General features: G+C 36.2%; 19 protein-coding genes, 2 long non-coding RNA genes and 1 pseudogene across 24 annotated transcripts in view; 12 read left to right on the top strand and 10 right to left on the bottom strand.

Moving 5' to 3' along the window:
- The window catches only part of LOC148762264 (uncharacterized), a 3,957-nt gene extending 1,993 nt beyond the window's left edge, over positions 1-1,964 (bottom strand). The window contains exon 1 of the long non-coding RNA XR_016026988.1: positions 1,052-1,964. This is a non-coding gene — a long non-coding RNA (uncharacterized LOC148762264). The remainder of the gene's footprint in view (positions 1-1,051) is intronic.
- Positions 1,965-5,237: 3,273 nt separating this feature from the next.
- On the top strand, positions 5,238-6,556 carry LOC18596710 (senescence-specific cysteine protease SAG12-like). Its single transcript, XM_007025353.3, has 2 exons — positions 5,238-5,717; positions 5,828-6,556. Exons 1-2 carry the CDS (start codon positions 5,285-5,287, stop codon positions 6,418-6,420), a joined length of 1,026 nt encoding a protein of 341 aa, XP_007025415.3. The 5' UTR covers positions 5,238-5,284; the 3' UTR covers positions 6,421-6,556.
- A 2,640-nt stretch (positions 6,557-9,196) lies between these two features.
- Positions 9,197-10,782, bottom strand: LOC108662625 (uncharacterized). 2 transcript variants are annotated; one of them, XR_016027239.1, is made up of 3 exons: positions 10,571-10,782; positions 10,429-10,493; positions 9,197-10,311 (listed from the first exon to the last, which is right to left on the bottom strand). It is a non-coding gene; the product is annotated as an uncharacterized LOC108662625 (long non-coding RNA). The 2 variants fall into 2 exon arrangements; XR_001928591.2 differs by having other exon boundaries at positions 9,197-9,678; positions 10,136-10,493.
- Positions 10,783-13,053: 2,271 nt separating this feature from the next.
- Positions 13,054-13,903, bottom strand: LOC18596711 (Ribosomal protein L34). The gene is made up of 2 exons (XM_007025354.3): positions 13,576-13,903; positions 13,054-13,491 (listed from the first exon to the last, which is right to left on the bottom strand). Exons 1-2 carry the CDS (start codon positions 13,793-13,795, stop codon positions 13,235-13,237), a joined length of 477 nt encoding a protein of 158 aa, XP_007025416.1. The 5' UTR covers positions 13,796-13,903; the 3' UTR covers positions 13,054-13,234.
- A 5,949-nt stretch (positions 13,904-19,852) lies between these two features.
- Positions 19,853-23,102, top strand: TBL38 (TRICHOME BIREFRINGENCE-LIKE 38). The gene is made up of 5 exons (XM_007025356.3): positions 19,853-20,302; positions 20,398-20,569; positions 22,000-22,175; positions 22,265-22,423; positions 22,547-23,102. Exons 1-5 carry the CDS (start codon positions 20,010-20,012, stop codon positions 22,836-22,838), a joined length of 1,092 nt encoding a protein of 363 aa, XP_007025418.3. The 5' UTR covers positions 19,853-20,009; the 3' UTR covers positions 22,839-23,102.
- Positions 23,103-23,311: 209 nt separating this feature from the next.
- Positions 23,312-25,852, bottom strand: LOC18596713 (50S ribosomal protein L34). Of its 2 annotated transcripts, none has more exons than XM_018123634.2 (5): positions 25,490-25,850; positions 25,278-25,354; positions 24,909-25,020; positions 23,960-24,126; positions 23,312-23,573 (listed from the first exon to the last, which is right to left on the bottom strand). In XM_018123634.2, exons 1-4 carry the CDS (start codon positions 25,756-25,758, stop codon positions 23,997-23,999), a joined length of 588 nt encoding a protein of 195 aa, XP_017979123.2. In that variant the 5' UTR covers positions 25,759-25,850; the 3' UTR covers positions 23,312-23,573; positions 23,960-23,996. The 2 variants fall into 2 exon arrangements, with proteins under 2 accessions (XP_017979123.2, XP_007025420.3); XM_007025358.3 differs by having other exon boundaries at positions 23,361-23,585; positions 25,490-25,852.
- A 1,474-nt stretch (positions 25,853-27,326) lies between these two features.
- On the bottom strand, positions 27,327-31,046 carry LOC18596714 (Tetratricopeptide repeat (TPR)-like superfamily protein). Its single transcript, XM_007025362.3, has 6 exons — positions 29,655-31,046; positions 29,039-29,170; positions 28,758-28,939; positions 28,554-28,665; positions 27,683-27,817; positions 27,327-27,595 (listed from the first exon to the last, which is right to left on the bottom strand). Exons 1-6 carry the CDS (start codon positions 30,867-30,869, stop codon positions 27,467-27,469), a joined length of 1,905 nt encoding a protein of 634 aa, XP_007025424.3. The 5' UTR covers positions 30,870-31,046; the 3' UTR covers positions 27,327-27,466.
- A 10,038-nt stretch (positions 31,047-41,084) lies between these two features.
- On the top strand, positions 41,085-43,082 carry LOC18596715 (phospholipase A1-IIgamma-like). The gene is made up of 2 exons (XM_018122710.2): positions 41,085-41,768; positions 42,222-43,082. The coding sequence occupies exons 1-2, from the start codon at positions 41,130-41,132 to the stop codon at positions 42,834-42,836; spliced, it is 1,254 nt and encodes a 417-aa protein (XP_017978199.2). The 5' UTR covers positions 41,085-41,129; the 3' UTR covers positions 42,837-43,082.
- A 1,573-nt stretch (positions 43,083-44,655) lies between these two features.
- On the top strand, positions 44,656-46,383 carry LOC18596716 (phospholipase A1-IIgamma-like). Its single transcript, XM_007025365.3, has 2 exons — positions 44,656-45,248; positions 45,511-46,383. The coding sequence occupies exons 1-2, from the start codon at positions 44,718-44,720 to the stop codon at positions 46,126-46,128; spliced, it is 1,149 nt and encodes a 382-aa protein (XP_007025427.3). The 5' UTR covers positions 44,656-44,717; the 3' UTR covers positions 46,129-46,383.
- A 3,577-nt stretch (positions 46,384-49,960) lies between these two features.
- On the top strand, positions 49,961-51,680 carry LOC18596717 (phospholipase A1-IIgamma-like). The gene is made up of 2 exons (XM_018122617.2): positions 49,961-50,531; positions 50,812-51,680. The coding sequence occupies exons 1-2, from the start codon at positions 50,004-50,006 to the stop codon at positions 51,427-51,429; spliced, it is 1,146 nt and encodes a 381-aa protein (XP_017978106.2). The 5' UTR covers positions 49,961-50,003; the 3' UTR covers positions 51,430-51,680.
- Positions 51,681-55,402: 3,722 nt separating this feature from the next.
- Positions 55,403-57,115, top strand: LOC148762265 (phospholipase A1-IIgamma-like). The gene is made up of 2 exons (XM_088807080.1): positions 55,403-55,969; positions 56,247-57,115. The coding sequence occupies exons 1-2, from the start codon at positions 55,442-55,444 to the stop codon at positions 56,862-56,864; spliced, it is 1,146 nt and encodes a 381-aa protein (XP_088663206.1). The 5' UTR covers positions 55,403-55,441; the 3' UTR covers positions 56,865-57,115.
- A 1,272-nt stretch (positions 57,116-58,387) lies between these two features.
- LOC108662461 (phospholipase A1-IIgamma-like) lies at positions 58,388-80,670 on the top strand (annotated as a pseudogene).
- A 1,409-nt stretch (positions 80,671-82,079) lies between these two features.
- LOC18596720 (phospholipase A1-IIgamma-like) lies at positions 82,080-83,783 on the top strand. The gene is made up of 2 exons (XM_007025369.3): positions 82,080-82,760; positions 82,881-83,783. The coding sequence occupies exons 1-2, from the start codon at positions 82,230-82,232 to the stop codon at positions 83,499-83,501; spliced, it is 1,152 nt and encodes a 383-aa protein (XP_007025431.3). The 5' UTR covers positions 82,080-82,229; the 3' UTR covers positions 83,502-83,783.
- Positions 83,784-84,837: 1,054 nt separating this feature from the next.
- Positions 84,838-86,314, top strand: LOC18596721 (phospholipase A1-IIgamma-like). Its single transcript, XM_007025370.3, has 2 exons — positions 84,838-85,490; positions 85,590-86,314. The coding sequence occupies exons 1-2, from the start codon at positions 84,906-84,908 to the stop codon at positions 86,223-86,225; spliced, it is 1,221 nt and encodes a 406-aa protein (XP_007025432.3). The 5' UTR covers positions 84,838-84,905; the 3' UTR covers positions 86,226-86,314.
- A 6,406-nt stretch (positions 86,315-92,720) lies between these two features.
- On the top strand, positions 92,721-94,666 carry LOC18596722 (adenylate-forming reductase 03009). Its single transcript, XM_007025371.3, has one exon. The coding sequence runs from the start codon at positions 92,794-92,796 to the stop codon at positions 94,447-94,449; it is 1,656 nt and encodes a 551-aa protein (XP_007025433.3). The 5' UTR covers positions 92,721-92,793; the 3' UTR covers positions 94,450-94,666.
- Positions 94,667-95,187: 521 nt separating this feature from the next.
- On the bottom strand, positions 95,188-97,428 carry LOC18596723 (GDSL esterase/lipase At5g45910). Its single transcript, XM_007025372.3, has 5 exons — positions 96,991-97,428; positions 96,665-96,886; positions 96,392-96,540; positions 95,926-96,199; positions 95,188-95,637 (listed from the first exon to the last, which is right to left on the bottom strand). Exons 1-5 carry the CDS (start codon positions 97,229-97,231, stop codon positions 95,414-95,416), a joined length of 1,110 nt encoding a protein of 369 aa, XP_007025434.3. The 5' UTR covers positions 97,232-97,428; the 3' UTR covers positions 95,188-95,413.
- Positions 97,429-102,548: 5,120 nt separating this feature from the next.
- Positions 102,549-104,342, top strand: LOC18596724 (GDSL esterase/lipase At1g28590-like). The gene is given in 7 exon segments (XM_088807672.1): positions 102,549-102,623; positions 102,625-102,814; positions 102,923-102,954; positions 102,956-103,151; positions 103,374-103,522; positions 103,724-104,000; positions 104,101-104,342. Coding segments are annotated over 7 exon segments (1,161 nt in total).
- Positions 104,343-105,215: 873 nt separating this feature from the next.
- LOC18596725 (malate dehydrogenase, mitochondrial-like) lies at positions 105,216-108,340 on the bottom strand. Its single transcript, XM_007025374.3, has 7 exons — positions 107,972-108,340; positions 107,632-107,805; positions 107,385-107,553; positions 107,175-107,236; positions 106,914-107,035; positions 106,336-106,453; positions 105,216-105,500 (listed from the first exon to the last, which is right to left on the bottom strand). Exons 1-7 carry the CDS (start codon positions 108,251-108,253, stop codon positions 105,360-105,362), a joined length of 1,068 nt encoding a protein of 355 aa, XP_007025436.1. The 5' UTR covers positions 108,254-108,340; the 3' UTR covers positions 105,216-105,359.
- Positions 108,341-109,396: 1,056 nt separating this feature from the next.
- On the bottom strand, positions 109,397-113,873 carry LOC18596726 (pyruvate decarboxylase 1). Its single transcript, XM_007025375.3, has 7 exons — positions 113,100-113,873; positions 112,760-112,923; positions 111,432-111,993; positions 110,932-111,020; positions 110,713-110,830; positions 110,155-110,343; positions 109,397-109,820 (listed from the first exon to the last, which is right to left on the bottom strand). Exons 1-7 carry the CDS (start codon positions 113,574-113,576, stop codon positions 109,650-109,652), a joined length of 1,770 nt encoding a protein of 589 aa, XP_007025437.3. The 5' UTR covers positions 113,577-113,873; the 3' UTR covers positions 109,397-109,649.
- Positions 113,874-115,255: 1,382 nt separating this feature from the next.
- Positions 115,256-115,854, bottom strand: LOC18596727 (signaling peptide TAXIMIN 1-like). Its single transcript, XM_018122983.2, has 2 exons — positions 115,633-115,854; positions 115,256-115,490 (listed from the first exon to the last, which is right to left on the bottom strand). Exons 1-2 carry the CDS (start codon positions 115,752-115,754, stop codon positions 115,367-115,369), a joined length of 246 nt encoding a protein of 81 aa, XP_017978472.1. The 5' UTR covers positions 115,755-115,854; the 3' UTR covers positions 115,256-115,366.
- Positions 115,855-117,111: 1,257 nt separating this feature from the next.
- LOC108660417 (Tetratricopeptide repeat (TPR)-like superfamily protein) lies at positions 117,112-118,992 on the bottom strand. Its single transcript, XM_018122620.2, has one exon. The coding sequence runs from the start codon at positions 118,846-118,848 to the stop codon at positions 117,250-117,252; it is 1,599 nt and encodes a 532-aa protein (XP_017978109.2). The 5' UTR covers positions 118,849-118,992; the 3' UTR covers positions 117,112-117,249.
- Positions 118,993-122,436: 3,444 nt separating this feature from the next.
- LOC18596729 (GDSL esterase/lipase At5g45920-like) lies at positions 122,437-126,016 on the top strand. 2 transcript variants are annotated; one of them, XM_018122549.2, is made up of 5 exons: positions 122,437-122,817; positions 122,972-123,211; positions 124,880-124,947; positions 125,078-125,260; positions 125,692-126,016. In XM_018122549.2, exons 1-5 carry the CDS (start codon positions 122,719-122,721, stop codon positions 125,849-125,851), a joined length of 750 nt encoding a protein of 249 aa, XP_017978038.2. In that variant the 5' UTR covers positions 122,437-122,718; the 3' UTR covers positions 125,852-126,016. The 2 variants fall into 2 exon arrangements, with proteins under 2 accessions (XP_017978038.2, XP_007025444.3); XM_007025382.3 differs by having other exon boundaries at positions 122,440-122,817; positions 125,096-125,260; positions 125,692-125,978.
- Positions 126,017-133,003: the final 6,987 nt, after the last annotated feature.

Consider the following 133,003-nt stretch of genomic DNA (forward strand, 5'->3'; position numbering starts at 1 on the left):
TTTACTAATTATTATTTTTTTATACTTTACATTTTTTATTTTAAGTTACTCTTATATTTTCCTTTTATAATTAGATAAATTGTTTATGATTCCATGTTACTTTAGTGACAAAAATTTTATATTTTTTTATTTTTATTTTATATTTTAATATTTTTGTATATATTTTTTCTTATATTTTTATATTTTTATTATTATCATATTTTTTCGTAAACAATCTTTTATCCAAACCTAAAGCCTAAAATCTTATTTTATATATCTATGTTTAATTCTTTTTTCTTTCTTATCTTTGTCTTTGTATTTTTTTATAATATTTATTAATTCATAGCTTGTGTCACTTGATATTTAATGCCTAGTTTTAAATTAGTTGTTGCTTTAGATTTTATTATTATTATTATTTATTATTTTTTATCATTTATTATTATTTAATTGTTATTTATATTGCATTTTTATAAGTTTATTATTTTATTATATTTTTGAATTATTTTTATTTATTATTTTTATCTTTTTTTATCTATTATTATTTACTTATTATTTTTATTGAATAACTTTGTATAATCAAATTTTTTATTTATTAAGAATTTCAGGATCTTGAAATCAAGGCCCTCCCATCGTATTGGTGGAGCCTTGATTCAGATTCCGAACCTAGGGAACATGAGCCCGGGATTGCGACTTCTCGCGTCCCGACTAATCATCCCATCATCGGTAGATTATGCTTGTAGTTAATATCATGGTATTTTTGTATTTATTTATTATTTATTTTATTTATTATTATTATTATTATTTTATTTATTATTAGTAAATATTTTCCTAAGCTTCAATTATTTGTATAACTAAACATTCTCTAAAAATATTTTTTATTATTATTATTTTTTATGCTTCATTGTTTCTATATTCTTCCATTTGCATTAATCTCTTAAGTCTTAAAATATCATAAAAAAGATTAAAATTTTATTCTATAATAATTTAGGATTAATTCTACCTAATATTCTTTAAAATGGAAATTATACAAAATGGGCCAAAAAACAAATCCACAAAAGGGTTAGGGATTTACCTTGGTGGGCTAAAAGCGGCCCAAATGGCCAACCCACTACTAGAAGCCCGCGGATCCTGCTCCCCAAAACACACCGTGTTAGTCTCCTGCCCAACAGCCTCCTGCTGCCCAAAACAACGCCGTTTAGTGCTTCAGCCCTAGCTATTTAAACTTCTTTTCTTTTCTCCCTTTTCATTTTCCCCTCTTACTTTCTCTCTCTACCCACCGGATCTCTCTTCCTTCTCTCTACCCAAGTCGTCGGCCACTCTTTCTCCTCTCTTTCCTGCGTCGGCAACTCCTTCTCTTCCTTGCGCCAGCGTCGTCGATTAACGGTCGGCTCTCTCCCAAACAATTCTCTTCCTCCGACCGCCGACCACCCAAAGCTCCGGATCCCTCCAAACCGTCGATCATCTCTCTCTCTTTCCCCCCTTAACGCCGCTCAATCTGATCTCCAGATCTCTCTTAATCGTCAGCCGGTCAGCTCTCTCTCTTTTCCTAAGATCGACGACCGTTCAGATCTCCCCTAAACAGCCCTCTTCTATGCCCACAAGTAACCCGAAAACCCCAAACCTTTCCCCTAAAACCGACGGGATAAAGAAAACCCCAAGGCTCTCTACCCCTTTTTATTTTTTTGGTCTCTCTTTTTTTATTTTAGTTGTGGTTTTTCGACTGCTAGGAAACTTAGGAATTTTTATAGGTTGTTTTTTATTTTTTTTTTGCTTCAGGTTGTGGCTCCCGATCCCCCGGTTGCTACAGTGCTTTATACACTCAACTTTTGACCGAGTGTAGTGCCTCCACTACCCTGCCAGATGAGAATTTTTCACGTCTGGTGGGGTGAGGAGGTGTCTGGCAGGGTGCGTTCGCACCCTGCCAGTTATACCCCTCTCCCCTTTCTCTTTCTTTTTTTTTATTTTTTAATTCATTTTTTTTCTAATTTTATTACAATTTTAGTGTCTACAATATGGTGATGTGATGACAGCCTCATCATCACCTCACTATCTATGTCTCTACCACAGCCCATGGATTGCCTATCTATGTGTGTGGAAGAAACGGAAAAGAAAATAACAAGAGCCAGAATGCCACATGAAAGAAAAGGAACGCGACAGCATCATCTGTATACGTGCAGGCTAGAATATTCCCAGTCAAAGTCACCTAAGATAAAGCCAACAGTAAATGAAAAAGAAGGTCATAGTGATCCTGTCAGGCTCCATAACTTATTTTGTCTGATTGAATCTTAGAGTTTGTTCAAACCTTTCAGCTTCAACCTGTCTGTTCCTTAATTTCTATCTTTGCTTAGCTCTGGAGTTTGATGCACATTAACATTAGTTAATGCCCATTGAACTGTTTTAACTTGTATTGCTCATTCAATAAATTGTTGCTTCTTACCGTATGTAAGTGTTCCTTTTTGTTTATTATTTCATGCTTGACCACCAGATAAAAATTATGAAATAAATGTCATCTAATTTCTAGACTTCTATGAATCCCCAACTTAAGTTGAGGAAGACCACACCCATCTTTTAAACCAATCCCTTTTTGCCCACTTAGATGAGTTGGTCATTCAGCTATATGTCAACAGGTTTGGAGGAACTCCACAGCATCCAAAGTTGGGTGCCACCTTTGTTTTTTGAAAGTTACATTTCATTCATAACAGGGAAGGGAATTCCTTTGTACAACCATAAGAAATTCCAGGCCTGATAAAGATCAGACCTATCCATCTTTTAACATGCTGATTACAAAAAACCACCAGCAAACATTCCCCTGCCTCATAGACAAAAGCCTAAACCTTACCCATTTACAGTTGTGAGCAGTAAACTTACGGTTATCTCAAATACCAATATCATCGCTATCAACAAAAGTTAGTACGAGTAGGAAACCCAGACAGCTTGCCTAGCAAAAGTAATCATCCCTGCATAATATTGGCAAAACGTTATGAGAAATTAATAAGCCCCAATATAGTATTTGAGTCATACTGGGCCAAAAATGAAAATCTTATGTTACAAATTAATCATAAGCTCAACTTTTTTTTTTCCATTACTGCAGTCTTTCAGCTTGTGATGGATCTAAAAGGAAAATGGGTCCATGCATGGTGAGGCATTGAAAATCTGAAACATCCTATCATATCGTTTAGGGGATTACTGGCGACCAACGGCTGTAATGCTGTCAAAATGTTTGACGTTCAAAGGTGTAATGGAGTCATGCAAACAACTTTTGAAATTCTAGATGACAACTTGCGGTCAAATTTGTCTTGAAGGATCTGATTTTGATACATTGTCTACTCTCTTTAGGTTCCAAAATTTCCTAAATTTACATTTTGTTAGCACTAATCCTCAAAATAGCATAGAAGCAAAAGTACCATTTAGTAATTAACAAATTCTTGGCGAGGTTTCCTATATAATACTTTAAAAAATTTTAATTATTTCAAAAATTTTAAAAAAAAATTTATTAATTTTAATAAAATTCATATATTTTTATTTTCAATCAAATAAGTTCTTATAATTAATAGTTAATTAATTATCATTAATTAAAATACTATTTATTATTTTATATTCACATATCACTAGTTTGGAAGATAAAAAAGACCACGTGATCATATCACATCAGTATATTATGTTATTATTCACTATACCATGTCAACATATTATATGACATAAAAATAACAAATAATATATTTTTTTAAGAGGCAAAATTGAGATTTTATTACTAAATAGGATCATTGAAAAAAATACCCAACTAAAGTAGTGTTGCAGTGAGCACATCAAGAGGGACAATACCCCACCTTGCTGTGAATTACATATAGGAATCAAAAGCAATTCAATTTGATTAGCTTCAAGATTAACTAACAAGTGGCATTTTAACTAATAATATAAGCATGCTTATATTATTCAAAATAAAAATAAAACAACTTGATTAACATAATAAAAAATTCTTATTTGAAGTGTTTTAAATAATTTAAAAACTATTTTAGATATTATACCCACATAAGTTTATAATCGATTAAATTAGTCCTTTACATTTAATTCCTACATATTCTTTGAACTAATGACCAAATAGGCAAAATATCATTCTTAATATACTTCATTTAAATAAATTAAAATATGTAATACTAATTATTCCATTTTTACACTTTATTCTATTCCATAGATCAGACATGTCCTTGAAAAAACAGAACAAAGATCCATTTAAACAAGATATTATGCTTTTCTTGTCAACGGACAGAAAAAAGGTCTAATTTTGCTATGACATCCCATCCGTACATTCCAAAATAATCCAAGATAACGAATAAACGACAAAACGAAGAAATAAAGCAGTCAAATTTGGTTTTGTGCCTTGCGGGCCGGGTTTTGATGTACTCGACAACTTTCTCAAGAAAAATTTGTACCAGCACGGGGAAATCCAAATCACACTGTTGCTTTAAATCTTTAATCATCATTAAATTTAAATTTAAAATTTAATACATAAAGTCTCTCAACTTAAAATTATAATTTTACACGAATTCATTAATTTTTAAAATAAATATTCAACCCAAAATATGTAAATCGCGTTAATACTTAAACCTAAAATGTTTAAAATACTATTTTTCATTTTTTTTCTTTTTGATTGACTGGCAACATTTACTTACCTCACTCGAACACCAGATTAATGCTCCTTGGGAGTACCCTGATGGGTGCTCCCGAGAAGAAGCATATCGATGCTCTCTGGGGAGCACCCATTTGGTCGATGGTGGTTGATCGACAGAGGTAAGGTAGATTTTTTTTTTTTGAAAAATTATAATTTTGTACTTTTTAAAATTAATGAAAGGTAAATTAGTGTTCCCTGGGAGAACTAGATCGGTGCTCTCTAGAGAGCACCCATTTGGTCGAGAGTGACTGGTTGACGGATGTAAGGTAGGTTTTTTTTTTTGAAAAATTATAATTTTATAATTTTTAAAATTAATGAAGTGTAAAATAATCTTTTTATCATTAACACATCATTAAATTAACGGGTTGATTAACAATTGAACTTATGTGTTCAACGAAAATATTATTTCGGGATAAAATGTTTATTTTAAAAATTAATATACATACGTGAAATTATGATTAAATGTTGAAGAATTATGTGTATTTTATCCTTAAATTTATGGTGGAGAAAGAAAATTCTATCCAAAGGGGCTAGCTACTGGAGATCATCTATAAATAGAATAGCTCGTATGCTTTGCTTCTTCACTTCTTCAGAGCCACTTAAACATAGCTATACTCATTGGCAAAACTCTGAGCAATGGCTTTCGCACTCAAAAATAAGTTTCTCGTTTTCATTTTGATTGTTTCCGGGGCTCTGGCATCTGCCATGTCCCGCACATTGAGTGAAACTGTCGTTGCTGAAAAATACAAGCAATGGATGGCTCAGTATGGACGCACCTATGAGATGAAGGAAGAGGAGAATATGCGTTTTGAGGTATTCAAAAACAACCTGGAATATATAGAAAACTTCAACAACATGGGGAATCAACCTTACAAGTTAAGCATCAATGAATTTGCAGACTTAACTAACGAAGAATTCCTAGCGTACTATGCTGGCTACAAGATAATTCCTAGCACAGTTTCATCCAAAACTAAAAGATTTAAATATCAAAACCTGACCAATGTCCCAGCTAGCATTGATTGGAGGAACAAAGGAGCTGTCACCCAAATTAAGGACCAAGGTCATTGTGGTAAGGAATCAAACCATCACGTCCAAAACTCTACAAGCTGTTAAAATAATTACTTTTTGCATGTTAATTGTATATCTGTTCTAACTTATTTTTACTTGTTTATTATCCAGGAAGTTGCTGGGCATTCTCAACCGTTGCAGCTGTGGAAGGTATCGCAAAGATTAAAACTGGTCGGTTGTTCTCACTCTCTGAGCAGCAACTGGTGGACTGCGTCAGAACGAAAGGAAGTCAGGGCTGCAAAGGTGGTTGGATGCATGATGCTTTTGAATACATTGTGAAAAACCACGGTCTCGCCGAGGAAACAAGATACCCATACAAGAAAAAAGACGGAACTTGCAGCCCTCGGAAAGCAGCTATCAAAGCCGTGCAGATCCTTGGCTATGAAGATGTACCTCACAAGAATGAAGAAGCACTACTAAAGGCTGCAAGCCAGCAACCTGTCTCAGTGGCCCTGGATGGAAATGGAACTGCATTTCAGTTTTACTCAGGAGGTGTTTTCACAGGACCATGCCGCACCTCTTTAAACCATGCTGTTACCGTTGTTGGGTACGGAACAAGTGAAGATGGCAGCAAATACTGGTTAATCAAGAACTCATGGGGCAAATCATGGGGTGAAAATGGCTACATGAGGATTAAGAGAGATTTTAATTCTAAAAAAGGTCTCTGTGGCATTGCCAAGAGAGCTTCCTATCCAGTTGCATGAATAGCACGTTCCTGGTTGCACCTTACTAGCTTTTCCCTATTTCGGATGTTAATAAGTGCTTGTTGTGCTTGCTGTTTCCTATATATATTCTTAGCTATGAAATAAAGAATGTTGTATGACTGTTCAATATAATAAATTGGTGTTCTACTCGCCCGTCTATATATATCTTCTCCAAATTATATGTTTCATGACCATGGCCTCGAAATAGAAGGAAATGCGAAGGTGATAAAGCTCCAATAATCTTTGATTTTGGCATTGACTGAGTTGTTCTCACCTGATCAAATCTTAAAATAGATAAACTACTGCATTGCATAGATCATATCTATTACATTAGCTATAAATCTTATAAATCTAATAAATTAAGATGTGGCTTACTGACTGAATTTTTGAAAATAACATATTAATATAAATAGGTGATCTACGGCTTAAAATTAATATATTCATCATATTCATAAAAATGTGATCCAAATATACTCACATGACAAATTTAAATGATATGCTACACCTAATTTATTGAAATCAATAGATGAGTGATACAAAGGGTTTATATAATAATAACTTTTTTTGTAAAATAAGATTTTGATTTGTAAAAATGATACGATAACATCTATTTTATTAATTTTGAAAGGCTTATTTAAATCTTAGGACATTCATTAAGAAGTCAGTTAATTACCAGTAAATATATGACGCTAAGGACCTGTTAAAAAAGGGAAGAAAGTATTTGCTTGCAAATCAAAGCTCTGGCTATGTCTAACAGATGCTAAATTTGTGTGTGGTTGCTGGTGCCAGAAACAGGATCGGGATATATGGGTTAAGGGCAGGCAATCACCTTGGTTCGTCAACAAGAGTTCGACAGCGGGCCAGCCATGTATACAAGACACTGCAGTTATTGGGTTGGTCAACAGTCAACATGATGAACAAACGAAGGGGACAATATGGCTTTAGTGGGTTAGTCATCGTGGCTTATTGATTCAACGACGCAATGAAGGCAGCACCATCAACATTACTCTCACAACGTGACACACACCATAGAGTAATACAAATATTGAATTTCAGTTTATAGTCTATTAAAACTCTTCAAGAGGTACCAATCCATTAATTAATTAAATCGCTAGTCAAGAATATACAAATTCAAAATTTTACTCTATTCGTGAAAATGGCCAATAATTCACAATTTCATACTTACTTGTATTTTATAAATAAACACAGATACAATTATGTAAATTTCCTGATGCAATGAAGGGTAGCACCATCTAACTCTATAATATACCAGCACTTGAGTCTAGCGAGCAAACCCATCAAGTTTCAAGTCAGCCTTAAATTTAAATCTCTTTCTTATCAATTACCAATCATTCGGTTGTTAGTTTTAAAACTTCAAGTGTGTTTACTGAAACAGGTATGTCTCATGATAACAAAGTATAATTATATCCTTCTCTATGTACTGCAAATTTATCTTAACCATTAACATCACAGTGCATAATTAATTCCAAACATATAATATGATTAATTAATTTTAAACATATTCAAGTAATAGTCACACCTAAATTAAAACACAAGTACCTACAAACATCTTTGTCAATACATCCCATTAAAATATAAACTTAGTACTTAGATTACATTCCGCGTAATTTCAGTGCACATAATTAACTTAAAAACAACATCAACATAAAGAACTCTATGAGATGTATGGACACAAGGAAAGATATTATGAGATGCCATTACCTATACTCAGGGCCGTCCCTTGGGTAAAGTCACCCAATTTAGAGAGGCTCCAAATTTGGAAAGGTTCTATAATTTTATAATATAATTAAATTAAATTAAAAATATATAAAAATTTAAAATTATATAAAAATAATTAATAATTAATAAAATTATCTATTTTCTCAATTTTCTAATTATGTGCTTAATAAATTTTAATTTTTTATTATTTTTTAATTTCTAGAATGCTATTAATTCTTAATTATTTCTCTTATTTTCAATCAACTAACAGTTATATGTATTTAATCATCTCCAACAACTTTTTTTCTTTTACTTATTTATCCTATTTCCAATTAACATATTTAATAAATTTCAACAACTATTTTTTTCTTTTATATAAAATCAATTATTTTTTTTCAATGTATAATATCTACTTTGGAATTTTTCTTTTCTTATTTGCTCTTTCTTCCTTCTTTTTTTTAAATTCAATTTTCCTTCAAAGAATAAATAAGAAGTCTGTTATGTTATTATCTTTATAAAACCGTGAGCTTTATTTACGATTTGTAATAAGTATTCAACAATTAAGTACTATTGTTCTAATATCTATAGATGTTTTATTTTAATTTATAGTTTATATCATATTATTATATTATCTTTAGTTTATGTGATAGTTGATTTATTTGAATTAAAAATTTTGATTGATAATTTATATTAGTCATTTAAAAAATATATGATAGTCACTTTAGACTTTTAAGCTTATTGGACCGCCCCTGCCTATACTGTGGTGGAAGGAAAACTTGTCAAAGATTGCACTAAGCGAATCATTTATCTACAAAATAAAATAGTGGGGTAGGTCTCAGGGGCTCAGTGAGCAAGGTAAGGTAGGAAACAAACATTAAGGAGGGAATATTCAAATATAAGATGATACAGGAATAGCTACAATTAATCCATAATCTCAAAAGGGACAACCTTGCAAGTATTAAATCATTAAATTATTAAAATCATGTGAAAAAAAAATCAATTACTTAGAAACATCAAAACCATATCAATATGCCAAATCAAATGAAAGCATGCTAAACATCACAATTTCATTCCTTTCTCCTGGTAAGCATAAAACAGTTTCAATGCGTAATCAAATACATACTTAGACTTTAATCAAATCAAATACAATAAGCTCTTGCCATGAAATAAACAGATTTATGGCAATCAATACCATGCCATAGTCAATATTAAAATAGGTAAAGCAAACAAATCTTGAGTAGAACTTTAAACCCGCAGGCCTTCTCCCACATAATAAGTATGTCCCACTACACTAACCTGTGGCCCCAGCCATGTCATTAAACTCGTGGTATTACCACGTATCAATGTAACCATGATCATGATCAAGGGTGATGGCAATAAGTAGAGCTCATCACGTATGTAATCCTGTAGTCTTTGTCACGTATGGAATTAATAAGCCCGTAGGCATCCCCGAGTTAGAGCTCCTTTGTGCTCAAAGGTCACATAGCCTGGTGTGATAGTAGGTCTACTATCAAGTATCTCACTTATAAAATCATCAATCTTCACGATAAAACCAATTTATGTCAAAACAGTAGGTATTGCATCTTTAAATCAAATAATGGATAAGTTTAAACAATGCACTTAGTAAAAGATGCCATCATTTGAAAACACGGTTTAATATTCAAAACCTCATACTCATTAAAGAATAAAATCAATTGAATTAACGCATTCTCACAATCCATAATTACCATACTTAATCTTCACAAACACAAACAATTTGCAAGGCATTTTTGACTTAAACCATTTTGAGGGGCTTGTTTCCTATTTTTCACAACACATATACTTTATGTAGTTTTACATACCATATAAGTAAAACAAATCAAAAATCATAATACAATCACAACACCCTAAGGTTTTAACCAGCTCATGTTTTGCACAATGACATTCAATATAAACTTAATATACATATTTGATATAGTATAGGGGATATAATTTAAAATAGGTACGCCCCACTCACCTCAATGGGTGGGATTTCTCAGCAATAATTCAACCTTTAGTGAGCTTGTCGATGCTAATTACAAGTCTTTGGCAGGTTCTCTTAGCCGAATCTTTAAGAGCTAATTAACTTCAACAGTAACCTCTGGTTCGAGACCTTAATCCAAATTTCCAACAAGCTCATCCTTCTTTTTCTAACTTCATTGCATTAGTATTCACAATAGAATTCATAAATTCCTAGCTTATTTAAATATCTCCTTTTAACCAGCATCTAAACATGGTGAATGCTTAAAGTTTAAACCTCAAACCTCTTACCTTTTATGGCTTGACCCACCATAAACACGACTCCAAGGAACCCTCCAAATCCGAGACACCAATGGCTGGCACAACAAATTTAAAAAAACTCTTAACCGATTGAGCTTTAGATTTTAAGGTCTAAAACCAAATGATTTCTTACCTATTCAACCGAGCTTACTCTTTCTGCTTTCTTCTTCACTTAGCATTAACCGAACCTATGCCATTCTTGCCTTTATTTTCTAACTCAACCAAACCTTCTTTCTTTATTTTCTGAACTTCAACCGAATTGTCTTTGAACTCTTGTGGTTGAGGTTGGTTCTTGGCGGATTCTCCAATGGAGGCTAAAATTTTGCTTGTCTTTGCTGCCAATAGATATTGGCGTTTATAACCATGTAGGACATCTTTAACTCTTTGCACCTTTTTCTTTCATTCTTCCTTTTTGTTCAACCGTGTATTCGCCTCAAAGTAAAGCATGCATGGAGATTTTTTTTACTCTAAACTTTTGTCCTTTTTACATGCAATCATTTGTATGTAATAGTAAGTTCTACATACAAATTCTATCTCTTATAGTCTTTTTCTATTATGTTATTCAATCTCACTTGATATGCTCAATTAAATAAAATTATATATACTTCAAATATATATATATATATATATATATATATAATATTATCTAAATATATATATTATATAAATATAAAAAAATTATTTTAATCGATATAATGAATAATTCAATTTCCTTCTCCTCCACTTAACCTTAAAGTAACACTATAGACTTTCAACTACACATTGAGTTTATTAATTTGACCTCCAAAAAATATAATAATATTTTATTATTTTAATATTATTTTATCACATAAATATTACGTTTCTCTAAATGCTTCCTTTCACCACCTTATACCTAGTAACGCCTTGATTGACATTAATTCACTGCAATTGGCACCCAATAAGCTCTATTAGCCATTACTCAAGATATAGGGGTGTTACAAATATTGGATTTAAGTCAATAGTTTGTCAAAACTCTTTGAGATATGGATCCAGTAATTGATTAGATGGCTAGTCAAAAAAATATACACAACAAAATTTTACTCCATTCATGAAAATATCAAATAGTTCATAATTTCATATTTATATTATAAACAAATATAAGTATATGTGTAATTATATAATTACGTTTAAATTTTTTTTTATATTTAGAGGAAGGGAAATTCAAATCTTATTTTTTTTAGAAGGAAATCATGCACCAATTAATGAACCAAATATTCGAGTACAATTATATGTTTAAATTAAAATCATTGACACTTCAATAATTGCATCACAAATTATTAATACTAATTTATGAAATTTATAGAATAGTTATTGAAATAACAAAATAAAATCTAGCCACTTATATGATGAAATTGATAATCCACAATAACAAGAACATGATGGCTGAGTGCAAACTTATTCACGTATGTACCTAACAATGACATATTTATGTATTAATAACCAAAAGATAATTGTAGAGTAGTTTTTTAATGAATGTTCATCTTACAGTCCAACTAGACCTACAATCCTCGAGCACTACCAAAGATTTTAACAGTCAGACTTAAGCCAATAGGAGAACACCAGCTGGTACAGTGGAAATTGGTTCAATGGAGGTGACCACTCTTAGAAAGCGAAGCCTCAAAACCATACTTGACATCAGATGAGATGAAACGCCAGAATTGAAACATAAGGTCTCTTTAGTACTCTGTTTCTCGTTTGTATAAAGGGCTCATAACGGCAAAATTCCTGCCCTTTCAGCCAAGAATATGCATAACATTAACATGCCCTGTAATTCAAAAGATCATCTAGGGGAAGGACTGTAACCAGGAAAGCTAGCAGAAGCAGCACAACGCTGGCAGCAAGGCACGCATATTTTGGGATACTATAATGCAGGCATATGGCACCACTTTGCTATATAACATACATAAAACATGGCTCAACAAGACTCAAATGGCTTCTTCCATTCTTCATTTTTCAAAAGAAAACAGAGTGTCACCACAAAACCTCATCCCACTTCCCAACATATCTTCCAATTTCATTAAGATCTTATACATCTCCTATTTCACTAATTTATATAAGTTTTGGACAAGAAACCTATATAGGATACTAGTAGCAAATATCCATTTCAAGGATAATTAAATATCGCTCTCCAGAGTTATTCTGATCATGCTGGAAATTAGGACAAAGTTGAGATAAGATTTCGTAAGTTAAGTTTGTGAAGTTTTCTATTAAAAACGACCAAATAAAAACTAAATTTGAAAATGCAAATTGCTTAGTTGAAGACTTCTTACGGACTTGACCTAAGTAATCTCTCCTAAGTTCTAAGTTCTCTCCCTGAAACTAATGCTCAGTAATCCTACTAGACACAAAATTGGAAACCAAGAAAAAGGAAAATGCAGCCAATAGACAAAAGCGAAAAAAAATAATCTGAGCAGTTTCATATCTAGGTTCATCAACAAATACTGTAACCCTATAATTTTCCCATCCAAGACAAGAAAAATCATACTACAAGAAAAACATCCCAAAGCATAAAATCTGCAAGTGAAACATCAAAAGCACTTGTCATCAAAGTTCATACAAAGCCTTCATCAGAGATCAATATATACCAACCAACTATAGACAACAAAAAAAATAGTAGAATATAACAATTAAAATGTGAATTTCAGTCTACAAATATTGCACAATTGAAACAACATAAGAGGCATTGGCTAAGTTTTGCCTAATTTATCCTCTAAAGATGATAAAAAAAAATGCCACATTTTACGGAATATTGCAAACTGAAACAAAGAGAAATAGTTTAACTACGCTTCCCACTGTTTGGATTGGATTTGGTGCAAAGGACCTTCCGACCCTTAGCACGTCGACGTTTCAAGACAGCTCTTCCGCTAGTTGTTCTCATTCTTCTACGGAACCCATGAGTTCGAGCCAAAGATTTCCGAGACCTATTCCTCTTTGTTTGACAAAGAGCAGCCTTTCCAGCCCTCACCACTAGGCCTCTCCTTTTCTCATTCCTTACCCCATTGTTTGAACTAAAATCCATCCCCAAAGATAACCCTACCAGCAAAGTTGAAATTAAAAATAAAAATTAATACCCATTGAAGAAAATAAGTAAATAATAAAAATGGGAAACTTTCTTACCTGCAAAAGAAGAAGGGCAAGAGACAGAAGATGAGGAAGAAGGGAGAAAGGAGCAGTGAAGAAGGGAAGAGCAAGCTTTGGGGTTGTTTTCCGCATTGGGAGAGATCGAAATTCTTCCTCTTGAACCTGTTAATAGAGCCAGAGAAGCTGAAGGGATTTGGGTTCTTATGGATTTAGCTGTAAGCCATTGAGGTGATGTTATTACTGACATTGAAGCCATGGTTTTTGGCACACTGTCTCTGTTTCTCTGTTTCTCACCTTCTTATCCAGTTATCTTTCAAAACTGCAGAACCTCAAATGGCTACCTGTAGAGCTGGAATGTAATGGGTTGGGTTTGACCACCTTGTTTTCCTCCAATATGGGATTAATTTGACTGGAGGATGTGGATCTTGGAAACAGTCCAAGTTTTATTTAATGACCCCAGATCTAGTCCAATGATCGTTTTTAGCTTCCCAGGACCTAAGCTTGTGGCCCATTTCAATGACTAATTGGGTTTCCTATCTGGTTTTGAAATTTGGATTTTTTATTTGTTTTTTTTCTGAAATTGGATGATAGCCTGTTAGGCTCTGTGATTCCAATTCTAGCGTAAAGCTACTAAAAAAGTTAACCAAAATACTAGGGAGGATGAACCCTTTGTGGATCTCATTGTGAATTTAGATTTTGGTGCTCAAAAAGCTCTGGTTAAAGCTTGCAAGTAGAGACAATTAGCCTTATCCCAAGATGGGAACATAATAATAAGGTTTATATTTTATACATTGATAGTATATAATTTCTACACACAGTTAAGATATGAGATTGGTGTTATCTCTCATTAAAAAATAAATTTAAAAATAATTATTATCAATTTTCTTAAGTTTTGTAAAAAAAAAAACATAAATATATATTTTTTTCTCTCCAACTCTCTCTTACTCAATCTCCTCTTCTCTTTCCCTCAACCACAGATCCAACAAGAAAAGAAAAAAATTGTAAATAATCTTAATGAAAAAATGGATGATAATTGAAGAAGAGGAGTTGGTTTTTCCTTTGTCCCCATTTTGTCTCAAGGGCCGATGGTGGGAGGAAGAAACCAGGATAGGCTCTGAATATGAAATCAGGGTTCATTTGGGATTTTGATCACAATTTGAAATCAGGATGCACATCCATTTTCCAACCAAATTTTGCCAAGAGACATTTGTTAAATAGTTGAAACATGCTTGTACCTTAGGCGCTGAAATCAGTAACATGTGCCTCTATTTCGTCCTCATCACGATTAGTTCATGGTGTCAAGTCTAAACTCAAATCTCAAAAGTATTCAAAATCCTCTTTTGTTAATTAAATAAAAGATCATGAATATTGAAAGAAAGGAAAATAGGTAAACTAAAAAAAAGAGTGAAATAAATATTATTTTCAAGAATCAAAATTAAGAATTTTGGATTTTAAATTTCTTGTTGTAAAGGGGAGAAGAGAAAGAGACGAAGAAGAGGAGATTGGGTGAGAGGGAGGGAGAGAGAGAAATTTTGTTTTTTATTTTTTAAAATAATAATATTTATTTTAAATTTTTTTAAAAATTTAAATTTATTTTTTATTAAAGTAATATAATTTGATATCCTGACTGTGTATATCAATTGTATATTATCATTGCACCAAATATAAATCTATAAAATACTATGAAAGTTTTATTAGGCTTTTAATAACTGGGAAAGGTTATCCAATCAATAAGATGCAATTGGAGCAGTGGTGCGGCCACACATGCTTTTTTATGTCGGCAATTTCTTTGTCACGAATTAATGCTAAAGGACTGCGGTTGGTCCAGAAAAAGGTTTGGTGTATTAATTGTAACTAGCACGTACTAATGAAGGAAAAGCTCATGGATTACAATTGATCACTTGCCACTTTGACCTCACAATACTCACAGCCTTCAACCCTATTGGCTAAATATATGTTAGTTAAGAAACTGTGTGGGTCTAAAAAGTTCATTTCTAACCATTCATGGAGTTAATGTTCAGGCCGCAAAAACATTCATTGATGTGGCGGACACCAAGAGAATCTGTAATGATCATTGCTTGATCTTAGGTCATGTGTTTATCCAGACAGGCTGGTGTAGGTTCACATTTGCTGATTGCTTGGTGAAACCGCAACCTCAAAGCTGCAGGGTTGGGTTTGGTTTCAACTTTGATGATAATAGCCAAACTCAATCAATAACTAGGATCCTTTTAGGCTAACAAATCACCCAGCTCTTCCCCTTCATTGCAGAATATCAAGCTCCCCCATGAAGTTCTCAGCTCAATGAGAGTTGGCAAGTCTAAAACACTGCCTTACTTTTCTTACCCATGTTTTTCCTTTGTCCTTTGCTTGAACTATTTTTTAGTTATGTTGATTTCAACAAAAATCAACTCATATGTGGTTTGGTAGCTTTTGGTTTGAATACCAAAAAGTTGATCATCTTCTATTTTCGTTATTGACATTTTACTTTAACAATACTTATATCATTAAAAATCTGAAAAATTACATTCGAATCTATAATCCCTTACTTTAATCTCCATAACAATCATGCATCCAATAATTAAACAAGAGTAAGTCCATTTTAGACGTCAAGCAAATGCAGGTCACAAGATATAAGACGTTGTGATCATGATTGTGAGATGGAAAAAGGCAAGTTTCCTCCTAACCATGGCTTAGAAACTATAGATGAGGCAGACTGGGTGTGATGTCTTCCTTAATGTTTTGATGTTTTCCCTTGTATGATAAGCAATTTGAAGTGAAGCATTTTAAGTGGGCCTCCAACTTTTAGATACAGCCCCTCTGCCCAACTGTAGCCCACTAGTCCTTTTTCTGTTGGCAACAATCTTTGACTGTTAAAAGGTTTCCCACCATAAACAACAAACAGAACCATGCTGAGATGATACCATCGTTGGCTCAGACTCAACCACTTTCGTTTGGAAAGTGTGGGCCTTAGGCAATGAAAATATAGGAGTGGATAATCCAGTAGCCAGCAGCGCTCAGCGGAAATCCTCATCAGTCAGATATACCACCTTCCTCATGCTTCTTTTTGGAAATGGAAGCAATTTATTGATCCATAAGAAACAAGAATAAAAAAAAAGAACAGCTGCAAGGAGCCAACAAAACTGTGTCTTCTTCCAATTACTTTTTCCATCAGATTCATCATTACCGTTTGCATGGGTAAAAATGGAAGATGGTTTGATTCAAAAGTTGAAATCAAGGTGACTTGAACCTAAATCAATTAATGATCAACCCTGATCTGTGTTTAAAAACACAACCAAATCGGACCACAAGCTTTTGTAATTTGACCTTGAATTAGCATGCCTTGTTTATTTTCTTGGTTTTTCTTAATAATTGTCACATTACCGACAAGTATCACGGGGGGGAACTCCTGTGAGTGACAACCCTTGTAAGATTCTTGGCAAGAGACGTACTGACCAGGCTAAAGTAGAAAGTCTGCGTTGTAATTTGCACATTCGTCATTGAATGGATGCTACAAGGGGCCCTCACTGCCTTCGTATTCCAACCCAATTCACAGATCAATTTCTCATCGTTCATTGCATAGAGAAAGCAGAGAAAACGATAATTGCTTGAATGATAATCTCTTTATTTGTTAGATGGGGAACTCCCTGATGTGGAGAATCTTATGAGTGAGATTTATTCACCAAGTGAATTATTACTTTCAGCATATGGACTCTGACATCAAGAAATCTGTTAATTAACAAGAAAGCTAGAGTTTTAATGGAAAGTGGAATCAAGCTCTCAAGTACAGACGCATTTAGCTGCATTTAAAAAATCTAAATAGTGAGCTGCTTTTGTGGTTTAGAATTGAAGGAGCAAGGAGACCTTGAAGAATAGAAAGATCACTGTACATCAATCATTTTGTTTCCTTTCTCCTTTTGACCACTGTCACTGTGTAATGGGCTTCTGTGCGGAATCCTCTCACATTCTTCCAACCCCACTACAGAAACTTTGAAAGTGCTTCTCTCCTTTCTCATTTTAGAAACAAAAAATGGATGCCAAAACATTGTTGAGATTAGGCAAATGCCTAATGGCGTCGGCAGCGCATCATCAAAGTTATCACTGTTTTTTGTCACTATCAATTTCATCTCTATTTTATTTCAAAAGATCATGGTGATTTTGATCAGGTAGAGTGTTAATGAACCTGTGCTTTACAACTTTTTAAGTGTTACCATAACTATATATATTCTGCTTCATAAGAAACACTTTCTTGTGAAGATGGACATCCTATTAATAGAGCATTAACTAACGTATTGGTAGAATAATGCTATGAATGTTGGAAAATGACATTTCTTAAGTAACTATTTTTTTTGAAAGGCTCTTAAGTAACTATTTTAATTCACAGGTTATGGATAATTTCGGTGTTCCCTTTAGTCTTTCAAATCCAAGGAATAGGTCCCTTGAAGATTTCAATTCAGAACAGATATACCTCCACAGAAATCCTGAAGTCTGAAGCATGTAAGGAAAGCTAGCCCCAAATTCGGAAATGATCATTTACTTCCAAAGATTGCCTTCCAATTGCCCCAATAGACTGATAACCAACCTCACTGATGGGATGTGATCACTTTTAAAGGTAGGCCCTCCCACTCGGCAATGGCTGTCCCACCGGGCCTGCTGAGGTTTATTAAGCGGAATGTCGTTAAGCTCAGTGCCAGAACTCAACCGCCAAAGTGGTGGGCCTGTTGCGGTGGTGGCTGGGGCTTTTGAAAAGAAATCCGGACGGCAACAGCCTCTTTACAACAACAGCTACGCAACTGTATTTGCGCCCACAATTCCACCATTGCTGTTTCAAAATTTTCCTTTTTTCTTGTACAAGTTTTTGGACTTTTAATTAAAGTTCCACAACTTGCACTCCCTGGTTGGTTTTTGGAGTTCCACGTGCCCCTGGATAAATATTTACTGGATCTAACATTCATTTGTTTTGGCTTTGGAATCCATTCTGAATCTGGGTTTGTTCTGAAGGAAGTCCCCTGATCTCATCAGGCCCCGTCCATTCTTGCCTTCTCATGGTTACAGCTTTGTTTTCAGTACAGCACACAATAGCCTTTCTGATGTTTCCTTGTTTGAGTTCGCCATACGGTCCCTGACTATGAGGGGGGAAAGGTTTTTTGTTAACATGATTACCTCATCTGCTCCAAATTCAGCAAATTAGTGTCAGCCTCTTCCACAGATTCGTTATAGATAAAGCAAAACGATTACTTGCAAGTTTATGATTAGTTGCACTTGTCAATGACATGTGGTGCCTGTTCCATTGTCTCCAATTTGTTATAACTTCACTTTCCTACGATTTTTTTTTCCCGAAAACTTTATCTTTTAATTAAAAATAGGTTCAGCCAATGTTTCATAATTGTTAAGATAATTATACAAATTATTTAATTAGAGTTATAATACACTACTATTACCTAGTTAGAGTTATACTACAATATTATTAATTAGCTAGTGTTGAATTAGACTATTATCTATTTAAGAGTTGTATTATAATGTTATTAATTAGATAACAATAGTGTATTATAACTCTAATTAAATCAGTTGTATAGTTATCTTAACAATAATGGTACTAATCTTTACTCATAGACTCACAGCCCGCTCATAGAAGGTTCACCACCATTTACATTTATATAAATCTTTTTGTTTGGTTTGATCATGTTAATCGTGAGAAAGATAAATGTGATCAATTAATATGAAAAATAGAGCTGATTTTACCAGTTAAATTTTATAGAGATAAAATGTGAGATCCATCTATTGAAAAGTGTAAAACTCAATCTAACAGTCAAGCGTGTACTCCTTGTTTCTCCTTTTTAGCTCTTCTTCTCGTGAAAGCAAAATACACTTGTAGATTACCAACCTACATGTATAATGCTTACTTTAGGTAGACATTTGCTTCTGTAAGCAATTGAAAAATAAAAAAAGAAAGAACATCATTGATATCCATCACGGGTTACATCAATTATTTTTGTATTATAATTTGTCTTGCATGTTAAATTGTACAACTAATTTCCTTACTCAAGAAAGTCAAGACAAGGGTTAAACCATGTGGGTTTTGATAGTAGTACACCTTTAGCATATGCCCCGTGACATGCAGGCCAATGGAATGTAAAAGAATAGAAGAAGTCTATGCCATAAAATAATTAACATTTTGATTTCCCTATGAAAACAAAGCTAAAAATTCAACCCCCACGATACGCTACACATTATACAATGACGAATCCCTCCAAGATCTCCCCCAAGTTATGTCAGAAAATAAAAATCGGTGTCCTCTAGCTTATTCCATGTGAACCCACCAAGCAGCCCTTCCCCTGGCTTTCCTTTCTGCTTCTCTCTCTCTGTCCCTCAGTCTCACACTTGTATATAAACGCCTGGTCTACAGACAAACTTTTTTTCATATCAGTGCTTGTTTCATCTTTGAGCAATTTATCAGGGACACAAAATCCCAGATGGGTTTCAGGTGCAAAAGCCTGTTGTGTTTGTTTCTCTTAGTTTTGCTTGTGTTCTTGCAAAAAGCAAGTGCAGGGCAGCATTACTACAATGTGACTAGATTTAGAGGTAGAAAGCAAGAGAATGGATGCAATTTGTTTCAAGGGAAATGGGTCTTTGATCCTTCCTATCCATTCTATGACTCTTCAGGTTGTCCCTTCATAGATCCTGAATTCGACTGCCTTAAGTATGGCAGGCCGGACAAGCAGTATCTTAAGTACTCTTGGAAACCTGACGCCTGTGACTTGCCAAGGTACCCTTTTTTTCACTCTTTATTTTCTCTGACTATCAACTTCATGGCAAGCTCTTTCACTGTGAAAGATTGGTCTTTTTCTTTCTTTGGTGTAGATTTGATGGGGCGAGTTTTCTGGCAAAATGGAGGGGAAAGAAAATAATGTTTGTGGGTGACTCACTGAGTTTGAACATGTGGGAATCTCTGGCATGTATGATTCATGCGTCGGTACCCAACTCCAAGACCACATATGTGAGGAAGGACCCATTGTCTTTTGTTATCTTTGAGGTGAGTACTGAGTACTTGTTTTTGCCTTTTTGGATTTCAAAAATCAACTCAATTTTTACTCACTGCACTGGATTGAACGTTTGTCCGTTTTCCATTATTCTATTCTTTCTATCATTCTCTATAGTTATCCTTTCCAGAAAGTCTAGCTCCAAGCCTCCTCCTTCTGCTTCCACGATTTCATTTCGTTCTTTTTAGAATGCTTTTCTCTGTTTCTCCTCCCAACAGTAGGAATTATTTTTTTACTCTGTGTGTGTCAGAATATAACCGGTCTACCAGGATTGGCAATATGGTGGCCTGAAATAAATAAAGTTTGACATTTTTCGTGCGAGCTTATTTTTGGGGGTTTTTTTTGGCAGAAGTCGTGCATAAGATTTTGTTATGATGTTAATGGTGTGGTAATTATTTGCCTTAGAATTAATCATGAAAAGTTGCTTGGAGTAATTTGTGGGGTATTGGGCAAAGCAATTATTAGGCAATTGACTTTCATAAATAAAAAAATAAATAAAAAAAAACATGTGATTTAGAATATTGTTACTAATTTGTGTACCTATCATCTCCTTCTCATAATTAAATTTCACATATGGGTCTTATGGCTGAACTATAGTGTAATTTTGTCTTTCATTTTCTTTTCATGATGTTTAGATGTTTAGGATTCTAAAACAGGCATACTACTTTCTTTGAAAGAATAAAAGCAAAATGATAAACCCGTTACTTTTTTGGTATTTCTCTAGCTTAGACAGAGTGTTTCTGTTCATGGTCCAGGCAAGCTTACCATCCATTTCTTTGTTCATTTATTTGCTTCTCTTAGGAGATAGGGTCAAGAACAACAGAGAAAATAATCTCTCCTCTTTTGGGTTTTATTATATTCCATATTATCAATCATCTCTTCAAGACAAAATGGACTTTTTTCCATTTGAAAGTCAGTTGTCAGTCCAAATAATTGTAGTAGAAAATATAGAAAAAGAAAAACCCAAACTTTTGGCTTTCTTGATGAGAAAATGAGGGTTCAAAGACATTACTTTAGTTGCATGATTAGTTTTAGTAGTTTTAGTAGCTTTTTAAAACAAAGGAGGAGTCATCCTCATCCATAACTGCTCACCACTGACAGCTGTTTTAAGCGACCTGCCAACCTGTTTCGTTAGAAATATTGTTGTCTGTAATTATTTAATCCCATTAGTAGCACATTGCTTGTCAGCTATACTTGAGGGAAAGGAAAGCAGCCACACTAATTAATTATTCCATGACCAATGAAAAAGAAAAGAAATTGAAGAAGCTAATGAAATATACTAACATTTAGCAATTATGTTCTGAGCGAAATTAATATATTCTTTTAAGTTGAGATTTGCCTGAAAACTACTGTTAGTGAATAGCTTTTGTATCGATATGTTTCATTTTCGTTGAATGATTTAAAGATAATTCGTACTGTGCAGGATTATGCAGTGACTCTTTATTTGTATCGTACACCGTACTTGGTGGATATAGTTCGAGAAAGCGTTGGTGCAGTGCTCAATCTAGGCTCCATCAATGGTGGCAATGCATGGAAAGGGATGGACATGCTGGTCTTCAACAGCTGGCACTGGTGGACACATAAAGGAAAATCTCAAGCGTAGGACATTTTTTTTCTCATCTTTATTCGTTCATTTCTCTTCATATAATGATGGAAACCCAACCTGATTATCATTTTGCTTAATGTAGATGGGATTATATTAGAGATGGGTCTGAATTATACAAAGACATGGACCGTTTTGTGGCGTTCAACAAAGGGCTAACGACTTGGGCTAACTGGGTTGATAGCAACGTTGATCCTACCAAGACCAAGGTCTTCTTCCAGGGCATTTCTCCCACCCACTACGAGTGAGTTTAAAAGAACCTTTGAACCCTTCAAAGAATGCTCAAACTAATTAAGATACCAGCTACTCTCAACCGCCTATTTCCCTATAACTAATCATAAATATTGTTTCTGTTCAATTACATCAGGGGCAGGGAGTGGAACCAACCAAAAAAGAACTGTTATGGAGAACTAGAGCCACTGTCTGGTTCCACATACCCGGCAGGCGCTCCTCCAGCTGCAGCTATTTTGAACAAAGTTTTGGGAACGATGAAGAAACCAGTTTATTTGCTTGACATTACAACACTCTCGCAACTGAGAAAGGATGCTCATCCCTCGACCTACAGTGGTGAGCATTCAGGCAATGACTGTAGCCATTGGTGTCTTCCTGGCTTGCCTGATACCTGGAACCAGCTTCTCTATGCAGCTCTAGTAATGTGAAGGTCCACATTGGGCAACAAAGAATTTACTTTAATTTTCTTCTTCATGCAATTGTACATTCAAGATGGCGCAGAAAGTTTCTCATTCACTCCTGGTAGGAGGTAATGAAGGAGCAAAGATCAGTAGGTGATAACGGGGGTGGCAAAGATCAATTGTAAAGTGATTGATTTTTTAAAACAAAAATAATTACTTTGAAGTGGAAAAAAACTATGACAGATTTAAATCTTTGAAAAATCTTGACTCCAGTTGGACAAGCACATCAAATTTCTATGTCTAAGTTAAGGAAAAATAAAGTTAGCTTTCCACCATGCTCTATGTCTCCTTATCTGCATTACCTATGTCTCTATTACCTATGAACAACAGGCTCATAACTAAGAGCAGTTGAATTATCTGTATTCTGCCCCCATATTAATTAGAAAAACAATAATCTGTAGCAATTTCATCTCTTTTAGGTGGAAAAAGTGGAAAAAGACTCGAGAAAATTATGTTGAGCAGTAAATTATCATTGTCTGAAAGAAACACTTTGTACAAAAAGAAGTCCACTTGTTTTTCTGGCAAAATTAGGGTGCTTGAAAAATCACCAATGTTAAAGTAACACATCATACCGGGTCAGGCAGCTAGATACAAAGACAGCAGTTATACAAATAATATCTGCCAAAAGTATCCCAGCTTCCATATCCACCATAGGTGCCCAAAGGCTGAAGCCCACATGTTGGCAGGACTCAGGGAGGACTCCTGCAACATATACTGATTAAGGCCATTGAAATCAACTTGTCTGAGGTCCAAATCTAATTTAATAAAATGCAGGAGATTTACTTTGACATGAATGGATGAGAAATTCATCTCTAGAATGACCATAAGCAGCCACATTACAAGATGATGCAACGAACAATAATTAAAATTAAAGCTTTTGATGAATAACAAATAGGCAAGACAACTACAGCATATTACTTTAATAAAGCCCTTGACAAATAAATTGTATTGGTTAAATCTACATTATGTAAAAACTTTCAAAATAAAAAAAATCTACATTATGCAAAGTACAGTTCATCTGCTATGGATTAATAACAGCAGATTTTCCATTGTAAGTGGGTAATAAGAAGCGAAGACTGAAAACTAACCTTCAAAGAAACTTTCAAGAAGGCAATGGGGATACAACTAGTAGCCAATATAAACTGCAGCATTGACTATGTAACAATCATCATTCTTATCTCCCATTTCTTCTACAAGCACACCACTTGAGCATATTAGTCCTCCATCCACAACTTCAACGTCCAAAATTTTTCCACTGTAAACAATGGGAAAAATGAAAACAAACAAACAAGAGACAGATAAGAGTTTTATAAATATTAATGCACACACATAGGCACATGCAAGGTTTCTATATCAACAAGTGATGGGACAGAAACATTTAGCAGAAGCAATAGCAAGGAGTTTGTAATTAATTCATTTCATGTGGGCACTCTCATTTGGTTTCCCATCATTCGCCAAATGTTAACCTTCAAACTCAATGAGGCAGAGTGATGCAACAAATAATAAGACACTTTACTGAAATAGAGGAAGAGCATTAAGCTGGACAAACAGAATAAATGCTTATTGAGAACAGATGTGTAATTTCATGCTTATGATAGAGGAAGAAGATCAATGGAAGAAAGGCATAGTTAAATAATAGTAGTAGTTAGAAGATGAGAAAGCGTTTGGATACATGTTAAATTTCAGATGGAGTAAGTCATACAATTTGGTCACTGAGCTCACGGGAAGAAGGGCTGTTGACTACTTAACTTCATGCTTGCATTATATTGGTCACAATTTGGTTATAATAGATTGCAATAGATTGATTTATACATTAAAAATTATAGATGCTTTAAATGTTAAATGCTATTAAACCAGTTAGCATCGAAGTTAGGTTAATGAAAATATATGCTTAAACCAGAACAGGGGAATTTCTGAAGGCCAACTGTGAGGTTACAAAGATCTTTGTACCCCTTTCTTCGATTCTTTCTTATTTTAAACAAAAAAAGATCACGGTTCCAAAAATAGAGGCGCCAACTTCAAGTAGTGGATACTCACTAAGGAAAAACAGACTTCACCCTCTCTATATCCAACGCCTGCTGGAGAGAATGAGGAACTCCTAACTTGATCAGTAGTTTCATTTGATCAAAAGAGACCCCAGGTATGGATCCTGCACGAGTTTTATATCATTATATCCAATGAAACAACATTCATAAGAGAGCAATATGCCCAAACTATTCATATCATTCAAGTTACAAACATGGAGAAGATCTTTATCAGTAAGCTGACTTTAAGAAGTCGAAATTTTTTGGCCATTGCTGGTCTCATGAGTTTAAAGAACACAAAAGAAAACAACACAAAATCCAGAATCTTTCTAATCTTACTGCACCAAGACTGAACTGCAATGCATAGACAGCAATTACATACCTCTCCTGAATGCAGGGATTGAATTAGAAGAAATTGCATCCCTGCAAGCCCTCATTGCTGCTGATGTAATATCTTGCCTGTTTCCATACAACAATTCAGAAAATTAACAGAAATGAATCTGTTTTTATCAGATTAAACCAAACAGGCAAAACCAAAAAAGTTTTTTTTTTTTTATCACATAAAGCGAACCCTGAAGAGCAAAGAAGACGAACCCATGTTGATCGTAACCAACACCCATCTCCACAAACAGAAGTTTCATGGCTGGGTTTGAGGTCTTGCTGGCAGTGCTTGTGCCTCCACTTTTCTCTGCTGCCATGGCTGCTGTAGCTATGATTGGGCGTTGAAATCTAGGACGGGTAGGAGGCTGGATGATAGGGAAAAGTAGTGACTTCGATGAAAGTGAAGGGTATGTTTTGGGAGCGAAGGAGACAGATCCAGTGGAAGTAAAAGATGGCAACTTTGAAACCAAGCAGATACTCATCTCGTCTTCCCCAACTCAACAGAACTTGGAGATTCGTGTAAATTCATCAAAAATTTCCCAATCATAATTACTTCTTTTATTTATCAAACTTATTTCTTTGACGTTGTGTGTATGTTTTTTAAAGGTTAAAATTGGGGTTAACAAAGTTATTTTAATTAATTGGAAAATCAATAATTGGCATGAAACTATTGATAAAAAAAAACCAATGAAAACAATGGAAATTATAACTTGAACTTTGTTATGGAGTAATAGAAATTGAGTTTAATTCAAAGTAAGTTTGTTTTGAATTGTTTGAGCTCATTTAATCATATTCCTAATTTGAGTTACTGTTTGCTAGGTGGATTAAACAGTAAAATTTTCATCTTTTTAAAAAATTTTACAAATGATACCCATCTACCAAGACAGAACCATTTACCCAAAACTGGATATGTAGATGAACAGCTTAATCAAAGATGGAAATTTCCAGGCCCATTAACTTCTCATCGGGATTTAGCTGCACACTCAAAATCCAGCCCAAAGCCTGTATTATTGTCAAATACTCAAATCCAAAAGCCCATGTTCCTCATCAAATACCCAGCTCAGCTAGCTTGTGCATTTTATAACAGGCAGCCATCAAAGCATTCTGCTGGTTTGGGGGCCGAATCCCAAATACAAAGATCCAGGAATTACGGAGGCCAGCAGTAAAACGCCAACTTAAAGCATGCATGTCCTTTTTGCATTAGTTGGTTAGTCAGTGTTCTTTTTCTTTTGGTTTTTTAAAGCTAACCAGGCGGGATAATTTAGGGGCCAGGGAGATTGCTGGTGGAATTCATTTTAAAGAAGAATCATTATTCATTAATATGATCCCCAACTAACTCTAAATAATGACCATTTACTGGAGAGGTTCCGTCTCCAATAACTGGACAGTCTCAATAGTAAAAGGGAATTCATGTTTAGATTGCTCTTTAACTTTCAATTATACATTAAAGTTTTACGCAATTTAAGGTTTCCCCCTGAATGATTATAACTTTCACATGCTGAAACACTGTGGTTAGCTCAAAGTTAAAATGGTTGGTGGTGCATCAAACCTTTTCAAGTTTCCACCAAAAGCAATGTCGCTGGCACAGTCATAGGTCCCCTCTTTGCGTTAACATCATCAAATTCTGACGAATCTTGTCAAACTCTGATTACAAAATCTCTAGGATACCAAGCTACGCTTAGAAACAAAACTACCCGATACACATTATAAAGATTTTATAGTTACTTGGTTGCTTGTCATGTTTCGGTTGTCTTAGTCACAAAGATCTTTTTTGGTTGAAGCAGTAGCATCAAAAGCACTCTATAGATATATTTCATTGAGAGAAGTATGACTCGAGAAGCCATGAACTATTTACAATGCCGGCTGACTCAAGGGACAAGCACTAGCCATATAGATAACACGGTATCCTCATCCGATAAAAGATGTTAAAGCCAGTTTATGGGAAGCTGAAATTTCAGTTTCAATCGGGTTTCAAAGTAAGAGCTGGCATTACGGGTTTGCTGTAGAGTGAGACGAGGGACAGAAGAAAATTTTAATGGTAGTAGTTCCATTTCACATTAGTTATGCACTGGAATAAATTGAATGTGTGGATAAATAGCAGCTGGCATTGTATTCATAAACATGATTGTTCCTTTATCTTTACAACAAAAAAACTGGTAGCGGATTCTGGAGCTGAGTTTGCTACAGAGATTAGCAAGTTGTAGACCTGCAAATAAATTTTGGTTGTTGCTGGCTTTGGCATTGTACATGGCACGATCTGGCTTTGTCTCTCAGCTCTTGGAAAGCCCTCATCGTTTCAACATCAAACCCTCCAGCGAACTGTCAATAAACAAAAGGTTTTAAAGAGTGTTGCCCTTCTCAATGCCGACAAAAGCAAACTTAATAGGAATTAATGAGAATGTTAACCTGGTGTACACGGAATGCAAATCTAACGCCTTGAACAATCAGCTCCTCTTCTTCAGGCCCACCACCAACTGCTTCGAGCTCCGCAGATACTCTTCTCATGTACTTCATTGCTAATTTCACTGACGCAAGCTTGATCTGCCATCATTTATTTGCATTATCAATGAGTTAACAAACACCAAAGGCTGCAATAAATGGAATACAGGGACTAGCGAGTCTGTAAAAACACGCATCTCATTAACTTGCATTACTGCCACTACATAACAACTTGTTTGTGAAAGCAGACTAATAAAGAGGATGAATTTTGTAGTAGCAATGGCTTTTAGATTAAGATCTCAATAAGTTCATAGAAGTTTCGCGTCTACTCGAGACACTATGTAAAGAAAGCATTGTCCACCCCAACATTAGTGACTAGTACAATATGCTGTGGCATAATCGGTCTGGATTGTGATTCCGATTCTCTGCCTTTCCCATGAATCCCAAGTAAAACGTGGAAGCAAACAAGCAAATACGTTTAGAGATCTGGGAGTTCACATGTAGGCATGCACGCATGCGCGTGGAAAATGAGAAGTAAAATCTAACCTTCCTTTTGTCACCTAGCAAACACTAGTTAGAATATAATAATAAACATAGTAAACAGTATCAAAACAATACATATTTGCCCTTCCAAGATCCGAAAGCAAGATTAATTAAATAGACCACCTAAAATCTATCACCAAATTGACTAATGGAATTTTAAGAATGATGGGTGCTTTCTATCATGACAATTAAGAAATAAACAAAAGGTCATAGTCTTACCAAATTTACATTCTTTACTAATAAATTATGTGTAAATTTTTTGTATAAAACAAGTTGGTTGAATTAATTAGATTACCTGGCTAACAATTCCAGTTTCAAGCATCCAATCCATAGGAATTTGAAATCCTTTGTATCTCTTTGTAGCAGATTCTCTCATTCGTGAGAGATTGTAAACACCATGCTCCAGCCTGCCATTATCATATTAATAGCAGATTCAGAACAAACCGATAAGAAGCAAGTAACAGAGAAAGAGTTTACAGATAAAACAAGGAATATATACTTTTCAAGTAGAGCTTGCATCTTTTTGAGAGCCGGACCACAGGGTTGCCGGGCATCATCACGAAACAATGAAGCCTCGGATTCAAGTTTCTTGAGATCACAATATCCAAATGCCGCCTCGCGCAATGCATCCGCCTTCTGCTCTGGCCAATCGAAATGTTTCAACACCGCTCTTTCATCCACCTAAATGAAGAACAAAAAAATTAATCATCAAAACAAAAATCCTCGAAAAAGGAAAAAACCACGGCAAAAATCAAATGGAAAAGAAAGAAAAAAAAGTACCAAGTAAGAGAGCTCATCATCTAGCCATTTAACAAAAGGAACAACATCCTCTATATCTGTAAATGCAGCATTCTCAACTTCTTTGATCAAGAATCTTATGAAGTCTCCTTGTGTTTCTACATCTGTCTTTATCTGCATCAATCACAAAAGACCACATTAACTTCCAGAAACCCATCACAAGTACATAACAAAGCTTAAACAATTAACATTAATCAAACTGAAGATACAATAATCTCGCAGTTATTAGTCACTTAGTAGTAGATTCTGGTTATTACTCTTCTCTGAGCTAAGAACAAAAGGTGCCAAATTTGTACGATTACTATTTGAAATTCAAACTAGTTGGGCCTGAAATTTAAATTCCAAAAATTATTCTGTGAAATTTGCCACTTATATTTATTAAAATTACACCCTCTATTTTTTTTATTTTTAAATATTTCTATATACTTTTCTAAAATTCCTTCGTCGAATCTAAATGCTGTCTTATCTAGCAAGAAATAAATTAAATATAAAAAAGGCAATAAATTCACGGAGGACCAGTCACTCGTCACTGACACAAAAACCACACTGTCCATAGTGGCATTATCGTAAATAATTATAACCGGAAACCGAAACTCACCGCGAGCAAATGAGTTGACCGATTCTCAATCTCTCCAATCATATCCCTCGCGTTAGCGGTTGCCGGTAAAACCTCCGGCACGCTACAGCCACCGGCCTCTCTTTTCGAGTCCCTCCGCATAAGCGAGTGATAAAACTCTACGACCTCTGGAACTCTCCTCACTTTCGCCGCAATCGCCCTCATTCCCTTCGGAGGTGGAGGCGGAGGTGGCGGCGCAATAGCTTTTATCGGAGGTGGTGGCGGAGGAGGAGGTGCAACTTGCTTCACTGCTGCTACTGGTGCCGGAGGTGGCGGCGGCGGTGGTGGAGGAGGAATTTGCTTCTCTGTAGAATCAGAGGAGCTAATAGATGACGTCGATGATGAGGGTGATGATGATGAAGGTCTCGGCGGTGGTTTTGGGACCCTTGGAACACGAGATCTGATATTAACAAGAGTCGAGTCAACGAGTTCCTCCGAGTTACACCTCGAGTGTCTCGGTCTCTCAGTCTCAAATTCCTCTCTTTTAAACTCCAAGCTCTCGACTTTCTCATTATTCAAAGTACTAACAACAACGGCGTCCGTACATTTACTATTATTTCTCTTCAAATTCTTAATCAAATTTGACTTCACACTAACTTCCACTAACCCTTGATATCTCTGCGAAGAAGAAAGTAAATCGTCGCTTTCCACCGTAATCTCCGCTTTACTGTTACGATCAGAATAAGACAACACCGTTTTCTTTAGCTCCGCTATTTCTTCCTCCATTTCTCTCACTTTTTTCTCGCTCTCTTTCCTCTCTTCTTCAATCTTTTCCTTCATTTCCTCTACCTCTGTTTTCAACGTCTCGTTTTCGTTTCTCAAATTCTCAATCTCTTTCGAAGCTCGTTCCAGCTCCGCATTTATGGCTACGATCTCGTTTTCCAGCACAGGAACAATGGCAACCGATTCTTTTAAAAGCTTGTGCTCGAGAAGCTCTGTTTTCAGCCTGGACTCTCGCTCTCTCAACTCTTCAACCAATCGGAGGAGTTCGGTGACGTCAGGTGGACGAGGCTGGACTTGAGCTGAGGATCGCGGGAAGTAAACGCCAAAGGAACGTGAAAAGACAGCTTTCTGGGAAGTGTTGTTCTTGTTACCCGAGCTCGGAGATGGCAATGGTGGTTTAGGGGGAGTTTCGTGCTTCGGGTTTGCAGGTGATTTTTGCAAACCCATTGCCAATCTTACCTTACCAGCCACCATGATAAGCTGAGTTCCTGCTTTCTTTTACTATCTCTGGTTTCGTTCTAGGGTCCTCTAATTTGTGATCTGTAAGAAGGGGAAGGGATACAAAAAACAGCCCTTTGTCTGTTTGGTTTTCAGACCGTGAGGTCTTAAACTTGGGAGTTTGTGAAAATTTGAGTAGCAGAAAGAAAAAAAAAGAAAAGAAAAGAAAAAAGAACGTTAAAAAGCTAGATACTCGAGAGTTTTAAGAGAGGGAACCAAGTCTAAACTAAAGAGGCAAACATTAAAGGCACAAACATCGAGGAACGGTCTTCTCTCCTGGATCCGGTTTGAAAAAACAAATAAATTAAAAATTAAAAAAAAGAAACATTTTAAAAAATAACTCTGAAATATTATATGTTTTAAAAAATAATTTTTTTTATAATTTTAATTATTTTTAATTAAGTTAGACAAAATTACTCTTAACAAAAATTTTTTATATTAAGTGCATATGATGTTACATATCATACATACGATGTTACACGCTATGAACAAAAATATATTATATACTATGTATTAAACATCTTTATATGAAATGCACATGATATTACACTCTATGCATATGATGTTGCACGTTATGTTAAAAAATGTTATTGTTATATGTCATATATAAAAACATATTACACGTTATGTATAAAAATATATTACATATCATGATTAAAAAAAATTATTACACATAATGTTGAAAAAATATTATTATTACATGTCATGTTTAAAAAAATTCTGTTATACTTTAATGTCTAATATATTATTATTACTTATGAACTAAAACTTCAAATCTTTTAAACTCTCTTTATTTTTTTTTTACTATTTGACATCGATTAAAATGTTTTCAACATGTTTTCAAAAATCAAAACATAATTTTTCTTATTTAAAACACTTATTTCAACTAAAAATCAAAAAAAAAATTCTTTAATATCCTAAGTTTATAAATTTCAAATTCATAAGTTTTTTGGTATCTAAGTTCCAAATTGATTCAATTAAAAACTATTTCAAATATTTGTGATCATTTTTACTATTTTAGTTTCATTTAAAACACTTAAAAATCAAATTCTGTAAACAATCACTCACTCTAAATACATCAAAATCATCGCTCAATGTCTTAAAAAGTATGAGAGAGAGAAATATGAAGCACAATAGATAAATATTGAAAAAAAATCGATAAAATTAAAAAGAGTTGAATAATAAGAAAAAAATCCAAAATCAAAGACAAAAATAAATAAAAATTATGATTTATGATTTAATTTATTTAAAATGATTTCAAAGATATTTTTATTAAATTATAATTAAATATGACTAAAAATAATTGATTTTATTTTGATGAATATTTTTAAAATCAAGTTACGAAACATTTTCTTATAATTTTTTGAAAAAAGGAATTCAATTTTTTTACATTATTTAATACATGAAAATATATATAAAAAAAAAGGTCATACTCGCGATTAGAGCACGACAAATGTAACCTACTAAAATTGTCCGTATCTAAATACAGTGTTTGTTCTGTTTTTTCTCTGCTTTTACTTGTAATTTTTTAGCGGCTTTGATTTGAAAGTGAAACTCAGAGGGAGTTAATTCCACTCGCAGTTTGACGAGCGTGGATGCCATACTAGACGCTTGTACACATTATTGATTAGAGCGTGAAAAGCGCGTGGGGGTTTTCGGGTGTAATGAAGTAAACATGGAGTTTTCGTTCAGGGGATGATGAGTATAATCAAATTGACAAAGAAACAGTGCCAAATTTTGGAAACTAGAAAGCTCCTTCCAACGGTCGGCTTAATTGAACCCTCACATCTATTTTCTCACCATTTTCTCGCCTAAAGATAAAAACTTATCTTGCTTTTTTTTAAAAAAAAAAAATATTTTAATAAAAATAAATAAATTTTAATATCACTTATCATGTATTTACATTTTAACTCAATATACATACTTAATAAATAAAAAAAATCTTTATTTATAAAATTAAGATTTATCTTTTTTTTTATTAACGTAATTTCAAAAACACAAATAAGATAATATTAGTACTACTAAAAGATGTGAAGCTTTCAACCTCGTTTATATTAATTTCATAATAAAAAGAAACTGTGAAGGAAGGAAAAGGCACGAGCATTTGGCTTAATCAGTGCTTTTCAAAAAAAAAAATTGACTTAATCAGCTCTCTAGGTTGCTAGATAGGGACATGTGGTTATGACTTTACCAGACACACTATGATCTTGAGTAAGAGTTAGTCAAAGCAAATAGGTCTATCTACTGCCAAATTATGTAGTTACGATCATTTGAATGAAAAGATTTGGATAAAGGGCATTTCGAGGTCTATGCCATGACAAAGATGGTACCATATGAATTATTCTTAAATGCAGGTTTATGAAGAGGGATTAGTGATCCATATATACGTGAAAGTCAAGCTTAAGGGAAGCATTAATCTTGTCCTCGATTGAACTTTCTTCATGGTTCCTCCACCCATCAAAATTGACATGTTATTTATTTCGTTTAATTAAAGTCATTGTTTGTTGTTTTTAGGGGCAATGTTGTTAGGTTTCCTTTACTCTCTCGATCTCTCTCTTCTTTATTTTCAAAGTATTTACAAATTTCGGGTGCACTCTAATTAACGGAAATTGCTTGAAAATTTGACTAACATAATTAAACATACTAATTCGTTCTTGAGACTAATAGGCCAATTAACGTGACTAAACTAATAGAGAGGGATTGATCAATTACTTCAATCAAGGCCGGGTTTACTTGTAATAAGGAGGATAGGCCTTAATTCTAGCAAAGTCCGGAGAGATGAAGCCTGTGAAAATTTTCATATGTATATATATGAACATGTTAAGGTCCGCAAACATTATGACAAACATCAAAAGGGAAAAAGGTGGCCATGGTGAAGTAAATGCATTTGGGGACCATTAATGATATGAATTTAATTACAGATTATATTTCTTAAAGAGTGAACATATCCAATGTATGTTAAATCAAATGTTGTTTTCGAACATATAAATCAAGGCTAAACGGTCAGTGAAAGTGATCCAAAGTTGGGGATTTCTCCTTATTGATGTTTCCAGATATAATTTATGCTACAAAAATATATTTATAAATTCTAATACTACAATTTTCTTCAGGTTCACTCTGACCTCTTTTTCGACTAGAGGTTTGCTTTTTAGGTGTGGTAGTTACAAAGATTTGTCTCCTTCACTAAAATGAGACGTGGATGATTACTGAGAATTGGAATTGCATGGCTGACACATCGCTTTCAATGGAAAATGCTAATGGGTGATGCTTAAATATATAGTGCCCATTAACAGATCACTCTGATCTGTCTGATGAGATTTTGTGTTTGCGTCTGCTATGATAATTAAAACCGGCAAAGAGGAGCCTTGTTAGCTGTGATCGATGGGCAGCTGCATGCTTAGGGATGCTTCTGACGTTGACCCGAGACGAAACGCTTTTGACACCTTCTCTTTGCTTAGCTCTTTTGCATTCAATTTGCTTAGGGCATAGTCTGGGAACTGACCTGATCGATCACCAGGTCATGAATACGACTTAAAGGCGTATGTTTAATTGGGTACACATTCCACAGAGATATATAACATACATAAAATTCACATACACCCACATATATACATGCATGTAATATATATAGCAAAGAGAAATATCAGTGTAACTTGTTCTTCAGGGAAAGAAAAATACTGACAAATTATATGCACCAATTAAGGCACGAACATCTTTTGTTAAGTATTCACGAGGAGCCAAAAGGGTTTATTTATAGATATGTAGCACATGACTTTTGCTAGCTGGATTCAATTAATTAAATAGATGTACATATAAATGTGGATAGAGTACTGAATAAATGTTGATAGGGTTTTTGTTCAATCTGAAATTTTCTTATTGTGATTATTTATTATCTGTGTATAAGACCAAGTTTTATAAAAAAGAAAAAGGCAAGATTAATTCAGAATATATGGAGTGTATGTGTGTATATACATACACACGTCTTTTTTTTCTAAATTCTCTACCAATGGAACTTGATATCTTTTTTTTTTTAATTATATACTTAACTTGTCTTTAAATTGTGTAGTCTTGGTTACCATGAGATTGAGAAGCAATTAGTATTAAAAGGGCTAAGGTATTTGTTAATTTCCAGAGAGTTCAACACCTTCAAATCGACAAAACAATCATGGCATCCTAATTAACTTTGACTTCGATCTTGTTTATGGCAGTGCAGAAGCTGGCTGACAATCACCTACCTGTGGCTTAGCTAGCATATATATATATATATATATACACACACTCTCTCCACTAGGTAGATCCAACAGCTCTTTGGTGATAGTTGTCGTGATTACTTCCCTCTCCCAAGTTGGGAAAACTTTGTAATCACCCTCACGCTCTGGGCCGAGAAGTCACCACGTAAAATTAATACACTTGAATCATAATAAAAGAATTCATCGTTATTTCTTGCGAGGAGGTGGTGAAACATAACAAATGGAGTGAAATTAATGTGAGGAGCGACCGATATCTAGGAAAGCATGAAAGGAATGTAACAAGATGCTGAAATGAAATGAGTAAATGAATGTGGTCCTAATTTTGGGAGCCTTTTCCCCTCATATCATAGGATATTTTGCTTCGTGCAAAGGCCGGTTTCACATGCAGAGGCCAACGAAGCATGAGTTAATGTACATCCTTCCCATGGGGCTCCCCTCGACCTGTTAACATGGACATTTGTCTCTAAAAATGGAGTAGGGTTTTGGGTTTCCCCTTTTGGGTTGCCTAGAGGGGGGCCAACTTGTCGCATGCTATGAGCCTACGACTAAGACATCAACCTTTCAGTGAGGATATATGTACATAATTCAATATTGGCCACTTTGAGCTATTTAGAAACATTCTGATTGAATTTGTAGTTGAAATATTTTTGTTTTTGTTCTCTTTTTTAATAGTTTGATAGGACTAACTAAGATTCAGCTTAAAATTATTTAGTAGCTAGTAATATAAAGGTAGGGCATAAATAATCACCTGACAACATAAAGTTGGGAAAACCTACATGATCTCGGCCTCAAACCTTTTCCCTGGGTGCAATGCCTAATGTCCCACCTTTTCCACTGTTCGTTGGATTGTTAACTCAGATATAAATTCTTAATAAATTGCCTTTTTGGCTCAAAAGAAATTTCTTGGATGATTAATTACTTGGCAGAATTCAAATTCATAAAGTATTTGAAATCACTCTCTATACTAAATTTACAACAAAAAAAATAAAAAGTACATGTATATGCCAGGCGCCTAGTAATTATACTGTTCAAGCACAATTTTCCAGCACTTGGGTCTGTTTTTTTTTTTTTTTCCTCCTTTCGAAACCCCTCTCCGGCAGAGAAACAAAATTTGTCCCTGAAATTCACAATCATGGAGTTCAATCTTCCAATCATGGCCATAAAGACCTTTCATGAGAAGAACAGTGCTTGAAGCTTGAAGAGAGAATTCATTCCACACCTAGAGAGCACAGCTACCGGACATTACATAAGGCTAATTTACTTTTTATCGAATCTAGGGAAGCTTGTCCGCATGTTGATGGGTCTCATTGCCAAGGACATCCAGTTCATGCGGCAATGCATTATAATTCAGCTACCGATACAAAAGGCACCGCGAGTTGTCCGAGAAAGACATAGTGTGTCCGGTTCCACTGTAATGCATTTTGCATAGGTCAAGATCATACTGGCATTTTTTAGGTCTTAGCCTCTTAGAACCCTATACGCATAGTCTGGCTACTGCCCTATGCCCATGTTCCCAATCCCTTCCCCTGCGGTATCCATTCTCACCAATAGAAGCAATTTTATCTATATTCTCCATGAAATATCCTGAAGGCTAAAGGTGTACTTTTGCTTTTGAGAAGAAATGGTAAGATGTACAAGATTTTGGAGAAGTATTTTGGTTGTGTGTCTGTCTATATATATGATGCAATGTTCAAAAGAGTATATATGGATATTACAGTTAAAAGAAAAAGGATAATGAAAACAAGCTTCATTCATATAAATTTTTTAATCAAAACACGAATCATAACTTAATGATTATCGAAATATCATAGCATATATAACTTAATGTTTAATGACATGATAATCATAACAACCAACTCATGGTTTAAAGTTCTTTCTGATGGATCATTTATTAGCTCATAGTTAAAGTTGTCAGTTGAGCAGTGAATCTAGGCTTGCAAGCTAGCTCTATTTTTATGTGCCAAGTCAAAAAAATATTTTCCAAATCCGAGTTCAGTCAATAATGGAGCTAGACCAGGCTTAGGCTTGCTTCCTGGGTCCAGTCCTGAATTAGGCCTCCCCAAGCCCATCCTTAAACATATAAGAAAATGAAAAATCATTCACAATCTATGATCTTAATTTGCCGCTTTAATAAATGGTTTTTTTTTCTTGGAAGAATGAGTTATTTTCCTTCCAAAGAAAAGAATACAATGACTTGAAAGGTTAATAGACAAAGAAGTGAAAGCAAAAAGTCAAAATGCCTAGCTAGCAACAGACACCCAACAAAACGCTTGTGACTAAGGATAAATCTAAGCTAAGCCATAAATCTAATACACCTGCCTGGGGTCTGTGTGTGTTTGGCTGGCTCTGTGTAATGTTTGGAATTGCCTCCTGTTCTGGTGAATTAGTAAAGACAGGAAACAGGCTACCGGTTATGTTTCCAATCTTACTTTTTGGGTTTTCCCAACTTTTGTTTTTGTGCGCCTATTCGGCGAATGCTGACTTTGTAAATGAGACAGGTGGATTTTTGCTTGGGGCAGGGGATCTACTGGAGGTTTTTTGTTTCCAGTTTGTTGTAAAGGGGATCTGATCTTATTCAGGTCTGCTTTGGATGAACAAAGGGTTTCCCCTTTCTGACTCAATGAACTATTCATATAATTTAAAAAAAAAAAATTACCACTTAGAACAAGTTAACTGGTCTTGCAGCTGAAACTACAAAATGTTTGCAAACCAATTAGTTGCAATCTAAAAAAATGCTGTCATAGTTCACAGAAGGCAACTTCCTTTTGACAGGTTGAAGAGAAGCTAGTGTTTCTGTCAAGCCATACATGCAAAATGGATGCATTCAAGGCCAAAGTCTGAAAGATGTAAAATGGAGGAGCACTTTCTGTTTTAGACTTTTATCCAGTTAAAATTATCACCCCCGATTCCCACACTAGTTCATTGCCTGCTCAATTATTTCAAGCCATGACGATAGGCTTGAGAAAAGGCTCGGATTCCATATGTGGGACTAAACCAGGGAAGTTGTGAACTTTTCAAAACCGTCTCTGCAGTAACAGAAAGTTGATTCAATCAGGGCAGAAAGCTCTGCCACATTTTTTTCACGGGTCATGAGTCACAGTTCACGAGTCAGTCCTCACACAACAAATGGTGCTAAAATGGTTTGTCTGCTCAATCTGCACTGATCTGTACTCTGTATTCAACCTTTATATATAATGTGCTTCACTTTTTCTGTGTTTGGAAACCAGCATTATCATTGAATCGTTGAACAGTTCTAAACCTTGAATTACTTTATTCTTTTAAGGGATTGAGAGATCATAACAAATTGAACTTCACATGCATGAGAGAACCAGGGGGTTTAAATGGGGTCGGTGGTTGTGAGTAGGGTGAGGATTTGTTTCGGTAGGGGCAGTGACTTAAGTTCAATTGTTCGACAATCAATTTCTAGGACCGGAGGCTGCTCACGGTCCATGCATGATTAACTAATGCTGGGCATTAGCAAGATTAACGTTTTCCACCTTGTCAATGTTGCAAGGGGCTTTCCACATTAGAAAGCAGGAACGTTCAAATATGAGTCTGGCAAGTACTCTTCCTAATGAGTAATGGTCACATGTGACGGTTTTTTGTTTTGATGCATGGATTTTCTTCATTGTATTCAAACTTCTTTTATGGTAAAAAAGTTGTTAATTTTCCATTTGGTATCTGTATTGCAAAATGGTTGAATCCTTAGTGGAAATAAGAAATGTGCATTTCCCATAGTGTGATTGAAAAGATGAAGAAAACTAAGATTCCCATGTCACTTTCTCATTCAACTAAAGAACTATAGCATTGTTCTTTTCGCTAAGTTTGCGTAGTCATTGTGTTTTGGCATTATCATTGTTGATGTAGGACAGACAGAGGTGGGTCGGGGAAGAATGGGATGTTTTTGTAATATTTGGGGTTTTTTGATTTGCTTGATGGAAGCAAAGGGGGGGGGGGAAAGAAAGGAGGCTATGGCCGATTTGAGAGGGCCAACTACGGGGGATCACATGCATGATTGATGAGAAGAAAGTACTAAAGTTAGAAGTGGACTCATCACGGGGCCATAGTCGCTTTCCAAGTTCTTGTCTCTAAAGACATTTTCAGTGACAAGACAATGATAAGCTAATCTTTATCTCCCTCACCATTGCGTATTTAAATCCCGTTTAACCAAAAAAAAAATGAAACCTAGATAAGATATTTATTAAGAAAAAAAATGTTACTAGTATATGTGATCTTATTTCTTTTGTTGCAGCACATATCTTAGAGGGCTTCAGCTTTATATCCGCCTTGGTGTAGATTTTTCTTCCTTAGAAAATAAATACAAACTTTGAACTCCACTCCCAAATCCATCCTTTAAAACACCCGAATTCGTTGATTAATTAGAGATGGTCAAGACATTGTGGAAGGTAATCAGTATAAAGAGAAAAATGGAAGTTCAATGGGGAAGAGCAGAGATGGATTTTTAGGCTGAACCTGTATGGGCCAAAGTCAGAGGCCCTTATAATCCAAGTTTGTGACGTGAACCAAAGGCCCAAATCAACTTCCAAGGAACCTGGCAGCCCACTAAATCCACGTCCAGAACAGAAAGTGGGAATGCTATTAAGACCAAGCTGAAGTGCACATTTGATAGTTCGTTTTCGATTTAGTTAAGTAGCCAGCAGCTAGGCTGAGGGGATCTTTCTGAAAGTAACTAAGGTGATTTCTACTTCTAATTTTAGCTGCATATTCATCATATTTATATTACCTATATATATAGGCTAAGAATAAAACCTTTAGGATATCTTTATCAAATGGTTAGTATATATAACTTAAAAAAGAAAATCCTTAAATTCAAAGTTGTAGCACCAAATCTTCTTGACCTTCGGCTCCTGGACTTCACCCAAATTGAAAGCCTCGGCAAGGTATCTATCTGATTAAGTCCCAATACTTACCTTCTTCATCTTGCAAGCATCTCCATGCTGCCACATAATACTGTCTTACGGTAACTTCAAAGCAAAGTCTCTCTATTTTAAGGTGTTCATGATGGAAACAAAATAAAGCTTGTGGAAAATGTTTGTCTTCTGGCACATATATATCAAGCTCTTTTTGTTTTTTTTGAACAGAAAATTTCCATCCTAATCAACCACTTTCGGTGGGGGAAGATGAATTTTCTTGTGCAAGAAGAGGCATGCCCTTCAAAGCCAAGAATCTGAGCATCGACAGTTTGGCAAAGGCCGGCAAATTTAATGATTCTGATATTTATAACTGAAGGCGTCATAGGTACCCAGCAGAATATTGCAACACATGCTTAAGCCAATAGAAAATTGAAAGCCTTAATTACCTGATGCTGAATTAATTATTAAGAAGCACGAACTACCAAATTTCCCAGTAGAGAAGCTGATAAATTATTTTCATCTAATGATTTTGACAGATAAAACAAGCCGTATAAGCATTTGATATACTTATATGTCTTCTAGTATGGTGGATAATGTTTGTATTCATCCACAAGCTATGATCACTTAAAACATCACAGTCTAATACCTGTTGTTAATTGCACGACACTTTAAAATGAATCGATAATCATCATATAAGGAGACATGACCCAAGACTTAATTATGGCCTGATCAAAGTGAAATTAGTATTTTATTAGAAATTGGGAAAACCATAAAAAGTCATTTTCTTTTGTTATACTCCTAAAAAAATGACTGGCCTGTTTTGGCCAATTTCAAGTGTCCGATGCTGACTGCAATAGGAATTGGTAAATAAGTCAACATATTGGAAATGGTATCATGGAAAATCTAAAGTCAGATAAATCATAAATGTTTATTTTATGATTGGTAAGAAAATTTAGACAAGATAATTAAGGTTTTTCCCCTTCACAAACTTACATTGCTTGCAGAATGGAAAGACTACTGAACGTCAATATTTTAAGCCAAACTTTGGTGTTACTGTCTATATGTATTACTAATTAAGCTGAAATGACACCTAACAAGCATCCTTGAAAGGCATGGAAACTCTACGCATTCTTAGGAAGTGGTTCGGAAAGAAAAAGAAGGCGATGGGTAGTAGTATAGCAAAAAGATGGAAGCCTCTAAGCGGCCAGAATCATTGGGGAGAGCTTTTGGACCCTTTGGATATTGATCTTCGCCGTTACATTATTCACTATGGAGAAATGGCTCAGGCTACCTATGACGCCTTCAACAACGAGAAGGCATCCAAGTTTGCTGGAAGCAGCCTGTATGGCAAGGAAGATTTCTTCTCTAAAGTGAATTTGGAGAAAGGCAATCCTTACAGGTATCAAGTGACAAAATTCTTGTACGCGACGTCGCAAATCCAACTTCCGGAAGCATTCATCGTGAAGTCATTGTCGAGGGAAGCATGGAGCAAAGAATCCAACTGGATCGGATATGTTGCTGTGGCCACGGACGAAGGGAAAGATGTTTTGGGGAGGAGGGATATTGTGATTGCCTGGAGAGGAACTGTGCAGACCCTGGAATGGATCAATGATATTGAATTCAACTTGGTTTCGCCTGAGAAAATTTTTGGTCATGAGCGTAGAGATATCAAGGTGCACGAGGGCTGGTACTCCATCTACACCTCGGAAGACTCACGTTCGCCCTATAACAAAAGCAGTGCCAGAGACCAGGTAAGATTCTTTTCAATACTGTATTATTGGCGGAATGATAAGGTGGAAGGACCTTAAACTATAAAATTTGAGAATCATAAACATTTTCAAGACTTGTATGATAGAAAAACAATGCGGTTCCACATTTCTTTTCAATTTTCAGTTATCCTCTAAAATTTGATTACAATTATTTTTAAGCCTTATATTACTATAAAGGGGAAGGGCCTACGTCTTCTTCAATGTCTTGACGAATAAAAAAAAAAGAAAATTTTTGCATTGATTAACCTCGATGAGTGGGGAAAAAGCAAGGGATAAAGGAAATATAAAAATCACAGTAAGTAATATCCTCTCTTTTTCGTCAGTTCAGACAGCGGAGTCATGTAGACCACAAGCTCACCATAACAATTGATGTCCTATTACGTACTATCAATGTAAAAAAATAAAAATTGTTTGTTTTTGCTATTGATTTTGTAGGTTCTTAATGAGGTTAGGAGACTAGTGGACCAATTCAAGAACGAGGAAATAAGCATCACAGTGACCGGCCACAGCTTAGGTGCAGCGCTTGCAACTCTGAATGCCATCGACATAGTTGCCAATGGATATAACAGGCCCAAAAGCCAGTCGCGCAAGGCCTCTCCTGTTACAGCTTTTCTATTTGCCAGTCCTCGAGTTGGCGACTCAGACTTCAAGAAGGCGTTTACAGGATTCAAAGACCTTCGAGCCTTACGCGTCGGGAACGCCTTAGATGTAGTCCCCAACTATCCTTTGGTAGGTTATTCGGATGTGGGAGAAGAGTTGGCTATTGATACCCGTAAATCCAAGTACTTGAATAGTCCTGGAAACTTGTCAAGTTGGCATAATTTGGAAGCTTATTTACATGGCGTGGCTGGAACACAAGGGAGTAAAGGAGGGTTTGCTTTGGTGGTTAATCGCGATATAGCCCTGGTAAACAAATCAATCGATGGATTAAAGGATGAATATTTGGTGCCAGTGTCATGGAGGATTGAAAAGAACAAAGGTATGGTTCAGCAGGAAGATGGCTCTTGGAAATTGATGGATCATGAAGGTCAAGATGATGTTGATCCATGATTGGCGTGCCTTGGTTTGATAATTAAGCTGTGCAACATAATTTATAGCGTTAGGTAATAATCAATGTACTAGGACTAAGGAAGTCAATTGGTGTTTTGAGTGGGAAACAGGGAATCAATTTTTCTTTGTGATTATTTCTTTTTCTTTTCTTTCCTTTTTTTTTTTTGTTGAAGTGTGTGATTAGTTCTTTTTGTAACGTGCATTACATATATACTGACATAATTCTATTTGTTACTCATTTATGAATTTACACTCCATGATCTTACTGTTCATTATCTTTTGCTTGTACTGACCGTTTCTTTATTGTTCTAATAGAATTTTCTTGATGGTAATAATAATAAAAAGAGTTTTAACAATAGTGTTGCAAGATACTTGCTTGATGCTTGGATACAAGTAAATAACAGTGTTAAAAGAGAGTGATGGCTATTTCCATAGTATCCCATTGGAGAGAACTCAGTGGCGAGAAAATCTCAGAGGGTCTATTGGAACCTCTCCGATATTGATCTCCTCCTCTACCTTATACACTAAATGGGTCTTTTGGTCTTTGCCTAAAATAAGAAAAAATGGATTGTTATTGTAGTCTCTTATTATACTCTCAGTTTCCTATCGGGAGGCTTTACTCCTTCTCTTCTCCTAATTATGTTAGTTGCTTTTCAAAAAAATAAAATAAAATTCATGACTCCTTAATTTGTAAATTTTTTAAGGTTCCCTTATTATGCCACTTTGGATTTCTTCAAAGAGGAAATCATCATGATCGTTTGAACTATTGCTCTTTCGAGGCCACCATAGCTCCAGCTGTTGATCTATTTTTGTGGACCAACATTATTATGTTTAATGGAACTGTGATGCTTGATACCTAAAAACCATGTTTACATGAAATCATCTAAAATGCAAGCATCGAACATGGAGAACATGTTGAATATTATTTTTTCAATAATTGTTTTCCATATGTTGAGGTTTGGATTTAGTCATTTTCATGCCACATGGGATATGATATATGGACATGTTATGATTAAATTTCTACTTATTGTATTTTCTACTGTCAACTTTCTTAATTTAGTCCAAATAATACGTATAAAAGAATTCTCTATTGCATGCCAAGCCATGTAGGTCTAATCTTGTGTTGATATACCTTTGGCTATATTGTCCTAATTGCAATAAATTATTACTAATAGCTATGTATATGTATATATATTTTGATTAAGTTTTGTACATTAAACAAGTATTTTAAAATTTTAATAAAATATAAAATGAAGTTAATTAAAGTGTCAACATTTTAATGACTGAAGACTTAAATCAATATTCATGTGTTTCTTTCAGTTATCGATCAAATTATGCTTTTCAAAAAAAAATTAAAGTGTTGACACAGAAGAATAATATGACTTATAAATGGCAGTATCAACACAAAATTATAATAATAACATCAACAATAAATTAAGTCTTTTCTTTACGGCAGCTTCGACCCAAGTTATGGATAGACATTAATTAAATCAAGAGTTCTATAGGTATACCTCAGGAAAAGAGATAGATAATGTTGAGAACAATAAAAATGTATCTTTCAAAAAAAATAAAATGAACAAAAAAAATGTGGGGGGACTGTTAGCGTTAGGTGGCCCAAATATGAAAAATGAAGCCGTGTGAATATACAGAAAGAAAATAAAGCCGACTGGATGAATGTCGTTCTTGGGGTTGAGCTTAAAGGAAAGTTTCATGTTAAAAATGTGTTTAATTTCCAATTTGTTTATCCACATTGGATTCCGTCTTCTTCCCTCCTTCGGGTCGGACAACACCTTATTTAGAGCACACAAAGCAATCTAGGAGTCATATCTTCACAAAAAAGCTTAGAAAAGAAGAATTGAGAGAATTTGTTGATTCAGAGTGATGGCTAGCTCCATAGCATCTCGTTGGAGAGAACTCAGTGGCGAGAAAAACTGGGAGGGCCTATTGCATCCTCTTGATCTTGATCTCCGCCGCTACATTATTCATTATCTTCAAAGGGCTGGAGCTGCGGGAGATCTCTTCAATAACAAGAAGGCATCTAAGAGTTACGGACTTAGCCTATATCCACCAGATGAATATTTTTCTAGGGCTGGTCTTGAAATTGGAAATCCATACAAGTACCGGGTGACCAACTTTATATATGGCACGGTTGGTACTAGTCAGTCAGAATACTTTGGATTTGTGGCAGTGGCCACAGATGAAGGAAAGGCTGTTCTAGGAAGGAGGGATATTCTAGTTTCATGGAGAGGAAGCATGACTCGCGCGGACTGGTCTGAAAATATAGACTTCGTCCCAACATCGGCCAAAGAATTATTCGGAACTGATTTAGCTCAAGTGCACTCTGGCTTTCTTTTTATTTATGCAGGGAAAATGGCGGATTCTCTTTACAATAAAACCAGCGCCAGAGATCAGGTAAATAATCTTGATATTCTACTTATGTCTCTCAGCCTGAATGTGGTAGTGCCAGGGATCAGTCACAAGTCTCCCTGATTATATACGCATTTGACTTTACTGAGCCTTACTATTTAGAAAATTGCCCCATTCATTGCACTTTGATTTAAACACAAATAAAGTTTGAGTAATTCGTAGGATCATAATCCACCTAACTTGTTCCACTTAAGAAAACAAAATTCCTATCTAATGATCCTATTCAAAATTTATTAATGCTTCTCAGGCTCTAAAGGCGGTCCAGGAACAGGTTGACAAGTACCAGAATGAAGATGTAAGCATAACTGTAACAGGCCATAGCTTGGGTGCCGCACTTGCAACCCTGAATGCTATGGACATAGTTGCCAATAGTTTTAACAAGCCAACAGGCAACTCGGCTAAGTCATCCATGGTCACAGCTTTTCCAGTTGCCAGCCCTCGCGTTGGGAATCTAAAATTCATGGAAATATTTGATGAACTTAAGGATCTTCATCTCCTGCGCATTGTGAATTCCATAGACCCTGTTCCTAATGTTCCAATTGGATTTGACTACACCCATGTAGGAGAAGAGTTAGGAATTGACACAACTAAGTCAACGTACTTGAAATCGAATGTTCATCCTCACAATTTGGATGTCTATGGGCATGGAGTTGCAGGGGTGCAAGAAAATGGAGAATTCAAATTGGAAGAGGAACTTGAATTTGACAATGCAGTCGTAAACAAAACTGGTGATTGTTTACTGGACGAGTATAAAATTCCAATTGAATGGTGGAACAATGAGAAGTTCAAGGGCATGGTTCAGATGGATGACGGTCATTGGAAGTTCGTTGACTCTGCTTATGTGCCAGATCCTCCAAGTGCTTGATCATGGCAAATGCTCAAGATCTTTTACTCTTTTTAAGACGTAATCAAATAAAAGTGTGTCACTATCCCAAAAATAAGTACCTCTATTTTTAGAGCAATCCAAATGGAAGGGTGAATTCGTGGTTTCTTTTAAATGAGTTGGACATTAGGCCTGGTTTGTCAACAACAGATAGTTTAGTACGTCCAACGTAATTGTGCTGTCTGTAGTTTGTGTTATATTATTGGTGAATGAATTCGACTTCTATGTCAGAAATAATTTAGTAATAGACAAACTGAGTACTACTCTCCTTTGTGTTAGGGTATCAAATCATAGTATAGCAAGGATAACTGTCGCATACAAATAACAAAGTAGCATGTGAAGAAAACGGTCTCACTTGCACAACTTAATTAGTTTTTTCTATTCCACACCTTCACAACCCAGTAATAGAACTTTAAAAAGGCTACTATCTAGAAAGAACTAGCAAAGACAACAGCACAATCGCCAAAAAGCATAAAAGAAAACAACCTGAGCAATGCCTAATTTAGCCAAAAAATCAACAAAGGGATCGCCTCCCTGTAAGTATGAACAAACTACACGTTTTCGATTCCCTTCTTCAGTTTATCTCAGCAAATAGATTCCAATTTGTCCAAGGCCTTGCTGTTGTGTTTCTCAGTTAACTGGAATATTGTTGATTAACTTGCAAGAGGAAGTAATGTAAGAACTCGAACAAGGGAATGAGTTGCTTAATTTTAACAATGAAAGAGTGCCAACCAGGAGGATGCTCGAACTCTCACGATCCCACTTAACTATCCCAACTTATGTGCTGACAATCATAGAAGACTTGTTGCTAGTATATATATTATTATATACTAGTATGTAACATGTTTTGATATAAACCATCTACTGAAACATTTGACAGTTTCTCCAATACAAAAGTATATGACTTGTGAAGAACTGTTTTCAGTATTGGTAAGCAACTTTCTACAGAGGGCAGGCAGAGGGTGGTTACTTAGGGTCTTTGGAAATTTAGGCAGAATTCAAGATGTGTTTATAGCAAAGAAACGAAACAAATAGGGAAAGAGCTATTAGCGTGGCGAGAATGTCGATCTTTGGTTAAAATAGTCGGAAAGATTTTGTATTAGGATATTTTCTTTAATTTAATCACTTTACTTAAAATTATAACATTTTAGTTCCTTCATTTTGAAAATTGCTTTAATTTAATCTCTTTCATATTTTTCATTTAAATTAATTGTTACAATACTGACATCAATACTGACGTGGTGCTGATGTAACATTAGGTGATGACCTGACATTACCAGTTGAGCATAACAAGGTGACGTGACACTGCCACATCATCACAAAAAGCGACATGACATTGCCACATCACACTTTGAATTCAAGTATTGGTATGGCAATGCCACATCACCCTTGTTATCCTGATGTGGCATTACCACATCATCACAAAAAGTGATGTCACATTACCACATCACACTTTAAGTTAAAGTACTAACGTGGCACTACCACATCATCCTGTCATGCTAACGTAGCATTACCACATCATAATCTGGGTTCGAGATGTCACATAGCACACCCAGAGGTTGCCACATGGCACACCAAGATGTTGACATGTGGCGCATTAGGAGATTGACACGTGACATTTTTATTTTCAAAATAAAATGTGCTTTTACTGAGATTCGAACCCAAAACTTCTAACAAATATGTCAAAACCTTTACAACCACACCCAAGCTTTTATTTGCAATTATGACTTACTTGTGTTTATTGCTTCTTTGCTTCTCTCCATTTCTTTCTTATTTTTTCTTTCTTTTCTCAAAACTGCATCATTTTGAAGTAATTTTATACTCTCAAAAACCTTAGCAACAAAAATCCTTTGAAGCCTTCTTCTCTAAAAAAAAGGCTCCAAAACAACTTGGTTTTGAAGAAAGAAAGAAAAAAATAAGAAAGAAAATGAAAGAAGAAAAGAAGAAGTAAAATATAAGCAAATTATAACTATAAAAAATGGCTTGGTTGTGGTGGTAATGGATTTGGTATATTTGTTAAAGGTCTTGGTTTGAACTTCAACAAGAGTAATCTTATTTTGAAAAATAAAAATGCCACGTGACAACCTCTTGGGGTCCACGTGGCATTTCGGACCCAAATTATAACATGGCAGTGCCACATTAGCATGGTAGGATGATGTGGTAGTGCTACGTTAGCACTTGAACTCAGAATGTGATGTGGCAATGCCACGTCACTTTTGTATGGCCACACTACGATGTCAACATTTGGTACTACATCGGCGCTACGTTAATGTTGATGTTAGCATGTTAATTTAAACAAAAAAATGAGAGGGATTAAATTGAAGTAATTCTCAATATGAAAGGATTAACATATTGTGATTTTGAATAGAAGAATTAAATCGAAGAAAATAACTAGTACAAGAATTTCCTAAATATTTTAACCATCAATCTTTACACATAGTACTTAATGAAAAATGAAACCGATCTCCAATCAAGTTGAAAGTTATAAAAGCAAAATTTAATTTCTTTCCTTTATCTAGCAATTTTTACACTTTTTTGTAATAATGGATTAATTGTTATTGGGGTCTCTTATTGTGCTTTCTGTTTCTCATTAATTAGGAGGCTTTACTCCTTCTCTTCTCACAATTAAATTAATATTGCAGTTGCTTTTACAAAATTTTAAAAAAAAATCGGCTCCTTAATTTGTCAGTTTTTTAATATTGTTATCGATGCCATTTTAGATTTTTTTCATAGTTGAAATCATCATGATCATTTGAACTATAGCTCTTTCGAGGCCACCATAGCTCGAGCTATTAATCTATTTCTGTGGACCGACACCATTATGTTTAATAGAACTTTGATGCTAATTGATAACTAACATTCACGTTTATCATGAAATCATCTAAATTTAAGCATGGAACATGGAAAACATGTTGAATATTATCTTTCCAATAATTGCTTTCCCACTATTAAGATTTAGATTTAGTCATTTTCATGGCACGTGGGATATTATATGGACATCTTATGATTAAACTTTTACTTATTGTATTTTATACTGCCCACTTTCTTAATTTATTTCAACTAATACGTATAAAACAATTATCTATTGTGCATGCCGAGCAATGGAGGTCTAATCTTGTGCTCATCCGTTAGATACCTTTGTCTATATTATCCTAATTGCAACATATTCTTACACAAGCTATATATATAATGATCACTAGCTCGGTGCAAATTGTATAAACATGTTAAACTTTCCGATTCTCAAAGACTTCTTCAATTCTATTTTCATTTTTACATTTTACATAGCAAAAACGCATGTTAAGTCTTCCACACTAAACAAACATTTTAAAATTTAAATAAAATATAAAATGATGTTAATTTAAGTGTCAAAACAAAAGAGCAATATGGCTTATAATTGGTAGTGTCAACACAATGTTATGCGTAGATATTAGTTATAATCAAGAGTTCTATATGTATAGCACATGAAAAGAGATAATGGTTTTTTTTTTTTGAAAAGCATGAGAAGAGATAATGTTAAGAACAATAAATTAATATAAGGGGGGACAGTTAGGTGGGTGGAGGGCGGCTCAAAAATAAAGTTTGGAAAAATGAAGCCATGTGGATGTAAAGAAAGAAAACAACGCCAACTCGACGAATATCCTTCTTGGGATTGAGCTTAAAGCAATGTTTCATGTTAAAAATGTGACCTTTTTTGGGCCATAGTTTAATTTCTACTTGGTTTATCCACATCGGATTTTGTCTTCTTCTGTCCTTCAGGGGTTGGACAGCACCTTATATAAAGCATACAAAGCAATCTACGAGCCATATCTTCACAAGAAAGCTTAGAAAAGAAGAATTGAGAGAATTAATTAAGAGTGATGGCTAGCTTTATAGCTTCTCGTTGGAGAGAATTAAGTGGTGAGAAAAACTGGAAGGGGCTATTGCATCCACTTGATCTTGATCTCCGCCGCTACATTATTCATTATCTGCAAAGGGCTGGAGCTGCTGGAGATATCTTCAATGACAACAGGGCATCTAAGAGTTTCGGACTTAGCCTATATCCACCAGATGAATATTTTTCTAGGGCTGGCCTTGAAATTGGAAATCCATACAAATACCGAGTGACCAACTTTATATATGGCGCTGCAGATAATAAGTCCGAATACTTTGGCTTTGTGGCAGTGGCCACAGATGAAGGAAAGGCTGTTCTAGGAAGGAGGGATATTCTAGTTTCGTGGAGGGGAACCGTAACGAGCGCTGACTGGAATGAAGATAAAAACTTCTTTCCAACATCAGCTAAAGAATTATTCGGAACTGACTCAGCTCAGGTGCACTCTGGCTTTCTCTCCATTTATACAGGGAAACTGGCGGATTCTCTTTACAGTAAAACCAGTGCCAGGGATCAGGTAAATAATTGTGGCTCCCGGCCTGAATGTAATAGTGCCAGGGATCGGTCACAAGTCTCCCGAGTTATATACGCATTTGACCTTACTTACGAAGCTTTACCATTCAGAAAATTGCCTCATTCATTGCACTTTAATTTAGAGACAAATAAAACTTTCAAAAAAAATTTTAGACGCAAATAAAGTTGAGTAATTCATACCAACATAATCCACCTAACTTGTTCCACTTTAAAAAAAAAAATCCTTCTAATGACCTTATTCAAATTTTATTAATGCCTCCCAGGCTCTAAAGGCGGTCCAGGATCAGGTTGACAAATACCAGAATGAGGAAGTAAGCATAACTGTAGCAGGCTATAGCCTAGGCGCCGCACTTGCAACCCTGAATGCTATGGACATAGCTGCCAATGGTTTTAACAAGCCAACAGGCAACTCGGCTAAGTCATTCATGGTCACAGCTTTTCCAGTTGCCAGCCCTCGCGTTGGGAATCAAAAATTCTTGGAAATATTTAATGAACTTGAGGATCTTCATCTCCTACGCATTGTGAATTCCACAGACCACATTCCTACGGTACCAGTTGGATTTGGCTACACCCATGTGGGAGAAGAATTAGGAATTGACACAACGAAGTCAACGTACTTGAAATCGAATGCTGATCCACACAACTTAGGTGTTTACGGGCATGGAGTTGCAGGGGTGCAAGAAAATGGAGAATTCAAATTGGAAGAGGAACTTGATTTTGACAACGCAACCGTAAACAAGCATGGTGATTGTTTACTGGACAAATATAAAACTCCAATTGAATGGTGGAACAATGAGAAGTTCAAGGGCATGGTTCAGATAGATGACGGTCACTGGAAGTTCGTTGACTCTGCTTATGTGCCAGATCCTCCAAGTGCTTGATCATGGCAAATGCTCAAAGTCTTTTACTCTTTTTAAAATGTAATCAAATAAAAGTGTGTTGCTATCTCGAAAATAAGTACCTCTACTTACAGAGCAGTCCAAGTGGAGGGGTGAATTTGTGGTTTTTTTTTAAATAAGTTGGACATTAGGGCTAGTTTGTGAACAATAGATAGTTAATATGTCCAAGGTAGCTGCGTTGTCTGTACTTTGTGTTATATTTATGGTGAATGATTTCGATTTCTATATCATAAGTAATTTAGCAATAGATAAACTAAATATTATTTTTTTTATATTTAAATATTTGATTTATTGATTAATATATTTTTTAAAAAAATAAAATTTAAAATTTTTTAAATATATAAAAAATTATTACTCTTGCCTGAAAAATAAAAGATAAAGAAAACTTGCGACTGACTGCAATCAGACAAATATATGGAAAAAAAAAAGCAGCAATTTGCGAAAACAGAATGCAACAACGTTGTGTGAATATTTTGGAAGTTTCAACTCTACAAACATTTGCTTATCCTGGATTGGCCACCAATTAATCTTATTTCGAATAATATGGTATATGTTCCTTTAATCTTTCTTTTAATCATTATTACTCCTTCACAGAAAAAAAAAAAAAAAACAATTCAGGTTGCAAGTATACAAGGCTACAAAAAAGGAAATAAATTGGATGATTGTCCCCCCTCTCCCAGGCCGTGTACGGTGAGGCGAAGGTCAGCCGATGAGTTCATCTGCGGAAGCCGTAGTTCACCTTCTGGCTCGTACCAGCAAGTTGCAGCCACTAAAGAAAAGCCACCTGCTGGCTTGTACCTGCTTGATTAGATGGGTCTTAGATCCAGTTCAAGTCATGGAATGGGCCTCTGCCGATATTTTATTTATGAGTTTTTTTTAAAATAAATTTTATAGGTAACGTGTTTTTAATAATAACGTCTTTATAATTTTAATTATTTTTAATAAAAAAATTAATAGTGTCAATAAAAAACTTCAACAACAATATCAACCATAAGTTAAGTCTTTTCTTTAGGGCAGTCTCGACCCAATGTTATGGATAGAATTAGTTATAATCAAAAGTTCTCTATGTATACCACATGAAAAGAGATAATGTTTTTCTTTTGAAAAGCGTGAAAAGAGATAATGTTAAGAACAATAAATATGTGGGAACCGTTAGATGGGTGGAGGGCGACCCAAAAATAAAATTTGGAAAATTGAAGCCATGTGAATATAAAGAAAGAAAATAAAGCCAACTCGACGACTATTCTTCTTGGGATCGAATTCAAATAAAAGTTTTATGTTAAAAATGTGTTTAATTTCCAATTCGTTTATTCACATTGGATTTTGTCTTCTTCCCTCCTTCAGGGGTCGGACATTTAAATTAATTATTACAATACTGACATCAACACTGACGTGGTGCTGATATAACATTAGGTGATGACGTGATATTATCAGTTGAGCATAACAAGGTGACGTGACACTACCACATCATCACAAAAAACGACATGACATTGCCACGTCACACTTTGAATTCAAGTATTGATATGGCAATACCACATCACCCTTGCTATCCTAATGTGGCATTACCACAACATCACAAAAAGTGATGTGACATTACCACATCACACTTTAAGTTTAAGTGCGACACTACCACATCATCCTGTCATGCTAACGTGGCATTACCACATCATAATTTGGGTTTGAGATGTCACATAGCACACCTAGAGGTTGCCACATGGCACATCAAGATGTTGACATGTGGCGCATTAAGAGGTTGATACGTGACATTTTTATTTTCAAAACAAAATGTGCTTTTACTAGATTCGAGCCCAAAACTTCTAACAAATATGTCAAAACCTTTACAACCACACCCAAGCTTTTATTTGCAATTATGAATGACTTGTGTTTATTGCTTCTTTGCTTCTCTCCATTTCTTTTTTATTTTTTCTTTCTTTTCTCAAAACTGAGTCATTTTGAAGTAATTTTACACTCTCAAAAACCTTAGCAACAAAAATCTTTTGAAGCCTTCTTCTCTAAAAAAAAAAGGCTCCAAAACGACTTAGTTTTGAAGAAAGAAAGAAAATGAAAGAAGAAAAGAAGAAGTAAAATATAAGCAAATTATAACTATAAAAAATGGCTTGGTTGTGGTGGTAACGGATTTGGTATATTTGTTAAAGGTCTTGGTTTGAACTTCAACAAGAGTAATCTTATTTTGAAAAATAAAAATGCCACGTGACAACCTCTTGGTGTCCACGTGGCATTTCGGACCCAAATTATAACATGACAGTGCCACATTAGCATGGTAGGATGATGTGACAGTGCTACGTTAGCACTTGAATTCAGAATGTGATGTGGCAATGCCACGTCACTTTTGTATGGCCACACTACCACGTCAACATTTGGTACTACATCGGCGCTACGTTAATGTTGATGTTAGCATGTTAATTTAAACAAAAAAAATGAGAGGGATTAAATTGAAGTAATTCTCAATATGAAGGGATTAACATATTGTGATTTTGAATAGAAGAATTAAATCGAAGAAAATAACTAGTACAAGAATTTCCTAAATATTTTAACCATCAATCTTTACACATAGTACTTAATGAAAAATGAAACCGATCTCCAATCAAGTTGAAAGTTATAAAAGCAAAATTTAATTTCTTTCCTTTATCAAGCAATTTTTACACTTTTTTGGAATAATGGATTAATTGTTATTGGGGTCTCTTATTGTGCTTTCTGTTTCTCATTAATTAGGAGGCTTTACTCCTTCTCTTCTCACAATTAAATTAATATTGCCGTTGCTTTTACAAAATTAAAAAAAAAAAATCGGCTCCTTAATTTGTCAGTTTTTTAATGTTGTTATCGATGCCATTTTAGATTTTTTTTCATAGTTGAAATCATCATGATCATTTGAACTATAGCTCTTTCGAGGCCACCATAGCTCGAGCTATTAATCTATTTCTGTGGACCGACACCATTATGTTTAATAGAACTTTGATGCTAATTGATAACTAACATTCACGTTTATCATGAAATCATCTAAATTTAAGCATGGAACATGGAAAACATGTTGAATATTATCTTTCCAATAATTGCTTTCCCACTATTAAGATTTAGATTTAGTCATTTTCATGGCACGTGGGATATTATATGGACATCTTATGATTAAACTTTTACTTATTGTATTTTATACTGCCCACTTTCTTAATTTATTTCAACTAATACGTATAAAACAATTATCTATTGTGCATGCCGAGCAATGGAGGTCTAATCTTGTGCTCATCCGTTAGATACCTTTGTCTATATTATCCTAATTGCAACATATTCTTACACAAGCTATATATATAATGATCACTAGCTCGGTGCAAATTGTATAAACATGTTAAACTTTCCGATTCTCAAAGACTTCTTCAATTCTAATTTCATTTTTACATTTTACATAGCAAAAACGCATGTTAAGTCTTCCACACTAAACAAACATTTTAAAATTTAAATAAAATATAAAATGATGTTAATTTAAGTGTCAAAACAAAAGAGCAATATGGCTGATAATTGGTGGTGTCAACACAATGTTATGCGTAGATATTAGTTATAATCAAGAGTTGTATATGTATAGCACATGAAAAGAGATAATGGTTTTTTTTTTTTGAAAAGCATGAGAAGAGATAATGTTAAGAACAATAAATTAATATAAGGGGGGACAGTTAGGTGGGTGGAGGGCGGCTCAAAAATAAAGTTTGGAAAAATGAAGCCATGTGGATGTAAAGAAAGAAAACAAAGCCAACTCGACGAATATCCTTCTTGGGATTGAGCTTAAAGAAATGTTTCATGTTAAAAATGTGACCTTTTTTGGGCCATAGTTTAATTTCTACTTGGTTTATCCACATCGGATTTTGTCTTCTTCTGTCCTTCAGGGGTTGGACAGCACCTTATATAAAGCATACAAAGCAATCTACGAGCCATATCTTCACAAGAAAGCTTAGAAAAGAAGAATTGAGAGAATTAATTAAGAGTGATGGCTAGCTTCATAGCTTCTCGTTGGAGAGAATTAAGTGGTGAGAAAAACTGGAAGGGGCTATTGCATCCACTTGATCTTGATCTCCGCCGCTACATTATTCATTATCTTCAAAGGGCTGGAGCTGCTGGAGATATCTTCAATGACAACAGGGCATCTAAGAGTTTCGGACTTAGCCTATATCCACCAGATGAATATTTTTCTAGGGCTGGCCTTGAAATTGGAAATCCATACAAATACCGAGTGACCAACTTTATATATGGCGCTGCAGATAATGAGTCCGAATACTTTGGCTTTGTGGCAGTGGCCACAGATGAAGGAAAGGCTGTTCTAGGAAGGAGGGATATTCTAGTTTCGTGGAGGGGAACCGTAACGAGCGCTGACTGGAATGAAGATAAAAACTTCTTTCCAACATCAGCTAAAGAATTATTCGGAACTGACTTAGCTCAGGTGCACTCTGGCTTTCTCTCCATTTATACAGGGAAACTGGCGGATTCTCTTTACAGTAAAACCAGTGCCAGGGATCAGGTAAATAATTGTGGCTCCCGGCCTGAATGTAATAGTGCCAGGGATCGGTCACAAGTCTCCCTAGTTATATACGCATTTGACCTTACTTACGAAGCTTTACCATTCAGAAAATTGCATCATTCATTGCACTTTAATTAGAGACAAATAAAACTTTCAAAAAAATTTTTAGACGCAAATAAAGTTGAGTAATTCATACCAACATAATCCACCTAACTTGTTCCACTTTAAAAAAAAATCCTTCTGATGACCTTATTCAAATTTTATTGATGCCTCCCAGGCTCTAAAGGCGGTCCAGGATCAGGTTGACAAATACCAGAATGAGGAAGTAAGCATAACTGTAGCAGGCTATAGCCTAGGCGCTGCACTTGCAACCCTGAATGCTATGGACATAGTTGCCAATGGTTTTAACAAGCCAACAGGCAACTCGGCTAAGTCATTCATGGTCACAGCTTTTCCAGTTGCCAGCCCTCGCGTTGGGAATCAAAAATTCTTGGAAATATTTAATGAACTTGAGGATCTTCATCTCCTACGCATTGTGAATTCCAAAGACCACATTCCTACGGTACCAGTTGGATTTGGCTACACCCATGTGGGAGAAGAATTAGGAATTGACACAACGAAGTCAACGTACTTGAAATCGAATGCTGATCCACACAACTTAGGTGTTTACGGGCATGGAGTTGCAGGGGTGCAAGAAAATGGAGAATTCAAATTGGAAGAGGAGCTTGATTTTGACAACGCAACCGTAAACAAGCATGGTGATTGTTTACTGGACAAATATAAAACTCCAATTGAATGGTGGAACAATGAGAAGTTCAAGGGCATGGTTCAGATAGATGACGGTCACTGGAAGTTCGTTGACTCTGCTTATGTGCCAGATCCTCCAAGTGCTTGATCATGGCAAATGCTCAAAGTCTTTTACTCTTTTTAAAATGTAATCAAATAAAAGTGTGTTGCTATCTCGAAAATAAGTACCTCTACTTACAGAGCAGTCCAAGTGGAGGGGTGAATTTGTGGTTTTTTTTTAAATAAGTTGGACATTAGGGCTAGTTTGTGAACAATAGATAGTTAATATGTCCAAGGTAGCTGCGTTGTCTGTACTTTGTGTCATATCTATGGTGAATGATTTCGATTTCTATATCATAAGTAATTTAGCAATAGATAAACTAAATATTATTTTTTTTATATTTAAATATTTGATTTATTGATTAATATATTTTTTAAAAAAATAAAATTTAAATTTTTTTAAATATATAAAAAAATATTACTCTTGCCTGAAAAATAAAAGATAAAGAAAACTTGCGACTGACTGCAATCAGACAAATATATGGAAAAAAAAAAAGCAGCAATTTGCGAAAACAGAATGCAACAACGTTGTGTGAATATTTTGGAAGTTTCAACTCTACAAACATTTGCTTATCCTGGATTGGCCACCAATTAATCTTATTTCGAATAATATGGTATATGTTCCTTTAATCTTTCTTTTAATCATCATTACTCCTTCAAAATTGAATTCAAATTAGTCTATCGACTTTCAACAATCCAGGTTGCAACCCACCTTTCACAAAAAAAAAAAAAAAAAACAATTCAGGTTGCAAGTATACAAGGCTACAAAAAGGGAAATAAATTGGATGATTGTCCCCCCTCTCCCAGGCCTTGTACGGTGAGGCGAAGGTCAGCCGATGAGTTCATCTGCGGAAGCCGTAGTTCACCTTCTGGCTCGTACCAGCAAGTTGCAGCCACTAAAGAAAAGCCACCTGCTGGCTTGTACCTGCTTGATTAGATGGGTCTTAGATCCAGTTCAAGTCATGGAATGGGCCTCTGCCGATATTTTATTTATGAGTTTTTTTTTAAATAAATTTTATAGATAACGTGTTTTTAATAATAACGTTTTTATAATTTTAATTATTTTTAATAAAAAAATTAATAGTGTCAATAAAAAACTACAACGACAATATCAACCATAAGTTAAGTCTTTTCTTTAGGGCAGCCTCGACCCAATGTTATGGATAGATTTAGTTATAATCAAAAGTTCTCTATGTATACCACATGAAAAGAGATAATGTTTTTCTTTTGAAAAGCGTGAAAAGAGATAATGTTAAGAACAATAAATATGTGGGAACCGTTAGATGGGTGGAGGGCGGCCCAAAAATAAAATTTGGAAAATTGAAGCCATGTGAATATAAAGAAAGAAAATAAAGCCAACTCGACGACTATTCTTCTTGGGATCGAATTCAAATGAAAGTTTTATGTTAAAAATGTGTTTAATTTCCAATTCGTTTATTCACATTGGATTTTGTCTTCTTCCCTCCTTCAGGGGTCGGACAACACCTTAGATAAAGCATGCAAAGCAATCTACGAGTCATATCTTCACAAGAAAGCTTAGAGAAGAAGAATTGAGAGAATTAATTAAGAGTGATGGCTAGCTCCATAGCTTCTTGTTGGAGAGAATTAAGTGGTGAGAAAAACTGGAAAGGGCTATTGCATCCGCTTGATCTTGATCTCCACCGTTACATTATGCATTATCTTCAAAGGTGTCTTAACGTACAGGGTCAGGAAACCTAATCGTTAGACGTGGAGTGATTTGGGAGTTGCCACCAATCATTTTTTTACTTAAGTGTGATTGGTTACCTATTAAATTGATTCTATTCGATGAAATTCTAAATTGATTTTAAGTTCGTCGAGAGAACGATAAACTGGTCTATGTATTTTATTTAGAGTTAAGTTCGGCAGTACGGTTACATACAGAGAAGGATTAGCACCCCTGTGACGTCCGTTTCACTAACGGTATCACTTAATTATATATTATCCTAATCCATTAATTTTATTTTTATACTTCCTTAATCTGATTTATTTAATTCATCTTTGATTCCTTTAACAAGTTAAAATGTTTCATTTGTTTTAAGAATTGAACATGCACGTGATGCAATTGTGAAATGCATGGCATAAAATTGAGATAATGTTAAACGAAAATCTTTTATTAAACGTACTTTCGGAATTCGCCTATCATACTGGTGGGATCCGGGAGTATTCTCTCACTTGGGAAAATACCTGAATAACTCACATTCGCAAGTTTACTAGGTGTAGACACTCAAATAAAATAAAAAATTTAAATTAAATTAAATTAAATTAAATAAATAAATAAAATAACAATAAATAAAAAAATATATATAAAAAATAAAAAAAATAAAAAAAAATCGGGATGGCTAGGCGTACGCCCAGCCATCCCGTCGCCGTCCCATCCCCCACCCACTACGCGGGATGGGGGGTTCTGACCACCAACTCCAGGGGGTGGCAGAACCCCCCTCGCCGGGTTGTCCAAAAAATTGGACAACCCGGCTCTTTAAAACCCTGCACAAAAGAGAAACAAACGACAGCAGTTAGCCACAAAAAGGGGAGAGAAAGAACAAAAAGAAAAACAAGGAGAAAAGGGTGAGATCCGGGAGAAAAGGGAGAGGCCGACGGAAGGGGAGATCCGAGCGAAGAGAGAGAGAGATCGACGGAAGGTTCAGATCTGAGCGAAGAAAGAGAGAGATCTGCCGGCAAGTAGGGAGAAGAGAGAGGGAGGTCGACGAGAAGAGAGGGGAAGACACCGGCGCCGGCGGGGAGAGGAAGAGTTTTAGAGAGAAGGCAGAGGGAGAGGTTGGCTAGAGAGAGAAAAAAAATGACAAAATGAATAAAAAAAAAGCTGAAAAGGGATTTTATACCCAGAGGAAGTACGCCTAAACGGCGCCGTTTCAGTGAAGTGAAGGATTCCAAGGGTCGACGCCTAAACGACGTCGTTTGAGGGAGTCTCCAGAGCCCAAAACGGTGCGTTTAGGAGAAGGCCAAGCGGACCAAGGAAGCGGGCCAGGCAGACCTCCGCGCAGCCCAGACCACTTGGGCCATCCTTCCGGCCCAAGCAAGGTGAGGCCCTACCCATTTCTTGTGAATTTGGGCTCATTTAGTTCATTTTAATTATTTGTTTAGTTTAAATAAAGATATGTAAATAATAAAAAATATTAATATTATAAATATATTTGAAGGCTTGCAAAAAATAAAATAAATAATAAATAAATAAATATAAATATACATATATATATATTATATTATATTTTTAGATAAAAAAATTAATTAAATAAAAAATATATAAAATAAAATAAAAAATAATGATAGTAATAAAATGAAAAAATAAATAAATAATAACAATAAATAATATAATTGGAAGAAAATATTTGAGTATTACCGCCAAAAAGGGGGCAAAGAGTTGCCTCTTTCGGGCGGAGGTTTTTCGGGTGCGAAGTTCGAGACGGATTTTCACCGAAGCGTCGGGATAAATCTGAACTCTAAATTTCAAAACCCATTAAGTCAAATAGTTATTATTAGAAAATAATATATGAAAGATTTCGTTAATTCAAATAAATATTACCAAATAAAGTTAAATTAATCGTTTAAAAGTTAATTAATTAATTATTTAAATAAGCTTTGTAAACAAGTAAAAAATTAACCAACAACAAACATGGATTTAAATAACCAAAAAATAAAGTATATATAAAAATAATAAATAAAAAATAAAAAAAATAATAAATAAATAACCAAAAATTTTAAAACAATCAATAAACGCGTGCATATAGATACCATCATTTTATACTGTCATTGCATGCCACTCATATTTTGCAAATGGCGCGGGAATCCCGATGATGGGATTTCCCCGAGGAGCTTGTAGAGACGAGTTCTTCCGGGGATATCTCTAGGTGAGGAAGATTTCGAGACTTCACCAAAGCGTTGGGATAGTCTTCGAATAATTTTTCAATAAAAGATTACCGACTCCATCATTTAAAATAAACAAGTCACGACATCATTCTACGCTTGCATCATATGCATACGTAAGACCAAGTGAAAAATTCAGTCTGACAATTCAATAAAAATTTAATTAATAAAAGAGGGATTAAACTAAGAAAAGGCTATATTAAGATAACTTAAGATTAAATGGTACCATTCGTAGAACGGGCGTCACGGAGGTGCTAACCCTTCTCCGTGAGTAACCGCATTCCCGAACCCATCTTTAAAAAATGTGGACCAGTTCTCGTTCTTTCGACGGACCTAAAATTAATTTAGGACTTCGTCGATTAAGAATCGGGTTAATAGGTGACCAATCACACCTAGATAAAAAAGATTGGTGGCGACTCCCACACCCGCGAATATTTAATTTTCGCCCCGCGTCTGGCGGACGGGTTCTCGGACCCGCACGTCACGACAGATGGCGACTCCGCTGGGGACATCGAGAGTCAAGCCATTAATTATTCATAAGTTATCTTTAGCCTTGAATAATTTGTTGTTTTCCCTAGCATCAATTTTGCATATTTTCGTTTAATGCATTTATTTATTTTGCTATTATTACTTCACCATTTTAATAATTGCGGGAAATTTAGGATAAGGGGAATGTGAAATTATTGGTCCAAGGTCGGTATATTCCTTCTCACACACTACACATCTTGCATTCATGCATAAGCCTTCCACCCGGGCTTTATCCTTAATTAGGAAGGAGTTAAGTAGCTACGCTCTCGTGAGGTGATAACCTCCGCATGGGCTAGTGAAGACTCCCACTCAAATCGAACCTAGTCCGTTTGAAGCCTGTAATGGGTGAGGACCGGGGTGCCTTACTAGTCCGTGTGGACGACAGTGAGGAGCGATTTGGGAACCTTTAGCTCCATTTTCAACCCAAACTCAGCATGTAGAATACCGAGAGTCGCCTTTGCTTAGGTAGAGCTTCACCCGTGAGAATATACCTTTTGACTAGGTACACATGAAGGAATTTTCATAATCCCCTTGTTCTAAATTCTTCTCCGCGAATAATAAAGGTATCAGGTTACTAATTACTTTCATTCATCTTTTGGAATTTTTTTGGTTTATAGTGCTAACTTGAATTTTTTGTCATATGCATATTCGCATCATAATAGGAAAAGTATTTGTCACCTGACAACCATTAACAGAGTAGATCCAATTGCATACATGGAGTCGTCATGGCCATCCTCCAGTTACGATGGAATTTATCAAGTGACTCAGCATATGGCGAGTACCCAACAAAGTGAAGGAGATTGTTTGTCAAAGGATCACTTCTCATCACTACCTGATAGGGTCCACCTTGATCTCAAACAGAATGACTTCACCGATTTGCTCAACATATGGGATAAGTGGGGGGCTACCACTCGGGCAAATTTCGATAGGAAATATGGTCACATTGCTCGACTCCTTAAGGTCCAGGTAGATGAACAGTTGTTGAAGGCCATTGTACAATTTTGGGATCCGTCATATAGATGCTTTGTGTTCAATAAGGTGGATATGGTCCCCACGATCGAAGAATACTCGGCTCTCCTGCAAATCGATCTCGATAATCCGGACAAGATATATTGGAGAGGACAGAAGACCGGACACAGGCGAAAGTTAGCCAAGATGATGGGTATTACTTCGGCGGAAGTTGATCAGAACCTAAAGAAAAAAGGGGACAATGAATGTATCCCGTGGAGTTTTCTACGTAGTTATATCATGAAGCAACGGGACACCGAGCAAGGACAGCTTGTGATGGCCTTGGCAATTTATGGGCTAGTGATCTTCCCCAAAGTTTTGGGACATATAGAAGTCGGAATTATAGACTTCTTCGAGCAAGTCGTCAACAAGGCCAATCCTTCGCCTTCTATTCTAGCGGAAACTCTCAGATCACTGAATTACTGTCGAAGAAAAGGTGAGGGACGATTTGTGGGATGCGCACAGCTTCTTTCCATCTGGATAGTGAGTCACTTTGAATGCAAGGTCGATAAGTTCAGAAAGCCATTTCATCCGCAAACCGCCCCTATCAGAGAATTTTGTGAGAGTGAATGGCCAGAAAATAGGACTAAGGAGCAATGGATCTCTAGATTTCGGGAACTCATGAGTGTGGAAGTGACATGGAGAGCTCCGTGGATGCCGCATCACCCGGTCTTCTACAAATGTGGAAACGAACCTTGGGTACCGTTAATGGGGCCATGGGGAGCCATCAGTTACGCCTCAATTATGGTGAGAAGACAATTTGGGTCAGAACAGTTTGTACCGATGACACATCGACTTAATACTTTAGAGTTTGCTTATGGAGAGCCGGGTTTTCTGAAAAGGATCGAGGAAATTACACAAGCTTGGAAGAAAACTAGCCGAGTTGATCAAGGGAGGTACACCGATGAAGTGACTACCGGATATCAGATATGGCATGACCAACGAGTTAAGGACGTGGTATATCCGAAAGAAGATGCACTACGTGGCCCAGTTGATCCAGAACCACGAGACGCTTTGCTCGAAAGTGAGTTGGCTCGAAAGAAGTCCGAAACTGAAAATGCCAGTTGGAAGCAACGGTATGAAGACCTCCAAAAAGAGTGTGAGAAAATGAAAAGAGAAGTAAGTGAGCAAAGAAAGAAAGTCCGGAAAATGGAAGGGAAGTATGAAAGCCTGAATGATAAGTTTTCTGCCACAACCAGCGAACTTCAAAGGGAAATACAGGTGAGAGAAAATCGAGGCAATGAACTTCAAACGCACAATGATGGGTTAAGAAGACAAGTGCGATTCCAACAAGAGTCCATCCAATTACTAAGACAGGAGTATGAAGAGCTCGAAGGGGTCATGACGACTTATCAACAGGAATATGAGCGCCTCAAGCAACAGAGCACCAGAATCCAAGAATGGGGTGAATCGTACAGACAAGCTTATACAGAGAAGTACAACCAGATGGATTATTTGGTTTGGCAAATGAGGGAGGTGGCTTACAAGGCGAGAAGCATGGCTTGGAAGACGGACATATTAAGAAGCCAGATCTTTCCAGTTGGAAAACAAGAGCAACAGTTGATCAAGTATTTAGATGAGGTGTATAGCCATTATAATAAGATTGGCGAATATTTCTAGATGGCCTTTGAGTTGTAATCTAAGACAAATATCTTATGCAATGGATGACTTTTGTTGTTGGGTGTCATGTGATGAATACTTTTAGTACATAATCATTCATACATGCATAAATCATCACTTCATGGCAATAAGTATTTTCATTTAAAAATAAAGATAATGGGTTCACTCATGCATCAAATACGCATCTAATTCATGTTTATGATCAATAATAAGGTTCCAAAATAGCTCAACCACCTAAGCCAAGTGATCAACGTGTTCATAATACGCGTCAACGAGCAAGGATCATGGAAGAAGAACAAAGAGAGCGAATGGACAGAATGGAAAGAGCTCAGGAAGAAATGAGAGAACAGTTAGCAAAGATGATGGAATTGATGATGAGTCTCAGTAAAGGAAAAAGAGCGATCGAAGAGCCAGCTCCGTCAGAAAACCCACCAGCACAAGACAGTGGAAACCAAAGGGAAGATCCACCCTATCCCCCAGGGTTCACTCCACCACATGCCCAAACCTCTCAAAGGGTCCACCCTCAAGTGATGCCATCCATCTATTACAATGCACCACCTCCGCTAGGCCATCAACCGACTCAGGGGCAATTTGGGCCATACCTTGGGATAAATCCTGCTGAACCAATAAATGTTCCAGACTTAGACGATCCAAAAGAGCAAGAGAAATTGAGAAAGGACTCGTCACAAACGGGGGAAAATGAAAAAGATCAGAAGAAGTACGATCTGTTGGAAGAGCGTCTGCGTGCTATCGAAGGAGTTGATAGGTTTGGTACCATGGACGCAACTGAGCTATGCTTAGTGCCGGATGTATTGATCCTTGCCAAGTTCAAGGTTCCGGAATTTGAGAAATACGACGGAACAAAATGTCCCATGGCACATATTACTATGTACTGTTGGAAGATGGCGGCACAGTCTCACGATGATAAGTTACTGATCCATTTTTTCCAAGACAGCTTGACTGGGTCAGCTGCTCGGTGGTACGTACAGCTAGATCGAAACCGTATTAAGACTTGGAAAGACTTAGCAAGAGCCTTCATAGCCCAATACAAGCATGTGGCTGAATTAGCCCCTGATCGTTTGTCATTACAAACTATGGAGAAAAAGCAAAGCGAGAACTTCAAGGAATATGCCCAAAGGTGGAGAGATACAGCAGCGCAAGTTCAGCCACCTCTCACTGATAAGGAGATGACTGTTTTGTTCATAAATACCCTCCAAGCTCCATTCTATGAGCGCTTGATCGGCAATGCCACGAAAAACTTTGCAGATTTGGTCTTATCGGGAGAAACAATAGAAGGAGCTATCAAAAGCGGAAAAATTGAAGGGCATGAAGTTGTCAGCTCAAAGAAAGAGAGTACGCCCAAGAAGAAAGAAGGGGATGTGCAAGCAGTCGCTCACGACAGCCAACAAGCCCACGACTTTAACCCATATTACCCGTACCCGCCATACCAACCCTTTTATCCGCACGTAGGCAACATCACACAAAATCCATATGTGTACCAACCCGTCCCGCAACCAACATTTCAAACCAATGTCCTTCCACAAACTCCACCACCAAGACCGGTAGCTTCAACAAATAATCCTGGCCATGGTCAAAGAGGACCTAAAATCACCCCAGAAAGACCAAAGTTTGATCCTATTCCAGTCCCTTACACTACATTGCTGCCACAACTCATAGAAAATCGACTCCTTGCTCGAACCCCTTTAGAACCACTCCGACCACCCTTCCCGAAATGGTATGACCCGAATGCCCATTGTGATTACCATTTTGGAATTCAAGGGCACTCAACCGAGAATTGTACTGCTTTAAAACATAAAGTTCAAGCGCTCATTAAGGCAGGACTTTTAAATTTTGCAAAAAAAGATAGTTCGGGTGTTGATGGGAACCTGTTACCTAATCATGGAAGATCGACTCTTAATGCCATACACGAAGGGATGATTCGAAGGGTGAAAAAGGGTATTGATGAGATTCAAACGCCGATGGATAAAGTGTTTGAGGCGTTGTCCAAGATAAATGCCATCACCCCAGAACCCATCGACACAAAGGAAGTGGGGCATAATCTCGCTTATTCTTGCAAATTTCATATGGGGGCAATTGGGCATTCCATTCAAAATTGCGATGGCTTTCGTCGTAAGTTGCAAGAATTGATGGATTCATCGATAATTGAGTTTTATGAAGGAGCTGAAGAGAATTTGGTCGGAACCATAAGTGGAGACACCCCAGCTGAAGTGGCATCAAGTTCGTTCGGGGCAAACAAACCTAAACCTCTCACCATCTTCTATGAAGAAAACAGGAGCCCGATGAGTGATACGTCCCCAACTATGATCAGAAATGGTATCACCATCGAAGTCCCCAGCCCATTCCCTTACAAGAGTGATAAGGCTGTCTCATGGAATTATGAGTGTAATATTTTGGGCACAGCTTCATCCGCCCCCCAAGCATCTTTTGAAGACCTAACTGGTGTGGGGGGTATAACGCGAAGCGGGCGATGTTATTCCCCTGAGGTAGTAGAAAGAGTTGTAAAAGGGAAACCAGCACAGGAAGAGGGAGGCCTAAAGAAAACAGATATCTTTTCCAAGGACCAAGTTGACGAATCCGTAGTTACCCCGAACAGTGAGGTCAAAAATCCTGTCACCGAGAAAGAAGCGGGTGAATTTCTCAAGTTTATCAAACACAGTGAATACAGTGTGGTAGAACAATTAACCAAGATGCCCGCTCGCATCTCGTTGTTGTCCTTACTGTTGAATTCGGAAGCACACAGGAACGCACTACTCAAAGTCTTGAACCAAGCTTATGTGGCACAAGATATATCAGTGAAAAAGTTAGACCACATCGTGGGGAACATTACAGTGGGAAACTTCATTGCCTTTAATGATGAAGAAATACCATCGGGTGGTCGAGGAAATAACAAAGCGCTGCATATTACCATCAAATGCAAGGACCATGCCGTACCTAGGGTCTTGATCGATAATGGTTCAGCTTTGAATGTCATGCCTCGCTCTACTTTAACCAAGTTGCCAGTAGATGTGTCGTATATGAGAACCAGCCGCATGGTCGTAAGGGCTTTCGACGGGACCACAAGGGAGGTGGTAGGGGACATTGAACTACCGATAAAAATTGGCCCTTGTATTTTTGAGGTCCAATTTCAAGTCATGGACATTGCCCCGTCATACAATTGCTTGTTAGGGCGTCCATGGATTCATATGGCTGGAGCCATACCATCTTCCCTTCACCAAAAGGTTAAGTTCATAGCTGAAGGCCAACTGATAAGTGTATGTGTGGAAGAAGACATACTGGCTATTCAACCATCATCTGCTCCCTATGTAGAGGCAACAGAAGAAGTCCCAGAATGCTCTTTCAGATCTTTTGAATTTGTTAATGCTACTTATGTGGGGGAAAGGAAAGTGATACCGACCCCTCGTTTGTCAGTAGCCACTAAAATGGGAGTTAAGCAGACTGTGGATAAAGGATGCCGTGCTGGTTTGGGGTTAGGAAAGAATTTACAAGGAATTAACCGTCCTCTGATTCCAATGAAGAACGAAGAAAGGTTTGGTTTGGGGTACAAGCCTACCAAAGAAGAGAGAAGGAAGCTGACAGCTCAAAAGAAGATTTAAAGGATGGCTCAACTTGAGGGAAAGGAAGAAGAATTCGGGAAACGGACAATCCCTCACCTATATGAGACTTTTCGCTCTGCAGGTTTCATTCATCCCGAAGCGCCACCAAAGGTCAGTCAGGTTCTACGGATATTTGATGAGCTATCAATCCATATGATCAGAGATGAAGAACCTGATGGGAAAATCCCTGTGGTGTATCCAGTACTGCTAGGAGAGGAGCTAAGCAATTGGACAGCCACGGAACTGCCCATCATCTTTAAGTCTTCCAAAATGTAATGAACAATTTTATCTAAATGCCTATGCCCAAGGGTGTTAAGATTAATTTCCTGTTTAAGTAGGGCTTTCTGTTACCTTCATCATTTGAATAAATGACAATGCATAATGTGTTTCATAACTCATCAATCTTTTTGCATATTTCCATTCATCTATTCTTTTAGCCAATAAATACTTGCCCATACACCCGTCCAACTTTACCTGTTTGCAGGTCTTTAAATAATGAACACGAAGACAATCTAGACAACGATTTGAATATCGATTTTGAGATAATCCCGAACATTGATGAATTGAAAAATAAAGAGGAGGTGGATGACTACAGCTTACCCCCTGATTTGTCGAGAATGTTGGAACAGGAAGAAAAGGAGATTTTACCTCATCAGGAACTCACAGAAATGATTAACCTCGGAAATGGGGAGGAGAAGAAAGAGGTTAAGATTGGCACCTCGCTGTCATCCGATGAACGGCAGAAGCTGGAAGAATTGCTCCGTGAATATGTGGATGTGTTCACTTGGTCATATCAGGACATGCCAGGTCTTAATACTGACATAGTTGTTCACAAGTTACCTTTGGAACCAGATTGCAAGCCTATTAAACAGAAGTTGAGAAGGATGAAACCAGAGATGTTGCTGAAGATTAAAGAGGAAGTAAAAAGGCAATTTGATGCTGGATTTTTAGAGGTGGCTAAGTACCCTCAATGGGTAGCTAATATAGTTCCAGTTCCTAAGAAGGATGGAAAAGTTCGAATGTGCGTCGATTATAGGGATTTGAACAAAGCGAGTCCGAAGGATAGCTTCCCTTTGCCACATATTGATACTCTTGTGGACAACACGGCAAAACATGCTTTGTTCTCATTCATGGATGGCTTTTCTGGTTACAATCAGATTAAGATGGCACCCGAAGATATGGAAAAAACAACATTCGTGACCATGTGGGGAACGTTTTGTTACAAAGTAATGCCATTTGGATTGAAGAATGCAGGCGCCACTTACCAAAGGGCAATGGTAGCTTTGTTCCACGATATGATGCATAAAGAGATAGAGGTATACGTGGATGATATGATTGCAAAATCTCATACAGAAAGGGATCATACTGTCAATCTCAAGAAACTGTTCGAGAGATTGCGGAAGTTCCAGCTCAAGTTGAATCCTGCAAAATGCACTTTCGGTGTAACCTCTGGGAAATTGTTGGGGTTCATAGTCAGTGAAAAAGGAATCGAAGTGGACCCGGATAAAATACGAGCTATTCAAGAGCTACCACCTCCCAAAACGCAAAAAGAAGTGAGAGGATTTTTAGGGAGGCTGAATTACATTGCTCGATTTATATCCCAACTCACCTGCAAATGTGATCCAATCTTCAAGCTGCTTCGAAAATGAGACCCAGGAGAGTGGAATGAAGAATGTCAAATAGCCTTTGATAAAATCAAAGAATATCTCACAAATCCACCGGTGTTGATGCCACCGACGGTCGGAAAACCCCTCATTCTGTATTTGACTGTGAACAAGGATTCTATGGGATGTGTATTGGGACAACATGATGAAACTGGGAAGAAAGAAAGAGCCGTATATTACTTGAGCAAGAAATTCATGGAGTATGAGTCCAAATATTCTGCGCTCGAAAAGATGTGTTGTGCACTAGCATGGACCGCTCAGAGGCTCCGACAGTATATGTTGTATCACACAACATGGTTGGTGGCGAAATTAGATCCCATCAAGTATATTTTTGAAAAACCCTGCCTGTCCGGAAGAATAGCTCGGTGGCAAGTACTATTGTCTGAGTATGACCTTGTGTATGTGTCCCAAAAATCAATCAAAGGGAGCGCCATCGCCGATTTCCTTGCAGATCGAGCTAATGAAGATTATGAATCTGTAAGTTTCGATTTCCCAGATGAAGATTTGATGGCCGTTTTGCATGTAGAAAAAGTTGGTCCCAATGAACTTAATCCATGGAAGGTGTTTTTTGATGGGGCATCCAATGCTTTGGGGCACGGAATTGGGGCAGTGTTGATTTCTCCAAATGGGAAGTACTATCCAGCCACGGCGAGATTGAATTTCAATTGTACTAACAATATGGCGGAGTATGAGGCGTTGGTACTGGGATTACAAGCAGCAATTGATATGAAGGCTGATGCGATAGATGTTTACGGAGATTCGGCTTTAGTAATATGTCAAATGAAAGGTGAATGGGAAACTAGAGATCCTAAACTAGTTCCATATAAAAAGCTGGTTACAGAATTAAGCAAACAGTTCAAAGAAATCAGCTTCAACCATTTGCCTCGAGAAGAGAATCAGATTGCTGATGTTTTGGCCACCCTCGCAGCGATGTTCCAAATAAAAGAGGCGGCCGATGTACGCCCTTTTGATTTAGAAGCTCGTGAAGTCTCCGCACACTGCTTGAATGTTGAAGAAGAGGTTGATGGTAAGCCGTGGTATCATGATATCATGCAATACATCAAGCATCAGGCATATCCTGAGAATGTCACGGATAATGACAAGCGAACTCTTCGAAGATTAGCAATGGGTTTTTTCCTTAACGGAGAAGTGCTCTACAAAAGGAGTCGAGATCAAGTACTTTTGAGATGTGTGGATGTTGCGGAAGCCAACAAAATAATGAAAGAAGTCCATGAAGGAACTTGTGGAGCTCATGCTAATGGACATATGTTGGCTAGACAAATTATGAGAGCTGGTTATTATTGGTTGACATTGGAATCAGACTGCATAAACTTTGCTCGAAAATGCCACAAGTGTCAAGTATACGCCGATAGAATCCATGCTTCACCAGCCCCATTGCACGTTTTCACGGCACCTTGGCCATTTTCAATGTGGGGAATGGACGTGATTGGACTTATTACGCCAAAAGCCTCTAATGGACATCGATTCATATTGGTGGCCATCGATTATTTCACGAAATGGGTAGAAGCAGCTTCCTATGCCAATGTGACACAAAAGGTGGTGTGCAAGTTCATCCAAAAGGAGATCATATGTCGGTATGGGCTTCCAGAAAGGATCATTACGGATAATGCAAGCAATTTGAATGGTGCGATGGTGAAGGATGTTTGCACTAAATTCAAGATCAAGCATCATAACTCGACAACTTACCGTCCGAAGATGAACGGAGCGGTAGAGGCAGCCAACAAAAACATCAAGAAGATTGTCGAAAAGATGACTGAAGTTTATAAAGACTGGCATGAGAAACTTCCGTTTGCCCTACATGCATATCGAACTTCTGTGCGTACCTCCACCGGGGCAACTCCGTACTCATTAGTATACGGTGCCGAAGCAGTCCTACCTGTTGAAGTAGAAATCCCATCATTGAGGGTGTTGATGGAAACAGAATTGGAAGATGCTGAGTGGGTCCGCTCCCGCTACGAACAGTTGAATCTGATTGAGGAGAAAAGGCTGGCGGCTCTTTGTCATGGTCAGATGTACCAACGAAGGATGATGCGAGCATACGAGAAAAAAGTTCATCCCAGGCAGTTCCGAGAAGGAGAGTTGGTTCTCAAGAGAATACTCCCTAATCAAACTGATTTTCGGGGAAAATGGATGCCGAATTGGGAAGGGCCATACGTGGTAAAGAAAGCTTTTTCAGGAGGAGCTTTGATTTTGGCTAACATGGATGGGGGAGATTTGCCTAATCCAATAAATACGGATGCGGTGAAGAAGTACTATGCCTAACAAAAAAAAAAAAAAAAAAAAAACGGAGCGGGGTTCGTGCCGAAAACCCGAAAAGGGCGGCTCGTACCTAAAGGAGGGGGTTCGCGCTGAAAACCCGAAAAGGGCAGCTCGTACCTAAGGAACCAGGCTCATGCCGAAAACCCGAAAAAGGGCGGCTTGAGGCCGAAAACAGGAAGATAGAATGAAATTTGGGGATGTCAGCCTAAAGATTGAGGTAGAAGTACACCATGGATGGAGCTCCACAATTTCACAAAGTAGGGGAAGTTAAGGAATCTGCAACCTACAGATTTGCTCAAAGCATCAATCAAGGACGATTCTTGAAATCGAATATTAGATTGTTTTCTCTTAGTGGTCTGGGTGTTCATTATTTAAAAGATCTAATGTCTGCCCTGTAAATTCTGTTTACCTTGAACTATTTGATTCCTCATATATGAAGTTTTTCTTCGCCTCTTTATTTCAATTCTTTCATTATTTACCATCCCATGATTCACATAGTGATTGTCATAGAAATGAATGATGATTGGTAAAAGAAACAAACTAATTAAGCAAGAAGTTACACTCACTGTTCAGTAAAAAACTTAATGATGAAAAAAAGAATGGCAAAGCCCTAAACCAAAGGCAAAGCCAGATGTCAAGAGAGAGGGTACTTAAGGAAAAATTTGGAGTTACCTGAATTCTACAGGAGGAAAGAAAACAGGCAAAGAAGATCGAAAGTTGCAATGAAAATCGGATGAAGCAAGAGGAAGGTTTTGGAACCTTAATGAATCGTAAACATGAAAAGCATTCAATCATGTCAATCATGCATACATGCCTAGCCATGCACTCGACAATAATCAAAATTAATTCATGTCCCGAGCGTCGAAGGTAGAAAGTCACTCGACCTAAAGGTTTAAGATTGTAAAACTTCAATGGAAGGATTTGAGTCTTTTCATTTCATGTTATTCCAATTAAGTTAGCATTAAAGGAATTTCAATTTTTAAATCGAACCTGTTGTGAGATAGGTCGAGCCTAGATTAAGTCTAGGAATTTTAATTTTCTTTAAATCGAACCTGTTGTGAGATAGGTCGAGCCTAGATTAAGTCTAGGAACTTCAATTTTTAGATCAAACTTGTTGTGAGATAGGTCGAACCTAGATTAAGTCTAGGAATTTCAATTTTTAGATTGAACTTGTTGTGAGATAGTTCGAGCCTAGATTAAGTCTAGGAATTTTAATTTTGTTTAAATCGAACCTGTTGTGAGATAGGTCGAGCCTAGATTAAGTCTAGGAATTTCAAATCGAACCTATTGTGAGATAGGTCAAGCTTAGATTAAGTCTAGGAGTTTCAATTTTTAAATCGAACCTATTGTGAGATAGGTCGAGCCTAGATTAAGTCTAGGAATTTTAATTTTTAGATCGAACCTGTTGCGAGATAGGTCGAACCTAGATTAAGTCTAAGAATTTCAATTTTTAGATTGAACTCGTTGTGAGATAGGACGAGCTAAGATTAAGTTTAAGAATTCTAATTAAATTTATTCTAACATGGGTCAAGCCCAGATCAAGTCTAGAAATTTCATTTTTGTTTGAAATCGAACTTATTTTGAGATGAGTCGATTCTAGATCAATTTGATTAAACCAACTGGCTTCGAGATAAGCCAAATGTGGTGTCTACGTCTTTGCACTATCCTTGATTCTCAAGAATGTACAAAGAGGGGCAACTGTAGACACTCAAATAAAATAAAAAATTTAAATTAAATTAAATTAAATTAAATAAATAAATAAAATAACAATAAATAAAAAAATATATATAAAAAATAAAAAAAATAAAAAAAAATCGGGATGGCTGTCGCCGTCCCATCCCCCACCCACTACGCGGGATGGGGGGTTCTGACCACCAACTCCAGGGGGGTGGCAGAACCCCCCTCGCCGGGTTGTCCAAAAAATTGGACAACTCGGCTCTTTAAAACCCTGCACAAAAGAGAAACAAACGACAGCAGTTAGCCACAAAAAGGGGAGAGAAAGAACAAAAAGAAAAACAAGGAGAAAAGGGTGAGATCCGGGAGAAAAGGGAGAGGCCGACGGAAGGGGAGATCCGAGCGAAGAGAGAGAGAGATCGACGGAAGGTTCAGATCTGAGCGAAGAAAGAGAGAGATCTGCCGGCAAGTAGGGAGAAGAGAGAGGGAGGTCGGCGAGAAGAGAGGGGAAGACACCGGCGCCGGCGGGGAGAAGAAGAGTTTTAGAGAGAAGGCAGAGGGAGAGGTTGGCTAGAGAGAGAAAAAAAATGACAAAATGAATAAAAAAAAAGCTGAAAAGGGATTTTATACCCAGAGGAAGTACGCCTAAACGGCGCCGTTTCAGTGAAGTGAAGGATTCCAAGGGTCGACGCCTAAACGACGTCGTTTGAGGGAGTCTCCAGAGCCCAAAACGGTGCGTTTAGGAGAAGGCCAAGCGGACCAAGGAAGCGGGCCAGGCAGACCTCCACGCAGCCCAGACCACTTGGGCCATCCTTCCGGCCCAAGCAAGGTGAGGCCCTACCCATTTCTTGTGAATTTGGGCTCATTTAGTTCATTTTAATTATTTGTTTAGTTTAAATAAAGATATGTAAATAATAAAAAATATTAATATTATAAATATATTTGAAGGCTTGCAAAAAATAAAATAAATAATAAATAAATAAATATAAATATACATATATATATTATATTATATTTTTAGATAAAAAAATTAATTAAATAAAAAATATATAAAATAAAATAAAAAATAATGATAGTAATAAAATGAAAAAATAAATAAATAATAACAATAAATAATATAATTGGAAGAAAATATTTGAGTATTACCGCCAAAAAGGGGGCAAAGAGTTGCCTCTTTCGGGCGGAGGTTTTTCGGGTGCGAAGTTCGAGACGGTTTTTCACCGAAGCGTCGGGATAAATCTGAACTCTAAATTTCAAAACCCATTAAGTCAAATAGTTATTATTAGAAAATAATATATGAAAGATTTCGTTAATTCAAATAAATATTACCAAATAAAGTTAAATTAATCGTTTAAAAGTTAATTAATTAATTATTTAAATAAGCTTTGTAAACAAGTAAAAAATTGACCAACAACAAACATGGATTTAAATAACCAAAAAATAAAGTATATATAAAAATAATAAATAATAAATAAAAAAAAATAATAAATAAATAACCAAAAATTTTAAAACAATCAATAAACGCGTGCATATAGATACCATCATTTTATACTGTCATTGCATGCCACTCATATTTTGCAAATGGCGCGGGAATCCCGATGATGGGATTTCCCCGAGGAGCTTGTAGAGACGAGTTCTTCCGGGGATATCTCTAGGTGAGGAAGATTTCGAGACTTCACCAAAGCGTTGGGATAGTCTTCGAATAATTTTCCAATAAAAGATTACCGACTCCATCATTTAAAATAAACAAGTCACGACATCATTCTACGCTTGCATCATATGCATACGTAAGACCAAGTGAAAAATTCAGTCTGACAATTCAATAAAAATTTAATTAATAAAAGAGGGATTAAACTAAGAAAAGGCTATATTAAGATAACTTAAGATTAAATGGTACCGTTCGTAGAACGGGCGTCACGGAGGTGCTAACCCTTCTCCGTGCGTAACCGCATTCCCGAACCCATCTTTAAAAAACGTGGACCAGTTCTCGTTCTTTCGACGGACCTAAAATTAATTTAGGACTTCGTCGATTAAGAACCGGGTTAATAGGTGACTAATCACACCTAGATAAAAAAGATTGGTGGCGACTCCCACACCCGCGAATATTTAATTTTTGCCCCGCGTCTGGCGGACGGGTTCCTGGACCCGCACGTCACGACACTAGGTAAATCCCATCATCGGGATAGTCGTTTACGAGTAAAAACAATATTTTCATGAATACAAATCCTAATACGAGCAAAAACTTTTTTATTAAAGATATTTCTCCAAGCCCTCCCATCATACTAGTGGGACTCGAATATATCTTTTCACCTATGGAGTTTTTCAAAGAAACTCGCCTTCGCAAGGTTCCTCGATAAGTCCCATCATCGGGCTCATAATCGTATACGAAATATTTCTATATGCCATGACATTTAACAGTGCAACAATAATACGTGATGCATCCATGAATGCAATGTTCATTTTTTTCATGAAATTTACTACTTTTCTATGTGTATGTTTTCTTTTTTTTTTCATCATGAACAAATATTTTTATATCTATTTATTATTCCGTTTTTATTTCATTATGCATTTTGCTATATAAATATCTATTTATTTTACTATATAAAATTTTTTAGAACCATATTTTTAGACCAAGTATTTTTATTATCTGTAACTATTATTATTTATGCTTATGTATTTTATCCATTTTTGTATTATTATGATTAACAAATTTATTGTTATAATTAATTTTCTATTTCTTTATTTGTATATTTTGATTAACTGGTAATTGAGTATGTGTGATTTTTTTATTTATTTAAAATTAGGAACATCGAAATTCGAATTAAGACCCTCTCATCGTACTGGTAGAGTTTTAATCGAAATCTTTAACCTAAGAAAATTCACTCGAAATTGCGACTCTCGCATTTCGAATGGACATTCCATTATCGATATTATATTAATGATTATCTTATCTATATTAAATAAATTCATTTTTATCCCATTTTCATCATATCTTTATTTTTTATAAAACTATCTCTTTGAACTAGTTTATTATCCATAAATGAAAATTTTATTTATTTATTTATTATTATTACTTTTATTTATCATTTGCATAAAATTATGTTAATCATTCTCAAAAATAAAATAATCAAACCAACATCAAGCTACAAGCTCAATATGTCAAAGGTCCAAAGCTTACCCAAAGTTTGAGCCCAGATCTGCTCAAGGGGAAATCAAATCAGTAGAAAGCCCGTTTACCCACTTCAAGGATTCAACCTCCTTCCTCTGAAACGGCATCGTTTCAAGCTCTTTAGTTGCCAGGACACCTTCACCCAAAACGGCACCATTTTATCTATATGCCTAGCTATAAAAGCTCTCATTTTTCTTCCTCCCCTCATTTTCTCCCTTCATTTTTTCTTTCTCTACCAGGCTGCACTCTCCCCTCTCTCTATTTTTCTTTCTTTTCTTCTTCTTCTTTTTCTCCTTTCTCTCTTTCTGGGCACGCAACTCTCCTTTGTCTCTTTCTTCTTCCCGGCGTCGTTCCTTTCCTGCCGACGTCTCTCTTCTTTCTCTTTTTCCTCCCTCGTCGGCGTCGCTTCTCTCCCTCTCTCTCTTTTTCTGGCCTTTTCTCTAGCTTTCCTCCACTTTTTCCGATCTCTCTCTCTCAAGCTTCAACCGCTTCCACCGATCGGCTTCCCAAGACCGAATACCCCTTCTTTACCGACCCTAAATGACCAACTCTTCATCAAAAAGGAAAAAAAAAAAACCAAAAAACCTCAGTTACCCACTGTTTTTCCCATTTTCGTTTTTTTTGTTATGCATTTTTTTTTATTTTTTTTATTGTGGATTGTGGTTCTTGATTGCTAGATGTTTAGGATTTTTTTTTTTTGTTTCTAGAAGAATTTTTTTTTTGAATCGCTTCCTTTGGTTTTTCAAAATGTGCCCTATGTCCATAGAATTTTAGGGTTTTTATAGAACTGAATTGTCCAAATTTTTGGACATCTAGAGGAAACAATCATACTCTGTTCAACATGATTCTCGGATGGGTGGCCTTAAAGTCAGCAACAAATTCACCGAAAATGATCTTTAAATCTTAGCCGTCGGAGGAGCATTTAATGCTTCGTATTTTGTTGACAATGGAGGCCCAAATGGGTCTCCAGCCTCTTTTTTATTTTTATTTTTTTATTTTGGATTTTTTTTATTATTTATTATTATTTTTATATTATATATATAAAGAAAGGTGTCTTCAAAATGGCTGAAGCTGTTGGAGATATCTTCAATGACAACAAGGCATCTAAGAGTTACAGACTTAGCCTATATCCACCAGATGAATATTTTTCTAGGGCTAGTCTTGAAATTGGAAATCTATACAAATACCGAGTGACCAACTTTATACATAGCACTGCAGATACTAGTGCTTCCGAATACGTTGGATTTGTGGCAGTGGACACAGATGAAAGAAAGGCTGTTCTAGGAAGGAGGGATATTCTAGTTTCATGGAGAGGAAGCATAACGGGTTTGGATTGGGCTGAGGATGTAAACTCCTTCCCAACATCAGCTAAAGAATTTTTTGGAACTGACTTAGCTCAGGTCCACTATGACTTTCTCTTTATTTATATAGGGAAAGTGGTTGATTCTCTTTATAGTAAGACCAACGCTAGAGATCAGGTAAATAATCTTGATATTCTACTTGTGTCTCTCGACCTGAATGTAGGAATGCCAGGGATCAGTCACACAAGTCTCCCTGATTATACGCATTAGACCTTACTTACTGAGCCCTACTATTTAGAAAATTACCCCATTAATTGCACTTTAATGTAAACACAAATAAAATTGAGTAATTTGTACCAACATAATCCACTAACTGTAGACACCTTTAAAAAATAATAATAATAATAAAAAAGAGAGGAATGGTTGGGCGTATGCCTAGCCATCCCTTCCCCCCAACCACCATGAGTAATGAGGCTCTAGGTACCAACTCTTTGGTGCTAGAACCCCATTATCGGGTTTCCTAAATTTTTGGACAATCCCATTTTTAAAGAAGAGGGGAACAAAAAAAACAGGGATCTCCTGCAAAAAAATCCCTCCACCAAAAAACTCAAACAAACAAAAAAACAACAACAATTAACCCAAAAAGCCATAAAACACTAACCAAAAAGCCATAATCAAACACCAAAAAAATAAATACTAAAGAAACAAAAAGGGTGAGGGAGAAAGAGAGAGGATCGGCGAAGAAGAGAGAGGAAGGAAAAAGAGGTGTTGGTTGTTGAGAGTGCTATAGCTGGGAGAGAGAAGAAAAAAGAAAAAGGAGAAAGAAGAAAAAGAGAAAGAAATAAGGGGAAAGAGGGGAAGAAGGAGAAGGAGAAAGAAAGAAAGAGAGAAGAAAAAGGGGGGAGCGGTTGGGAGAGAAGAAGAAAGAAAAAGGAAAAGAAAGAAAAAAAAGAAAAAAGAAAAAAGAAGGAAAAGGTTTTGGGTCAAAGGACCGGTGGGCTTGCAAAATAGGACTGGAGTGGCAAGCTTGGGTCCTTTGCGGGTTTGTGGAAATTGAGCCAATCTAGCCCAGTAAAGTAAAACCCTTTCCTTTTATTTGTGGGTCATTTTAGTTGGTTTTGGATCTAGTCCATTTTGTGTAGATAAAATGTATTGTTGATTTAATGTTAATTATTTTATGAAAAGTTATAAAAAAATTTTAAATTTTTTTTATGTTGATTTTAGTATTAGAAGATAATAATAATAATAATAATAACAATAATAATAATAATAATAATAATAAATAAATAAATAAATAAATAAATAATAATATTAAAAAATCATAATACAAATATAAAAATTATAAAAAGTAAAAATAAATTATGAAGAAGAATAAAGAAATAAAAATATATAATAATAAAAAGAAATATAAATAATAAATAAATAATAAAATATACATTTTTTTGAGTACTTTCACTTAAAAGGGGTAAAGAGTTATCACTTTTAGGTAGGTCACTTAAATTTGGAGATCAAAACGGATTTTTACCAAAGCATCAGGATAAATCCGAACTCTATACTCCAATACCCATTAATTCAAATAATTGTTTAAAAAATATAAAATGAAATAATAAATAAAAATAATAAATAAATAATAAAAAGAAAAAAAATAATAAAATAGCAAATAACATGCATTAAAGAAATTTTTTTTAATAATAAACACGTAAACAAGGCAATAAATCACCTTGAACTATTAAACACATTATGACATGAATTTTAACTAACTAAATCAATAAACGCGATCATATATGCATCATCATCTTATACTGTCATAGCATGCCACATTTATCTTGCAAATGACGCGGGAGTTCCGATGATGAGATTTCCCCGAGGAGCTTGTAGAGACGAGTTATTTTGGGGATATCTCTAGGTGAGAAAAATTTTGAGACTTCACCAAAGCGTTGGGATGGTCTTCGAATGATTTTCCAATAAAAAAATTATCGACTCCATTATTTAAAATAAATAAGTCACGACATCATTTTACGCTTGCATCATGTGCATACGTAAAACCAAATAAAAAAATCAGTCAGCCAATTTAATGAAAATTAGTTAATAAGCAGGGATTAAATCAAAAGTAGGCTATAAAAGGATAACTTAAGATTAAATGATACCGTTCGTGGAACGGGCGCCACGGAGGTATTAACCCTTTTCCATGCGTAACCGCACTCCCTAATCCATCTCTAAAAAAACGCGGATCAGTTCTCGTTCTTTCAACAAACTTAAAATTAATTTAGGACTTCGTCGATTAGAATCAAGTTAATAGGTGACCAATCACACCTAAATAAAAAAAATTGGTGACGACTCCTAAACATTTAATTTTTGTCGACGTCTAGCGGTTGGATTCCTGGACCCGCACGTTACGACACTAACTTGTTCTACTTAAAGAAAAAAAATTCCCATCTAATGACCCTATTCAAAATTTATTAATGCTTCTCAGGCTCTAAAGGCTGTCAAAGAACAGGTTGACAAGCACCAGAATGAAGATGTAAGCATAACCGTAACAGGCCATAGCCTGGGCGCCGTTCTTGCAACGCTGAATGCTATGGACCTAGTTGCCAATGGTTTTAACAAGCCAACAGGTAACCCGGCTAAGTCATTCATGGTCACAGCTTTTCCAGCTGCCAGCCCTCGCGTTGGGAATCTAAAATTCCTCGAAATATTTGCTGGACTTAAGGATCTTCATCTCCTACGCATTGTAAATTCCACAGACCCTGTTCCTAAGGTTCCAATTGGATTTGACTACACCCATGTGGGTGGGAGAAGAGTTAGGAATTGACACAGCCAAGTCAACGTACTTGAAATCGAATGCTAATGCTCACAATTTTTATGTTTATGGCATGGAGTTGCAGGGGTGCAAGAAAATGGAGAATTCAAATTGGAAGAGGAACTTGATTTTGACAATGCAGTCGTAAACAAACATGGTGATTGTTTACTGGACAACTATAAAATTCCAATTGAATGGAGGAACAATGAGAAGTTCAAGGGCATGGTTCAGATGGATGACAGTCACTGGAAGTTTGTTGACTCTGCTTATGTGCCAGATCCTCCAAGTGCTTGATCATGGAAAATGCTCAAGATCTTTTACTCTTTTTAAAATGTAATCAAATAAAAGTGTGTTGCTATCCCGAAAATAAGTACCTCTACTTTTAGAGCAGTCCAAGTGGAGGGGTGAGTTCGTAATTTCCTTTAAATAAGTTGGACATTAAGTCTGATTTGTCAACAATAGATAATCTAGTACCTCAAAGTAATTGTGTTGTCTGTACTTTGTGTTATATCATTGGTGAATGAATTCGACTTTTATGTCTAAAATAATTTAGTAATAGACAAACGAAGTATCACGCTCCTTTAGGGGCAAAAAAAAGTTAAAGAAAACTTGCTATTGACAGCAATTAGACAAACGGAATACAACAACGTTGAGCTGGTCGTGTGAATATTTCGAAAGTTTGAACTCCACAAACATCTGCTTATCTTGGATCGGCCACCAATTAATCTTATTTTCAATAACATGATATATGTTCCTTTAATCTTTCTTTTAATCAACATTACTCCTTAAAAATTGCATTCAAATTAGTCTATCGACTTTCAACAATCCAGGTTGCAAGCATACAAGGCTATAAAAAAGGAAAAATTATTGAATGATTGTTCCCCCCTCCCCCACCCCTTCCCCCGCTCCTAGGCCTTGTACGGTAAGGCCAAACGCAGCCGACGAGTTCATCTGCCGAAGCCGTAGTTCACCTGCACGCTGCAGCCACTAAAGAAAAGCCGGGTGATACCTGCTGGCTTGTACCTGCTTGATTAGATGGGTCTTAGATCCAGTTTAAGTCATGGAATGGGCCTCCGCTGATATTTTGTTTATTTGGTCCAAAGAAGTACCAGCTCTAAGAAATAAAGCATATACTACCACTATCTTTTGGCAGTGCTCAATGGATGAATGATAATCTTAATAAATTTAGGAAATCTTGAAAATGTGTGGACACGAATACTATGGTCCCAATTTGAGTTCTGTCGCGATTCAGTGTGAATATTTAAAACGTGCAGAAGTAGTAATAATGAAGAGGCCTAAGATATTTGTACACATGGATGGTTGAGAAGTGAAGGGATTTTACATTACATGATAAAATATACTAAAATAATAATAATGAATATACTATTTGTCTTTATCTGTTGGTTTCACAACATTATAAATTCAATTGAATTTAAATTACAAAATTATATTTATTTTCTTACTCATGAATCATATGTAGTTAAAATTCGTCATATAGCCTCATCTTAGAATGCATGCATGAGGTTCACTCATTCTACAATGAGGATAAAATGAAGAATTTTGCTTATCCACGGCTAGCTGATAAGAATAATGCCCACCAGTTATCAACATATATAAATAGCAATTACTACATCTTTTGCTCTGCGAATACTAAAATTCCTAGTTATTTGTTGTTGCTTATTTCTTGTTTGTTTTTCCAGCTTTTGTTTTACCTTCTTTCTTCTTTTGTCTTTTCGAGAAAGGGGAGAGCCTCGCAGAGCACGATAGATAAAGCATGGAAAGCAAGCTTAGAGTCGCATAATCCTCACCGTAAATTAAGTAGGCGAGAACTGACTAGCGAGTGAACAAGAGTCATGGATAATTCCATAGCAACAAGGTGGAGGGATCTTAGCGGCGAGAAAAACTGGAAGGATCTATTGCATCCTGTTGATCCTGACCTCCGCCGCTATGTTATTCACTACGGTGAAAGGGCCGGAGCTGCTGGAGATCTCTTCAACGATACAATGGCATCCAGGGGGTTCGGATATTGTCTTTATCCACCAGATGAGTTCTTCTCCAGGGCTGGTCTAGAAAATGGAAACCCGTTCATGTATGAAGTGACCAACTTTTTTTATGGAGCCGCAGATAGTAATGACTCCAATTGGTTTGGATATGTGGCGGTTGCTACAGATGAAGGAAAGACTGCTTTGGGAAGAAGGGATATCTTGGTTTCTTGGAGAGGAACAGGAACAGAACCGGAATGGATTGATGATGCAAGGTTTTTTACAACACCAGCTAAAGAGTTATTTGGAACCGACCATGCTAAGGTGCACTCTGGCTTTCTTGCTATTTATACAGGAAAAGTCTCCAATTCTCCTTATAACCAGACAAGTGCCAGGGATCAGGTAAATCTTGATATTGTACTAGCGGTTTCCTTATTTCCCCTTAATGTTGCCAAAATTCATCTAATAGTTCATATGATTATGCAATTTGAACATACGCAATCTTTTGTTGACACCTTTCAGGTTCTAAAAGCAGTTCGAAAACTAGTAGATAAGTACCAGAATGAGGATATAAGCATTACTGTCGTCGGCCACAGCCTGGGAGCAGCCCTTGCAACATTGAACGCTACTGATATAGCAGCCAAGGGATATAACAAACCCACAGACAATTCAAATAAGACGTGCATGGTCACAGCTTTTGCATATGCTAGTCCACACGTTGGGAACCAAGAATTCAAAGAAGTAATTGATGGACTCATTGAGCTTCATATCCTACGCATCACCAATTCCACAGATATAATTCCCAAGCTTCCAGTGCTTTTAGGCTACACCGATGTGGGGGAAAATTTGGCAATCGACACAACCAAATCATCGTACTTGAGGCAGGGCATTAACGCTCACAATTTGGAGGTTCACTTGCATGGAGTGGCAGGGGTACAAGAAAGCGGAGAATTCAAACTGGAAGTTGATCGTGATATTGCACTCATAAACAAAAAAATTGATGGTTTACAGAACAAATATAAAATACCGCCTGAATGGTGGAACCATGAGAAGTTCAAGAATATGGTTCAAATGTATACTGGCCGTTGGCAGTTTGTTGATTGTGCTTATGTGCCGGACCCTCCAAATGATTACCTCCAGTAACACTATATAGTTCATCCAGCAAAAGAAATTAAAAATCACAATGGTTGCTCTACTTATGGTCAAAGCGGAGGGGTCGCCATGGAGTTTATATGTTCTCTGCAGCTATTGATTTCCTTAGCTTGGCTATTTCACAAAGTTATGGGGTCTATCGGCACCGGTTAGCTATCTAGATCCAATGTGCTTCTACTTCTTTTGCAGCTATAATTTGTTCTCACTATTATTAGTTTATCTGCTACATTTTATTAATGAAAACTGGAAGTAGAAACTCCTTTTTTCAGGAAAGCATTTGTCTCTGTTTGATTGACTGGCCACTATCAATGCCCTTTTTGTTCTCATTCTGAACTCAAGCCCAGCCACCTAAAGAAACCATCGCGTTAAGCTCTTGGGGGAAGTTTTGGGTCTTCCGAATTAGGTCCAGTGTGGTTGTGGATCTATCTGTCTGATGGGCTTGCAATGGTGTTCACACGTGTCATTAACCTGATAATTCTTTATCATCTAAGAATATCGTCGACCGTCACCCTTCGGTTTCCGAAGAGGCCAACATTATCTTCCTGGGAAGAAAATTAATTAGGTTTTTTTAAAATATTTTTAATCATTTCGTTGACCTTTGGAGCAAACTACGAGTATACTAAGTATATATTAGACAATAACGTACTGATTTTATATTCTTCAATGAGCAGACCAACTAGGAAGTTGGAGCACTTGAAGAAGTTATCTGTTGGATTTAATAGCGAAATACTTAAAAGCATTTTTATTTTATCAGTTGTGTTCATACAAATTAATAGTGAAATACTCTATATTGGAAAAAGCCTTAATTATGATGTAATTAAACAATTTTTTTTGAAGAATGATGTAATGTGCCTATAGATATTTTTGTGAAGAGGATTTGTCGTCCTTGTCTTCCTTTTTTTTTTTTTTTATGGGTCAAGAATCACATAATATTTTACTAACTAAAATTAAAATTGCAATGAATATGGTCAATTCCTTTAATTATAATAATTTTTTCTTCCTTTTTTTGCTTATTTTTAATATGGGGATAAACTCCCAATTAATATACTTGTAAATATGGATTCTATGCTTCTCCGGGCAAGATGATCAACACTTACTAATTTAATAGTTGGTAATGTTTTGCTTTCACGAAATTGGAACAATTAATATATAATAATGGAAAATGTGTGCCATAGGGCAAAGATTGGGTAGAATTCTTTGACCATGTCTAACAAGTTATGCTCAACTATGATTCCATGTGGAAAAATAAAAAACTACCATTCTTGAAAACTTAATATCACCAAATATGCTTTTGAAAATTAAAAAATAAGAATAAGGGGGAGACCATAGTTGGGGCATGAGGAGCACATCGCTATATATTGGCTGCAATAAGAATTAAGAGCTCATAGATCCCTCATGGATTTTTTTGGCAAGAAAAAGAAATTGATGGGTAGCATTGCGCAAAGGTGGAGAGAACTAAGTGGGGAAAATAACTGGGAGGGTTTATTGGACCCTCTTGATAAAGATCTTCGCAAGTATATTATCCACTATGGTGAAAGAACTCAAGCTGTTATGGATGCCTTTAATGGAGAGAAGGCGTCGAAATGGGTTGGATTTAGCCGATATTCAACGGAGGATTTCTTCTCTAAAGTGGGGTTAGAGATGGGCAATCCTTACAAATACAAAGTAACCAAGTTCTTTTATGCAAGATCAGAAATCCAAATCCTTGATTGGTTTGCTGCTGTGGAATCCAACTGGATCGGGTATGTGGCTGTGACCACCGACGAAGGAAAGGCTGTCTTAGGAAGAAGGGACATTTTGATATGTTGGAGAGGAACCATGCGAAACTTGGAAGTGATTAATGATATTAAAGCAGATTTAGTCTCAGCTGCCGATATACTTGGAGATAATGGAGATCCGAAGGTGCACCATGGTTGGCATTCCATATACACTGCGAAAGACTCAAAATCCGTATACAATCAGGCCAGTGCTAGAGAACAGGCAAGTCTAACGTTATTTAATATGCTATTCATGATATAGTATGTTAAACATAAGCATGTATATCAGATACTAATTAATTGTAAGAAGTGATTTTATCAGGTTCTAAGTGAGGTTAGGAGGCTGGTTGACTTATACCAAGACGAAGAAATCAGTATAACCTTGACGGGCCATAGCTTAGGTGGCGCAGTTGCCACGCTCAATGCAGTGGACATTATTGCAAATGGATATAACAAGTCGACGACCAAACCAGACAAGGAATACTTGGTCACAGCCTTTGTATTTGCCAGCCCTCGCGTTGGGGACTCAGGCTTCAAGAAAGTCTTCTCTGGACTCAAAAATCTTCATGTCTTGCGGATAAAAAATGAATTAGATATGGTTCCTTCACTGCCAATACCATTACCTTTACTCCATTATACCCACGTTGGGGAGAAATTGTTAATCGATTCCCACAAGTCGCCATACATGAAGAGTCACTTGGATATCAGTGAGAATTTGGTGATTGCTCATCAGTTGGAGCCATATTTGCATGGAGTCGCAGGTTCACAAGGGGCCAAAGGGGAATTCAAGCTGGAGGTTAATCGGGATATCGCGCTTCTAAACAAAAGCTTGGATGCATTGAAAGACGAGTATAAAGTTCCAGTTGAATGGTGGATAGAAAAGAATAAAGGCATGGCTCAGCAGGACGATGGTTCCTGGATATTGGACGATCATGAACCAGAGCCTGCAATTGTTTAAATTAGTCTAATTTTAAAATCGTGTAAGCTTCGGTTCATCGGGCTATCCAAGTTATGATTTGGTTCCATATGCAAGTATATAGTTATTAAGATTAAGATCAAAGTTTAATATATATTGCCGTTTATGTATATACATATGAACCAAGAAAACTGAGTTCAGGCGATATAATCCTTTCTGGTTTTAGTCCTTAAAGAATGTGGTGGTGTTTTTCTTAGTTATTGCCAATGGATTAAGACAAAGTCTTACCTTGATTTCCCAGATGGGTTGATTTCGTTCCTTTTCATAATAGGTATATCCTATTTTGGAGCTGGCGATTGCTGAAGCAGAAGAGGTTGCTAGTTGATAGTGACAGGAAAGCCCATTAGGCCCACTATTTTAAAGTTTTAGGTTTCTGGCCCAACAGGGAAAGCTCCTCTTGAGCCTAACTTAAAAGAAATTATAAAGATATGAAAAAGCTAGTGGACCGCTTGTTAATTTAAGATACGGGTCCAATAATTAGGCTAGGCTGGTCAGGCATCAATCCCATTGCCTTTAATAGAATTATTTGGACAGTTTCAAGTCATTGCCTAACTGATACTGGGCCAGATAACGCCATGTATGGTCTTGTTATCTTTTTGTTTTTCCTTTATTATCTATATTATCAAATCTTATATGGTGGCAAAAAAATATTTAATTTTCCGTTGTTGATAAAACCATGATTTTATTTTCCATGAATGTTCATTGGATTTGTTTGATTCACTTTGCGTATATGTCGTAAGGTACTTATTTTTTTTAAAAAAATTAACTTGATAAAGTATGCACATTTATATTTATAAACTTTGAAATATCTCTTACTTGTCCAACATTCCCATTCGGTGGCACCCTCATCATCATCGATCACTCTGCATGTCTCCCTCTGGAGGTGCTTAGCATAAGTTGAGTCTAGGTTAGATCCGTTTTAAAATCACTTTGTCACGAATCATTATTTTTTTCTTAGAAGAGTAATCCAATATTAAAGATTATTGTGTTCACATTAATAAACTTTTCAAAATCCTCCTACTTATAATACGATATTGAAATACTCCATTTACTTTTTTTAAAACGCTTGATGTGAGATAAGTATTAAACTCATCTTATATTAATTTAAGGGGATTTTGATAGTGGTTTTTCACTTTACATCCATTACATATGCATTAGTACTATAAAGCATGTTCCTCTCAAATAAATGTCGGTGTTTTGTTTTTTTTGTCAAATCTATTCAAAAGCTAAAGAGTATAAAGAAGAAGTTATTTCTATGTGGCAAGGAGATAATTACATCTCGTGCAAGTAAGTCATTTTATTATATTAGCTATTGATAATTAATATAATTTTTTTTATAAATTAACTTATAATAAACGTTATCTGGATGTCATCTGACAATACATCAAACAAAGTGTTTTAATTTTAAATGCCTATTACCATGTCAACTCTTTCTGTACTTCATGATTTTTTTTTTTTAAAAAAAACCATTCTTTTTTTACTTGAATTCTGTTAAGTTAATACAGTAAAATGTCGCTATTTGACAAAAGAAAAGAATCTTAGATTTTGTCTGTCTCTTAAATTGAAAGAATCAAGAATGAAATTTCATTTTTATTGCGAAGAAGAATAAATTAAGCATGTCTCCGTAAGTTGGCTTGGTAAATAAATGCATATGTCACTGGTCGCTAGGCATACCAAAGCCTTGGACTTGTTAATGGCATTTCCCGATTGGCTAAACATATATGGCAATTAGTGATGGCACCGACGTTTGGCAATTAAGTCATCATGTTATCAACATCACCATCAGATATAGTTGATGAAGCCAATAATTGCAAGCCCCTGGAAGCAACATGTGGATTAAGCCACTAACTTCGAATTGAGAAATTGAGATCATCGCTCTGTTCTCAATGCAGAATTCACAGTAGGATCATATAGCTAGAATCAGTCAAGAAGATGCCATTGCTGTTATAGATTCATATATTATTAACAATCATTTCTTTATTTACCAGTATTAAGTTATGTCTTTGTCTAAGACACTCAATAATTAGAAGAACATTGGTACATTCTGTTATCTGTTAAGAGTATGTTTGGAACAAATGAATTCCACTTTTTGATTGTAACTTCTCAGGGTTTGGAATCAAATCAATTTGCTCTGATACTGCTATAGCAACATGATGATGGAAGTTTAAATGCTTCAAATGTTCTATTCCTACCCAATTTGCAGCTAAGTATACTTAACTGAAGTCAAATTAGTATCCAAGAGAAAGAGGTTCTGAAAGTCAGATTCCCTGGGAATTTATCTGAGTTAGCTTAGATCTGCCCCATGTTTCTTCAAGTTAGGGCTGACCAAGTTATTTTACACTCTTCATTTGTTTTCTGAAAAAACATTTCGTCACTACTTCAAGTTGCTTGCAAACTAATAAATCATGATTTAAAAGTGTTCAGTTGGACTGCTACGCTACTGCAAGTCATATAGCCTTGTTTCTGGAATCACTAACCAATTTGCCCCGCAATCACTGACCAGCTAGTAATCAAAGATCAATCATATATAAAATTATCTTTGGTTAGAACTTAAAACATATAAAATTTGAAATTACATCATCTTTGGATCGTTTTCAACTTAGCAGTTGCATCATCATCATCATGTTAACTTGGTCAAATTACAGAGAAAATAATCATCCAAGAAAAGAAACGATAAAGTTGGAATAGATTAGGACAAAGGATCAGAGTTACAGGAATGGGTCTCCGATATATCGACATCGAAAGAAGTGAATCTGCACGAGTTTCTTTAACTTACCGTCAAACATTTTCTGACTTTTGGCGATTACTGCTTTATCTTTTAGCAGTTTTAACCATTCAAATTATAGTTAAAAAAAATAGTCGGTGTAGCTACTCTGGCACCTGAAATTCTAAATTGATTTTTTGGATCTATTCCTACATTAAGATTAAGGGCGGAAGGTCTTATTATCATTCTCGGTCGACTTGGTCATACCTCCCTCCAATCTTGATTTCCCTAGCAGTAAAGTGTTTTATGGAAGGAAAAAAAAAAAGGGGGATGTGTATAGGGATATGGAATTGCGTGAGTTTGAATGCTTTGCAAGTGGATGGAGGGTATGACTTTGCTTATAGAATCAAAACCAGAAAGGAATGCTATGGAAAATGGAAAAGCAACAGTTTTGACACTGTCATTCTTCCCGCTCGGTCACTGTCCTGGAAATTGCAATTGGCAAAGGTTGTGTAGCAAATAGCAATGGTTGCGGAGAGAAATGCATTTCGCATAATGATTATATCTGCATTGATCCAAAATATAAAATATAATTGTCAAAAGGGAGACTACTACCAAAATAGTAATAACAATTACAAGAGCAACTATATTGGAAGGGAAATTAGCCAGCTGGCTTGCCAGCTACAAGGTCGATGTCCAGTTCTTGTCAGAATCTGCCTTAAGCTCTTTCGCCATAATAATTCGAATCTGGTCAAATATAATGTCTAGCGGAAATATCGTGTCGAATTCAGTTCAGATCATGCTATACATTAAAGCCTTTTCTTTTATTATCTTGGATAGTTTGAAGAGAAACTCAACAGGGAAGATAAAAAGATAGGAAGTGAAGAAAAATAAGCAAAGAAAGAGGCAAGAGTGCAGATGATGAATTGGCTTGTTTTTTCTTTTGATTTCTGGTGCAGAGAAAGTCTCTGCTTTTATAGAACACATGAGTTGTTTGTATGGAAAGCTTTCAACAGTACAGAAATAATTTGTGTTGAATTTTAGCACATGTGAACTATGATTTGGGGTTACTGTTTGTACATGATTTTGTGCTGATTTTTAGCACATATTGACTATTATTTTGGGCTGTTGCTTGTACATCTATAAATAATTTTGTGCTGATTTTCAGCACACGTGAGTTGTAATGATAGTGTTATTGCTCTTTTCTTCATATGAGTGATCTGCTTCTACAAGTTTCATTTCTTTCCTCAAAGCAGATCTGGAGACCGATCTTGCGAGCAGAATATACAATTGATCTCATGATCAATGAAGCACGGAAACATTTAAAAATTGCCATTTTGTAGATGTGGACGTTGTTCCACCCCTATGCTTTGCCCCCCTTCCCCTTGCATTCATAACCTGAACTAAGTTTTGGTCACATGCAAACCGTGGTCGTGCAAGCTTTGATGTGATTGACATCAGGGGTAATAACTATTTTTGAATTGATTATCCAAATTGACATGGTCCGTCGCCAAAAGACAAATAGAAGGAGTTCATCATACAATTTCCTTTTCAGATGGCATTTCAAATGAGATAGCTCGATCAGGCAATGTTTGCCATCACACCTACTGGATCTTCTGTCATTACAGTGAATTTGGACATCCCAATGCTCTAGTCATATTGACAAGGTCTCTCCAACTTAAATGGAATTGGAAAGAATATAGAAAAGACCATAATTTTTGGTAAAATTTAAGTTGCCGCTATTTTTCATTTAGTTTTCCTCTGAGAAATTTCACAATAATAAGTGATTCGGCAGCAAGTGTAATTCTTCACTGTTCAAATAACAGAATCGAATTGACCCGTAAAGTTTGGAAATCCCCAAAATGTGAATTAGCCAATAATGTTGAAAAACGTTTTTGACGTTTGCTGCTAGTCATTCATTATGAAAGTCGTGGCTCAGAAGAACTTCCATGAAACTGCAGCAAAGACCCATGGAGAAATTAAATGTTGCTCCTAGCTTGTTATTCTGTTCTCAGAAGAAAGGGTGACAGACAAATTTCACCTTTTTATTCCCTTGGAAAAGAATGGGAATATGCATAACCAGAATTAGCGTTAAATAATCTCTTCATTAAATAAAAATTTTAGTATTAAGTACACTTTTTCTGTTATTTTATTTGTATATGATGCAAATATTATTCAAATATACATGTTAATATCATGACGTTACATTTCTTCAATAATGTCCTCCATAACTATCGGTCTTCATAATCAAAAGTCTTAATTCAAAATTCTTTCCCCATATTCGCTAAGCTTCCAGGGACGTCAGCATTTCCACATATGGAAGATTTTATTGACGTTAAATCAAATTTATCTATAGAAGCCACAAGGACAAAAAAACTGAAGACTCTCCTTTCCAAGTCCACTCTGGCGTCTGGCCGTGTTCTCTCCGTTCATCTTCTCAAATCACAATTTGAACACTCGTCAACTTTGTAAACTTACCATGACCTGAACTTAATCGGGTCTGTTGGCTGAGATATGTACTGTTTCTTGGGTTTAAAGGCTAAGCATTTGACATTCTGGAGGGTCAACAGCCAACCCCCCACCCCCGAAAGGAAAGGGAAAAAAAAAAACCACAACCAAATTAACTACAAAGTATTTGTCTGATCTTTAGCAGGACTTCGGTCTTCAAGAGATAGATGCAGTTGCTCGCTCTACCATTTTCCATGTTCAGTTCAGTTGCGGGTCATGTCCGCTTTTAATTTACGTGCAGTGCAATTACCCTAAATATAAAACAAAACCACATTTGAGGAAAGTATTATTCTATTCACATGCTAGCTAGTTTATTTTTGCAAAAGAATTATGTCATTTCGTGAATCAAACATCACGTTAACTTGTTCTACTAGCTAGGGTTATTGAAATTGAGACTAGAAGCCATTTTTGCTTCTAATTACTTGCTACTATCAAGTGTACTGAAATGGCCGTTCACGTACCAGTAAAGCAGTCGGTAACAGGTCTAGCAATTGGTAAGGTCAGGTGTTTTTCTGACAAGAAAATTACAGAAGAAATTTAGTTCTTTGAATCCCACTTATAGAAAATAGCAGAGATGAAATCATTTATTCGTTATTGGACAAGAATGATTAATGCCTTTTCTTCGGATCTTTGCCAAATCTGCTAAAACCGACGAGAGATACTTGAAGAGATAAAATTGCTATTAGAATTAGACAATCCAGTTGATCGATAAACTTTTCTAAGCATATAATTAAACAGGCGCTTAGTTTTAATTGGGCCACTCCTTTTAACAGCTAAGTATTCTTTCGATGATGCTCATGGCTTGTTGGGTGTTTGTGACTGTAAACTCAGTCAATAAGCATAGCGTAAAGCTAATTAGAGTAAACTATCTGACTAATTCAAAGGTAAATAAAAGTTAATTAAGTGTAATGGGATCACTTAATTAACATTGAAGGTGAAAGAAATGGAAGCAAGAAATACCAAGTTATTACAAGCAAGCCCCTCCTTGACCGAGGCTAGTTCATCGTACAAATAACAAAGGAATGTAACAGGTCATATACAGGCGAAACTTTGATATGTACGTTTTGCCACGTCATTAAAGACCATTATCTTGGTTATCTGTGTCACAAACAATTTAGGTTTGCCTTCACAAATTATGCCACTTCAGCCTGTTAGACAAATTCAAAGGAAAATCATCACTCTCGAAGGGCCAAGTGGTCAACCAGCACCCTTCAGAAAGGCCTATAAATAGCCAACTTTGCTTTGAATGAAGAGCAAACAACACCATTAGCCTTCCTTGAGCTCTTTTATAATTTGCAACAACTTCTTCATTTCTTGGTCTAAGACTAAGAGAGAAACATGCAAAGCCCAGTGAGGTTTTCGAGCTGCAGAGGTGTGGCCTTCGAGATCAAACCTCATGCAGACCCATTTGCTACTGCTACTCCAGCTCAAAATGAGACCCGCAGCAGCAGCAAAAAATCTTGGTTTCCTTGGTATCAAGGGAGCTCATCCAGGGTCTTCCCTTCTTCCATACAAAGATCCGCGAGTCGAGCAAGCAGTCACTTCTGTGACCTTGACCTTGATGAAGATGAAGATGAAAATAATGAAGCTGATTTCGTATTGGAACGACTAGAAGAGGGCAAGGATGAGGAGAAAGAAGAGAAGCCAACTTTTCCGTTCGCAAGCAAACGTGAACAAACACCAAAGCCAGCTCGCAAGCAAGAATCAAGATTATCGGTCATTTTGCTTGACCAAGGGCTGTTAACCGTATACAAAAGACTCTTTGTGGTCTGCTTAACCGTGAACATCATTGGTTTGGTGCTTGCTGCCACTGGACACTTTCCATATGCAAGAAATCGAGCTGCTCTTTTCTCCATCGCAAACATTCTTGTTTTGACGCTCTGCCGAAGCGAGGCCTTCCTGCGAGTAGTGTTTTGGCTTGCAGTCAAAGTTCTGGGAAGGTCTTGGGTACCTCTCCCAATCAAGACTGCTACCACATCCCTCCTCCAAAGTCTTGGCGGGATACACAGTAGTTGTGGAATTTCTTCTGTTGCATGGCTCATATACGCATTAGTTCTTACTCTCAAAGACAGAGAAAGCACTTCCCCTGAGATCATTGGTGTAGCCTCTACTATTCTTTCCCTTCTCTGTCTCTCATGCTTGGCCGCATTTCCCCTAGTCCGCCATCTCCATCACAACGTCTTTGAAAGGATTCATAGATTCGCCGGATGGACTGCTCTTGGTCTCCTCTGGGCCTTTATCATCCTCACAATCTCCTATGACCCAATAACCAAATCTTACTCAAAAGAACTTGGTTCGAGGTTGATCAAACGGCAAGAGTTCTGGTTCACAGTTGCCATCACCATCCTAATTATCATCCCATGGTTGACAGTAAGACGCTTGCCTGTCAAAGTCTCAGCTCCTTCTGGCCATGCCTCCATAATCAAGTTTGAGGGCGGAATAAAAGCCGGTATATTAGGGAGAATCAGTCCATCTCCCTTTTCAGAATGGCACGCCTTTGGTATAATTTCTGATGGAAAAACTGAGCACATGATGCTTGCTGGTGCAGTGGGCGACTTCACAAAATCCTTGGTCTCAAATCCACCAAGCCATTTGTGGGTTCGACAAGTGCACTTTGCTGGCTTGCCTTATCTAGTCAACATGTATGACAGGGTTTTGCTGGTGGCAACAGGTTCAGGAATCTGCGTTTTTCTGTCATTCCTTTTGCAGCCATGCTCAGCTAACGTATGCGTGCTTTGGGTGGCCAAAGGTATCGAGCAAAACTTTGGTAAAGAAATCAAAGAAATGATGAGCGGGCATCCAAAAGAGAAGGTGATTGTCCACGATACAGCTGTGTTAGGCCGTCCAAACGTTTCTCAGATGAGCGTTGATGCTGCTAAGAGATGGGGAGCTGAAGTGGTCATTGTTACAAGCAATCCAGAAGGAAGCAGAGATGTAGTCAATGCTTGCAAGGGAGCAGGGATTCCAGCCTTCGGTCCCATTTGGGACTCCTAAATTATTATAACCGATGGCACACTTTCTTAGATTTATTTTTTCTAACTTTTCCTTTGATTCCAAAATTACAATGGTTTGTTCTAAACGTGAAGCTCCCCTGTTCCGCATCGGTCAACCCTGGAGAAAGTGACTGTTATTAGCATGACGTTAAGCTAATCCTTGCCATCTTGAATGTATTTCCAGACTATGTCCAATAACTCAAAATACTCTTTGATAAGCTTCTTGACTTACCATTTCAAGACTGGTTTTTTTCCCTCTACAGTATCCCTGTTTTTCTACTTCCAAATAACTTTATCCTGCCAATTGCTTCATTCTTACTACGAAAAACAGAATGGATGATCAGTTAGGCCCTGTGAATCACCATTCAAATTAAGCTGATAAAACCCACTGTAGCAGGATCTTCAAAGTAACTAATGGTAATAGGAATAAATGCTGACAGGATATTATGTAAACTACTGTTACTGTTAAGAAACTAATACTCCAGGCTCCAGTGGATAGCAGTGAGATGAAAACTGAAGTATGATGACATAATCATGATAAATTTAGGTAATGAAAATAATCATTGTGCTATAGTGAAGGCTGCTAAGACAATTTCATTTGTTCTATTGTTGACAATTTTGTTAGTTTGACTTTCCAAGTTCCACGCACACGCTGCCAAACACGTATGGGTTTCAATAACATGATGCAAGTTGAAAATGAGAAAACGCATTTTGTCTCTGCCACATTTGGAGGACCTCATAAACATAAACAGAACCATTAAACTAAATTTTCATATTTTAATAAACCCATATCAACTAGTAGATTAATTAACTAAAATACAGTTTTGTTCCCCCGTGATTTCCAAAATGAGACTAAATTTGTAGAGCAAATTAAGCCAAGTAAATTTACACGTAAATGGATCCTTGTTCTCTAACCAACATCGAAATCAAACCCTTGAGCATTTATTGTATGGGAAATTTTCCATTCAAAGGGCAGAGGGTATGAGGGGAGGTGTAGAAGAAGAGCCATTAATTAAAGCCAAGGCTATATAACGATAGGCTGCCTCGGTTAGATGAATTCCATCCCATTGGGAGTAAAGAGATGGATTTTGACATACTTCAGATCCAGTGTGACCGCACCTAGCTGAGTTATTGAAATTGTAAGGACCACCACCTCCACAACATGCTCTTAGAATCCCACCATAAAATCCTGTATACCCAACAACGTTCAATTCAATTACCCCATGTCAGAACAATAAATTCAACAATCAATTAAAAAATATTTAAGGTATTAATTAGCATGTTCTATATGGCAGCAGCAAAGCATGCACTATATATGGAGTAAAAAATTTTGTTAAGGTTTAATCTGTTTCACCTTCGCCATTTAATACCATAAAATATGAATGGAAAATTTAGAATAATAATAATAATAATATGAAACATAATTTTTACCGTTCATGCATTAAGTTGAAATTGAAGGGAATTTACAAGAACTGACCGTGATGTAGTGGGGTATGAACGAAACGCATTGCCGCACCGTAGTAATCAGCATAAATAATCCTGACATGGGGATACTTTTGTCTCAACATAGTCAGGGCTTGTTTGAGCTGATCATTGTGATACCTGGCGAAAGCATTGAATTCCTTCAAGCAACCATGGCGGTCATAGTCTGCCTTGTTAGGGCTTTGAAACAAGGTCAAGTAAACCGCGGAGCAACCAATGGGCAAGTTCCCTGGCACCATTAACTCGACTGCACCTTCCTCTATCAATGCCTAAAACAAATAGCCACATGTAGGACTTAATAATAACCATGTTTACAAGTAATTAGACTTTGGAAGAACTCAACAATAATTTTTCTAGCTTGGGGACCCCCAAAATTTGACATGATGGAAAATGCAGGATCAGACCATTTTTAGTCAGAATAAGGACAAAATAGTTAGCTGTAATTCTTTGGCCTAACTTACACTGGTAGCATTAGTAATTACTCCAACGACCAGAGGTACTGTAGCTTGGAGCTGTTTAATGCCTCCACCAAGAAAGAAGGCGTAATTATAGTCATTTCCACCAATCTCCCCCACCAGAAAAAGTGATTTTCCGAAGAAGTCATCACAGGCTACGACAGAAAGAAAAATTTTATTCCAAGAAGGTACGGTGGAATTACTGGACTTGGATGAAAAATTGTATCACTACATATAACACTCGTAGTCCAGAGACCAAAGAGCTGGAAAAAAAATCACCTTGTTTATTGGAGCAAAGGGTGGACTTCAGCTTCCTGAACCAACCAAGCTGAACATTCAAGGAATTATTTGTCCATAAGATTGATCCGATGTTTCGTTCGTAGAAAAACTCTGCATCAAGTGCAGTGGCCCCAGCAAATGCAAAGTTTACTCCATGTTCAGAACTCTGGCCTTCTGTTACTGCTAGGTAAGGTGGCAAATAGGGCAAACTAAATGCCTCAGCTGGATTTAAACATTATAGAAAAGCGTAGTTAGGAGTATGAAATCCGAGTTTTGAATCAAGTTGATCTACTAGAAAGAATATCAGGGAGAGACCAGAAGAGTACCAATAAAATCAATGATAAGACGTCCGTCAGAGCATCGGCCTGTTGCGTGTTGAAAGAAGGTCTCACCGTAAGGTAGCCGTCCAATGACTGGAAATGCAAGGGCACCGGAGAGAAGGAAATTCCCAGTGTCACTAAGGGAGTCACCAAAGTTAAATATCGACTCATATTTTTGGAGGCTTGATGATAAAACTAAGCCAAAGATTTGGAACAAGATTATGAGCAAAAAGATTTTCTTGTTCATGGTAAAGGTAAACGACCAAAGCGGGAAAAGATTTGAGACAGGGAAGTGGCAACTTGCAAATGTAAGAACTTTGCTCTGTTATAAGAAAGTTATACCCCAAGAAAACCCATGTATCTTCCTTGTTTCTGGCAGTTGAGCCTCAAATAAGTGCATCCCATTTAAGTGGTTTGGTACTACCAATATAACTCGTGAATCTATTCAACAATGTGGCGCAAAGGGCCCATTAATACTTGAAGCGGAAAAATTGAATTGTCCACCGCAAAATGTGTTTGAAATCAGACAGATCAAATAAGACTTCATAAATACAAACAACCTCGGCTCCATAAATTCAGATCGTAACTGTTGTTCCTTTTTTATTACCGATCCAATTTTTCCAGGTTGGATAAATTAATGCGTTCCCTTTTTTGACCTGTAGGTTTTCTCTGGCGGGAAGCTGCAACAAGTTTCAATTGATTGGTACCTGTAATCATCCCGGCTAAAGAAATGTATGGCTGGTTTTTTTTTTTTTTTTGAAAGGCGTGTATGGCTGTTTTGATTATATCAGTTTGGTTCCAGCGAATGAAACTAAGCCCACATGCAAGTTTAGCCAACTGGTCTTGTTTTGGTTTCTTGCATTAGCTCTCAGTCCACATGAATTTTTAATGGATGCATAATCCAACTGTAGTACTTGTTAAGATGCAAATTATTAAATTTTCTGGCAGATGAGCTGTTAATTGGTTGAAAAACTGGGAAGGGGAAAAAGACATGAAAAGTAGCCGCAAACATTTGGACCGCCCTTTGTTATGCTACGGAGTTTGATAAAGCTTCTCTAACCATCTAAATACTGATGGATCATGGAACAGTGAAAAGCAATTCTTGGAAAAGCCTTTTTATCTGAAGGTCGAATCCATTTATCCACCTATTCCATTTACCCTTAAGGTCATACTTTTGAATGGATGACCCACTTCAAGTAGGAATACTGGGTTGGGTTTGGTTGGGTATGGATCAAACAAGAAAATTGAACTTAAAAAAGGTCTAGTAGTCACGAACAGGTCCTAATTGCATTCAAGAATACATACTTGCTCTGTAGAACTGTGGGAAAGCACGGATTCTGATCACCTAATAAGTGGCCAAGTTCCAGCTCTCTCAAATTACAGGTTTTACTCAGCTGCCCTTAAATTTTAACTATTAACACGATTATTGGAGTTAAACTTTTATATGGGCGTACTATTATATAGAGACAAGGAAAAAAACGAACACATAAATACTGAACCAAAATATTATATAAGAACCAAAATTTGTTAAAAATTATGTAACATGTATGACTTGAAATAGTCAATCAAGATCTAAAACAAATAACAGTACTCATTTTAGTAATTGGAGACAGATTATATATAAATTTTCAGATAAGATCCTACTGTATATCCTATTAAATAACTAATAATTGGTATTAATGTAAGAATTACAAACTTTAATAGCTTCGCTATGTCACAACTTAAAAACCAATAGATAATTTGTAACTATGTTTATTGCTATTTCTAACAATCACTCAACTGGTTAGGTTGTTAGGTGATAAATATGAATATATTAAATAAGGGATTAATATGTTTATAGTAATAACAACAATTAATATGGATAAACTAATTTCAGCAATCACTCTATCAATTGGTAAAATTGTCATGAAAATTAGCAAGAAACATACTTATAACTTATATATAATGACTTATGACCATTGAAAGCAGGCATGGAACTTTGGAACAATAATAATAAAATAATAAAAGTTATTTTTCTTTTAGTGCATGTTTAGTTGGGAGAATGGAATAGTTATTCTGTTTCTATTCTTAATCTTTTTTAAGATTGTGTTTTATTTACGAAATAATTATTTCAAGAGAGATCAAAATAGTTATTATCAACTATTTCTTAGTAATGAGCCGTATTAGTTAAATGAATTGAATTGGATAATGGATACGATATTTGAACACTAAATCGGAGATAAATGAGCAAACGGGTTGCTAAATATTCAACCCAATTACACCATTCTCGTACTTCTTATATTGTTTAAATTATCAAGTAATTATATATCCAGGGGTTAGGTTAACGTTTTAGCCCCATGTTGTAAAGTAAAATCTCAAAACTTAAGCATGATACAAAGGTTTATCGGGTATAAATTTCAATTGTGCGGCTGTGGGCTGAAAAAAATGATGTGGCTTCTTTTTTACCTGATGTTGGGGGCGAAGCTAAGGGTAAAAGGCCCTAGCCTTATGGAGCAAAATTTCAATTTTTTGTACGAGAAAGGGTTTATTTGTGTAGATTTCCCAACTTCATAAATTAAGTAAAATCTGAACTGTGCCATGTGGCCTTCTTTATATGTGAAAGCTGTTCTTGTTAAAACCAAAACGCTAGCATATATACCTTTAAGGTTAATCAGTCTTTTCCGTTATTTCTCTATTTAATTAATCTTCTTGGGATGAGCTTCTTTATTTTTGATTGTTTGTCATGCGCAAAGAATTATGCAACTAATTTTTGATTCCCTAATAGGTAACAATGAACAAAATGAAGGAAAACAACAAAGTACTCTACGTCAATCAAACAAGTAGTCTGATAACTTAGTAATCTTGTTCATAACTTCTATCTTGAATAATTACCTCAGGAAAAATTGTGAAGGGAATATATCAATTATCATATCTTTTGCCAGAAAATGGGTATGGTTTTGTATAGTTTAATAACAGTGACAAAGTCATGATTTCGTGTTTGGAGTGACGAGGATAATATCTATAAAATAAAGATATTTTTTAAAACAGGCATACTAAAAATTTAATGTTTGACAAAAATATAAAGTAACTTAGATGAAAGTTCATATGAAAATTACATATATAACTCCAACTACACTTTAAGTATATAAAATAAAGATATTTCTGAACAACTATTACATTCTAAGATTGAGTATTTTTAACTGAGGTCGACAATCTTTTATAAAGTTGAAGGCATCTATAACTGAATTAATGTCAAAGCCTTGAATTATTTCTTTTTTAATGAGAATGATCAATGAATTTATAAAAAAATCATCTGACATTCTATTATGAATCTTATTCTTAACGATTTTCATAGCAGAAAATATTTTCTTTGATGTTCCAGCGGAAACTAAAAGAATCAAGATAAGTTGGATCAATTTGTCAATAAAGAATTAAACTTTTAATATTCCTGCCTTTTTCAACATTGGACCTAACTTAAAAAGTGTAAATACATTCTTTAAAACCTAATTATGAAGAGTATCAAATTGAATAAATCCAATTTATTAGATTCAATCGATAACTTAGATGTATTTTAGTATACTCAGTAAAATTATCAGGATAATATTTATTTGTAAAGTTGCAAACACTTTCAATACCAAACGATTCAAAATAATGCTAAGGATCCAAAGGTGTAAGAAAAAAATAGCATTTTTGTTTATATTTGGTAAAAAGAAAAGAAAACAAGAATTGTTGATTGTTAGATTTCGAAGAAGTGAGGTTAAGAATAATTTTATTTCAATAGGTTTCATTTTAGTCCTCAATTTATTAAAATTAGTTGTTAATTAATTATTATGGGATATCTCACTAAATAAAACATTATTGCGTGACAGCAAAGTGTGTTCAAATGTAAGGGGCCTATGACAAGGGGCTTTGATTGAAAAAGGGGATAGGTTACGAAACTAGCAATGTTGAAAAGGTGGGGAACACGGAAAAGTGAAAAAAGGCTTTAGATTTGACAACTGTAGCCTTGTTAAGAGAAGAGATGGAGATAAGAGGAAGTAATTAAAAAAGATAGGATTGTTGATATGATGACAGGCTCGGGGTAGGTGAAAGAAAAAAATCTAAACAGAAACGTATGTATTTTCAGAAGAAGAAAAGAGAAGAGAAGTTAGGGAGATATGGCCTATCGAAAGAAGTGGTGAATAGATTAACAAGCTTAAGCCCAAAATAGAAGTTACTAAGGCTCAAAATCCAGAAGTGGGAACGTGCATGAAAGATATTAGCTCAATAAGGGTCATGGTGGTTTGGAGCAAATTAATAATGCGGCAATTTTAGGAAAGGAAAATAAAAGGCAACAGAGTCCAAGTTAGAGGGTCTTAAGGCCAACAATAAAAAAAAGCAATGGGAACTTAGGGGAAAAAATTTAAAAAGTGGTGAGGAACGAATTGAATGGGAACAAGAGGAAAGGAATAGGAAGAAAGTACAAAATAAAAAATGAGTGCAGATAACAGACAACAATGATGGCGAAGTGAAGCCAAGAGTTGGCTAACACCAAAGCTTCTAAAGAGCAAAAGAGAGAAAGTCAAATGGTTAAGATTTTGCTAAAATCGAGTAGAAGACAAAGTGGCAAACAAGGGGAGAAAAATAGAAAGAAGAGGAGTAAAAATATGGGGAAAGGAAAATCAGGTACTCCAAAGTTAGATTCGAAGAATAGGAAGAGATGGAAGTTCAAGGATCAAATTAAGGAAGGTTTAGAGATGAAAAAAGCAGATAAAAGAAATCGTATCTGACCCAAATATAAGGAAACGAAACTCAACTATCAGAATGGAAGCCGAAGAGATTTAGAAACTAAGCAAAAAGCTACGCTTGAATTTAAAAAGGAGAAAGAAGAGGTCATTCAAAGGATTATTGAACAATGATCGTGAGTCAAGACACGTAGTTGTGGATGTACAATCATGTTTGCATTTATGTACAATGAAAGAGATTTAACGTTGGGTACTAGAGTAGTATAGGGTGAGTAAGTTGGATAGTAATTAGTACAGAGAAAAGAATTGTATTTTTGGGTTTTTTTTTTTGCTCTCTTTTTGTTGGTTGATGAGGTTTTTTGTTGCTGGCTTTTTTGTGCACTAGGGGATGCTAGATTATTATTTTCTACACCCAACTTTACCTTTGGGCATTGTTGCAATCTCTGTTATGGCACAACTATTGTTGATTTTGGGCGAATAGCTGTGTGTTACGTTGTTTGCCTTTTCATGCTCACGCCAGTTTCAATGTCATAAGAAGTCTTCAGTTAAACAAGCTAGAGACTTTTAATAGCATGATGGCCCTCGAAGCGAATAAAATTTTACTTTTCAAAAAAATAAAAATATGTTAAAAAATTTTAAATTTTTTACGTGGATGAACCGCCTCCACTAGCCCCCTCCCCTTCTCCTCTTGTTAATAAGTAGCTTTTCGTACCCTAAAATCCAGATGCTGGACCCCCTGTTACCATAATTTAACATGGACCGTTTTTCTTTATAAATTGTACTATTATCTTGTGAAAACCAAAGATAAATTAACCAAGTTCACCTTCAAAAGTTGTCCATATCCCTAATCTAATCTTGGTGATGGCTTCATCTCCTTCTCTCTGTTTATCCAAGCAACAATTGCTTAGCATTCTTCTTATAATTACTATTTTAATTCTCACGTGTGAGTGGAAGGGGATGCTACAAATCAATTATCAGCTTCGGAGATTCCTTAGCTGATACTGGAAACTTGGTCATACTTTCACAAGCCAATAAACCTCCTGCTGCCTTTCCACCATATGGAGAGACATTCTTTAAGCAACCGACAGGGCGATTTTCTGATGGTCGTTTAGTCATTGATTTCTTCGGTAACATGTCTGATTTGAACATGAATAGATACTTTAATTTTGGGACACAAAATTTTATATTTTAATTGATAATGATCTTTTGAGTTTTGCTTTTGCATGGTTTTGTAGCTCAGAATTTCGGACTTCCATTGGTACCACCATAAATTTGGAGCGGGTAACGGAAGAAACCACAAGTTTTTGAAGGGCGTAAATTTTGCTGTGGCGGGTGCCACGGCGCTTGATAATGCATTTCTGGCACAGAAGGGAATCATAAATCCAGCCACAAACGTTTCTTTGGGAGTTCAAGTGGGTTTATTCAAAAAATTATTGCCATCTCTTTGCTTGTCTTATTCAGGAGGCAAGTATTTCCTGTATTGCTGTTCTTTTAGACGTAGCCATTCCTCACAGATGGACTTCAGTCTTCAATATATATACTTTTCCTATGAAAAAAAACCAAAAATATCATCTCTAACTATGGCCAAGTACTTACTGTCAGAATTACCGTATCGTTTGACAAAGGATTATCACTGGCGAACTATTGATATCAGTTACATATTTTACATGCGATGATGATTCACAGAATGCAATGAACTCCTCGAAAACTCCTTGATTCTCATGGGAGAGATTGGTGGAAATGATTTCAACTTTGCATTTTTCCAAGGGATTACGACTGAAGTGATTCAAGGATTGGTCCCTGATGTTATCAATGCCATTTCTTCAGCAATTCAGGTAAGAACCTTGGACTTGGAGTAAAGTAGCCAGCGTAAACTCTTGTGCTAATGTTTAATTAGTCAGCATACAATGAACAAGGGTGGCGTCCACCAAGCATTGCAGGCAAATTTCCAAAAAAATATCAACTGTATTAATTTTGATCTACTGCATTTTGGGAATAATTATTAAAGGGTGTTTCCTTTTAATACAATGTTGTAGGAGTTAATGAAGCTGGGGGCAGTGACAATTCTGGTTCCAGGAAATCTACCAATCGGATGTCTGCCAATCTATCTAACGCGTTTCCAGACTTCTAATAAGCAAGATTATGGCCGCTCTACCGGCTGTCTGACCTGGCTAAACGACTTCTCCCAGTACTATAACGGAATGCTTAAAAACGAGCTAAACAAAATCCGAAAGCTTCATCCTTTTGCCAACATTGTTTATGCAGATTATTATCAGGCTGCAATACCCTTCTATCGTTCTCCAAGGCAGTTTGGTACTTTCCTTGTCTTAATTAACCCTACATTATTTCACTATGAACCTGATAAAATAAAGCATATGTAGTTTACTATCAGCTTAATCTTGTTTCTCTCCAGGATTTAATAGCACTCTTACTGCATGCTGTGGAGGGGGAGGTCCATACAATTTTAACTTGTCGTTAGGTTGCGGTAGTCCAGGCACGACATCCTGTGGTGATCCTTCCTCGTATGTTAGCTGGGACGGTATCCATCTCACAGAAGCAACCTATGGATTGATTTCCAAGGCGCTTTTGGATGGTTCGAGTACCATTCCTCGGCTCAAGATCCTATGTGCCTCATCATCTGCTGCAAGTGATTAACGTAAGATCCAAGCATAGCCTTAGCCAATAAAAGATGCTTTTCCTTCTTGCATTTCGATTGTAATCTTTGGTACATTGTCCTAGGCATTGTACTATACATTCTCTTATGAAATAAATAAACATACGTTGCACTTCACACTCATTTTGAAGTGCCCAATTATAAAGATTGAGTAAAGAATTGTTGAATCGGTTGTACATTTCAAAGGAATAATTACACATATTTATATAGGGTGATATTATCAAGAAAAGGAAAGGTCAATGTACAGCAATGAATGGTGATGAAAAAATCCAAGAAGACTAATTGACTGTTGACTATAGCTAGCTTGATTTGCTTGATTTCTGTCTATTACCAATATTGCTTTGTTTTCCTTTTTTTCACTACAATACAAAATAAGCTCTTATATGATTTTTTTTTATTTATTCATGTTACACGACAATGATTTATCCTAACTAGTAAAATTTTGATCCAAATAAAAATTCAATTGATTATAAATAGTAATTATCTAAAAACTCAATTGATTGCCATAAAAAGATAAAAAAAAAAACAATATAAAACATCTTTTGTATTTTAACCAAACCAAAAGAAACAAAAAAGGAGAAGCATAGCTTATAGCTTATAGCTCATTTGCTTCACATTTTTAGGACTTTTCTTATTTCTCTTTTTTGGGTATCTCTCATTTTCTTCTCCATAGTGGCTGCACTTCCCCCGTTTCAAGGTCATTTGTCCAAATGCCTACCCTTTATTTTGCAGGATTTGACTATCTGGCTATTCATGCTTTGTTTTCTTCATTTTTCAACTTATATTATCTTCTTGTATACTCTCCATCCCTTCAGCATTGCCTTATTTAATCATCAGAAGGCACTATCAGCAGATTAGTAGAGTTTAGTTTTGGATTACATTATAATCACTTTACAAACCCCACAGCAAAATACAATTATCTGTTGGATGAAAGCAAAACTATAAACAGCAACACAAAACCAGGAATCTTGAATGTGAGAATCTTCTAATTAATCTACTTAATTTTGGTTGGCAAACTTGATTCCCTTCTCAATAGACGCTTTGAGCTCTGGCTTGAGCTTCTCAAGACCCTGTTTCTCAAATTCAGAAAGTAGACCAAGTCCATAGACTTTCTCAACACCATTCTTTCCCAGCTTTACCTGCAGTTTTGAAACGCAAAATTGAGCTTAGATAAACAAGCCAAAAGCGTCATCCACCCAGATAAATAAAACTAAACAAATATATACAAACAAGGTTAGCAATTAGGCATCCCACTGCAGTTAATTAATTGCTATATGACATGGATTTCTGCATAAGTCCCCTTACAAGAGTTCTAATCTATAGTTTAACACAATAATGCACAACCTACTAATCCCAGCTATCCAATGATTTAACACATCAGATTTGAACATCTCAACAACCTTTACTGAAATCAGCAACTTAACTTTTGCAAAAATACAGTAGTCTAAAGTCATTTGGTCTCAGTAATTGGCATTATTTTTTCCACCTACTAGGTAGTTAATTATCAAAGATAACAGAAGCTATGGTACAATTAGATTCAATAATGATGTGTTGATCTTGAAACTTTTAGAAATAATCAATTTTCCATGAATTAGAGTTTACAGCTTTAACAAATAAATGAATACTAAACTTATAAACTAAAATGGATTTTCTTGCTATCTAATTTTAAACTATCAAGGATTCAAGATCATAAGTTCAACTGCATTGGCCAAGATAAACATTGCAACCAAAAGAAAGTAGCAGTTCTGAGATGCCATAGAGATTGATAGTTATCTGACATCGTAAACATGCTCATATTTAGATGAAATCTATTTGAATATAATTGCCTTACACTTTGACGATATAAAAGATAATTTATATGTCAGGAACTCACTCACGGCCATTAAATTATCTTTATGAGTCACGCTTGTCTTTACCAAACAAAAGATAACAAAATAAACACCATAAAAGTTCCAATAACTTTTATCTAGTCACCTGGGAGGCAAAGAAAGGTAATTCTGTGACACTCGATTGCACAAAAGAACACTCGACAATGTCTGGGACTCCATTAAGCCCCTTTATGCAAGCATCAGCGAAAACAGCTCCAGCATAGCTGCAGCAGATATGATCAATTAGTTTTCAACAGCATGTATATTCAATTCAAATTTCTTGGAAAGTTTCAGTACCAAAAAGATAAAAATGGTTTTAGTCCCCAACCCCTATTCTGCTAGTTTCTGGAGATTAAAGGATCATGAGTAAACCAGAACCTTCAAGAGCTCATGCAGCTAAAATATATGGTGGAAGGGAAGCATTCTGCTACTTAAGTACAAGTGCTAGAACAGGGTAAGATTATCTTTTATATGCACCTGGATCTAACACAAGCAATGACTTCAGGCCATGGCAATCTCTCACCTCAACGTATAATACTAACTCCCCAAAAATGGCACAAGTTATTTACTAACTCCCAGCAGTCGTTTATTCTTCCAGGAATAATCACTAAAGGGGTAAAGTGATAGTAGACGATTGACTACCAGTGAAAAAATCATCACAAAAAGACTGCTGTAATTACTTACGCCATTGATAGTGTTGCAGATCCCTTTCCAGCTTTTGCTTCAACAACTTCTGTTCCTCCATCCTGTGTTCTCTTAGTAAGAGCTTCTATGTCATCATCAGGCAAGTTGGCTTTTGGTGTGGCCTATTCATTCGTATATAAACAATAAAATTGATAAACTTAAACAACCACAATTAAATTTGAAGAACAAAAAATCCAATTTGAAAAATAGAAAACCCAAGTACAAACAAGACACACACCACACATGGAAAAAGGGAGAGACCTGAGAAAAGAGTGGGAGGATAGTGATGCCAGCATGGCCACCTATTACCGGCACATCAACATCTGCATATGCAAAAAACAAGGCCAATAGCAGGAGTCATTTTTTCCAGAATACTATAAATTTTCATTTTGATCTTGCATTTTATTGGCAACATAATAAAGTATAAATAAGGGATCCACAAAGAACGCAAAGCAAGAAGATAAACAATACCAGCCACTGGCACTTTAGCCTTTCCAGCATAGAAAGTTTTAGCCCTGACCACATCAAGTGTAGTCACACCAAATAGCTTCTTCTCATCATAGGTCCCTGCTTTTTTGAAAACCTCAGCAGCAATTGGGACTGTTGAATTCACTGGATTGCTTATCATATTGACCAGTGCCTAACCCAAAACAAATTACAAATTCATGAGCATATCACAGGCAAGATATAACCAGGGGAGACAAAGTCAGGGACTCACATTGGGACAATATTTAGCAATGGCTACGCATAAGGATTTCACTATTCCAGCATTGATGTTGAAAAGATCATCACGGGTCATTCCAGGCTTTCTTGGAACACCCGCAGGAATAATCACAAGGTCAGATCCTTCCAATGCTTTACCCAGCTCTTCTTCACCCACATAACCTGCGACCTAATTGGCAATAAACAAAAAAGAAAAAGTGAAAAACCTCGTAAAAACTAGAAATTTGAATTGAGAAAACATAATCCTTTATTCTCCACTAAAGAACAAACTCTTTTCAGTCAACATAAGAATAAAGAAGGAGGGATGTAAAGAAAGAAAGAGAAGGAAAAAAGACCTGAGCAGGATAGTTGATGTGGCTGACATCGGCCGCAACACCGGGAGTATTGGCTATATCGTATAGAGAAAGGGAAGAGACAAAAGGGTTTAGCTTCATTAGCAGAGCCAGTGGCTGTCCAATGCCCCCTGCCGCTCCTAATATCGCAACTTTCCTTTCAGGGTAGGACCCTGCGGAGTAGTAGGACCGACTCAGGAGATGGGTTGATGCACATGTGCTAGGTGATGCTGCTGCGGCCTTCTTCAACGCAGCCACTGCAGATCCCAACATGGTAATCTTCATTTTGAGTTAGACGAGAGGAAGAGTTGGTGGTTGAGTTTTGCGAAGAAAATGGAATAGGAGAACAGAAGAAATGCAGAGGCTTTAAAAGGAGTGGAGTGGATCACTGGGAAAAGTGAAATAAAGAAAAACAAAAAAGTTGTGGCTTTCGAGGAGTTGGAAGCTGCTAATGAAGTTTTGACATGTGGACAAGTTTGTTCTTATTTTATGGTAGTATTATGTTTACTGAATATTGGAAAATAGTCAGACTGACTCCAATACTTTCTGCGGTAAAACTTCTTTACATTCAATTGTCTCCTCAGGGAACCACGAAGGCCGGAGGGGGAGGGGGGGGAGGGGGGCGGTGGAGGTGGAGGTGGCGCGTCCCGCTGCAGGACAGGGCGGCACCCAATTCTTAAAGATCCTATGTGCAACAAAATGCATTGATAGAAAGTGACTGAAACTATGGGATAACCATCGTGGAGTCCAAACGGAAACAGACAATCACTACAAGAAGGAGATTACAGTTCGCCAACTACAAGAATGGACCATATACAATGTTGTCTTCGTCTTAAATTTTTCTTGGTTGCTCTCTTCTATGCCTCCCTTGCATGTTGTGTTTGTACCCTTCTTAGGCAAATGCAAGAGATTCAGGTTTTGAAAGACACGACAAAGATTTGACTTGACAGTTCAAATTGTACTGTTAAAATTGGAGAACACTATGTAGAGACATGTTTCGAGGAAATCCCTTGAAAAGCGATCTTCTAGCAGCTTTTCTTTTTCAGTTTTTGATCTAGTCTTGCCAAGCCGGTTTCCATGCTTCAGATCGAGACTAACAATAACATATGAGTCATATGGTTAATAAAATCCATTTTTCCAAAAAAAAAAAATCCCTAGTGCTCTTGAGGATCATTCTGAAAGCCATTCCGAAAGGATGGCTAGGATTGAAAACAGAAAACTTGCTTCTGATCTTTCCACTTAATAATATTAAGTTTTCTCACGGGTTCTTCCATTGTTACAGAGATTAATATTTGGTTAATTTCATGAGACCTCCAATCATTAGACATAGTTAGGGATTTTGAGCTTTACAATTTAACCCCTTCAGATGACAGCTTTATCCTTAATTCTAGTGATGACTTATTTAGGCTGCTTCTGACAGACAACACCTTGTTCACAATCTACTCATTCATTAGCTCTTTTTGTTCATACAGATTTATTCACCGTGATCATGTACAAGAAATAAAATGGCTTAACATGTCAACATAGAGTAACTAGAATAAAATTGCTGCACTTTACAAAGTATAATGCAGTAACAAGATTGACAGAAATCTCATCCATGCCAAGCAATTCTGTCCTATCTTATTTCAAGCTTACAGTGCCTCAAATTTGCCTTCCCCTAAACATTCAGAAATCAACAGCACTACTGAGGATTTGGAGGCCGGCTGTTAGCAGAGGAAACTCTGGATCCCCATTCCAGAAGCTCTTTGCTAGTGTCATCTTTGTGTGCAAAAACTTCAATGAAACATAGTGAATCCCTTTTTGCTCCTGTTGCTGTGGATATTGCTTCTTTTAGTTCTTCCTCTGTCCGCACCTATATTTAACACTAGAAATATCAGTCAATGCTTACCAAACAGGTGCTCTGCATTAACAGTGGATGATAAATCATTTGAAAAATAAAACTACCATTTGGTTGTAGTTAAACAAGGCCAAACTTTGGATTTGGAACTTTTGATCAATATATGCATACTCTTGTGATTAGGTCCAGAAATATCTTGAAATTTTCCAGTAACAACAATAAACATTTTTTGCACCAAACAAGATAATCTAAGAACTATAGCCTAATGCAACAATTAAGTACTATGATGTATCCTCTTGATTAAGCTATGGCTTGTTGGGCCTTCCATTAATTATGCTAAATTACTAACCTTGGCTGTCCAGCATTTGCCATCACCATTGTGGATGGCATCAACAAGGCCACTGTAATTCCAGTTCTTAATAACATTGTAAGGGCCATCATGAATCTCAACTTCAATCGTATAGCCTCCATTATTGATAAGAAATATAATGCTTCTTTGTCCACATCGGATCATTGTTGAAATATCTTGAGCTGTAACCTGAATAATTGAAGAAAAATATTATTAGTTACCACATTCTTTTTTTATCCAAATGTAGAAGTAAATTATTCACTATTTGTTAGTTCTAACTTCCAAGCAAATATTGCAGTATATGACTGTCCTAGCCAAGGTTCAGCTTCTCTTATGCTTATAGTACGTATATGGAGCAACCTTTTTACAAAAAAAAAAATTAGTTCAGTTGCTTCACAACGATGACAATGAATTGAAACAGTAAAAATTATTTACATTTTTAGAAACTGCAACCTTTTAGCCCGAAGTTCCTTTTCAATATCAATGTTATTTCAAATGTTTGTTGTTCCCCCTAAATGTGTCATTGAAGTTCTACATAAAAAATATTATCTCGCCCACCTGGAAACTACCATCACCAATGCAAGCAATCACACGCTTGTCTTTAGCAGCCTGAGCATATCCAAGTGTGGCACCAACTGACCAACCAATGGATCCGTACTGCATCTGGAATTCATAACTGCAAGCAATAAAAAAAAAATATACCCACTGCATAATAAGCACACATGAGTCTCATTCAAAACTCAAAGAAACGTACTATTTCAAATGATCAGGACTTACCCGCAGTTCTCTGGAAGCTGGAGCTTCTGACAATTGAACCATGAGTCTCCAGTTTCAGCAATAACTGCAGATTCTCCACTTAGCATATCCTGTTAAACAAGGTCGACCAATAAATGAGATAAATCAAAGTAAATGAAAGAAATAAGAATCAAAAGAAGTGTTTGCATCTGGTTATGCATAGTTAAGTCTAAACAATTCACATCATCTCTAAGTATCATGGACGTCATACAGATTTAGTTAGAGAAAGAACAAAGGATAAGAATGTGACACCATAAAGTAAGCAAGTGTTTCCACCTTTTATAGAAATAAAACCTAAAGCAGTAAGGGCCAACAAGGCATGTCTTACATCCTTCAGTGCATTTGTTAGTTAACCATATTTTATTCCAAATGGAGGCCATCTTAAAGGTCCAATAATGTCATAAGCTCATTCCTTCAGTAATTCTATATTCTAAACTACAGTAGTGAAGAGGATATTTTCAAGTCATGACTTTAGTGCCTACCTGAATGTGCTTAAAGAGAACATTGACTCTCAAAGGCTCATCATTTCCACGCTTCAGAGGCATGCCTGGAGGGATAAAGATTCGTCGATAGTTCTCCACAGCAGTACTATTTCTCTTCAGCTTCTTGGCCAATGCACTTAAGAAGTCAGTCATGAAAACCCAGCCAAAAGAAGGACCATTGCCTATAGTGACACGATTAGGTTGCACTATGACTGCTTTCTCCTTCGTGAACAGCAAAGAATACCCTACAGAGCTGTAATCATTGAAGATCGGGCCAACAAAAACATAGGCATCAGCAGATTCCACTATCTCCCCACAAAAGCTGGTGCTAACAGCACCCCAGTATGTTCCAATAAAGTGTGGATGGTGTTCTGGCACCAATCCCTTGGCTGAGGGCATTACAGCAATTGGATACCCACTGGCATCTGCAAGCTCTACAAAGGCTTCTTGTGCCTTTGCAACCCTTAATTTAGGTCCACCCACAAGGACAGGCTTCACAGCTTTATTCAGAAAATCAGCAGTAGCTTCCACGGCTGCTTCTAATCCTAATTGATTGCTTACCCTGCAAAAAATTGTAAAGAATAAGCATCACAAGCATGTAACTTAATTCCATTCACATCTGAAACAATATCTATTTAACAGCCATTATAATGAATGAAAATTTCACTCAGCCATCAAGGGCATTCTTTTAGAGGTCTAGACAAATGGATAGAAAAGAACGCTACTAATTCTTTTTATGAATGCTAATACGAGACTTTGCTCTCTGCATAGCACAATTGTGATACATGTATATAGCACCTAATAGTACACGGAAGACCTGTGAATTTGGCTAAAGCTAGAATAAGTCCTACTACTTCCTCACAATAAGCCTTTGGATAGCTTTCCAACAAAAACTGCCTCTGCCCAGTTATGGCTAAGGCTAACTGTAGGCCCCTCAGAATGGTACCCCATATTACAGAACACCTCGGTTTTTTTATTCAAATTTCAATATATTTCAACCATTTCATCTAAATAAACTAACATTTCCCTTTTCTTTTGGCCAGGTTCCTTTCTTAGCTTCAAATAGCGTCCATTAATCAAATAAAATACATGGAAAGTAGGTTATAATAGTCACAACTCTTAACAACCTTCTGCAAGCATATGAATTGTTCCTCTTTAGGATGAATCAAACACAAGCACTCATTTGCCAATTGCACATTACAATAATGTTAATGAATTAAATGCCTCAAAATATACCACAAGCAATGTAATGATAACTCAGGGAAAGACTACTCTGATTCAAGGGAAGGGCTAATACAGTAATGTAAGAAGTCGGAAAAAAACTTTACTTTGGAGCAAGAAGGAAGGGCACTGGCTCTCTAGCAAAAGTTGGATGAGGAATTCCAGGCAAATTGCAGCTGATACTAATGTAAACCGGCTTACTTTCCTTTAAAGCTGTCGATATTGCAGTATCTATAAGCTCATGTGCGTCATCCAAGTTATTCACCACCGCCTGTCAAATCAGATCACCCCCACACCGTCCTTAATTTAGGAACTTACTCTAATATCAAACAAGTTACAGAAGGCATAAAAATTACAACCAAAATAAGCAAATATTTATATCTGCTAAATTGCATAAAGACATCATATTTATTATGAATATAACTGAAAAAGTAGCCTTTAACTTACTTGGGCACAGGTGATGGTTTGAAAGCATCTCAGTTCTTGGCTAAAATCAGGTAACCCAATAGTATGATGCAAGATTCGGTTGGTCCCATAGTCATTAGAATTAGGCCCTCCAACTATGCAAATCACTGGCAAATTCTCACTATAAGCACCAGCAATTGCGTTAAGCGCGCTGAGGCCCCCAACAGTGAAAGTCACCACGCAGGCTCCCACGCCTTTAGAACGTGCGTAGCCATCCGCTGCATATCCGGCGTTAAGCTCGTTGCAGCATCCGATCAAATTCAGCTCAGGTTCTGCTATAAGGTGATCCAAGAGAGTCAAGTTGAAATCACCAGGAACTGAGAACACGTCCTTCACACCAATCTCCACGAGCCGCCTTGCTAGGTAGCGTCCTAGGGTGCCACGCGAGGCACCTCCACAGACCGGAGGAGCTAAGGAATTGGGATGAGCTGATGAACGGATTTTATTACCAGCTTCCATGCGGTAAAAGCTTTTGTACTGAAATGATTAAAACAAAAAAGGAAGAGGTGGGAACTCTATGAAATGAGTGATGTTTAGAAACTATTGAAAATGAATTACTTGGTGGGATTTTAAAGGTTTTGAAGGAGGTATTAATACAAGTTCAGAGAAAGCGGGTTTGATTAACAATGGGCTGATGATAAGGAAAAAGTCATGTTCACTGGCTAGGCTTTGGTGGGTTTTAAAGTTAAAAAACAAAGCAGGATTAAGTGAAAACCAGGTTTAGGTTTCTCTGCGGTATCATTTGTGGTATAGCTGTCGGTTTGGTACTGTGATTTTGATTATTATAAGGTTTTGGGTAGGGAATATCTAGGACTTATGTGAGGGAATAATACTATCGGACATGAAAGGGACCACGAGATTGGAAAACAGGAGCAAGTTGGTCTGGTTTTCCATTACATTCGGCTCTTTCGGGTTTCTCAATTCATGGGCACGTTGAGTCCTAAGAATCGAAAACTCTCGTAATGGGCGACTGTGTTGAATGTCTTGGGCTTTGAATATTGACCGAACTCAGCCTTTGAGGCTTCTACAAACAAGATGTCTCTTTTATTCAATTGGTCATGTACTCGTTTAAATGAAATTTCACTTGGGAATGGAAATAAATTTACCTCTGGATTTACTTCGTTTGAATTTCTTTTTGTTTCGTCAAGAAACACAGAAATTCTAAATCTGTGAGTCCTTGAACCTACTTGCTCAATTCATGCGTCTTGCTCTCGGATTATCTGGTATTTTAAGTAGCTACCTAACACAGGCTTCCTATACCATTTATAGCCCACTGATTTCTATCCTGTCTACCCGGTCCTACAGGTTAAGCCTGATCTATATTTATATTATCTGTTTGCTTAATTTTTTGGAAAGTGAGTATAGTACTGGCAAAGCAAGATACCTGATGATTAATGGAGATTACCCCAGAAAGAGAGGTCAGGGGTCAGATTTACTAGTGAAAAGAAAATGAATATAATTGCAAAGTACCATATTTAGAATATTCTATTTCCAACCACTGATACTAGCAGCCAAAGTAGTCTATCGATCAAGGCAACAGCAATTATTTTGCAATTGATATAAGTGATAAATTTGACTATTTTTGGAATGTTAATACATTATTAATTCATCAAACTTGAATTAATCTCATATATATGTATATTATTTTAACAACTCAAGTTTGATTTGTATAGCTAGGTCAAGATTCCATAAATCAAATCACCTTCCCTCTTCACCTTTATTTGACCTTTTTTGCTAAATCGAAAACCCCTTATTCATCCGTTTACATTTTTAGGATTTTGAATGGAAGAGCCTAAAAGCTATAGTAAGTGATTAAGAACTTAGACTGACTTCAATCTTCCCCAAGAGCCAATTGCTTTTCCTCTAACCTTTAAGAAAAAAGTAACAAAATTGTATGCCATGTAATTTATTTATTTATTGTTTACATAAATTTTGGGTAGTTGATGTTTTTGTTATTGTCTTCTATTTTCTATTTATTTTTATTAAAAAATAAAAAATAATAAAACATCAATTAAACAAGTATCAATCTTTTTTTATGGGATAAGTGCTCCTTTCATTCATTAGTTAACAAGAAAAGTGGAAAATTGAATTATATAAAAATTCATAATTAGTAAAGATTGATCACAGAAGAAAAAAACTAATGTTCTAAAAAATCAACTTGTATAATATATAACCAACATTAATAGAAAACTTTGAACAAAAGTCCAATGAAAATCAAATCAATTTAATTAATGCTCTACACTTCAATTCTAACAAGGGATCTTAGAGGTGAACCACTTCATGACCAGAATAGGAGCCTTGATCAAACCCAGTGCAAACTCAACTATGATGGTTACGCACAAGCAACAGGGGCAGATGCAAGTCAACACCAACCTGCAGCATCACAGAAACAACCCCATGATAATCAGCTTAAAGGCAGCAGTTAACGTATAAAGAACATATCGACTTTGCATCGAAGAATTGATTCATCAATCTGTAGGAAGCCACTCAAAGAAAAAGAGAAAGTGAGACTAACCCTACAATCCAGATGACTATGCCGACTATGGAGATGAGGAGGGATAGGAAGGCGAAGGGCAGACCCAACAGAAAGCCTAAGGGCCTGCATTCACAATCATCACAGCAGCAGCAGCAAGACATATCGGCTTGTTCCCAATTCTCTCTGTTTCGTTCTCTTGAGTTTTCTTGCTCTAGTTGATCTCTTCTGATATAACAATGTTGACGAAGCGGAACAAGAAATAAGACGAGCAAGGCTTTAAATAAAATTTGGTGCAGGCGTATCTATGTTTGTATGTCTGTGCCGTTTACACCATGACAATCCGCAATGTTTGAAGGGAGGCGGTGACCAACCAATACCAAATCTCCACGTGATTCTATGACTCTTGTCTGCGCCCATGATTATTGATTAGCAAGTCTTTCTTCTGGGGTCACGCAATCGGCAGCTTATGGTTTATTCATTTGTGATTTATATTAAATTTTTGTTCGAATTTTTTACAGCTATACCATATAGAGCAACGCCAAATTGCCAATCGTATCATCAATTGTTAGCATATAGAGGTCCAGCTGTTGTTACTCTTTTTTCTGAAAAAAAAAAAAAGGCATGACAAGGCCTAAGATCAAACTGCTCCCATACTTTTTTAACTGATGAATAAACTATTCGTGGATTAGTTAAGCAGTGTCCATTCAAGCGAATCTCACATGCTCTCTAGATCAATAGAAGTACTTGTACGTGGTCCAATCAGTAAACTTTCAACAGATATTTGCCAAGATTATATGAAAGTTATCCACAGCAGACAACTAGATCGATAAAATTTCTGCATCTGTGATCTTTTTGCTTTCTGTTTCTAGTGGAGCGAACCCTAAAGGAATCAGAGGAAATGAGGGTTTAGGAGGAGATATGCAAAAGTGATGAAGGTACAGCCGGCTACTTGCCTTTGCCGGTCCATGTAGAAGTTACATGCATTTTGGAGCTGCTGTTAAACATTTTCACCCAAAGGAAAGTTAAAACCTGATGGATCAGTCTTGTGAAATGGGCTTGATCCACTTTGCTGAGAGTTTGGGCTGGAAGGCAAAGGCAAGCCTGGCGTGCCTCACTTGATCATCTCCAAGTGAGTGAGAAAATAGAAAGAATATAAAAGAATATCCTTCCTTCTCAAGGATTAATTTTCAACCATCAATTTTACAACGTCATTACCATCTGAATAAAGACATGGATCATACAGAACTTGAGGATTTTAAATAAAATAACAATGGATTATCCATGTCTGAAGATTACTAATTAACCTGACTGAATAAATTCGGTCGAGGCCCGCAATTGATATTTGCAATTTCAATGCTTGGTGATCATGAGAATAATGTGGCATTAATCGTGGTTGATGTCCGTGAAAAATGGAGATATGCGCAGAGAACAAGGACTGTGAGGTTTTGTCCTGAAATTCTTGTAGAAAGAACCCAGTAAACTTCCTTCAACCATGGCTTGATTAATTCTTGTTCGTGAATGCCAGATAACTGTATCCATTGTTCCATACCCCTAGGCCCTACTCAAGCATTTGGAGCAACTGCATGGGAAATTACCAGCACAAGCAATGATCATAGAAGCAGGACAAGCTGAATAAGCTTCAAGAAGATGGAAACTTCAATAACCACCATCAGTCCCTACCCAACTGCAGGCAGTTTCTTTCAGTATCCCTCTTACCTTCATCATCTCCCTCAACTCACTTACACCATCCCATTTTCCAGCAGCTGCCCAAGCATTTGATAGTCCAACAAATGCCCCTGGCCTACTATCAGCATTCAATTTAAAAAGTTCATCGGCAGCTATACTTGCCATTTGTACATCACCGTGCAGCCTGCAAGAACTGAGCAAAGCTGCCCAAACATCAGAATTGGGCTTCTCAGGCATCCTCGTTACAAGTTCCCATGCTTGATCCAAATTCCCTGCACGTCCCAAAAGGTCAACCATGCAAGCATAGTGCTCCATCTTTGGTTTCATTGAGTAATCTCTCTCCATACTTTCGAAGATTTCACGCCCTTTGGCAAGTAAGCCAGCATGTCCACAAGCAGAGAGAGCGCTAAGGAATGTAACATAATTTGGCTCAACGCAACATTCTTGCATCGCATGGAACAGCTCAAGTGCTTCGTTTGGATTTCCATTCTTCCCATATCCATCAATCATCGAGGTCCATGTGAAAACATTCTTTTCCGGCATGTAGTCAAAAACCCTTCTGGCATCTACAATTTTTCCACATTTTGCATGCATGTCAACAAGAGCACTTCCAATCTTTATGTGCATAAAGTACTCAGTCTTCATTAATTGACCTTGAACTTGTTGACCAATTTCCAATGCTGATAAAACAGAACAAGCCCCAATTACACTAGCAAAAGTCGAAATATTAGGCCGGAAATTCAACCGTTGCATATCAACAAAAACCTCAAGTCCTTTCTTAGCAGTTTCAACTGATTTACTGTAACTTTCAATCATTGCATTGAAAACTACCACATCTTTTTCAATTGTTTTACTAAACACATCTTCAGCCTCCTCTATCAATCCATTATTCATGTATCCAGTGATCAACGCCGTTGAACAAATCACATTCTTTTCCAACATCATGTCAAAAATAGTCCTTGCACATCCAACCTTCCCATTCTTCACATACGAGTCAACCAGCGCTGTATAAAGCACTTCATCAGGCTCAACATCCAATTTCACCATCTGGGCATGGGCCATCCTTCCTAAAAGACGCGGCAACACCACCCTATTACTCCCACAAGCAGACGCCTTTAAAATCATCGAAAATGTGAATCCATCAGGCTTTTCACCTGCATAGACCATTCTACGAACCAAACCAAGTGACTCCTCAACTCGCCCATGTTTAAGGTACCCGCCGATCAAATAATTGTACGCACTTAAAGTCTGCTGCGGCAATTCATCGAACATTTGGCTGGCATATTTTAAGCACCCACTTTTCGAATGCAATATAAGGAGTTTGATAGAAACATTTGTATTGGGTGAAAACCCAGATTTTATAATGTGTGTATGGATCTTTTGGCCATGAAAAGGGGTATCTGAGTTAATAAAGTGTTGAAGAGCAGCAGAGAGAGTTGTGGTCGTTGGGTTAGAGAGGAAGTTATGGTGGTTTGGCGCGAAAGAATTCTTAGGTGCGACCCGGAAGTTTTGATTGTTGGCTGATGAGAAAATTGACGGTCCGATTGTGGGTAGTCTTCCATTTTTCATTTTCCCATTGATTTAATTACTAGATATCTGCTGATTTAAGCAGGCACTCAGGCAGGGAGTAGCTTTGGTTTTTCTTGGCGAGGATTATAGGACTAGGGCCTGGCTCAGTCAACTGCTGGTTAGCCTTTGACATTCTTATTGGGCCATAACATTTGTTCCTATGTGGCTATGGTTACTCCTCTTCTATTTTTCTTTTTCTGCTTTTAAATAGGGAAATCTTTTCATGCTATAAGAGGAATGACATGGCCAAACTCCACCAGCAAATGATCATTTTCTTGGAAAGTAAACAACGCACGCATGTGAAGCTTTTAGTTTTTCTTTGTTGGGATTGCAAATCCACCGCCTTCCCCAATACTGGTCTATCCTTTTTAGTGACAGGTGGATTGAGACCCTTTTATGCTTTCTTTTTCTTCTTTAAAGTGGTCACCGGCGATATTGATTTTGTCACTATATATTAATACAAGGACGTGTAAATTACTACATAACAAATATCATGACTTGCTTTGCAAAGTTAACGAATTTTGGGTTTTGCATCATCTCATCCAGGTATTATATCTATATTTCATGCCTTTCTTTTTATTTTCTAAACCCCAGGCCATGGATTGGGGTCATACCAATTTCTATTCTCAAAACCTACCGCAAGAAAAGTCAAGAACAAACTCATTTCAAGTTCAACAGTCCTTTGGGACAATATGAAGTTATATTATATTATATTATATATATACACATACATATATTGCTAATCCTTAAGTAATGATTATATTTTCTTGTATTCTAATATTAAGGTTATAAAATTAGGCAAAATTTGGCGGTTAATGAAGAATATGGTAATGAGAATTAAAGCAGCTTTGTTGGCGTGCACAAATAAAAAAGTGTTGGACTTTGAACGAACATTAAAATAACGTCCTAGTAATTCATGCTCCTCTTTTGATTTTTGAGAAAGAAACAAAACGAGAATAATGCTTTGAATCTCAATAGAGTCCCACATGCTCGATTATATATGAAGCTTTTCCTCCCCACCCCTTTTTTTTATTTATTAAAAAATACCCTCTATGCAAGGCATATGATTTGATAAAGATGCATGGATTTTATATTATTCAACTACCTTTCTCATGTGATGTAACCTTTTAAAGCATTATTTAGCCAACATTAATCATTGTTTCTGGTTTGTGTATCTCCTGTGTCTGTCAAGACAAGAGGGGAACAGCAACCCTTCAGACAAGTAATTAAGAGCTGTTGTTGTTGGAAAGCTTAGTAGCATCATATTAGGACTTGATGATCTCTTTTGCTACGACGGCTATCAAAGTCGTGATTGCATGCTTGCATCAATTCTCATTTCTCTTTTTGATTTCTGTCATTAATTAATAAGATTGGAATACGAATCAATTCACTCTTACATTAATGATGACTAATAATGTAGACTAATTTTAAAAATGTCGAGGAGCAGAATGCTTGTTATTTTTTAAATACTCAAATTTTATAATTATTCAAATAACATTTAAAAGTATTATCTAAACTCGTAATTACTCATTAAATTCTCAAATCTATTATATATATATATATATATATATAATTTTTTTATAAAATATTAAAAACTAAATTTGATCGAATTGATAGGACTATTGATTGTCTAAAAGTATAGACAAGGTTTAATCCGTTTTAAAAGCATATAAAATATTTTTTACATATTTATTTATAAATGAATTTGGATATTTAAGGAATGATACTCGTTCTCTATCCAAACTTTAGATGAATAGTAAAATTATTATCCAAATTCGTCTAAAATCTAAATATAAGATACCCATGGGTATCTGGTTAAAGGATACCCATTGTCATGCATCCCTATTAAATTTATGTCATTTGAGGCATTAATTCAATTATTAAAGTAATTGAAAATTAATAACTAGGATTCCTTAGAATCTCTCAAAAATTTTCCCCAATGCCTTCTTAATTTAGCCGTGTCTCTTGGCTTTTCTAGGAATTACTGTCCTAAACACAGAAATTAAAGGGATCATGGCAATCGTTTCTACTTTTGTTTCTTGAATTAACACATATGGTGGAGTCCACAAGTGTTTTGACTCATACTCCTTGTCTTTTTGCATTTTTTGACCATGTTATTTTTGTTCTTTAGACTTTCCTTTACAATTACGTATAACTTACAACATTTTTAGAATCAACACAGCTTTATTAATTCTTTAACCACTTAAACAACTTATTTATTTAATACATACATATATATATATATAATAATACCTTAAATGTCAGCCAATATACTTTTTAAAATAATGAATATCCAATGTTACTTGCATAATAATTAAGTATTTTTGAACTTGATATAAAAATGACAAGTGATATATTGATTAATAATAATTAATTAATCGTTGATATTAAGAGTTTATTTAATGAACTTGATTGAATATAATAAAACAAAATAAATTTACATAAAATTTTTAAATAATTTAATAAACCATTACACCTTCCTTTTCCAACTAGGTTTATCATTCCAACTTCCAACTCGTGTCTTGGGTCATGATAGCAGCGTTTCAACTTTCAAGAGGCGTTTTTAATGCAGAAACTCTTCAAGTATTTAAGTGATTCTTGCCCAATCGAATGGTTCAATTCATAGTAAAAAGAAGTTGATGCAAAAAGTATGGATTTCCATGCATACGCAATCAACCTTTTTTTTTTTTTTTATCAATTGAAAAATGGACCAGCCTCATTTCATTTGGAGATTTTGGGAGCTGACATCATTTTGCTTTTCAGTAAATGCAAATAAAATAGTGCTATCCACTTTTTACAAATCTTCCAAAGTTAGGTTTTGATGTATAATGCAATATATATTTATAAATATATTATATTAATATAATATAATTGATCTTCTAGATCTGAATAGTTTTCTTTTGAATATATAATTGTTTCACATGACCCTGATCGATTTCCAAAGATTTTGCGCCTGGCGTATCAAGAATTACCCTTTTATTACTTTATGGGGTACATAGGAAAGGCAAAATTAGCTATTTATCATACGCCTTAGTAGTATATGGAAGCTTCAATCTCTCTTAATATAGTTCAAAAAATTCGATAGAAAACCAGATTCAAGGTTGAAACTCTCATTCTCTCTTTTCCTTTTTGGATTATCTTAAAAAGAAGAGGCAGCATCGTGCTCAAAAAAATCGCATCAACTTGAAGTCCTTATCATTTTTGCAACTCTCTCAGTTGACCCAATTTACATAGTGTTGATGGTGAGGCACAATAGGCCCACCGTAATTATGAATGCCTATTGCTATTAAAGCTTGGAGATAAAAGGATCGATGCCCTGAGCCGGAGAGAGATAGGAGAGAGGGAAGGGTAGAGAAAGTGATAGAGATAGACCATAGCCTCCATGACTTAGACTTCACATCACAGAGAGAGAGAATTTAATGTAAACAGTCACGTCATTCTAGCTCAAAATCTGAGACTTCTCGGTCTTTAACCAACCATGGCAATCTTGTTGTTATAACCAACTAAAGAGGCTGCTTTGGTCCTTGCCCCAGAACCAAGTTGCTTCAACGTATAGTGTTGCTGTTAAAATATTTCAACCATTGGTTCGTTTCAGAAAGGAACCAAAAAGTCCAAAAACCAGCCAAGAAAAGCCCACAAAACCTTTCTTTCTTTAATCTCTTTACCTCTTGTCTGTATTCCCTCTCTCCCTTTTGGGGTGCAACGAAGTTGGTGAGCATTTAATTGTACCAGCTTTTTGATACCAATAGAAGGTAGTTGATCTGAATTGATCTTGATTAACTCCTCCTTTGCTAGTCCTTGGTTCTTGCAAGTTTGATTCTCACAGTGCTTCCCTGAAGTAGAAAAGTTGAATTGTTTTCGCTCTCAAACATGAGGCCAAAGATCTATCTTTTTGGAGACTCAATCACGGAGGAGTCCTTTCGTGATGGTGGTTGGGGTGCTTCTCTCGCCAACCTTTTCTCTCGCACGGTATTAATTGATTATCTGATGCTACATAAAAGTCTTTTCCAATCATAAGTTTCTTTTTTTCTCCAGCGGTTCCTATACCAATATGGCTAAATGGCAGTCTTTTTATTGTTTTTGTATGCATAAGAGATTTTCTTATTGGGGTTGTGGTTTACAGGTTGATGTGGTGCTGAGAGGGTACAGTGGGTACAATTCAAGGTGGGCGTTGAAGGTGCTTGATAGGGTTTTTCCTGCGGCGGAAAGCGGTGGTTCTGACGGTGCTTCACCGCCACCACTTGCAGTAACCGTCTTCTTCGGAGCTAACGACGCTTGCCTTCCCGATAGATACGCTGCTTTCCAACACGTGCCAGTTGATGAGTACCAGCAGAATCTCCACTCCATTGTGTCCTCTCTCAAGGTTCACATCCCTCTCTCCACAGATATTAATTTCACGTGCTCACCTTCTTTTATGGTAACTTGGTCTATAGTCTATACTACAAATTTGCTAACACATTAAGCACGTTAACTTATTGACCAACAATTTTAATTTCTACTCGATAAAAGTTGCGTTAACAGCGGAGAAAAGGGTCAAAAGATAACTATTTTCAAGCAACTCTCACGTAGACGAAGAGACACGCACACAAGCAAGGATTAGGTGGTCGAACTGTGTAACTTGTTTTTTTTTTTTTTAATAATTCTAAAAAATATTCGGTAGATAATTTTGGCCATGGTGTTCTCAGCACTGTGTCCTGTAATGTAGTAGTAAGGGATCTTAAGACGTTGGCAAAAGAGGATACTTTATTGGTGGAAGGGAGCCATGGACTTTGGTTTGGTTGGTCAACCAGCCATTGTGGCTGGGAAGTGGGCCTGTGAGTATCCAAAAAGCAAAGAGATAGAGCCAGATAAAGCGTGGGAGGGTAAGGCCCAGTTGTCTCTGTTATTGTTTGCCACTTGGCTATATCTCTCTTTAATTTTTACATTTACTAGCTAGCCAGTAATCTTTTTGCGATCAATAAGGCAAACGAGAACGTAGGAATGCCTAGTTTTGTCCGTCATGTATAAATTTTTCATTTAATACAAAAAGTCGGAAAATGGAAGGTCGCTTTTTATTCAAAGGTTATACAACTAGTCTTCTTATTTCACATCTTGATTATTGAACTTACTTTTTATCTTTACGTTTTGTTATTCCTACTAGGTAGAAACTGCCCAAAAGATTTAACTTAAAGACATGAATCATGTGATCTAAAACCGATGACAATTTAGTACCTTTCTTCAGCTAAAAAAGCGTCTTCTGCTGAGTGGTGACCTTTTTCTCACGTTTCTGGTGGTCCAAAGATTTATGCACAGATCACCTTAGAAAATCGTTTTAAATTTAATAAGTAGTATATAGTTTATAGTATTACATAGGGGTAGATGGGGACCCAAAAGATTGGTATTAGGTATAGATGTCATAGGCATTGATGGAGTTGCAGTTATATATGGCGCCCGATATCACAAGCAATGTAGCTTTTTTGTTGGTTATGGTCGTCTTCTCTTGCTTGGATGACCTTAAATATTAATTCTAGAATGTTACTTTATTGATAAAAATCCAAGGCCTTTATGACCGGGGGCTCCATTTTGTGCCACTCGAGAAAAAGAAAAAGAGTTTATACTTACTCGTTAAGCATAGTCTCTTCTATGTGTTTGGCTTTCCTTTTCAATGTTTGCTTTAATAATAATTGCTAGAGTGTTTTGGTGGAATGGTGGACTCCCGACTGGTTTTATTTAGCGGATTAGTTTTCTAAAGCAAACGTGGGAAGCTCAACAAATCCTTGGGACTAGACAATCATTGTGTCACATCCTTTGGCCTGGATTGTTTCTTATTGTTATTTGGACTCGAGAATTTACTATATACTGCTGTGCCTACAATCCTAGAAAGAGCAAGTATAGCCCATTATATCAACTTAATTAACTCAACATCTTAAGGAATTATGCAAGTTGTTATCAGTATCACCAAAAGATTACTATCATCTTCTGTATTATGTATGCTTGTCCTACTCATAGCCTTCCTCTTGCATGCTTTTCCCTTTCTTCTTTGGGGTCTCAGAAGCGGTGGCCAAAGACTCTGATTCTCCTGATTACTCCTCCTCCAATTGATGAAGATGAACGCCTTAGGTATTTGTTCCACTTGTTCTGTTTATTTTACATTGTAGATGTACAATATCTTTATACCTACTTAAAACTGGTGTGTTACCCTTGGCCTCTGATGCAAAGTTATTTTGAAAATGAATGTTTTGAACGAAAGGAAATATTCTGGATGCAGACATCCTTACGCAGAGAATCCATCGGGTTTGCCCGAGAGGACAAATGAAGCTGCTGGCGCTTTTGCCAAGGCATGTGTTGAAACTGCTGGGCAATGTGGAATCCCTGTGGTAGATATCTGGACCAGGATGCAGCAGTATCCTGACTGGCGGAAAGCTTATCTTAGGTATCTAAGGCTTTGCGCTTTTTTAATAATTTACAATGCATACTTTGATCTATATATGGATTCTGTGTACACAATATTAATATTATAATACTAGGTAGCAGTTTCTACGCTGAGTTTGCAGATTAGGCTTGTGCCTGATTTGACTGATAGACTAAAAAATTTGTAAACCTGCTAGGTATGAATACCATGAATATTCTGATGAAACAATGCATTGCTACATTGACATCTGATACTGAAATTTTCTATATTCACAGTAAAATTCTTTTGAATTTCCATAGTTTGTTGATTTTTAATCTGTAATTTGCTGTCAAAATCCTGTTCCCAGTTGTTGTTGCTCTCTCTCTTTTATTCGTGTCTTTGAAGGTAAGAATTATCGGTTGAATAGAAGCAGTGCTAGGCCCTCTGCTAATATGCTATTACTGGAAATGCAGGGATGGTTTGCACCTCACTCAGGATGGCAACAAGGTAGTATTTGAGGAAGTAGTGAAGAAGCTGAATGTGGGAGGCTTAAGCCTGGAAAAGCTAACAGTTGATCTCCCACTTTTAGCTAATATTGACCATGGTGACCCACTCAAGGCTTTTCAGTGGTAGTTAAGATCACTGAATATTTATATATCAGGGGCAGGATCTCCTTTTTTGATCTTTAAGTATTATTTTGCTATTGTTGTAGTCCTAGAAGTATTCTATATAAAAAGAATGGCCAAATTATAGATGGCAACTGCTTCAGCTTCTGAACAATATAACCAATTTCTATTATTTTGTCATTGCGTTGTAACAGCAATGAATGTGGATGCTCCAAAATTTAAAATGGAAAAAAAAAAATTGCCAAAAATCTATTGCCTTTCAGAAATAAAATTAGTCAATGCATGTAGAAACAGAGTACTTTCCCCATTCCAGGTTGCATGAAATGGATGAGGACCCGAAATCTTGATAGATCTTAAGGCCATGAAAACCCATATTGCTAACAATAGGAACAACAAATTTGTTAGGGTGGAAGAGTGGTAGTCAATGGAGACAACAGAGGTATCGTGCTACTCAGGCTGTAATTGTGTGATTTTTTTTTTAGAAAGTGGATTTTATTGGTCATTTAACTAATATGCTATTGTTAGTCTGAAGCTGAAACTATCAGAGACTCCCATTGACATTAAAACCAGCTTGACAAAGGAGCTATACAAGAAAGGCAACTGCTAACATAGACTTTGGCAGTAGCCCCATAAAAATCAGGAAACTCAACACTGCCTGTATGGCAGCAGGTATCACAAAAGCCATCCAACTAAGTCTATCCTCCGAACTCCTAAGGAAGCTAAAAACAAAACAACAAAGGCAGAGCTCGAAAGCTTTAGAACAATGGAGTTCCAAATCAAGAACGAGGAACACAGAAATCTTTGGTCATCCAAGTCCAAGACCGAAACAGGTTTGGAGGATCTCTCTGCCTGTAATTGTGCGATTGATTGCACTTTTCTATCGTGCAACACCGGTCAAACGAGGAACTTTATTATAAATAAGAACATTTTCATTAGGGTAAGTCAGGATCACACTCTCAAAACTTTAATACAATTCCCTTTTAATCTGGTGCTTGTTCTCGCTCACAGATTGATATCTGAATCTTTCTAGTCCAAACTTAGCCTGAGATATCCTTCTTAATTATCTAACACCAAAAGGAGGGAGAAAACCAAAACAAAGAACAGAGGCGAGTCGAATTTTCAGCCTTATTTTGGGCATTTACAATACTTGATTTGATGTGGGACAAAACGTTTCTTGCTTGGGCCTCATGCTCTCATCAAGAAATGAGAAAGGCCAACTCATGCACCGTCGCCTTGCGTTCAGTTCTTTTCCTATATCTCTTTGTCCCTGTTGGCTTAAAGTAAGAATGTTTGATCGATTTCAATTTGTTGAAGAGGGAAGAAACTGACTTTGACAATCGACAAACATGAATGAGCCAGGAGGGAGGAAGTCACTGGGTTACACTTACCCAGAAGGATAGTTCCAATCAAGAACTCATCCAAGGACCAATAATTTTCCTCTCATTCAGCTCAATTTGTTGGTGTTTAAGTTGGGGTAATTAGACAATATTTTTCATTAATTATAATTCAGACACATGAAAACTAAGTTTCAGCCTATCAATGACACATTCATACCAGAATTATACACTACTTGAGTTTTGTTTTTTTTTTCCCTCAATTAACAAAGGCTAATTAAGAATATTTAATTGATGGAAATTCCTATGGGATTTCAAACCTTTTATTATAAAGATAGATAGCAAGGGACCAAATTGAAATAGATTTCAAATTTCAGGGGTATTTGGTGATAATTTTTCCCTTTCAGTTTAGTTACATTTCATTGGTTTAGCTTCAAATTAATGTTTTTTAATGTTCTATTAGTACATTTTCTTATAATTTTGCAACAAAATTTAAAAGACATTCATTTGTAGAAGCAAACTTAGTATGACACTTGCACTTTAACTTAGTTATTTAATATCTAATTACGCACAATATAGAAGACATTAATTTGTCGAATTAAACTATGTAGGAGTCCATATAATATATGTAAAACTTAATTACTATTTGATATTAGACAAGAAGCTAACATAAACTTCTCTTGAGTTACTCGAACTTAGTCCAAGCACTGACAACTACTTAGTACTACATATATATAGGTTGTCAAGTAGCTACATATTCTTCACATGAGAGATGTTCTATGATAAGTATGAACACATCTCGATGATCGAAGTTTCATGATTCTTACTAGAAATTATTGGACCTGACAAATAGAGCTATTGCCGCAACCACATTGTCCCTTCAAGGGCTGATCTCTAGGGCAATGCTGGTGGACGTTGATCCCTCAAAGTAACTGGGAGCTAGCTAGTTATGTTGAGGATCTGGCCCTCCTGGTGAAATTCTTGACGTATCCGTCATAACCCTCCTGCCCTGTTTCGTTGCAGACAAATCATAGCCTGCCAATGCATGTATAATGGATTGGCTATCGATCCTTTTCTGCATTGTCTTACGCCCAGCATGACTCTTTGCTTCGATGTCAACTGCATTTGCTGATAAAATCAGTAAGATGACAAGTGAAGTCTGCATGATGGTTGAATTAGGCATTTCTAAGCTGAATGTACCGGATCCGGTGTAAGTGATCAGTTGTAGCCAGATAGAATGGATGGCAATGGCAAGTGCCGTTTTACGGTCTAATCCCGTTCTCATATATAGTGGGAAATTCATGGAAAACGTCCAAGAGTTCACAGCTCAGGAAATAATGGTATGGCGTATGATAGTTGACAAATCCTGTAGGAATATTTGTTTTTGTTTTCTACAATGTTTATATAGCTTTTCCTAACACAATCCCATTACCTGATAACTTTAATTATCCCTCAAATTGCATAAAGGCAGAAGCATTTGTCTTAGGTCCCCACATGAGCACCCTGCCATACGCGGCCGATGACTTTGGCTTCATCATTCATTTCCCATTATAACTTTACCCGCAAAAATCATCCGCGGCTCTTTGAAAATCCAAGGTACGCGCAGTAGTTAAATAAGACAAAAACAAGAACAAAGTTGAGCAACCTGAAAAATAAAAATGTTAAAAGGACAAGAAACAGACAGACATGCCAAATTTCATTTCAAGTCATTCTTGCATTTGGTTTTTGTCTTTTGTTTGATCCAAAGTGAGTGACTCTGCAAAACGAATGCGTCTTTGCCCACTTTGCAGTGTCCTTCCCCACAGGGGTTATTATTAATGCAACAGAGCACGTATTTGATTCCCAATTTGGCAATTTCTGCTGCCTTGTTGTTTGTATTAGGTCTGCTTATCCAACTTGCACTGCTTTAGGTTTTTCTTTGGCTCAACGCTGACTCCTAAAAAATTCCTGATAACTTTCCGAAGTGATTAGGGACGCCGACCCAATAAAGAGTTGGTGTAACTCTACGATTTCTCCTTCTCCTGGATAAAGATCTTTCCAACTTTATACTTGCTGTCGTCAAAGGTTGAATGACGTTTCAGTTTTTGTCTGCTAAATTTCCCAAGCAAAGAACGTATGAATCTTTTCGTATTATCTATCAGACTTTGAAAGTTATACCGTATCCACCGATAGATACGCCAAATTTCCTGGCTGGCTTTCCCTTTAGTTTTCAAGTAGATAGATCTATTCATGCTTTACAACAGGACTTGAGTTCAAACCCTCTATACTTAGAATCAATTTCAGGTAGCTTGTGTGGATTTTATCCTAATCTTTATTCTTCTACTTAGATTCAAGCCCTGCCTGAGTTAACAATCAATAGTCCATTTGGTCCAATCATTATTTAACAGAAAACTGCTTTGCCCCAGCAAGCAACTAACTGTATCATTTTCCTATTAAGCATTTAAACTACTTCTAAATGTCAACAGCAAACTACGGGTTCCAGTTAAAGAGGTGCATCTGCTTTGGATCATTTGTTAATAATCAAATTATCAGAACTTTAGTTTTGAAAGGTGTTTTCCTGGAAGTTGATGATGTAAAAAGAAAAACTGGTTGTAAAGATACTGATAGGATTGGATGAAAGATTATATTCAATCATCCAAAAAACAAAAACGCAAAAAAAACAAGAGCTACAGTGTGCTGACAAATGAAATCTGTACAAGCTGTACAGAAATTAGTAAGGTTATGTTCTTTTTTAACAGCGGGCTGAAGGCCTGAAATCCTTAAATTGTAATAGATAATATTGTGCCATTCTTAGGTTAATTTTATATATGTAATTTAAATTTATATCATATTTTCGATCCATTACTCAATCCGATAGGTATCAACGGGAAATGTAGCCCTCTGCATGCATATTCCATTTTGAAATGTATTGCTGCTCTTAAATGCTACTGATGGATACTGTCAATAATACTACACAAGAATCAGAAGATTCAGAACATGGAGTTTGAACTCAAATGATTGCTGCAGGCGAGCCTTTGAGTTAGCTTTTTGAACAGTTGATAGAGTTGGATTGCTTATTCTTATTTTTAATGCCACATTAGCTCTGTAGAATGAATAATTTTCGTAGGCAAGCGATAAAGAGAAATATTCTGAGTTGTATTTCATTTGTTATTTTTCCTTTTGCTTTTGCTTCCACAAGTTTTTTTTTTTTTTTCTGAAAAGTGTTTTTATTATTGAGCCAAAACCTAGAATGCCATAACAAGTCTTGAACCAAAATGGTAAAAGACTCCTCTTGACATAAGGAAATTAGCTTTGGTGGAAACGTAGCGCTGTACACTTACGACATAGAGAGAAGGCTGCTCAAAATGCAATTGGCAGCACAAGCAGAGAAAAGTAAGCCTCTATACAAAAATATTCGGGCTAAGATCAGAATCAACACTGTGCAAATTAAGAACCTAAGCTAATCCATCAAAACAAAATGAATTCAAACCCTCAAAACAGAGGAGCAATCGACCCCAACATAAATTAAAAATCTCTTGCTTGCAAGAACCAAGAAAATGGAGGGAAATGTCAAATGCCTGTTAGATATGAAAATTCCTCTTCTCGTAGGACCTTGTAGGTCTACATATGCTTTTACTATCTTTAATAGATTAAATGAATGTTTCAGTGTTCTCAGCTATTCTAAACTAATTTGCGGAGAATGTGAGTTTGACATGTTGAAATTGATTAACTTGTGGAAGCATTCATTATATGCAAATAAGTTTAGAATAGCTGAGAACATAAAGATTAAAAAGAGAAACGTTTATTTAATCTATTAAACATAGTACAAGCATATGTAAACCAACAAGGTCCTACGAGAAGAGGATTTTTCATATCTAACAGGTATTTGACATTTCCCTCCATTTTCAAGTGAAACCCAGAGGGAGGGGAAGGTAACAAGAAATAAAATCCACATGAAGAAAAAGATAGATGCCAATCCTGTTTTACTCGTTACAGAAGATACCACCTCCTACTACAAAGTTATAAACTAGTAATTTTTGAAGTGATGCTGTGGGTCAGGTCCCCCAGGACTTGTTCTCTCAACCTGTCCATTCTGGTTTTTCTTAGCTTCTCCGTTCAGGTACTGTCTCAAGTCCTCGATAGACTTGTTTAGATTCCGCTTCTCTATCAAGGGGCGACTCTGTGAGCCTGCGGACAAAAGCAAGAGCAAAGTAAGGCACACCAGACATCTAGAGAACGACATTGTAGTTAAGGCGATTCAATGAAAACCTTGTGCTTTGGCATGGAAGTTGAGAGGATTTCTATATTTATATACTTCCTAGTCAACTTTATGTCGAAGTGGATGAGGTATTATTAATCAATCGCTCAACTGTAAATTGTCATCTGACAGGGAAAGATCGTTTTTCCTGTGGATTTTGGCCCTGAGATCATTCTGACGAAGCTTTTCCCAATAAGATGTGAAACAGCCACAAGCAACATCTCTTTTGGCTTATTTTAAGTTTTTAGAGTATTAAACTCCTTTTAGCCTATAACTGATACTGGTAAGGTTCGCAACTTCTTAGACGGATAAGTCAAGAATACGTCACTGTTAGGCATAACCATTCGTGCGCCATGGAGGACAAGTGGATGTGGATAACCACACCGGCCAGTGACAGTTAATAATAAAAAGTTCGGAAAACTTTAAATCAAACCAATTCTTCGAGGTAAAGTTGAAAGCCCCTCATCCGATACCTTGTTTTAAACTGGCCAGTTTCTCTGTTATTGATAAGCACCTCACAGGGATAAGCCAAGCGTCAAACAAATAGAGAAAACTCCTTTCGGATTATCAAAGATTTTGCCTTTAATTTACCCTTTCTTTCTGGCTGGTTCCAATGCAAGGTAAGGTCAACATCGCCACCTTGCAATGATACTGCTGTCATTGACGATAAACAGTGGGCTGTCACACCTTTATGCATTAATAATACTAATAATTTTTATATGAAGCCCTTGTCCCTGCAGGACAACTGCTAATCTTTGTTTATTTTAGAAGCAGTGTTGCTTCAGCTACCTTAGAAACATAAGGGGACTTAATCCTAATATCTGTTGAATATTTTCATATAAATATGGGACACAATCTCATGTTGTAATAAAAGAAAAAGTTATATCTATTGAAAATAAAAAATAAAAAAAAATCACGTCTGTTGAAAATAAGTAAATAAAGAAAGAGTCACGTCTATTAAAAAAGAGCAATAATTGTAACTGTTTGTTATAGACGCAGATGTATTTGTTGGGAATAGGCACTTAAGCCTATAGAAAGAACTTTCTTTTAAAGAACACATAACAACAACAATACAACAATATTTTCTTCTTTTTCTAAATTATTCAAAGTTTTCTTTTATATTATTTTATTGCAAAAAAACCTTATAAAGATTTGATAATCTTATCAAACTCCGGTGAGTGCTTAGTAGATTGATTTCGTCGATGCAAAACACCGTCAATCACTAGGCTTTATTGTATCTTTAAAGTTTATACACAGATAATTCTTTTGCACATTACAAGTGGAGGCAAATAAAACCTTAAGGATAGTAGCATTGATACACGCCTTGAAGTCATTTCTTGATTTTTCAATTTCGAGTTCTAACAATCTTAAGGTTTTATTTCGTTTTACTAATGACTGCTGCAAGTGGAATACTAAGAGAATTGGCTTTGATTTTTATGAAATTGGATCGGGTTGATATTGATAAAGAAAATAGTAAAATGGTTTTTCATCATATTATCATATAAGGTTTTTTTTTTTATTGATTTGATTTGCACAAATTGTCCTAAAAGTAGAAAGATTAGTTATTAGATATCTCAAGAATTTTTAA

Source organism: Theobroma cacao, chromosome 6 (assembly GCF_053813885.1).
Source record: "Theobroma cacao isolate CCN51 chromosome 6, ASM5381388v1, whole genome shotgun sequence".
NCBI lineage: Eukaryota > Viridiplantae > Streptophyta > Magnoliopsida > Malvales > Malvaceae > Theobroma > Theobroma cacao.

What these genes read in the sequence shown, in the direction of transcription:
- LOC108660417 (XM_018122620.2), bottom strand. Translation starts at nt 118,848, where the DNA reads ATGAAAAATGGAAGACTACCCACAATCGGACCGTCAATTTTCTCATCA.
- LOC18596722 (XM_007025371.3), top strand. Translation starts at nt 92,794, where the DNA reads ATGCAAAGCCCAGTGAGGTTTTCGAGCTGCAGAGGTGTGGCCTTCGAG.
- LOC18596725 (XM_007025374.3), bottom strand. Translation starts at nt 108,253, where the DNA reads ATGAAGATTACCATGTTGGGATCTGCAGTGGCTGCGTTGAAGAAGGCC. An exon ending in GGCTAAAGTGCCAGTGGCTG is followed by an intron (nt 107,237 to 107,384) that starts GTATTGTTTATC and finishes TTGCATATGCAG; the next exon opens with ATGTTGATGTGCCGGTAATA. An exon ending in TCTGCAACACTATCAATGGC is followed by an intron (nt 106,454 to 106,913) that starts GTAAGTAATTAC and finishes TATCTGCTGCAG; the next exon opens with CTATGCTGGAGCTGTTTTCG.
- LOC18596727 (XM_018122983.2), bottom strand. Translation starts at nt 115,754, where the DNA reads ATGTCTTGCTGCTGCTGCTGTGATGATTGTGAATGCAGGCCCTTAGGC. An exon ending in ATAGTCATCTGGATTGTAGG is followed by an intron (nt 115,491 to 115,632) that starts GTTAGTCTCACT and finishes GTGATGCTGCAG; the next exon opens with GTTGGTGTTGACTTGCATCT.
- LOC18596726 (XM_007025375.3), bottom strand. Translation starts at nt 113,576, where the DNA reads ATGGAAGCTGGTAATAAAATCCGTTCATCAGCTCATCCCAATTCCTTA. An exon ending in CAGCTTCCAGAGAACTGCGG is followed by an intron (nt 110,831 to 110,931) that starts GTAAGTCCTGAT and finishes TATTGCTTGCAG; the next exon opens with TTATGAATTCCAGATGCAGT. An exon ending in TTGGTGATGGTAGTTTCCAG is followed by an intron (nt 110,344 to 110,712) that starts GTGGGCGAGATA and finishes TCAATTATTCAG; the next exon opens with GTTACAGCTCAAGATATTTC.
- LOC18596715 (XM_018122710.2), top strand. Translation starts at nt 41,130, where the DNA reads ATGGAAACTCTACGCATTCTTAGGAAGTGGTTCGGAAAGAAAAAGAAG. An exon ending in AAAGCAGTGCCAGAGACCAG is followed by an intron (nt 41,769 to 42,221) that starts GTAAGATTCTTT and finishes TTGATTTTGTAG; the next exon opens with GTTCTTAATGAGGTTAGGAG.
- LOC18596720 (XM_007025369.3), top strand. Translation starts at nt 82,230, where the DNA reads ATGGATAATTCCATAGCAACAAGGTGGAGGGATCTTAGCGGCGAGAAA. An exon ending in AGACAAGTGCCAGGGATCAG is followed by an intron (nt 82,761 to 82,880) that starts GTAAATCTTGAT and finishes GACACCTTTCAG; the next exon opens with GTTCTAAAAGCAGTTCGAAA.
- LOC148762265 (XM_088807080.1), top strand. Translation starts at nt 55,442, where the DNA reads ATGGCTAGCTTCATAGCTTCTCGTTGGAGAGAATTAAGTGGTGAGAAA. An exon ending in AAACCAGTGCCAGGGATCAG is followed by an intron (nt 55,970 to 56,246) that starts GTAAATAATTGT and finishes GATGCCTCCCAG; the next exon opens with GCTCTAAAGGCGGTCCAGGA.
- LOC18596711 (XM_007025354.3), bottom strand. Translation starts at nt 13,795, where the DNA reads ATGGCTTCAATGTCAGTAATAACATCACCTCAATGGCTTACAGCTAAA. An exon ending in TTGCCCTTCTTCTTTTGCAG is followed by an intron (nt 13,492 to 13,575) that starts GTAAGAAAGTTT and finishes CTTTGCTGGTAG; the next exon opens with GGTTATCTTTGGGGATGGAT.
- LOC18596723 (XM_007025372.3), bottom strand. Translation starts at nt 97,231, where the DNA reads ATGAACAAGAAAATCTTTTTGCTCATAATCTTGTTCCAAATCTTTGGC. An exon ending in CCTTTGCTCCAATAAACAAG is followed by an intron (nt 96,541 to 96,664) that starts GTGATTTTTTTT and finishes TTTCTGTCGTAG; the next exon opens with CCTGTGATGACTTCTTCGGA. An exon ending in TAATTACTAATGCTACCAGT is followed by an intron (nt 96,200 to 96,391) that starts GTAAGTTAGGCC and finishes TATTTGTTTTAG; the next exon opens with GCATTGATAGAGGAAGGTGC.
- LOC18596717 (XM_018122617.2), top strand. Translation starts at nt 50,004, where the DNA reads ATGGCTAGCTTTATAGCTTCTCGTTGGAGAGAATTAAGTGGTGAGAAA. An exon ending in AAACCAGTGCCAGGGATCAG is followed by an intron (nt 50,532 to 50,811) that starts GTAAATAATTGT and finishes AATGCCTCCCAG; the next exon opens with GCTCTAAAGGCGGTCCAGGA.
- LOC18596710 (XM_007025353.3), top strand. Translation starts at nt 5,285, where the DNA reads ATGGCTTTCGCACTCAAAAATAAGTTTCTCGTTTTCATTTTGATTGTT. An exon ending in TAAGGACCAAGGTCATTGTG is followed by an intron (nt 5,718 to 5,827) that starts GTAAGGAATCAA and finishes TTTATTATCCAG; the next exon opens with GAAGTTGCTGGGCATTCTCA.
- TBL38 (XM_007025356.3), top strand. Translation starts at nt 20,010, where the DNA reads ATGGGTTTCAGGTGCAAAAGCCTGTTGTGTTTGTTTCTCTTAGTTTTG. An exon ending in CATAAAGGAAAATCTCAAGC is followed by an intron (nt 22,176 to 22,264) that starts GTAGGACATTTT and finishes TGCTTAATGTAG; the next exon opens with ATGGGATTATATTAGAGATG. An exon ending in ATTTCTCCCACCCACTACGA is followed by an intron (nt 22,424 to 22,546) that starts GTGAGTTTAAAA and finishes CAATTACATCAG; the next exon opens with GGGCAGGGAGTGGAACCAAC.
- LOC18596714 (XM_007025362.3), bottom strand. Translation starts at nt 30,869, where the DNA reads ATGGTGGCTGGTAAGGTAAGATTGGCAATGGGTTTGCAAAAATCACCT. An exon ending in GGTCAACTCATTTGCTCGCG is followed by an intron (nt 29,171 to 29,654) that starts GTGAGTTTCGGT and finishes TGATTGATGCAG; the next exon opens with ATAAAGACAGATGTAGAAAC. An exon ending in ATGATGAGCTCTCTTACTTG is followed by an intron (nt 28,940 to 29,038) that starts GTACTTTTTTTT and finishes TTCTTCATTTAG; the next exon opens with GTGGATGAAAGAGCGGTGTT.
- LOC18596721 (XM_007025370.3), top strand. Translation starts at nt 84,906, where the DNA reads ATGGATTTTTTTGGCAAGAAAAAGAAATTGATGGGTAGCATTGCGCAA. An exon ending in AGGCCAGTGCTAGAGAACAG is followed by an intron (nt 85,491 to 85,589) that starts GCAAGTCTAACG and finishes TGATTTTATCAG; the next exon opens with GTTCTAAGTGAGGTTAGGAG.
- LOC18596729 (XM_018122549.2), top strand. Translation starts at nt 122,719, where the DNA reads ATGAGGCCAAAGATCTATCTTTTTGGAGACTCAATCACGGAGGAGTCC. An exon ending in CCATTGTGTCCTCTCTCAAG is followed by an intron (nt 123,212 to 124,879) that starts GTTCACATCCCT and finishes TTGGGGTCTCAG; the next exon opens with AAGCGGTGGCCAAAGACTCT. An exon ending in GATGAAGATGAACGCCTTAG is followed by an intron (nt 124,948 to 125,077) that starts GTATTTGTTCCA and finishes TTTGAACGAAAG; the next exon opens with GAAATATTCTGGATGCAGAC.
- LOC18596716 (XM_007025365.3), top strand. Translation starts at nt 44,718, where the DNA reads ATGGCTAGCTCCATAGCATCTCGTTGGAGAGAACTCAGTGGCGAGAAA. An exon ending in AAACCAGCGCCAGAGATCAG is followed by an intron (nt 45,249 to 45,510) that starts GTAAATAATCTT and finishes AATGCTTCTCAG; the next exon opens with GCTCTAAAGGCGGTCCAGGA.
- LOC18596713 (XM_018123634.2), bottom strand. Translation starts at nt 25,758, where the DNA reads ATGAGTATCTGCTTGGTTTCAAAGTTGCCATCTTTTACTTCCACTGGA. An exon ending in GTTGGTTACGATCAACATGG is followed by an intron (nt 25,355 to 25,489) that starts GTTCGTCTTCTT and finishes GTATGGAAACAG; the next exon opens with GCAAGATATTACATCAGCAG. An exon ending in AATCCCTGCATTCAGGAGAG is followed by an intron (nt 25,021 to 25,277) that starts GTATGTAATTGC and finishes AAACTCGTGCAG; the next exon opens with GATCCATACCTGGGGTCTCT.